Source organism: Macaca fascicularis, chromosome 3 (genome assembly GCF_037993035.2).
Source record: "Macaca fascicularis isolate 582-1 chromosome 3, T2T-MFA8v1.1".
Classification (NCBI taxonomy): Eukaryota; Metazoa; Chordata; class Mammalia; order Primates; family Cercopithecidae; genus Macaca; species Macaca fascicularis.
In genome coordinates, this window is record NC_088377.1 from 7,256,282 (window position 1) to 7,378,177 (window position 121,896).

At 44.5% G+C, this 121,896-nt stretch overlaps 1 protein-coding gene and 1 long non-coding RNA gene across 2 annotated transcripts; both read right to left on the reverse strand.

The window, feature by feature from the left end:
• Positions 1-3,089: 3,089 nt before the first annotated feature.
• Positions 3,090-14,365, reverse strand: LOC135969805 (uncharacterized). Its single transcript, XR_010585210.2, has 3 exons — positions 14,256-14,365; positions 13,683-13,891; positions 3,090-4,811 (listed from the first exon to the last, which is right to left on the reverse strand). It is a non-coding gene; the product is annotated as an uncharacterized lncRNA (long non-coding RNA).
• A 42,117-nt stretch (positions 14,366-56,482) lies between these two features.
• B3GALT5 (beta-1,3-galactosyltransferase 5) lies at positions 56,483-118,109 on the reverse strand. The gene is made up of 5 exons (XM_015446829.4): positions 117,982-118,109; positions 111,810-111,884; positions 83,914-84,144; positions 69,734-69,893; positions 56,483-69,103 (listed from the first exon to the last, which is right to left on the reverse strand). The coding sequence occupies exon 5, from the start codon at positions 69,101-69,103 to the stop codon at positions 68,168-68,170; it is 936 nt and encodes a 311-aa protein (XP_015302315.3). The 5' UTR covers positions 69,734-69,893; positions 83,914-84,144; positions 111,810-111,884; positions 117,982-118,109; the 3' UTR covers positions 56,483-68,167.
• Between the last annotated feature and the right edge of the window lie 3,787 nt (positions 118,110-121,896).

Consider the following 121,896-nt stretch of genomic DNA (forward strand, 5'->3'; position numbering starts at 1 on the left):
AAAATTCAACTAGTGGGTCACTAGGAGTTACAACAAAAGCAACCAATCCTACTTCCAAGATTTGGCTTCCAGACCCGTGTGTTCTGACAATTGGTGTCAAAGCACCTTAGGTAGGCTGTAGGTTCAGCACCCTATTGGCTGTTGTTACAGCACTGTAGCCACCCTCGAGGCCAACCCTGGGGAGCATTGGCCCCGAGCTGGCACCTTTGCTGAGCCATCAATGGCCTTTTCATTGTTCATGAAGGCTGGCAGCTTTCAAGTCATCCATATGTGGTCAAAGGAGCGGATCCCACAGTCATGCATTCATGGCACACCTCTTTGACGATAAAATGGGTCCTTGGTTTTGGCTGATGTTATGCAGGTTTCTATTTGAGACGTCATTTCTCCTGGAGGCCCTTAGGTAGGGGTGCTGGCAGGAGAACAGGCAGAAAAGGCAAATCTGTATTAGGAGCTGGTGTCAATTCCAGTAAGGGAAAAATTACCTCCAGCTGCAATTGAGGGGGACAGATGTAATCAACTTGCTATCAAATGTCTGCTGGTCCCCCAGGGCTGGCAGCACAGGACGGACACAGCATTCAGTGGAGGCAGCAGCTACATCAGCCTTGGTGAGGGGCATGCACCCCCTCCACCCTGTCCTGCCATCTTGGCTCGTCCATCCACAGCCACTGCCTGAGCACTGGTGATTGAGGAGAGAGGCCAGCTAACATCACCGAATGCGGCACACAGAGGCCTTGGTGGACCCCAGCATGAGACAGAGGCCTGTGTGCCTTCTGCGCACTCCAAGCAGCCCATCCACATGCCACTATCCCAGCCTTTGCAGATTCTGATCTTCCAACCCTTCTTCTCCCAGGCCTCCACTAGAGGTCTCCATCTAATTTCTGAATTTCTAGTTAATTTTTCAAAATGCTGCAATCCACAGGCTAAACGATGGAGAAAACTCTCTCAAAGTGCACACTTAGGAATCAAGGTCCGTCTTCGTGGTCTCTCCTCCTACCCTAGCGAGTTCTGCCACCCGGCCCATGAGAGTTGAACACACATAGATACACACACAGTTAAAACTGACAGTAACAAGAGGGGGTTAGGAACCAGACGACATACAGTGGAGGAATATCACAAGCCCCACCTCTTGTTATTCAGATGGGCAGACAGAGACTTCACACATCAACCACTCCCTGAGACCCTCCTTGACTTTGCCTCCATTGGGACCTGCAGGTTGCTGGAGCCCAGGTTCCTGAGGCCATGCTGTGTGCCATCTCGCCCCAATTTCATCTTCCAGTCCAGCCTCCGAAACTTCCATCAGTCACCTGCAGCCAAGATTTACTGAGGATTACTCTTTAACTTGATCTCCTGCTTAAAACACAATTAACGGCTGTTAATTGCACGCAATTAATTAGACCTCCTCCTAAACAGTAAGATCTGTATAATTATGAGCATGATGTGCTAGTTATGTTTTTCCAGATCCACATTAAAGTCAAATCCTAATAAATAAGATCAAAATTAGGTGTTTGTGTTTCCTAGAAGTACTTGTGCACCACCTGTGGGAAAAGTTGTCCTCTGCTTCAAAGGCAGGTTTTATAGACTGAGCCCTGTTTTTTCTCTGAAGGAGGAAACTTGTCTTCATTCGGATTTGCTGAGGTAGTTAAAAACCTGGGGTTTTGGTTCACATTTCGAGACTGTCTGTAGCCCTTTTGTTTTAACCAAATCCAAGAAGAAGAAAGAGGCCCTGCTGCTTTCAAATGCTGATAACCACTCTGGGGTAGCTGCGAAGTTAGAGGAAAAAATGGGCTTGACTTCACACAGAAAAAAGAAAACTATCTCTGTTCCATTTACATAAGTCTAGTAACATCTGAAGTGATGAACAACAAGTAGAGTTTATGAACTGCTACCATTTCCTACATTAGCCACGCTTTACAACTTTCCAAAAAATATCTAAAATACGTTTAAACATCTTGGCACTCCTACAAACAGCAGAGTTTTACATTTCAGGGTTTTACATGTCAGATGGGCAAGGCAGACTCTGTAGTAGAGCTATAGAGCAAGGGAATCCTGATCTCTTTATTTGGAATGGTGGGACATAACAATGGATAAATCAGGCTCATTTAGCAGAGAACAGAATAGCATCCGCTTGAGTTTTACTGAACACTGTGTGTCACTTTCCAGCCTGATGAGATGGCAAATAGGTTCTTTAGCACAGCTCTCTAGGGTGTAAATACTTTCTATTGTGTCAAGATTCGTTTCAGCCACAGGCAATCCAAATGCATATAAAAGAAACCTGAAATAACAGATTCATGCATGTAAGGCATTACTCTCTTGCACAAAGAAGTTGGGAGGTACAGTCCCAGACCACTTCACAATGTCTTCAGGCCTAGACTCCTTTCATCTTTCTCCTCTGCCATCCTCAGCATGAAAATTTGTTCTCAATATCCTCTCCCTGCCTAGCTCGTGGCTGCAGCAAGAAGAAGGGAATCTACAAAGAATGTGATGACCAGCTGATCACCCAGTGTATTACTCCATGTTCACGCTGCTGATAAAAGACATACCCGAGACTGGCAATTTACAAAAGAAAGAGGTTTGTTGGACTTACAGTTCCATGTGGCTGGGGAAGCCTCACAATCATGGCGGAAGGTAAGGAGGAGCAAGTCACATCTTACATGGATGGCAGCAGGCAAAGACAGCGAGCTTGTGCAGGGGAGCTCCTCATTTAAAAACCATCAGATCTCATGAGACTTATTCACTATCGCAAGAACAGCACAGGAAAGATTCACCCCCATGATTCAATTACCTCCCACAGGGTGCCTTCCACAACACATGGGAATTCAAGATGAGATGTGGGTAGGGACACAGCCAAACCACATCACCCAGCTATAAGGAATCTTCCAAGAAGCCCACATAACACAATAGCTAGAATTTAGTCAAATGTCTACACCTCCTGCAAAGAAAGATAAGAAATATATTCTTTTAGCTGGATACATTGTTGCCCCAAATAAAAGTACTCATATAAAGAGGAATAAATGAAAATATTTCTACTTAATTCTATTATTAATACAGAGATAAGAATTTATTGTATTACCTGAAGATACAAGACTTCATTTTATTTTATTTTATTTTATTTTTTGAGACAGGGTCTCATTCTGTTGCCCAGACTGGAGTGCAGTGGTGCAATCTCAGCCCACTGCAACCTTTGCCTCCCAGGCTCAAGTGAGACGTGGTTTCACCATGTTAGCCAGGCTTGTCTTGAACTCCTGACCTCAAATGATCCACCTGCCTTGGCCTCCCAAAGTGCTGGGATTACAGGCTTGAGCCCGTACATGCCAGGCCCAAAGATTTTTTAGATCCAAGTAATTTGTTTAATAATTTCATGCAATCAACAGCTAATTTCTTAAAGATTCATTTCTGATTTCATATTTTTTTACAAAGAAGATGTGTGTCACTCAAGATCCTGATTCTGGCCCTAATTGAAACAAAATTAATACTTGTGCCTTGCTTTAGGGAATACATTCTACCTTTTGACCCATAACCTTTATATCCTATTGGGTCTCAGTGAGGTCAGGGTGACACGATCTTTACCACTGACCCACTATGTAACCTCTCTGAATTCCAAGTGCCTTGTTCAAGGCAAACTCTCAGATGGCTTCAGTAATCCCTGCCTCCAGTAATCATACTCTGTGTAATTTCCTCCCTTTGAGTGGGGCTGGGACTTCTGACTTGCTTCTCTTGCTTCTAAATCATGGACTGTGGCAAAAGTCACTTCTGTGATTCCATGGGATTGCAGCTTCCGTCTTGCTAGCAGAGTCTCTCTATTCCCTTCTCAGCAGGTGCACTTGGATGGTGTGGGTGTCATGTTGGAGAGGCCCACATGTCAAGGAATCAAGACTGAGGGCAGACTCTCCTGAACAGCCAGTTAGAAACTTCAGCCCTCAGTCCAACAGCCTGCAAGAAATAAAGGCTTGCCGATAGCCATGTGAGCTTCAAAGTCCATCCTTCCCCAGTGGAGCCTTCAGATGAGGCCTTAGCCCTCACCAGTACCTTGATTGAAGTCTCTCAAGAAACCCTGAACAAAGGACCAACAAGTTGTGCCCAGACACCTGACTCACACATAATAAATGTGTGATGTTTTAAGCTGCTTTTGTGGCAATTTGTTACATACCAATAGACAACTAGTGCATTTTTCATAGGTAAAATGAGAATAATTCACCTATAAGGAAAAACAACGTTAATGGTACTATCTACCTCACATAGTTTTGTAAGGACTAAGCACCTGTTTTTGTTGTTGATGCTTTTGGTGATGTTGATGATGTCACATAGTAAATACATGCCAAAATTTAAGAGCAATAATCAGAAATCCCTGCTTCTGGGAAGCTTGTATTCCAGCAGAGAAAACAGGCAAGTAAATGAACAAAGAAATATATGTAAGGCAGTAGAAAGTGTTATGAAGACAAATAAGGTAGCATACTAAAGCTAGACGGTAACAAGGAATGCAATTTTAGTTAAATATGGCTGGTGTCATTAGGTATATCAGACAGGATAGGCCAGGTTCTGTTTGGTAACAAACACAAAATATTGGGGGCTTAACACAACCAAAATTTATATTTTACTCACATAGCACTGGTGGGTGAGGGGATTCTGCTCCTCTTACTTAGACAGTCAGGTTGGTAGAAGCTTCATCCTAAAACTGCTGCCTTAGGGACAGAAATGTGACAAACATGGGCTGCTCTTAAAGTTTCCCCCATAATATTTCTTCTCATGTTTCACTGTCCAAATCAAATCACATGGCAACACCTGACTTCAACGGGGCAGAGAAGGTCATGTGCCTGGAAGGACGAAAACCCAACAATTGGTGAGAGCATGACTGAGGGTGCACTGAGTACAGCACTTGCCATGGTCTCACACTCCTGCCTTGCTCTGAACCCTAATGAAGTGCTCTTCCCTCTGTCTCTTTTTCTGTAGACCTACCATAGCCAAGCTTCTTTCACTAGCTTCCCTTTCCCCTCAGTCAGTGCTTTCTAGAAACACCCCTTTACAACTGGTTTATATCAGAAGTCAGCTAGCCACAGTCCATGGGCAAAGACCCGCCTGGCATCCATTTTGTGTAAAGTTTCATCAGACAGAGTCACGCCCACTCACTCATATATTGTCTGTGGCTGCTTTTGTACTCAGCACCAGAACTGAGGAGTTGTGACAGAGACAAAGGGACCACAAACTGAAAATATTTACTACCTGGCACTTTACAAAGTAAGTGTGCTCACCTTGACCCATATAACTCAGAATTTTTTTAATGGGTATGACCTTTCATTCAGTTATTGTACAGAAGAACAGTGTTCATGATAAACAGGTAGGTAGATGGATGGATGGGTGGATGGATGGAATGGAAGGATGGATGGAAAGAAGAAAGGATAAATGGAAAAATGAATGAATGGATAGATGGACGGGTGGGTGGGTGGATAGATGGATGGATGGATGGATGGATGGATGGATGGATGGATGGATGGAAAGAAGGAAGGAAGGAAGGAAGGAAGGAAGGAAGGAAGGAAGGAAGGAAGGAAGGAAGGAAGGAAGGAAGGAAGGAAGGGAGGGAGGGAGGGAGGGAGGGAGGGAGGGAGGGAGGGAGGGAGGGAGGGAGGGAGGGAGGAAGGAAGGGAGGGAAGGAGGGAAGGAACAGACAGACGGCCAGTTTTCGGTGTCAACATGGCCAGGCTCTAGTCCCCAATTATTCAATCAAACACTAATAAGGATGTTTCTGGGAAGGCGTTCTGTAGATGTGAGTAACATTAATTCGATCTGAAGTAAAAGAGATTATCCAGATAGTCTGAGTGGGCTTGATCCAATCAGTTGAACGGCTTTAAGAGCAGAAAGGAGGATTCCCAGAAAAAGCAGGACTTCCACCTGAACTTGCACTGGCACCGAGTTCCAGCTGCCCTTCTTGGTTTTCTGTCTTACAGATTTCAGAATTGCCTGGGTGGAACGATTGCTTTCCTGTGCCAGGTACTTTGTAGGGGGCTGTACCTACAGTCTCATTCAATCAGCCTTACAATGGTGAGAGGTGGGTATTATTATACCCACTTTATGGGGACTAAACGGAGGCTCTAAAGATCTCATGATATTGCCAAGAGTCATGCTATTGGGAAGCCAAGAGTTTTGTCTCTAACATTGACTTCAGAGTCTCCCTGTATTCTTCTCACTCTACTGTGTCATCTTTTAATTCAGATATTCATGATAAAGTTTATAAGATGCTTCACTAATCTAATCTCCCATTTGAAAAACTTTTATTTCAATGAAAGATATGGTTTAAAATGTCTCTTTCTACAGGTTAAATTACTTCCACCTGCAGTTCAATCCACCAGCCACGTGACATAGACTCTGTTCACTTTGGGTGGCTGTGGTCGGTTTTGTTTTGAAGTACCTGATTTTTTGTTGTTGTTAAATAAAATTATTTTAGAGTAGTTTTAGATTCACAGAAAAAGTAATATGATCATACAGAGAATTCCCATATATCCCCGCTCACAGTTCCCCTGTTATTAACATCTTACCTTAGTATGGTAAACATGTCACAATTGATGAGAACCAATATTGACACATGAATATTAACCAACGTCCACACTTTATTCAGATTTATTTCTTCAGTTTTTCCCTAATGCCCTTTTCCTCTCTTGAATTCCATCCAGGACACCACATTACATTAGCCATCATGTCTTCTTACGCTCCACTTGGCTGTAACAGCTTCTCAGGTCTTTCTTGTTTCTGGCCACTAGGACAGTTTTGAGCAGTACTGGTCAAGTATCCTGTTGAATGTTTCTCAACTGAGATTTGCCTGATATTTTTCATGTACCATACTTATGTAAGATGTTAATTACACGAGAAACTAGGTATGGAGTATACAGGAACCTTCTATTCCAGGGGTCCCCAACCCCTGGGCCATGGATTGGTCCTGGTCTGTGGCCTGTTAGGAACTGGACTTCACAGCAGGAGGTGAGTGGCGGCTGAACAAGCAAAGCTTCATCTGTATTTATAGCCACTCCACATTGCTCACATTACTGCCTGAGCTCAGCATCCTGTCAGATCAGTGGTGGCATCAGACTCTCATAGAAGTGTGAATCCTGTTGTGAATTGTGTATGCGAGGGATCTAGGTTGTATGCTCCTTATGAGAATCTAATGCCTGATGATCTGAGGTAGAACAGTTTTATCCTGAAACCATCTCCCTCACCTCAGGTTCGTGGAAAATTGTCTTCCATGAAAATGGTCCCTGGTGTCAGAAAGGTTGGGGGACTACTGATCTATACTATAGATTTCTGTATGTATAAAACTATCTATACTATAGATTTCTGTATGTATAAAACTATAGTTTCTGTATGTATAAAACTATTCTAAAGCAAAAAGGTTATTTTTAAAAAGTCTAAGACAAAAAAAAAGTTTAATCGAAAGCTAAATCATGAAGATGTTTCCACATGTCAAATTGCCAAGGATTGCTTTGTGAGTATGAGAATAACGCTTGGCCCAGGGTGTTGCCAGTGGAAATGACTCCCTATCAGCCTCACTAACCTCAGTGACTGGAGCACACAGCAGGCCTTACAGCATGGCAGGAAGAACACATGAACACCAAGCCAAACTGATTTTTTTATACAGTCTACATGTAATACTTATAGGAAAATACTTTAGGGACCAGTGACCTTTAGTGAGAGTGGTGTCATGTGTAGCAGTGTTAAGTTGTATTGGCATATATCACATGCACAGGAGTCTACGGATTCTAGTTCCTGTCTGTTTCTTCTGTCTCTCCTCATATCAATTACTACTGATGAATTATCAGACCTGGAAAAGAACCTGCCACCACGCTGGCAGAGAGAGCCTAGGGATTCGTCATATGCCTGACCTGGCCCAAGGGAAGCCTCCAAGGAGATGAGATAACCTCCAGAACATGATTTACAACACAGGCACCCCCTACACCCATTCACTCTCTCAACACACAGAGAGCACATATCACATATCAGATACTGGTTTTGGTGCCTTGGGGATGTGAAACGGACATGGCTTCTGCCCTCATGGAGCTTACAGTCAGGTGGAAGAAAAGTGCAATAAAAATAGGCATACAGCTGTAGTCCCAGCTACATGGGAGGCTGAGGCAGGAGGATCACTTGAGCCCAGGAGTTCAAGACCAGCCCGGGCAACATAGCAAGAGCTTGTCTCAACACAAAAAGAAGGAAAGAAAGAAATACAGAAATTCTCATTTGACCTCTATGCACACAAACTAGAAAACCTAGAAGAGATGGATAAATTCCAGGACACATACGCCCTCCCAAGATGGGACCAGGAAGAAGTGGATTCCAGGAACAGACCAATAAGGAGCTACAAAATTGAATCAGTAATAAATAGCCTACAATCAAAAGGAGCCCAGGATGTGATGAATTCAGAGCCCAATTCTACCAGATGTACAAAGAAGAGCTGGTACCACTCCTACAGAAACTACTGCAAAAAAATTGAGGAAAAAGACTTCTCCCCAACTCATTCTATAAGGCCAGCATCATATTGATACCAAAACCTAGCACAGACACACACAAAAAAGAAAACTGCAGGCCAATATCCTTGATAAACATCAATGCAAAAATCTTCAACAAAGTACTTGCAAACTGAATCCAGCAGCACATCAAAAAGTTAATCCACCATGAACAAGTAGGCTTCATCCCCAGGATGCAAGTTTGGTTCAACATATGAAAATCAATAAATGTGATTCATCACATAAATAGAACTAAAGACAAAAACCATTTGATTATCTCAACAAATGCAGAAAAGGCTTTTGATAAAATTCAACATCCATTCATGTTAAAAACTCTCTATAAACTAGGTATTGAAGGAATATGCCTCAAACGAATAAGAACCATCTATGACAAACCCACAGCCAACATTATACTGAATGGGCAAAAGCTGGAAGCATTCCCCTTGAAAACCAGCACAAGACAAGAATGCGTTCTCTCACCCCTTCTACTCAGCCTAGTCTTGGAAGTCCTAGCCAGAGCAATCAGTCAAGAGAAAGAAGAAAGGGTATCCAAATAGGAAGAGAGGAAGCCAAACTTAACTCTTTTTGCAGATGACATGGTTCTATATATAGAAAACCCTGTAGCTTCAGCCTGAAAGGTTCTTCAGCTGACAAACAACTTCAGCAAAGTTGCAGGATATAAAATTAATGTACAAAAATCACTAGCATTCCCATACACCAGGAACAATCAAACTGAGAGCCAAATCAGAAAGGCAATCCCATTCACAAGTGTGACACGCAAAAATAAAATACCCAGGAATACAGCTAACCAGGGAGCTGAAAGATCTCTACAATGAGAATTATAAAAGAATCACTGCTCAAAGAAATCAGAACAGACACAAACAAATGGGAAAACACCACATGCTCATGGATAAGAAGAATCAATATCATTAAAATGGCTATACCACCCAAAGCGATTTATAGATTCAATGCTATTCCTATAAAAGTACCAATGACATTCTTCACAGAACTAGAAAAAAATATTTTAGAACTTATATGGAACCAAAAAAGAGCCCAAATAGTCAAGGCAATCTAATCAAAAAGAACAAATCTGAAGGAATTATGTTACCTGACTTCAAATTATACTACAAGGCTACAGTGTCCAAAATAGCACGGTAGTACTGGAACAAAAACAGACATATAGACCAATGGAACAGAATAGAAGCCCATAAGTAAAGCTGCACATCTATGATCATCTGATCTTTGACAAAGTTGACAAAAGCAAGCAATGGGGAAAAGACTCCCTACTCAATAAGTGGTGCTGGGACAACTGGCTAGCCATATGCAGAAGATTGAAGCTGGATCCCTTCCTTGCACCATATACACAAATCAGCTCAAGATGGATTAAAGACTTAAATGTAAAACCCAAAACTATAAGAACCCTGGAATACAACCTAGGCAATACCATCCTGGACCTAGGAACAGGCAGATTTCATAACAAAGACACCAAAAGCAATCACAACAAATGCAAAAGTTGACAAATTGTATCTAATTAAACTTAAGAGCTTCTGCACAGCAAAAAAAAACTATCAACAGAGTAAACACACAGCCTGCCAAATGGGAAAAACTATTTGCAAGCTATGCATCTGACAAAGGTCTAATATCCAGCATCTGTAAGGAACTTAAACAAATTTACAAGAGAAAAACAACCCCATTAAAAAGTGGGCAAAGGACATAAACAGACACTTCTCAACAGAAAACATACATGCGGCCAAGAAGCATATGAAAAAAAGCTCAATATCACTGATCATGAGAGAAATACAAATCAAAACCACAGTGAGATATCATCTCACACAAGTCAGAATGGCTATTACTAAAAAGTCAAAAAATAACAGATAATGGCTTGGTTACAGAGAAAAGGGAATCCTTATACACTGTTGGTGGGAATGTAAATTAGTTTAACCATTGTGAAAAGCAGTATGGTGATTCCTCAAAAAGTTAAAAGCTGAACTACCATTCGACCCAGCAATCCCACTAATGGGTATATACCCAGAGGAATATAAATCATTCTACCTTAAAGACACATGCACATAAATGTTCACTGCAGCACTATTCACAACAGCAAACACATGGAATCAACCTAAATGCCCATCAATGACAGACTGGATAAAGAAAATGTGGTACATATACACCATGGAATATTATGCAACCGTAAAGAAGAACAAGATCACGTCTTTCGCTGGAACACGGATGGAGCTGGAGGCTACCATCCTCAGCAAACTAATGCAGGAACAGAAAACCAAATATCGCATTTTCTCACTTATAAGTGGGAGCTAACTGATAAGAACTTATGCACACAATGAAGGAAACAGCAAACACTGGGACGGGGGAGGGTGGGAGGAGAGAGAGGAGCAGAAAAGATAACTATTGGGTACTGGGCTTAATGTCTGGGTGATGTAAAAATAGGTACAACAAACCCCCATGGCACGTGTTTATCTATGTAAAAAAACCTTCACATGTACCCCCAAACCTAAAATAAATTTTTTTAAAAAAGAAAAAGTTCTTGTTTTTAGAGTGGCTAGTAATAAAATAAAAATAAAATAAATCACTCAAATGAATCTAAGCTGGGGTAAGGGTTGGGGACTTTTGGTTGGACCCCATCTGTGCGGTGTTTGTATTAGGGGAGGGACGAGTCATGAGGGAGGGCACTTTCAGGCTGGATGATGCCTCCCCAGTGGTGCAACTAAGCACTGAGACAGGTACTCACTGGGGGCTCTAGTGCACGACCCTCCCGACACCCTGTTAGGAAGTGAGCACGGGAGCCCCCACGGTTCCCAGGTTCCTATAATTATCAGTGTGGATTGAAATGTTTCCCTTCATTCTAACCGCCAGATGGCACTGCCGGGTGATGTACTGAATGAGAAAGCCTTGGATATAAAATTTTACTTTAATAACATCCCTGGGTTGGTTCCCTCCACAGCCACCCCAGAGACACACACACCCATATTTCATTTGATTCAGTGAGGTTGGGCGACTCAGTAATCCTGTGAATGCTCATCCTAAAGTTGGAAGAAGACTGAAAATTATACTAATTATAAAGTCCATGAATGATCATCTTCCAGCCATATTTTCTTCTTGAATAAAATGAAATTGTATTTATACTTTCATAATCCAAGCTAAAATTAGCCATAACACTCTGTGTACTATGCAAGAGCAAGGATCTATTTTCTTATTTGTTTACAATGTGTCCTCAGAATCTAGGGCACTACCTGTGATGGATAAGCACTCAATGGAAAATAAATGGATGAATGAATGAGTGCTAAAGATGATTATTAAGAAAATAAATACGTGGACCTCTATAACTTGGACTAAAACTAAGTTGGAATGATATGGCCCAGATGAAAACAAAAGCATGTATTTATATTTAGAAAGAGGCTTTTATAGCATTAGAAATTATTAACTGGGCTGGGCATGGTGGCTCACACCCGCAATCCCATCACTTTGGGAGCTTGAGGCAGGAAGATCACTTGAGCTCAGGAGTCCAAGATCAGCCTGAGCAACATGGTGAAACCCCATCTCTACTAAAAATACCAAAAATTAGCTGGGCATGGTGGCATGCACCTATTGTCCCAGCTACTCACAAGGCTGAGGCGGGAGGATCACTTGAGCCAGGGAGGTGGAGTTTGCATTGAGCTGAGATCATGCCACTGCATTCCAGCCTGGGTGACAGAGTGAGACCTCATATCAAGGAAAGGAAAGGAAAGGAAGGGAAGGGAAGGGGAAGGGAAGGGGAAGGGAAGGGGAAAGGAAGGGGAAGGGAAAGGGAAGGGAAGGGAAGGGAAGGAAAGGAAGAAGGAAGGAAGGAAGGAAGGAGAAGGGAAGGGAAGCGAAGGGAAGGGAGATGAGAAAGAAAGAAGAAAAGAAAGAAGAAGAAAAGAAAGAAAAAGGAAGGAAGGAAGGAAGAAAGAAAGGAAGGAAGGAGAAGGGAAGGGAAGGGAAAGAAAGGAAAGGGAAGGGAAGGGAAGGGAAGGGAACGGAAGGGAAGTGAAGGGAAGGGAAGGGAAGGGAGATGAGAAAGAAAGAAGAAAAGAAAGAAAGAAAAGGAAGGAAGGGGCCAGGCGCGGTGGCTCACGCCTGTAATCCCAGCACTTTGGGAGGCCGAGGCGGGCGGATCACAAGGTCAGGAGATCGAGACCACGGTGAAACCCCGTCTCTACTAAAAATACAAAAAATTAGCCGGGCGCGGTTGTGGGCGCCTGTAGTCCCAGCTACTCGGGAGGCTAAGGCAGGAGAATGGCGTGAACCCGGGAGGCGGAGCTTGCAGTGAGCTGAGATCCGGCCACTGCACTCCAGCCTGGGCGACAGAGCGAGACTCCGTCTCAAAAAAAAAAAAAAAAAAAAAGAAAAGGAAGGAAGGAAGTCAGTCAGTCCTGGCCCAGGCCCATCAGGCCCATAGACTCACCCAGTGGGTGCTTCCCCGTCCACCATGTGTAATTGGGGTGGGCACACTTGACAGTTGGCAAAACCCACAAGTCACGGGCTGAATTGTGTCTTCCCCCCCCCCAAAAAAAATTATATATTGGAGTCCTGATGTTCAGTACCTCAGAATGTGAACTTATTTGAAAAAAGGGTCATTGTAGATGTAATGAGTTACGATAAGGTCACTAGGGTGAGCCCTAACCCATGTGCCTGGCGTCCTTATAAAACAGAAATGTACACACAGAGACACACACACAAGAAAGTACCACATGAAGATGAAGGCAGAGACCCCAGCGATGCTTCTACAAGCCAAAGCTCACCAGCGGCTGCAGCAACCAGCAGAAGCTGTGGGAGAGCCTGGAGTGGATCCCTTCTCACGACCTCAGAGGAGCCAGCCCTCAGACTTCTGGCCTCCAGGACTGAGACAACACATTTCTTGTGTTTAAGCCACCCAGAGTGTGGTACTTGTTATGTCAGCCCTAATAAACGAATACACCAGGTGTAGATTCCTTGTTCTGCAGGGTAAGAGCTATCAAAGCGGGGAGAGCCAAGCAAAAACTTATGTTTGCCTTCAGGCCAAGACAGTAAATCAAAAATAATATTGTATCCCAAGGGAAACAGTAGATGCAGGGGAAGCAAGGCCAATGGATTCCATCATATCCCTTTTTCATTCACTAATCAGGCTCCTTCCAAGCCACAGACATCTTAGAAGGTGAAAGTGAAGGACTGCAAACTCACCCTAGTGTAGTCCCAAGCACAGCTGCTGAGCCCACGTGGTACTTTTCCTAGAGCCAGTGACCACAAACATGGCACACAGCCAAGGATCCGATGAATGTAGTTTCTCCTCTTTATCAGCAGGGAGGAGTAGGAGCAGCTCGCGCTCACGTGGGATGGATAGCAGTACTCATTCGCGGCTCTTCCCAGGGTGATGTTAATTCTCCAGCTCTCTGTCAGGATATCAGGATACAGGCTGAAAAGACTGGGACCACATAGACGTTCCACAGAGCATCGTGTTGGTCCACCATGTGGACACATTAAGGCTGAATGAACAAAATGTAGCAAGTATGTTGCCAGGAGGTGGGAAGAAAGATAAGAGAGAAACCCTGTGAAGACCAGGGACCCTGTAGATCAGAATGTTTGTAAGGATCCAGTGGTCTGGGGCTTGCTGGGACAGTCCCTCTAAAGTAAAATATAAAATCATTGCACTTTACACCTCCCATCTTTAAGAAGGAAGCACAAGGCCAGGCAGACTTCTCTGGATTCTGGAGGCAGCACTTCCCACCCTTGGGAACATTGCTCAAACACACTTACCCTGTGACATGAAAGATGCCAGTTTTGCATGAGACCCAGAGAAGGAAGAGCAGGTCCAGGCTGAGGTGCAAGTGTTCCAGCTGCTTGGTCCACACAGCCCAGCAGGCCCTAGTGGGAAAAGACACCAGGTGGCATTTAAGACAAGGCTCAACAGGAGAATCACAGCGCAGACCCTTAGGTCTAGAGCAAGCTCACGTCATTAGCAGCAGAAAAATATGCACTATTTGAAAAAAGCTTTGTCCTGCTACCTAACCATGGCAACAAGTGACCATGCAGCCAGCCCACCATGACCTGGGTTCAGGTCAGGACCCCCTAACTCATAAGGTCAGACAAGCAATCTGCAAATAATTCTCATGACGGAGCACCAGTAGGGCCAGAAGGCACTTGTAAGTTGCACTGGCAGGTGTCTGAGACACCATTCCACACCCAGCCCTGCCTGTCGTCCACCACTTCTAACTAGTGTTTTCCCTTCAGTTAACACCTGTGACCACACAGTGGCAGGGAAAGGGGCTTGTCCCTTTTTACCTACTTAGCAGGGAGGGAAATGCTTGGTTCACAGATGGCAGATTGCTACATGGTACTAGCTGAAAATGGACTCTTCCTGCACTACAGCCCCTGAGAACTTGGGGTGCCTCTGAAAGACGTAACGAGGGACTTCTTCCCAATGTCATCTACTTGGAGCAGAAACAAAAGTGGCCCGAGGTTAAAACATACATAGATCCATTGGCAGTGGTGAATGGCTTGGCTGGTTGTTAGTGACTTAGAAGAAGAAAGATTCAAAGGTTGGGACAACAAGGCCTGTGAATGCTCCTGTCAGGATGAGCATTAAACATAAAGATGGTCATGTCCTACTTAGTTTCCACAAGAGAGCATTTACCGTGGAAGAGACATCAAACAACCAAGGGGGCAGAATGACTCAGCTAACTGAGGTTCAGCCCTCCTCACTCACTGCTCACTCCAATAGTGGCACAATGGACCCATGAACAAAGCAGCCGTGGTGACAGGGAAGGAGGCTATGCACGGACCCAACAGCATGGTCTCCAACTCACCAAGGCTGATCTAGCTACTAAATACCCAACCTGCAAGCCACAGAGAACAACCCTGAGCCCCCAGTACGGCACAATCACTCAGAGACCAACCAGCCACTCTGGAAGGGAATGATTCTGCTTGACAGGAATTAACTCATACTCTGGTGGGAGTTTGGCTTTCCTGTCCACAGAACTTCAGGCACCATCGCTATCCAAGGGTTTACAAAACATCTGGTCCACCCACGTGAATCCTGCATGACGTGCCTTTGGACCCAGGGACCTGCTTCACGGCAAAGGACGTTTGACAGCGTGCAAGTGAGCACGGGTTCACCGGTCCCATTACATCCCGCACTGCCCTGGAGCTTCTGTCCTGATAGCTCAATGAAGCTACCCTTTGAGGATACAGCTTGGAGATAATATCCTGCAAGGATGGAGCGCTACACTACAAGATGCAATATTCTCTCGAAATCAATAACCAAGGCATGGCACTGTGTCCCCAGGAGGTCTAACGTGAGTATGGGATTCAGTGGCTGGAAGGAGTGCTGCCCTACTTATCACTGCTCCCAGTGGCTCCCTTAGAGAGCTGTGCTTCCCATCCTTGCAACTCCCCAGAGGGGACTCTTTCCACTAAGAGACACACACAGCAATAGTCTCATTACACATTAAACTGGGACTGCCTCCCTGACACTTCAGGCTCCTTTTTCCATACAACCAGCAGCAAGAAGAGGTGTCACCATCTGGCAGGACTAATTGGCCCTAATCATTAAAAAAGAGGCTGCTGGTGGGGCGCAGCAGCTCACGCCTGTAATCCCAGCACTTTGGGAGGCCAAGGTAGGCAGATTACAAGGTCAAGAGATCAAGACCATCCTAGCCAACATGGTGAAACCCCATCTCTACCAAAAATACAAAAATTAGCTGGCGTGGTGGTGCACACCTGAAGTCCCAGCTACTCGGGAGGCTGAGGCAGGAGAATCGCTTGAACCCAGGAGCCGAGAAGAGGAAGCTGCTGTTGCACAAGGAAGGAAGGAAGAACACTTTTAGCACCCACGTGATCCACGGGGGTGTCTATTAGTCCTCGCTGACCGAATATTGATAACAAATGGAGGGCACCTCAGTCGTAAACCGAGGAAGTATGGTGAGCAGAGGACAGAGACCCCGAGGCATGAGAGTCTGGGCAGCCCCCACCCTGGACCATCAAAGTCTAGGTCTAGCAGTGCTAGCTGGGGGTGAGGAGGATCAAGACTGGGTAGTTGATGGGGGAAGTCATGAGTATCTGTCATTGTCCCGAGATCACTTCAGCATAGAGACATCAGTTTGTCTCAATAATCTTTCCATTGTAGGTTTCTCCAGGAAAAGAGATCAACCAAATCCCAGAGGAGCTCTGCCTACATCAAGCGAGCTTCTGGAACGTGGCAGAATGCTGCCGGTGGACTGCAGTGGTTGCTGAGGTCTGTTGGCCAACTCCTGCCCTCGGTTCAGGGCGCGCATTGCTCAGACGCCAGCAGTGTTTCTTGGCTTGCCCCAGAATTCCTCCTCAAGTTTGTCTTTAGCCAAAGAGAGCTGCCTTATCCAACTTTTCACCTCCTCCTTAGGGGTAGCCTGCATCCAGTGACTCATTGATGCTGGGATATAAAGACCCAGCTCCCGAAACTTTAATTCAAGGCATCTCTGAAATGCCACCCAAGCTTCAAAGCTCTCCATGAGATCAGCTGAGGCCTCAGTTGCATCCCTACTGCACTTCAATTTCTCCTGCGGCATCCTGCTCCCTCCCTCCCTCACAGGGGCTGTTCCTCAGAGCCGTTTCCAGTCACCACCTGCATGCACATCTCCATCTCAGAGTCTGGGGAATCCCGACGCAGAGCAATGTCTGAAGCCTAGGCTCTGGAGACACGGGGCTATGAAGGAGCATGAGGGTGAAAGTTCAGGCTCAGACCTGAGGTGCATTTTCTCTACCATAGGACCCAACGCATAAAGCTGATAGCTGGATGTCTCACTGACTCCACATTTCAGTTTTCAGCCATTCAGAAGGGAAATGCACCTTAAAAATCCCAGCACGCCCGACTCCCTCATTTACTAGTTGTGCAATCTTTTTTTTTTTTTTTTTTTTTTTTTGAGACGGAGTCTCGCTCTGTCGCCCAGGCTGGAGTGCAGTGGCCGGATCTCAGCTCACTGCAAGCTCCGCCTCCCGGGTTTACGCCATTCTCCTGCCTCAGCCTCCCGAGTAGCTGGGACTACAGGCGCCCACCACCTCGCCAGGCTAGTTTTTTGTATTTTTTAGTAGAGACAGGGTTTCATCGTGTTAGCCAGGATGGTCTCGATCTCCTGACCTCATGATCCGTCCGTCTCGGCCTCCCAAAGTGCTGGGATTACAGGCTTGAGCCACCGCGCCCGGCCATAGTTGTGCAATCTTAACGAAGCTACTTGACTTTTCTGAGCTTCTCATCTAAAACAATGAAATAACAATCATTAACCGCCCATTCAGTTGTAATTATTAAATGGTCTAATCAGTGGCAGTTACTTAGCACAGTGCCTGGCATGTTGCTAACGCCCCTGAATTGTCAGTCCATTATCCTCGGGTGGGCAACAGATGGAACATCCCTTATTTTTACATGCTTAGTATGTCTGAATTTAATTTCTATCTCAAGCTTTCCCCACATCTTCTTAGAAGAATGTCCAACACTGATAATTTAAGGTCAACTCAGTTCTCTGGGTCAATTCAGCCAACCAGGGGTTAATTGCCTCCTACCTCACGCTCAGGGTGGCATCCGGTTGCCATGGGCCTTAGATAGCATCTGGGTGTGAGAGGGATCGTCTGTGGCTCAGGTGTCGTCCTGGGCTGGCCTCCACTGGGACACACGATGCCTGTTTGGTTCTTGGCCAGCGTCACCTTGAGGTGTCTGCCTTCCCTCTGGTTTCTGATGGTTTTGTCAAAGGAGTTTGAAGCAGAGCACCTCCATCGTGAATAGAAGCTGGGTAAAATAAGGCTGAGGCCTACTGGACTGTATTCTCAGGCGGTTAAGGCATTCTTAGTCACCGGATGAGATAGGAGGTGGGCAAAAGATACAGGTCATAACAACCTTACTGATGAAACAGGTTGCCGTAAAGAAGCTGGCTGGCCAAAACCCACCAAAACCAAGATGGCAACACAAGAGACCTCTGGTCGTCCTCACCACTACACTCCCACCAGCGCTATGACAGCTTACAAATGCCATGGCAGCGTCAAAAAGTTATCCTATATGGTCTAAAAGGGGGAGGCATGAATAATCTAGTCTTGCCATCTAGTTTACCAATGTGTCCTGAACCTGGGAACTGTGCAAATCATGCTTTATTTTTTCCATAGGGCACCTTAGTTCTTGGCTTCAACTGCTTTCTAGTTATGTTGATACATTTCCCTTAATACGTGGACATCAATTTGTGATTTTTAAGGTAAATTTCTGCTCCTATTTTATGTCTCTCCAGGTCATTTGCATCATCAGTAAAGCAGTGAGTTTTAAGGGTTGATGTTACTCAACTAGCTGGTATTGAGCCTCGAACTTAAACCTGCAGTGCAGACGTGTGAACAAGTGTGAAGCCCATTGAGTATGTTTAAATGGAGATGTTTCATTTCTTTTCCCAGAGCTGCCTTTCTTCCCCTCCTTTTCTTTAAACTTCTTGACAGAGTCATCTGCATTTTTACTTCTGTTACTTTATTTTTTAAATGATGATTATTAATTACACTTATAATACATTGAAGATACAGTCTCACGGTTTAAAATTCAGATGCTTTACATAACATTGAAGTCATTTTTGCTCACCGCTCACAATATAATAATAGCTAACATTTGTGGAGTTTTTAGTCTATGCAAGCCTCCTGGAAGCACGTTCTGATTTTTTTTTTTTTTTTTACTTTGCTCATTGGCTGTATAACACATAGGTAATGTTATTTTATCCTTATATTAGAGATGAGGAATTTAAGTCCCAAATAAACGAAATAACTTGCATAAAGTCACACAGTAGAAGGCAAAGCTCGGATTTCAGCCCCAGGAAGTGTATGACAAAGGCTGTGTCTTTTTTAAAAACTAATAATAATTTCAACCTTTATTTTAGGTGCAGGGGGCACATGTGAGGTTTGTTATATGGGTATATTGTGTGATGCTGACATTTGGGGCACGAATTGCATCACCCAGGTAGTAAGCATAGCAACCGATTGTTTTCCATCCCTTGCTCCCCTCCATCCCCCCTAAGTAGTCCTGAATTTACCTTCGCAAAAATTGTATCAGGAGAGCAATTCTAACAGTGAGCTGAGCTAACCCGCCCCCCATCTTGCCTTTCCCTTAATTATTCCAGGGCTATCGGGCTTAGCTAACTTTGAAAGACATTTAGGCTATCATTTAAATGATAAGAAGCCTTGCCCAGAACTCAACCACTTTTGTAAAGCTAATAGGAGGCGATTAGGCTGCGGGGAGGAGAGGAGCCTGAGACTCGCTAAGGTACAGACAGGCATGATTACGAGCCATTATTCCAGAGGTTATAAACTATGCAACTTCCTCGATTACTCCTGCAAATAACACCACTATTGTAGCTTGGCCTTTTGAGGTATCTTTTCAGATTTTTTGCAAGTCTGACACCCATGGCACCACCTAGACCCACCCACCCCATTCTGTGGCCCCACACATAAGTGATTCAGCATGCAGGAGAACAGCTTCAACCCCCTATAATTTCATCTCTGCCCCAACCAATCAGCAGCGAGCACAGGGGAGGATGTTTTACAGTAGGTAGTTAGTCATCCATGAGCAGGGCAGGAGAGGGCCCCCACAACCAGGAATGTCAGGTGACCATCAGGTGATTCTTAAACTATCTCTCTAAAATAATATAATAATTAGTCACAACTGGCACCAGGGAAAGGCAGTCCCCCAATAGAAACACCTGAAACTGGTGATCAGCAGCTCCCCAGTAAGATCTCAGAAGTTGAGCAAGTGGACTCAAGCATACACACAACAAGAGGAAAAATGGCAGAGCTTAACTGGTATATGACCTTCCCCTAAGAACATTCAACTGGCGAGGGAAAGATGCCTCAAGTAAACGTGTGTACAACTTCAGTAAACACACTACAAATACAGCCCCTCCCAAGGGCCGGCAGACCACTGCACATGTGGACAGCCCACCCCAAGTGAAGAACTAGGGGAGAAGAGACACAACACCCTGGAAGCATGCCAAGGTAGAAAACCCCAAGTCAAAAGTCAAACAGTGCACTTGACCTCTCAAGTCACCTGTTTGGCTGTCTTCCAACTGTACTTGACTTCCTTTCATTCCTGCTCTAAAAGTGTTTAATGAGCTTTCATTCCTGCTCTAAAAAACTTGCCTTGGTCTCTCCCTCTGCCTTACGCCTCTTGGTCAAATCCTTTCTTCTGAGGAGGCGAGAATTGAAGTGGCTGCAGGTCCATACAGATTCACTGCTGCTAATATTTCTTTAGCAGCAGGCAGGAAGAACCCATCAGATGGTTACAGTCCTCAGTACCTATCACTGCCATCTTTATGTCCATCTGTACCCAATGGGAAAATAAATCCTTCTACCAAAAAGACACATGTATTTGTGTGTTCATCACAGCACTATTCACAACAGCTGTGTCTTAACAAAAGAAGATATTTGACCCCACCCCCGCCAATCGTGTCCCCTCCTTAGAGCGCCACTTAAAATCATCACATGGTATGATTCTCTTTAGACCATTCCCTCCACATTTAGATACATTTATAAAATATAGAGCTTTATTGCAACTTACTTTTTTTTCTCCCAAGGGCATTCCATGTAATTCTTTGTAAATACTGCAGAAGGCTCCACAACACTGGAGTATTTAGTCTTTAGTACAATATTTAGTCTTTAGTACAGATATTTAGTACAATATCTGGGGTATTTAGTCTTCCCCTACTGATGGACAATTAAAACCTGTTTTTATCACTAAAAATAATGCTTTAGAACATTACTGCTCATACCTCTGTGCACATGCACAGCATTACATGTGATATCAGGGTAGGTACCCAGGTCTGGAACTGCACATCAAAATGTGTCTAGTTTAATAGAGCCTTTTTTTTTTTCTTTTTTTTCTTTTTTTTTTTTTTTTTGCTTCCTGGGCATCTGCCTTGGACCCTGTCCTCTTCCCACTCCACTAAGCAGCATGTGCTTAAGTCACTAGTGACCTCCTGGCCGTCAATAACATTCTACTCTATCTCATCATATCACATGACAGGGCGGAAACAAACACTCTCCTTCCGGAAGCTCTTCTGTTTGTTTCTAGGATGCTGCAGCCACCTGGTTCCTCTACCTCTCTGACTACTTTTTCTCATTCTCTTTTATCTACTGATCTCAGACTTTGGTGAGCAGAGAGACTCACCGGGGGAGCTTAAGAAATGCAGAATTCGCTGGGCGCGGTGGCTCAAGCCTGTAATTCCAGCACTTTGGGAGGCCGAGACGGGCGGATCACGAGGTCAGGAGACTGAGACCATCCTGGCTAACACGGTGAAACCCCGTCTCTACTAAAAATACAAAAAACTAGCCGGGCGAGGTGGCGGGCGTCTGTAGTCCCAGCTACTCGGGAGGCCGAGGCAGGAGAATGGCGGGAACCCGGGAGGCGGAGCTTGCAGTGAGCGGAGATTCGGCCACTGCACTCCAGCCTGGGCGACAGAGCGAGACTCCGTCTCAAAAAAAAAAAAAGAAAAAAGAAAAAGAAAAAGAAAAGAAATGCAGAATTCAGGCCTCCAGCTTATAGAAATTACAATTTAGTAGGTCTTGGTGTGGATAAAGAAGGTACCATTCAACAAGTCCAGGTGAATTCTTATGTAAAGCAAGATGATTCTGGTGCAAGTAACCCATAGAAGGCACTAAAAGAAACACTGAGCTGAATTATGAATTCCCAAGTAGAATATGACATGTGTCTCATTGGAGCTAACTATTCCCGTACTGAACTCAACTCAACACCATGCACTCTTTGATTACTTAGCCTCTAGAACACAGCTCCATAAGCAAGTGCTTCACTTCCCTTTAGAGAGCTATGTGAATCATACGTACACGAACAATAAAGAGAGGAACCACCAGCTTGAGCAAAGCTAAAGATCCTGTCAGTTATCCTACCAAAGTCAGAGCCTCAAGGTAGAGCACTCCAGACAGGCTTCAGTGCTTAAGGCGTCAAGTATACTCCTTGCTTTAATGCATTTTGCATCTGAAGTTAAAGGGAAGAATGTTTCCAAAAATGTTCACCAGCTGTAATGAGCCTCTTGCTATCTGAAGTTCACTTTGAAATAAGAAGGATGATCTTACAATGTCTGTAAATTATAACAATTTTATAATTATTATATTTATTATGTTATAATTATAATTGTATAACTGATTCCACATTTCATGGCAAATTTCTTTGTAGGATTTAAGCCATCTAAGTCTGAAAACATCCTTAGTGACAAATATGACAAAGAATCAACCCTATTTTTCCTTAAAATATCAACTTTATTGAGGTATAATTCTTAAATGCAACAAAATGGGACAGGTTTGGCCTATAATCCTAGCACTTTGGGAGGCCAAGGCAGGAGGATCACTTGAGACCAGGAGTTTGAGACCAGCTTAGGCAACAGTAGCTGGGCATGATGGCACAGGCCTATAGTGTCACCTACTTAGGAGACTGAGATGGCAGAATCACTTGAGCCCAGGGGTTCGAGGTTACAGTGAGCTATGATCATGCCACTGCACTCTAGCCTGGACTACAAAGTGATACTGTCTCTAAATAAATAAAATAAAATGCACCCATTTTAAGTGTACATTTTAATGCATTTTGACAAGTTTATACACCTGTGCAACTACACATATTAGGCTGGAAAATAGCTCCCAAAGGATGTCTATGTCCTACTCCCAAGAACCTATCAATATGTCATTTTACCTGGAGGATGGCCTGACTTGTGTGCAAACCACATGGCCCTCCAAGAAGGCAGTCCCATGGCTTCAGAGATTTGAGCCTCAAGCCACAAAGGATTATTCTTAGGTCTTGAAACCTAATGGAGTTTGTCCTGTTGAATTCTGAAATTGCTAAGAACCAGTGGCTTCTTTCCTTCAATTGTCTCCCCTTTCAATTGTGTCTGTAACTGATATGCTATACCCTTCTTAGTATTTTGGAAGCAGAGAATTTGTTTTCTAGTTTCATAGGTCCACAGAGGAAGAGAAATTGTACCCCAGGATGGATCATACCCAGAGTTTTACCTGTACCTGATTTCAATGATTTAAGTGATGAGATGTGGAACTTTGGAGCTGATGAGACTTAGATGAGATTTTGGACTTGAATTGATGATACAATAGATTAAGAATTTGGGGAACGTTGGAATAGGGTAACTATATCTTGCATGTGAGACACACATAAGTCTTTAGGAGTCTGAGGGCAAATTGGTGGGCTGAATAATAGCCCCCAAAGCTATCCCCAAAGATATCCATGTTCTAAACTGCTGGCCACCCAGAGCAACCATTCTCTACTCTCAGACACTGTAGGGTAAGATTAAACATTTCTAGGATTCTTATTAATGAAATTATATAGCATGGATACTTTTATATCTGGCTTCTTTTGGTTGGCATAATATTTTGGAGACTTGTCCATGTTGCTTGTATCATTAGTTTGTTCCTTTTGTATTGGTAAGTAGCATTTCATTGGGTGAACATAATAAAACTTTGTCTTTCTGTTGATGGACATTTAAATTGTTTCTGATCTGGATAACTGTAAATAAAAACTGCTATGAACATTTATGGTCAAGTCTTCATGTGGGCAGATAAATGCTATTTTTAAATTTAAGAAAACTAAACAACAGAAGTGAACTGATTAGCAAGTTACCCATATTTAAGTTGGAATCATATGAAAAGATTATATATCTTATTTAAGACTAAAAACTAATATAATCTTTATAAAATATAATTCTGCATCTGAAAAAGTCTTTGAAGTACACTCAAAGTTCTCATTCACACAATTTAGGGTAAAGTCACACTAATCTGGATTTTAGAATAATCCAAAAAGAAGTCTAGCTTTGTTAGAATTGATTTCTGCCGCTATAACAGAATACCTGAGACAGGGTAATTTTTATGAAGAGAAATTTATCTACCTTTGGTCTTTGATGTTGGTGACCTTCTGATGGGATTTTTACCCAGGCATCCTTTTTGCTGATGTTGATCCTATTGCTTTCTGTTTCCTTCTAACAGTCAGGCCCCTCTTCCGCAGGTCTGCTGGAGTTTGCTGGAGGTCTACTCCAGACCCTGTTTGCCTGGGTATCATCAGAGGAGGCTGCAGAACAGCAAAGATTGCTGCTTGCTCCTTCCTCTGGAAGCTTTGTCCCAGAGGGGCACATGCTAGATGCCAGCCGGAGCTCTCCTGTATGATGTGTCTGTCAACTCCTGCTAGGAGGTGTCAGGAGGCACAGGACTCTGGGACCCACTTGAAGAGGAAGTCTGTCCCTTGGCAGAACTCAAGCGCTGTGCTGGGAGATCTGCTGCTCTCTTCAGAGCCAGCAGGCAGGAACGTTTAAGTCTGCTGAAGCTGCACCCACAGCTACCCCTTCCCCTGGGTGCTCTGTCCCAAGGAGATGGGAGTTTTATCTATAAGCCCGTGGCTGGGGTTGCTGCATTTCTTTCAGAGATGCCCTGCCCAGAGACGAGGAATCTAGAGAGGCAGTCTGGCTACAGTGGCTTTGCTGCACTGTAGTGGGTTCAGCACCCAGTTAGAATGGCAATAATTAAAAAGTCAGGAAACAACAGATGGTGGCGAGGATGTGGAGAAACAGGAACGCTTTTACACTGTTGGTGGGAGTGTAAATTAGTTCAACCATTGTGGAAGACAGTGTGGCAATTCCTCAAGGATCTAGAACCAGAAATACCATTTGACCCAGCAATCCCATTACTGGGTATATACCCAAAGGATTATAAATCATTCTACTATAAAAACACATGCACACATGTGTCTATTGCAGCACTATTCACAATAACAAAGACTTGGAACCATTCCAAATGCCCATCAATGATAGACTAGATAAAGAAAATGTGGCACACATTCACCATGGAATACCATGCAGCTATAAGAAAGAATGAGTTCTTGCCCTTTGCAGGGACATGGTTGAAACTGGAAACCATCATTCTCAGCAAACTAACACAGGAACAGAAAACCAAACACCACATGTTCTCACTCATAAGTGGGAGTTGAACAATGAGAACATGTGGGCACAGGGAGGGGAACATCACACACTGGGGCCTGTCAGGGAGTGGAGGGCAGGGGAATGGATAGCATTAGGAGAAATACCTAATGTAGATGATGGGTTGATGGGTGCAGCAAACCACCATGGCACATGTATACCTATGTAACAAACTTGCATGTTCTGCACATGTATCTCAGAACTTAAAGTATAATAAAAAGGAAAATTGATATAAAAAATATTGAATAAAGATAATAATTCCTGGAAAATAATGTATTTGGCTTATGGTTCTGGAGACTAGAAGTCCAAAAACATGGCAACATCATCTGGTATGGGCCTTTGTGCTGTGTGATCCCATGGTGGGACACAGAAGGGCAAGAGAGGATGAGAGCAAGAGAGCAAGAGGGAGAAGGGGGCCAAACTTGCTTTTATAACAACTCACTTTCACAATAACTAATCACTTTCATGATAACAACATGAATCAACTCATGAGGGCAGATCCCTCAGGACTTAATCACCTCTTATTAGGCTCTATCTCCCAACACTTTGCAGTTGGGGGTTAAGTTTCTAACACATAAACTTTGGGAGAGCACATTTATATTAGTCGGTTCTCACAATACTATAAAGAAATACTTGAAACTGGGTAATCTATAAAGAAAAGAGGTTTGATTGGCTCATGGTTCCACAGGCTGTACAGGAAGCATGGCTGAGGAGGCCTCAAGAAACTTTCAACCATGGCAGAAGGCAAAGGGTAAGCAGGCACATCTTACATTTCAGGAGCAGGAGGAAGAGAGCAAACGGGGTGGTGCTACACACTTTTAAACAACCAGATTTTGTGAGAACACACTAACAACGAGAACAGCAAGGGGGAGCTCTGCCCCCATGATCCAATCACCTCCCACCAGGCTCCTCCTCTGACATTGGGGATTACAATTTGACATGATATTTGGGCAGGGACACAAATCCAACCCATATCAACACTCAGACCAAAGGTCTTTATGATTTCTAGGCGTATCAAATAACTGAGATTATTTGCCTACAAAGATGTTTCTCAGGAAAGATCCTATGCTATTTGTCTCAATGATCAATTATATTCTGTTGTAAATTGGCTTTGGTTCTTAAGCATTCTCCCTGGGATCTTGATTACACTATTAATTTGCTTAGCAAACACTCCCTTCAGAGTATAACAAAAAGCATGAGCTAAACACATTGAGGTATAACAAATTCCTAGTCAATGGGGCCTAATTAGTGAAGTTGTGACTTTATGTGAGCATAATCAGGCTCTCAACAGGTCAACCCATGAGCATAGGCAAGTTCTAAGATATCAAGCAGGTGGGTGGGATTGGGGAAGGTGAGGACCCCCAGAGGGGAGGCACCCTAGTTAGCATCACTAAAAGTCTGCCTTTGGCAACACTGAGTGGCAGGCTTCTTTTGGCTCAGATACTCCCTAGTAAGAGAATTCTATATAAACTTCAGCAAAAGGAAATGTTATATTATTAATAGCTGATTAAAGGTAGAAATAATTCATCTTAATTCTAAACACACCAGATCAGCCCAGGATTGATGATCAAACGTAACTCTACGAAAAAAACAATGGGTCTATTAAATTCCCCCAAAAAAATAAATTAGAGTGAGGATGGTGTGTCTCAAAACCTGCATTTTATACACACACACACACACACACACACACACAGAGAGAGAGAGAGAGAGAGAGACAAGGAAATGGGAAGGCTATGGAGCTCTTGCCAAGACTTTTGGGGAATTCAAAGGAAAGGAAAGCCACTGACCTATGACCAAACCTGCTCAGCTTCCTAGCTATTTACCCTGGAGATGCATGTACCCATCAAAAGACTTTTATCTAGAGAAGCTATACTCTAAGGCTCACCTTTAAGAAAATGATTTTAGCGGCAGGGCATGGTGGCTCACACCTGTAATCCCAGCACTTTGAGAGGCCAAGGCGGGCGGATCACAAGGTCAGGAGATCAAGACCATCCTGGCTAACACGGTGAAACCCCGTCTCTACTAAAAATACAAAAAAAATCAGCCGGGTGTGGTGGCGGGCGCCTGTAGTCCCAGCTACTCGGGAGGCTGAGGCAGGAGAATGGCATGAACCCAGGAGGCAGAGCTTGCAGTGAGCCGAGATCGCGCCACTGCACTCCAGCCTGGGCGACAGAGCAAGACTCTGTCTCAAAAAAAAAAAAGAAAGAAAGAAAGAAAAGAAAAGAAAAGAAAAGAAAAGAAAAGAAAAGAAAAGAAAAAGAAAAGAAAATGATTTTAGCAAGGGCCCTGCTCTGCTCTCTCGGGGCACTGTCTTCAGGGGGTAGTACAGCCGGCTCCAGGGACTCCCAGGAACCAATTGAGAATATCTCTTCCTAAATCTCCCTTCAGCGAGGTCTCTGTTGGAGGCTCAACCATGATGGGAGCGTTTACATCCCAGAAATTGACAAATGCTCAAACCAGGTCTCCTTTCCCTCAAGCATTTATCAGCATACCACTGCCAGTGATGCTGTGTGGCCAGCTCACCATGCTATGTCCAGAGTTCAGCTGATAATAAGTTCTCAGCAGGTTCTTTTAATGAGTGCAAGAAATTTATAAGAGGTAAAAGGAAAATGAACTGCAGGAAATAAAAGACTTGTTAATTATCTTATTGCTGTTAAGAGTGCACCTTTGTTTCTAATGTATGAACTTAAAGCAGGCTAGTTTAAGAACACTCTCCCAGGTGTGTGAGAGAGCATGGAGATATACGGCTTTTTTTTTTTTTAACACAAACAGAAAACTTGACAAAGGGTAGCTTCAACAAATAACGAGGTTAATTTTCTCACATAACATCGAGTTTAAAAGCCCAAAGCCAACAAAGCTGCTCACAAGGTGTTTACTGTCTTCAGCGTCATCATCATCATCACGTGACTCTAAAGGTGAAAAGATGGCTGCTGCTCCTCCAGCTATTACATCTACATTTCAGGAAGACAGAAGAGGAAAAGCACAGGAGAGTCCTCCCCCAGGGACTTCTGCCTGTATCTCATCAGCCAGAATTGTGTAAAGAGCCCTTTAGCTGCAAAGGAGCTAGTGAAATGGAATATTTTTACGTGGTACCCTTTAGAGTGGAGTAAGAAAAGGGGAAAAGGGTATGGAAAGAATGTTCCAACACTGATTCAAATCCCATTGCCTCTAGAATTGAGGTTCAGAATATATTATTTCATTTATTTCAAAGTCACAGGACATCCACATTAAAGAAACATCCACATCCTTCCCCCCGTCTCTACTAAAAAATACAAAAAACTAGCCGGGCGAGGTGGCGGGCGCCTGTAGTCCCAGCTACTCGGGAGGCTGAGGCAGGAGAATGGCGTAAACCCGGGAGGCGGAGCTTGCAGTGAGCTGAGATCTGGCCACTGCACTCCAGCCCAGGCGACAGAGCGAGACTCCGTCTCAAAAAAAAAAAAAAAAAAAAGCCTTCCAACTCTTCTAAAAATACAAAAATTAACCCTGCGTGGTGGCATGCACCTCTAATCCCAGCTACACGGGAAGCTGAGGTAGGAGAATTGCTTGAACCCGGGAGGCGGATGTTGCAGTGAGCCTAGATGGCGCCAGTGCACTCCAGCCTGGGTGACAGAACGAGACTCCATCAAAAAGAAAAAGTCTTTTTCAGCTGGGTTCTTCATCTGAACTACAGAATAAAGAAATTATTTGAGCAGCTACTTCTCAATTCTCCCAGGAGTGGGATTTCATTGCCATTCTAGATTCAGAGGAAGCAAGGTCGTTTATCATATGCTGTGGATGGGGCCAAATCCATACATATACGGAACGCAGGGCAGACTATGTTTCCTGGACGTTAGCAATGTGCTGTGTTTGGCCGGGTGTGATGGCTCATGCCTGTAATACCAGCACTTTGGGAGGCAGGAGGATCACTTGATTCCAGGAGTTTGAGACCAGCCAAGGCAACATAGTGACACCCTGTCTCTATTTTTTTAATTTTTTTTTTTTTAATTTTTTAACACATGTTGTAAGGAAGTGGAGAAGGAAGAGATTTGTTAAATAATTGAATGATCCAGGAAGCTTTCCCAGAGGTATGGAGATCCAGCTGGGTGTTGACAGACGAGAGCTTCAACAGGAAGGTGCAGCAGGTTGGTGAAAGGGGATCAGACCTGTGCACCTACAGGTGTGGGTGCATGGGGTGGGCAGAGCAAGGTGAGGTTCAGAAGGTGGGCAGAAGCTAACTTTTGGAAAGCTTTGAATGTCAGGGTTAGAGTTTTAGATTAGGATATCAACAGTTCAGGACAAGCGAACAAGAATAGGGAGACTGGACATAAGCAGACCAGTTAGGAAGCTGCAGTGCGGAGGAGAGAGAATGAGGGAGGAAATGAGGACCATCAGCCCAGTGGCACAGAGAAAGAGGCTGATTCCAGAGCGGAGGTTCTCAGCCTGGGCTGCACATCAGAATCCCCTGGAGGACTTCTAAGGCCCATGCTACACCCCCCAGAACAACTCAATCAGAGTCTCTGGTGTCTGTGACTCCAAAGCTCTCCAGGGGCTTGAGCGTGGGCTGAGGATGAGAACCATTATTCCTGAGATGAGGCGAGAGGTGAGTCTGGTGACTAGTTCGGTGGAGGATGGGGAGATAGGAGCTGACAATGCAACCCAGCAGTCAATTCCATGAATCTTGAGGATCCCTGATTGGGGGGGGTGGGTCTGAAGAAGAAGAGGAGCAGCTGCTGGAGGGAAGGAGTGCGCTATTTTGTACAAGTTATGTCAGAGAACCAGACAGGGTGCCCAGCTGCAGATGGATGCTAGCGGGGGGCCAAGAGGCTTGCTTCCTGTTGAGGTCTGAACGTTTGTGTGCTCTCTCCGGTAATTCAGATGCTAAAACCTAGTCCCCAAGTTGATGGTATTAGGAGGCGGGGCCTATGGGAGGTAACTAGGATATGAGGGTCAAACCCTCATGAATGGGATTAGCACCTGTATAAAGGGGAACCCAGAGAGCTGCCTTGCCCCTTCCACCATGAGAAGCTACAGCAAGAAGGTATTAGTCTGCAAGCCAGAAGAAATCCCTCATCAGAACCTGACCATGCTAGCATCCTGATCTCGGACTTCCATCCTCCGGAACTGTGAGAAACATGTTTCTCTTGTTTCTAAGCTTCCCAGTATACGCTAACTTTGTAATAGCAACCCCAGCTGACATCTCTCTCAGGGATTAGCAGAGGTCCCTTCCATCTGTACCCCTGTGGCACTTGTCGGCTTAGCAGTTTGCATGGGGAGAAGAAGACCCTTCTGAAATATTTTTTGTTTGGTTGTTTGAGACTGGGTCTTGCTCTGTCACCCAGGCCGGAGTACAGTAGCACAATCACAGCTCACTGCAGCCTCAACCTCCTGGGTTCAAGTGACCCTCCCACCTCAGCCCTCCACGTAGCTGAGACTACAGGAGCATGCCAACCCACCTGGCTAATTTTTGTGTTTTTTTTGTAGAGATGGGGTTTTGCCATGTTACCCATTGCTGGTCTTGAACTCCTGGGCACAAGCAATCCATCCATCTCAGCCTCCCAAAGTTCTAGATTACAGGCATGAGCCACTGTGCCCAGCCCTGAAATGTTTTCTTTGTACCTCAGATCTAAACAGAGACCACCATTTTGCATTTTGCATTTGGACTAGAAGAGCATTTGGTGGGTACAACAATGGCAAACCTCTCTCTGTATTCCTGGCTTGACATTAGGGCCAACTCGAGTAGTGAACAGGTTTCTCACATGCCATAACTGTCTCCTCTGCTCTGATTTTCCTGGTTTATCTAAATCATTTTGGCTTTTACAATTTCTGAGGGTTGAAGAACTAATTAATTGCTCATTTTTCAGAAGTTTAGCAAAAGGCTGAGTTATCTGGAGATCCTTTGAAGAACTTCAGTCTTTATCATAAAGCAGTCTTGCCACCCAAATTCCAATGACAAGCCCATATCAAAGCTCTGAGTCCAGAGAAAGAACTCATCTTATCAATGCCAATCGTTTCTCCCCTATGAGTTCCGTTTAGCCACTATCCCATCCAACTTGCATTTGCTTTCTCCTTGGTGAATGTCAAGGGAGCTTTTCTCAGGCACTTCTCATTCCTTGTGGCATTTTTCCCTCCAGAGTACTGGCTTTATTTCAGACTTTTTTTTTTTTTTTTTTTTTTTTTTGAGATGGAGTCCGACTCTGTTACCCAGGCTGGAGTGCAGTGGCCGGATCTCAGCTCACTGCAAGCTCCGCCTCCCAGGTTTACGCCATTCTCCTGCCTCAGCCTCCTGAGTAACTGGTACTACAGGTGCCCGCCACCTCGCCCGGCTAGTTTTTTTTTTTGTATTTTTTTAGTAGAGACGGGGTTTCACCGTGTTAGCCAGGATGGTCTCGATCTCCTGACCTCGTGATCCACCGGTCTCGGCCTCCCAAAGTGCTGGGATTACAGGCTTGAGCCACTGCGCCCGGCCTATTTCAGACTTTTTTATTCATAAGTCACATGCAGAAAAGTTCACAAGTTGTAAGCACACAAACTGATACATTCCTACTAAGTAATCACACATGGGTAACTGCCCAGATCACATCATGGAACGTGGTCAGCAGCCCAGAAGCCCTGCTCCCACCTCGTCCCTGCAAGTTCTTCCAACTCCCTTCCTCTCACAGGCTAGGGACAATGACCATAGTCAAGACTTCCAACACCATTGATTAGTTTTGCCTGTTTGGGGACTTTATGTAAACACATTTTGTTCTCTCTATTTGTTTGGTTTTCACTCTAAGTCACGTTTGTGGGATTCACCCACAATGGTGTACGTGGAGCTGGTTCATTCCTTTTCTTTGCTGGGTGGTATTCCACTGTATGAACAAATGACAATACATCCATTACAGTTTTTGGATTGTTTCCCCTTCAGGGCTAGTATGAAAGATGCTGCCATGAACTTTTGGTGACCATGTCCATTACTGAGTTTTAATCATGTTTCTTGTATTTAGGTTAAAAAGACAATGTTTCACTTGCAGACAGAGGGCCTGAGGGGAAGAACAGAACAGTATGTCTTGGGCAAATGAAAACAACAACTAGGCCAGGTGTGGTGGCTCACGCCTGTAATCCCAGCACTTTGGGAGGCAGAGGTGGGTGGATCACTTGAAGCCAGGAGTTCGAGACCAGCCTGGCCAACATGGTGAAACCCAGTCTCTACTAAAAATACAAACATTAGCCAGGTGTGGTGGTGTGCACCTGTAGTCCTAGCTACTCAGGAGGCTGAGGCAGGGGAATTGCTTGAACTCGGGAGACAGAGTGCATTGCAGTGAGCCAAGATCACACCACTGCACTCTAGAGCAAGACACTGTCTCAAAAAGAAAAAAAAAACTGATTATCCCTCGATGACAGTGTGGCCCTAAATTTGGACAGGGTGGTGTTATTTTCTGTGTCCGGAAGTTCTGTTTAAAAAAACAAAATCACGATGCTGGTGCTCTTCTTGTTCATTGGTGACACGGCTCATCTTGGATGAGAAATGCATTTGGTATTTGAAGTTTAGGATAATGTCCACTAAAAACTATCAAAGCAACAGAGGGACAAAAGAATTGCGCTAGAAGAACATGGGGAAGAATATGCTTACCCACCTCAGCTGATTCCAAAGCTGGTGGGAATTTCCTTTCCCCTGAACATGTGCCCCCAATACACACACTTTTCATTTTAACCGTTTAGGATAAAAGATATTTGTTGCAAGTGGCAGAAACCCAATTAAGGATCATTTATAACAGAAAATTAATTTGTTGAAAGGACACTAGCAGAGTTCAAAGAACTGAAAGAAGAACTAGAGAATCTGGCCTGCTCTGGGGGCCTCAGCGATGGGGACTGGGCACCAGACACCAGTGGGACCCTCTCTGCCATCACCTGCACCTCTTGCCTCCCTGCTTGGTGTCCTTCTCTCCTTCTACTGAGAGGCCTTCTCCAAATGGGAAGGCTACAGGGGAAAGCAGCTGGCCCCCATTCTTGTGGCTCCCTGAGGGACACATGTGGGGCCTCCTGAGATTCTGGCAAGAACAGCCTCAAAGAAGGACTCTGATCTGGGCTTGCACAAAGCTGCCGTCCATGAACAATTCCTGGGTCAGGGAGCGGGGAGTAAGGCACCCTGATTGGCCAGCACTGGATCACCCTGTCAACAGACGTGAACATTTGTTACCAGAGAAACAAGAAGGGAGGAGACTGTAGCCAAGCCAACGCCAGCTGCTGTGCTGCAAAGTGTAGGATCCTCCAGAATACTGGAGGAAATAATAATTCTGTACTGTTTCTGATTTCCTAATAATTACAAGACAATGGCACCAAAATAGTTTTACCCAGAAAATCTTTTCTGTGCACCCATGGTGCATGAAGTACAGTTCAAAGCTTAGTTCTGCAGAGTGGAACAAACATGTGAGACAAAACCCTGTCCTCAAGCTGTTTTCCTCTCCCAGCAGGAGGCAACAGAGTTTCCTGAGACTGTTAGAGGGAGACACTCTTGCCGCGGGACACGTCATCGCCCTCCTCCACACATCTACTGCTGCCTGCACCGGGTGAGCGGTGTGGAAGCAGCCAGCCAGGTGGAAAATCACTCCATTCATGTTTTTGTTGCTTTGCTTTTTGTATTTCTCTACATAAATATTTCTCTAAGACTGAGCACAGGGCTTATGTTGTTGAGGTTGGCCTTGGAATGACAAGCAAACTGGAGTTTATTGAATTAAAGTTTGTCACCAAAAAAGTCCACAAAGTATGTATCTCTCCTATGCTTAATGTGACTCATCTTAAGAAATGGCATTCTACCTACTCATTATGGTGATACTTAAAACGACGTTTTTCCCCTAGTGCTTTGGGAGGCTGAGGTGGGAGGATCATTAGATCCCAGAAGTTCAAGGGTACAGTGAGCTATGACCATGTCACTGCACTTCAGCCTGGATGACAGAGCAAGACCATGTCTCTAAATAAATCAATTATTTTTTAATAAAACAAAAATTTTCTTCTGTTTTATACAAAGAATACAGCCTTACTATATGAATAGGAAATTTAAATAAACCCCAAAATGCCACTATGCTTCACCAAGATTCTGGCAGTTGGACTAGATGCATTGCAGACAGTTATCTGCTCAACCAAAGGAAATCTAAAGAATAAAGGCATTCTCACTTCTGGTAACTGTTTATGGACTAGAGCTGCACTGTCCAATATAGTAGCCACAACCACGTGTGGCTATGTAAATTTTAAATCAAGTAAAATAAAAAATTTAATTCATCAGGTGTGCTATCTACATTTTTGGTGCTCAATAGCCACAGAAGGCAGCGGCTACCATATTGGAAATTCAAATAGAGAACATTTCCATCCCCACAGAACATACTCGAACAATACTGGGCTAAATTGTTGAGATCAATAATCTTCTGGAAATAATTTAAAATGCTGTCTAAATGTTTTTTACATTTTGTTAAATGCATTGAAGAGTTGACAACATAATGATGAATGACCAAGCCTAGACCTAAAGGAAAGCAAGACCCCAGAGAAGTCAATGAAATGCTTGATCCCCTTTACCTTCAGCCAGTCCAGACTGCAAGATAAAGCTGTATTTTGATAGACTCACAGAGTTGGGAGGGACAGAAATTAAAACTCAGGGCCCAGTAAACTTTGTGAGTCTATTAGGATCCCAGCACATTCACTGCAACCACACACAGCTCCACAATTAGGGTGGGGGTGAGCCTGCTTCTTTCCTCTCACCCACAAACAGCTGTGAAGAATGCTGCCTTTGGTGCTTAGTGCAATATAAAAAAACAAGAAAGGAGAAAATATGTCTGAAAGTGGGCAGGTGCTTGGGCAGGTGCTTGGCAGGTTTGAAGCCCAGATCCACCACACTGGAGCATTCCGAGAAACCTCAAGCTGTAAAGTCGAAGTGTACCAAAAGGTAGTGCACCTCCATGCCTAGAGAGTGGGCCTCAGAGCTGAAGGCAGGTGCTTTCATCCTAGGCCTCAGGGAATCCCATAAGTAATTTTAAGAGCAATGATCAGCGCCCAATCAAAGGAAGTCAACTACACAAGGACACAAGGCACTGTAGGGAAGAATAACAAATGGCAAAACAGGCTTGCAAGACTTCGGATACAGATTCCAAGACGCCCACGCTCCCTAAGTTCAAATTATAAAAGACAGCCTTGGAAATATCAGCAATTCAAGAAGTTCAATGATTCCCACAAAGAGGAGATAAAAATAAATCCATATCTATAGTGAAAATGTGGAATACCAGACAAGGGAAAAAAATCTTAAAGCAAAGAACTGACAGTTAGACCAATAGCTGGTTTCTCAGCAGCAACAATGGAAGCCAAAGGGTGGTTGGAATGAAATCTTCAATGTCCTAAAAGAAAACAACTGCTAACTTCCAATCCTATATTAATTTTCAAGGAGATACTTTCTGCAGAAGGAAAACAATCCCACATGGAAGATCTGAGATGGGCAAAGATAAGCAAACATTACCTATAAAATAATAATAATAACAATTAATGGGGTTGAAATGAGAGAATTATGATATGTGACAACATTAACTCGTATCAGGAGGAGAATAACTATAATTAACATGTTTAATCTCTTTGTATGAACCAAGAAGAGGATAAAGGCATTGATTAATTCTAGATTTTTATCAAAGAATTATGGTTGTGTGGTTTCAGAGTGACCACTAAAGCAATAGAATCAGAGTTCACAATTTCCAAACTATTAGAGGGACAAAAATAATTAACTAAACCCAAAATAAATCAAGATGGGAGAAAAAAGGAAGCAGAACAGGTAATACAAATACAAAGCTCAAAATAATGGAAAATCCAAATATGTCAATAATTATATTAAATGTAAACATATTAAATACTTCAGTTAAAAGGCATAAAAACTGTTGAATTAGAAAAAAATCTCACTGTATGCTATTTACAAAAGACACATGTAAAATATAGGGATATACTAAGGTTGAATGTTGAAGGATGGGAAAAATACAGCATGTAAAAAGTAAGAAAGATAAAGCTGACATATTAAAATCAACAAGAGTGGAAGGCACAAAACATTACTTGAGTTAAAATGGGTCATTCACAATGATGCAGCACTCGGTTGACCAGGGTGATATAACTCTTTTAAATTAATATATATCCAATAACTTGGCTTCAAACTATATGAAGCAAAATCCACAATACTTATGGGAGAATCTTAACATTTTTTCTGTCAGTAATTGATAGAACAGGCAGACAAAAAAATAGTAAAAATAAATACCATGAATAAACAAATGTAATCTAATGTACATGTCTGAGAAATCCTCATCAGTTAGATAATAAACGTTACCTGACTGAAAGTTTGTGGAAATACTACATGTCAAAACTTGTGGGTTGCAGTTAAAGCTGTGTGTAGGAAGAAACACATAGCCCTGAATACACAGATAGAAAGGAAGAAGGGCTGAAATGAATGGGCTGAGAACCCATCTCAAGGAGTAAGAAAAGGAACAGCAAAGAAAACCCAAGAAACAGATGGTGAGCCAAGGGGATACAACATAGTGCAACAGAAGCATTCACTGCATATTCTGAGTCTCTTTATTCATTGAGGAAACTCAAATTAAAACTTTAGGGACACACTGTTACCCACCCACCATACTGGTAAACACTACGGAACTTGGAATACCAAGGGCTATGAAGCATTTAAAGCAATGAGACCGCTCATATACTGTTTGTGGGGCTAAGTTAGCATAATCAATCTGGGAATACATTTGTATTTTGTATTAAAGTTGAAAATATGCATCATCCAGCAATGCCACACTAGGAACGTATGCGCTAAGGAAATTAGTGTATTTGGGCACTGGGGACATCACCAAGATGGTTCAAAGCACATCAGTCATAATAACCAATAGATGCAAACAATGAAAATGTCCATCAACAATAGAGAGGGTCAATTAGGTTACATTCACGCAATGGAACCTCCTACAGTAATGTGTAAACTACAGCTACAAAGCTAAACAATTTTTTAAATACAAGGAAACAACTGGATTGTTTAGGAGTACATGCATAGGCAGAACTACAAAGGCAAGAAATGGATTATCAAAAGAATCAGGAGTTTTCAGGCAAGGCATGAAATGAGCTTTAAGTGCTGGTTGACCAGGTTATGGTTTCCTGCATTCGCCTTATAGTGATTCATTAAACTGTACTATAATGAATATACAAGTTTCATGTATATTTCATTTTTTAATTTGAAAATGTAGATGAAAGACAAGTAATACCAAAAATGCAACACTAATTAAGTCTGGAGAGCATTTAGCATGTATTCTTTTTAAGTAGGAATTAAATCCAACAATGATTAAACACTGCTGCTGGGAATGTAAATTAGCTCAGCCATTGTGGAAAGCAATGTGGTGACTTCCGAAAGAACTTAAAACAGAATTACCATTCAGCCCAGCAATGCCAATACTGGCTACCTACCCAAAGGAATATAAATCATTCTACCATAAAGATACATGCACACATGCGATCACTGAAGCACTGTTCACAATAGCAAAGACATGGAATCAATGTAAATGACCATGAATGGTAGACTGAATAAATAAAATGTAGTACATGTAATATACACCATGGAATACCATGCAGCCTGAAAAAGAATGGAATTATGTCCTTTGCTGTGACGTGGATGGAGCTGGAGGTCATTATTCTCAGCAAACTAACACAGGAACAGAAGACCAAATACCACGTGTTCTCACATATAAGTGTGAGCTGAACCCTGTGTACACACGGACACAAAGGAAGGAACAACAGACAATGGGCCCTACTTGAGGGTGGAGGGTGGGAGGAGGGTAAGAATCGAAAAACTACCTATCAGGTACCATGCTTATTACTTAGGTGGTGAACTAATCTTTATAGCAAACCCCTACAACTGGCAATTTACCTCCATAACAAACCTGAACTTGTACCCTTGAATAAAATCAGTTTAAAAAATCCAACAAATAGTAAATAAATACTACTACTACACACTTATTAGAAAGGTCAAAATCCAAAACACTGACACCACCAAATGCTGGTGGAAAGTGGAGCGATGGGAACTTTTACGCATTGCTGGTGGGAATGCAAAATGGTGCAGCTACTTTGGAAGACAGTTTGGCAGCTCTGCACAAAACTCAACATACTCTTACCCTATGATCCAGCAATCGCACTCCTTGGTATCTTTCCAAAGGAACTGAAAACTTATGTCTGCACAACCATTGCACATAGATGTTTATAGCAGCTTTATTCATAATTGTCAAGACTCAGAAGCAATAGGTGAATGGATAAACTGTGGTACCTCAAGACAAGAGAGTATTATTCAGGACTGAAAAGACAAGAAATGGGATAACAAGCCACAAAAATATGGGTAGGAAACTTAAATGCACATTTCTAAGTGAAGAAAGCCGGTCTGAAAAGGGTGCATACAGTATGATTTCAACCATATGACATTCTGGAAAAGGCAAACTATGGAGACTACCAAAAAAATCAGTTGTTACCAGGGGCCAGAAGAGAGAGAGGGATAAATAAGCAGAGCACAGAAGATTTTTAAGGCAGTGAAACTATTCTGCATGGTGTGATAAGGTGCACGCATGTCATTATACATTTGTCCAAACCCATAGAATTTACAAAGCACCACAAGTGAACCCTAATGTACACTATGGACTCTGGGTGATAGCGATGTGTCAGTGTAGGTTCATTAATTGTAACAAATGCATCACCACTCTGCTGGGGACCCTCGATAGAAGGGCAGGCTATCCATGGATGGGGAGAGGGGTGTATGGGAAATCGCTGTACCTTCTCAATTTTGCTGTGAACTAAAACTGCTTTAAGAGATAAAGTCTATTAAATGGAAAAAAACTAATGGAAAATCTATATTGCCAAATAAATAAACATATGAAGATAAGAGTGTCTATGATCCATCGGAGATAAATAATGACCTCTTTCACTTCCATCTCTAGAGGTCAGTATCCTCCCTAGAGCAGTGCTTCTCAGGCCTGGCTGCATTAGAATCACCTGGAGAGCTTTTAAAACTCCTGACGGCCAGGATGTAACCAGACCAATTAAATCAAAATCTCTCAGGAAAGACCCAAGCGTCGGTATTTTTCAAGGTCCTTGGGTCATTACAATGTTCAGCCTGAGTTGAGAACCACTCTCTAGATTAAGAACCACTCTGTCGCTAGATTATGGGAATTTACCTTTTGCAAACATTTTAAATTATTTTATGTATGTGTCCACTGAAGGCTCCTCCTTGGCCATTTTCCCCCACAATTACTGGGAAACGCAGGAAGGATTAGCAAAGATTATCTGTATAATTTAAAATGCTCTTGGGTTGACCATGGCAGGGAGTAGGATGGATGGATAGATAGATAGATAGATAGATAGATAGATAGATAGATAGATAGATAGATAGATGATAGATAGATAAGGTAGATGGATAGATAGATGATAGATAGATGACAGATAGAGATAGATTAGATGATAGATAGATGGTAGATTAGGTAGACAGATAGATGACAGATAAGATAGATAGATAGATGTTTTTAAATGTTCTAATGCCTAAGGACAAGCCTGAGAGCTTTTTATAATAAGAAACACATCACATTAAAACATGGTGAGATATATATATATACATATATATATACACACACACACACACACACACACACACACACACCCTATGTGGCCATAAAAGAGAATGAAACTATGTCATTTGCAGTAACATGGAGGGAACCAAAAGTCATTATGTTAAGTGAAATAAGCCAGGCACAGAAAGACAAACATCACCTGTTCTCACTCATATGTGGGAGCTAAGAAAGTTGATCTCATGGAGGTAGAGAGTGGAATGATAGACACCAGAGGCTGGGAAGGGTTGTATGGGTGGGAAGGGGATGAAGAGAGGTTGGTTAGTGGATAAAAACATACAGTTACATAGAAGGAATAAGTTCTAATGTTCAACAGGAGAGTAAGAAGACTATAATTAGCAATAGTGTACTGTATATTTCAAAGTAGTTAGAAGAGAGGCCTTGAAATGTTTCCAACAGGTAGAAATGATAAATGCTCAAGGTGACAGATACCCTGACTTGATCATTACACAGTCTATGCATGCAACGCAATATCACAGGTACCCCATAAACATGTAAAATATTATGTAACAAGAAGAGCATTTCACAGAAGATACAGGTTGAACCACGTCCCTCTCATATGTTCACTTAACTCGTGTACCATGATGTAACTGTTGCAGGTAAGCCCTTAGCCAAATGTCAGCTTTCTTGTCTTGCATTGCCCATGGAGATACCTACCTTTCTGCCGAGTTGCTATTTGGTTTAACTGGGAAAGTTCAAGAAAGCCCACTTAAAGCAACCTGGTTTCTGTGGAAATGGTTTGGGGTGGCATTGTTAGGGAGAGTAATGGTAATGGTAATGGTAAAGGCAGTAAGAATTTCAGGATATAGGAAGACTGTTAGAGACCAATTGACTTCCATCTTTGATACCCAAAATTTGGTTTACATGTGCTCTTTTTCCCTAAAATTTCCAAATCTTCATTAATTTCTAAATTCTCTGAGATAACAAGGTTATGAATTTCCATTATAACATGCAAGTATGATCATGTTTGGGCTTACACCATTTCTGGTGTAAACCCTTTCAGTGCTAAAATTCTTGTATTGCACTAAATGCATTTCTCATAGGACTAAAACAATGTTAAATATAATGTAGCACATGGTAAATTGGGGGCAGTATATTCTCCATATTGCTCATGATTTCTGTTTACTAATGTCTTTTTAAGTTTCATAAAGCAGTGTCTACAAATGGTTTCTAAAAGTTGAATGTGCAAAAGGTTATATAGTGAAGTAAGTCTCGCTCCATCCCTAACCTGTTTTCCTCCTCAAGGGTGACCACTCCCAGTGTGTGCTTCCAGAGACGGACTGGGAAGGAAATTATTTTCTACTCCATTTCTAAGTCCAAACTATCAAACTATCCACAGCAATATCAGCAAACATTTTCACATAAGCAAGATATCAAAAGTTTCACCTTTCATGCATCTTTTCTCTGGAAACTCCAAAAGGGTGTGCTCCTATCACAAAAGAGTATAAACCAAAGAGAAGGAAGACATGGACTCCAGGAAACAGGATCTGGGATGGCAGCTGAGGAGCAATCCAGCCAGACCCAACCGTGGGAGGAAGAGCAAGTGCCATGAGTACAGGCTCCAATCAGAAAATGATCCATGACCTTCAGCCATGTGGAAACTGGAACTGACAGGCGCTTGAATGAGGAGAGAAGCATTATTGATGGCTATGTACACAAACTAAGCAAATAAAAAATAAAGAGGAACTTACACAGAAAAAAATATATATGTACTCGAAGCACAATATTTGTCCTAGCAGTCAGCAACATTTATATGGTTATAAATAATAAATAGTAAATTCAGATTTAGCCAAAAATTGTGATATAATGAGAAGATGTGAGAAGATGGGGGAGGCGCAGTGGTGGTGAGGGGGAAAATGTGGCTGAATCCTCATCTGCAGTAGCAGAAAGTCAATAGAAAATGTCTGAAACAATAGGACAAGACACAGCAGGATAAGTGTTTTACAAATATCGACATAAATGCCAGGGGAAACCACAGAAAGGAATCAGACCTGGGAGAGAAAGTCTGGGGCAGAGAGCTGCCGCTGTCAGTACTCATAAGCCTGATAGCACCAGTGACATTTTACACTATGTAAATGTAGGGTTTTGATAAAAAGAATTTTTTTTTACGATTCTGCCTATGGGAAAACTCCTGTAAAGTTAAAAGTAGAAATGATACTGATCGTGTTCTGGAGTGTTTCAGCATTCCAATTTCAGAGCCCCAGTTTCTAAGGATTCTTAGAAACATCTCTTAATGATACACTTAGAAGGGCTGGAGAGTAAGTAATTTTATTAATCAGGATAGGATATGTTATGATGAAACCACAAAATAAACCCTGAAGTGTCAGCGTCTTCACACAGGAAAGGCTACTTTCTGATTCCTAAGGCTGACAGAGGTCGTGGGCTACACCGTCAACTGGAATACACAGCCTCCAAGGTCAGCTCAGCGGGGAGAAGTTTGGACAGGGCACAGTGGCTCTTAATTGCCTTCTATCTTAAGTCAACGGCCAGTAGGAGTTGGTCCCAAACTAATTGCAAGGGCAGATGGGGAATCTACAGTTCATGAGTTATAAACTGGGCTTAACACACTCTGCGTGGAGAACAATTTGCCAAAGCGTTATCTGTAAATGGACAAACAAAGAAAAGAGTGTAAAGTGCTAAGTAAAGCCAGGAAAGGACATGAGGGTGAATGAGGACATGAGGGCCCCTTCCCAGGAAATGGGGGTTTAACCCCTCTACCCACCTCTCAGAGTCATCCTGAGGCACTAAAAGAGAAAACGCTTTGTAAATCATTAAAAATACACAAACATAAGATGTTAGATTATCTACTCTAATCAGTTTGTTGCCTTGTTGCTGGGAGAAAACTTCCTCACCATTTATCTTGTTTTCAAAGATCTCAATCTAAGGCTGGTAAACTGAATGGCTGACTGAGCAGAGGTTCCCTAGAGTGACACAAACGGCTATAGGTCACCTGCCCCACCTTGTGCCCTCTGTCTCTGGCTGGGGTGGAAAGGCATGCTGCCCTCCACAGTTAGAATGGGCCTACATCTCACCAATCTCGCTGCAACAAGCACAATGTGCTTTCTTTAGGCATAATTGCCCATGACTGGGCAAATCTCTAGCACACACTCTTATCTTTCTAGGCCAGTTATATTATTATTTTGTCCTGTCTTTATAATTCTCACAAGATACAAATATTGCTTAGCCTCTATTTATTTTCATCTTTGCCAAGCCATTTTTTTTCTTTAATGGCAATAAGAATCCTTAATAAGCAAATAAGATATATTGATGTCAGACTGTAGAACAAAGAAATGTTAACTTGAATACACAGCCCTGCTCACTGCGAGAGTCTCAGATTTTGCAGTGGAAACACACACTGTTTCATAATTGGTTAACTCTTATTATGGTGTTAACATCTCTGATAGTGGCGTTAAATAGTACTTCAGTGGTTCACTGAGACCTAAGCCACTTCCAACCTGGGGCTCTACCATGTCAACAAGTGGCCTCAAAAATCACCACTAAGGGTGAAAAAAAAAGCATGGAGAATTCACACTTGCTCTTCCATATTTCAATCCAGAAGCCACGCCTGACACTCTGCTTGCAACCTATTGGTTAGAACCAGTCACATGGCCTCAGCTTAATTGCAGGCATCGCTGGGAAATGCCATCTTCTGCTGTATAAGGAAAAGGAAACTTATGGGATTTAGTGACACTGTTTCTCTTTTAATTGGAAAATAAAAAGCTGCACTGGGAGTTCACAGAGTTCATAGGTTGATGTGAGAGCTGAGCAGGAAGGGCTGCTGGGGAGAAATCCCAACGTCAGTGACCATTAAACGGATACCTTAAATTTTATACCTGGTTGTATCTAGTGTTTATGGAAAATGTAATATGGATTTACACGCATCTTTTTCTTAATAAACAGAGTATTCTGAACACATCCCAGCGTTTCTCTGGTGGTTACCAAGGCAATTTGGTGCAGTGGAAACAAAAGAGCTTGGTCCCATTCATCATCTTGCCAGTTAACTGAGAAAAGTTAAAACTAGTCGTTACTTCCAGAGTCTCAATTAACTTCTTCAACTGCAAAAGGATAAAAGTATACATATCCTGCCCAACAGAAAGGTTGTTGTGAAGTTGAATGAGAATGAGTACAAGTGTTTTATAATGGTAAAGTGCTATTTTTAATGGATTTTTTCCTACCAATTAGCTTCTTTCTATATAACTCACCACCACATTACAGTTTTGCTTTGAAAACAAGAAAATAAATTAGGCAAACTAAATTTTACCTGTAGCATCATCCTATAATGGTTCCTCTTTCTGTTCAGTGCTTTAGATGCAATCTACATAGTGATGAGATTACAACATCTGCATTTTCCTCCTGGTGTCCTAAACAGGGCAAAGTTAATATCCTCATTACCGTGGACAATGTTCAACTTTTGCTCTAAGCTTAATTCGCTGTGCAGACAATTAATAAATACAGTCTATAGAAAAAAAATGAAGGGTATGCTTTTCCTCAGGTAACTTTTGTTTATTGTTTTCTACATTCTGTTGTGGAAAATGTTTAACATATAATGTGGTAGGCAGAATAACTCTATCTGCCAAAGATATCTACATCCTAATTCCTGGACTTTGTGAATATGTTAGATTACATGGCAAAGAGGAATTAAGGTTGCTAATCACCTGACCTTGAGATGGGGAGATTATCCTGGACTAACCTTTGAGCCCAGTGTAACCACAGGAGGTTTTGAAAGCAGAGGATATTTCATGGCTGGTGAGAACCCAAAGAGATGGCAGCATGAGAAGGACTCAACCTGCCCTTGAGGCTTTGAAGGTGTAGGAAAGGGTCACAAGTTTAGGAATATTTAGCCTCTAAAAGCTGGAAAAGGCAGGGAAACATTCTCCCCAGAGCTTCCAGAAAGGAATGCAGCCCTGCCCACTGCTATGGCTAGACTATGTCCCCCAAAAGGCATGTGTTGGAAACTTAATCCCCAAAGCAACAGTGTTAAGAGGTAGGCCTTAAGTGTTTAGGTGATGAGGGCTCCACCCTCATGAATGGATTAATGTTGATTATAAAAGGGCTTGAGGCTTTGAGTTTGATCTCTTGCCCTCTCTTACCCTTTCTTGCTGTTCTAACTTCTGCTATGGGATAACTCAGCAAGAAGACCCTCACCAGATGCCAGCCCCTTGATCTCAGACTTTACAGTCTCTAAAACTATTAGTAATAAGTTTCTGTTCATTATACAGTACCCAGCCTCAGGTATTGTTATAGCAGCACAGAACAGACTAAGACACCAACTGACACCATGATTTTAGCCCCATGAGACTCATGTTGGACTTCTGATCTACGGAACTGTAAGATAAATTTAACCTTGTTTTAAGTCACTAAGTTTGTGATTATTTCTTACAACACCCACAGAAAACTAATACATACATAAAAGTAGAGAAAATAGTATGACAAGCCTACATGTAACTATTAGCCAACTTCAATATTATGAACTTATCTTGCTTCATTGACACACCCACCCACTTCCTTCCAATTATGTCAAATATTTGGAAGCAAATACCAGATATTTTACTGTTCATAAATATTCCAGTATGCATCTGTAAAAGACAAGAATGCTTTTAAACACAACCATAACTATCACATCTAAAATTTAACAATAATTCTGTGATATTATCAAATATCTAGAATGTGTTTAATTTCCCCACTTACAAATGTTTTATCAGAGTATTTGTGTTGTAATCAGAAGATAAGAAACAGCCATAAATTGCAATTACTCACAACGTTGCTTTCTTTCTATCTTAATCCATGAGATCTTCCCCATCCCACCACTGCATTCTCTTTTCCTTACAATATATTTGTGGAAGAAACTGAGTTGTTTGTCCCATAGTTTCCCACCGTCCAAGACTTTGCTGATTGCCTGTGTTGCTAGTCAAGAGATTCTTCTGTCCCCTGTATTTCCTGTAGATTGGTAGCTAGATATAGAAGTCTGACCTGATTTAGGTTTGATTTTTCTTTTGTTGTTGTTGTTTTTGCAAGAATATTTCATAAGTGGTGACATCGTTTGGCTGTGTCCCCGCCCAAATCTCATCTTGAATTCCCATGTGCTGTGGGAAGGATCTGGTGGGAGGTCATTGAATCATGGGGGCAGGTCTTTCTTGTGCTGTTCTCGTGATAGTGAATAAGTCTCATGAGATTTGATGGTTCTATAAGGGGGAGTTTCCCTGCACAGGCCTCCTCTTTGCCTGCTGCCATCCATGTAAGACATGACTTGCTCCTCCTCGCCTTCCACCATGATTGTGAGGCTTCCCCAGTCATGTGGAACTGTAAGCCCAATTAAACCTCTTTCTTTTATAAATTGCCAGTTTCAGGTATGTCTTTATCAGCAGCATGAAAACGGACTAATACAGGTGGTATCATGCAATTCTATCAGAAAGCCCTTAGTATCTGGTTGTTTTTCTTCCATACTATTTGCAACCATTTATAATTATTAATTTGTTCCCCTATTTGTATTAAAAGTTGCAAGTTGGTGGTATTCTATCACTCCTTTTTTATTATCTTCAATACAGCTATTAAAAGATAGTTCCCTTTATATCAAAATATCTCATGTGCCCCATAAATATATATGCCTACTATGTACCCACAAAAATTAAAAATAAAAATTATGTTTTAAAAAGGATGGCTCCCCTCATCAAATATATAGATACCCTAAGGCAGGGTTCAACCTATGTTAGGGCCCAATGGTAAATATATTTGGCTCTGTAGGCCATATAGTCTTTGTGGCAACTACTTAGCTCTACTGCCATAGGGTGAGAGAGGCCACAGACAAACCTACTGTGTTCTAATAAAACTTTATTCACAGAAACAGAGCAGCAGGCCCAATTTGACTCTCAAGCTCTGGTTCTCCAACCCCTGATATGCAGTTTATTTTTTATAGGAAAATCAGGGTACATGTTATACCCTTTCTCTTTGTTTACACTTCCAAAAAGAGTGAATTGGTCCCTTGATATTTCCTAAATATGACTGATGTGTGTGTGTTTTTGTATCATTAGACAACTAATGGGATTCCAATACAATGATGTTTGTTTGTTGGTTGGTTTGTTTTTGAGACAGGGTCTCACTCTGCTGCCCAGCATAGAGTGCAGTGGCCCAATCATGGCTTACTGCAACCTTGACCTCTCAGGCTCAAGTGAGCCTCCTACTTCAGCCTTTCAAGTAGCTGGGAGCACAGGTGCATGCCACCATCCTGGGCTAATTTTTTTTTTATTTTTGTAGAATTGGGGGTCTCAGGACATTGCCCAGGCTAGTCTTGAACCCCAAGACTCAAGTGAACCTCCTGCCTTGGCCTCCCAAAGTGTTGGGATTACAGGCATGAGCCACTACACCTAGCCTAATTATTCTTATTACAACTAATTGTAATGAGACTACAGACTTGTTATATAGACTACAGGCTCCTGAGTCTTTTTGACATGATCCTGTGTGTTTGCTAGCTTGCCTGCTTTCTGGTAGGATAACATATTTCAAGCTTATCTTCTACAATTTCTACCTCAATTCTGAAATCAGCCACTTCTTCAAGGATCTCTAGATTGTGTGTTTTGTGTGTGTGTGTGTGTGTGTTTAGCACAATATGGACAGTGAGAGTCTTCATTGCTGAAGGATTATTCATTGTCTCTAGTCCTGTAGCCTAGACAAAAATAAGGAAACGTTTTTAAGACAGAAAGAAATTACATCATGAGTGTAGCTTGATATTGCCAAATCAAGTTCGGAGCAACAATGTGTTTATTTAACCTCATAGATCTTACATTCCCATCTCCTCTCAGCAACACTGAACATTCTAGTTCTCAACATAATTACTCACTTGCTTCATTTCACATTACAGATACAATAGTCTAGGAATGACCACATCAACTCTACCACCACAGACAAGATCCCTGAACAGAGTTTTAAATATTTTTTTGCCGTTCTTTTGATTTTTAGGGTTTATCCTACTAAGGGTAGGCAAGGTACCATGTGTTAAAGTCACTTGAAATACTGTGAAACCGTGTGTTACTATGCTGTAAAGTCAATACACAGCGAAATTCATTTGTTTTATTTTGCTTTTTCCAATACACTTTGAAAACTACTTTTTTATTTTGGTGTATAATCATAAAAATATTCATATTGTTACGAAGTCAAATTTACAAAACAAGATGTTCTCAGTGAGGTTTAGATCCTAACTCTTCTATCCAACTCGTTCCTTTGTACCATCTATGGGTAGTCATTTTTGACTTACACAATCACCACTATTATCTCACAGGCCATGTGCTACAAATTTAGAACAAATTCATTTCTCAAGGTACAGACAAAACATTTCTAAAGCACTGGCCTTGTGTTGCATTTTAAATACAGTCGTGTTGCATAATAATAGGGACATACTCTAAGAAATGTGTTCTTAAGCAATTTTGTTGTGAGAACATCATAGAGTGTACTTACACTTAGCCTACCCTAAACTTATAAAAATATTTTTCTTTCTTCAATAATAAATTCACCCCCTGCTTGCTATAACATTTTCACTACATAAGCTTTTCAATTTTTTAACTTTTTCAATCATTTGTAATAACACTTAGCTTAAAACATATACAGAAATGCAAAAATATATTCTTTATATATTTATTCTATAAGCCTGTTATATTTTTTAATTTTTTTTTTCAGATGGAGTCTCACTCTGTCACCCAGGCTGGAGTGCAATGGCACAATCTCAGCTCACTGAAACCTCCGACTCCCGGGTTCAAGTGATTTTCCCACTTCAGTCTCCCGAGTAGCTGGGACTACAGGCGCCCACCACCACACCCGGCTAATTTTTTGTATTTTTTAGTAGAGACGGGGTTTCACCGTGTTACCCAGGATGGTCTTGATCTCCTGGTCTCGTGACCCACCTGCCTCAGCCTCCCATATTTTTTAAGTTTTAATTTTGCTTTTTCACTTTTTAAATTTTTTTGTTAAAAACTAAGACAGAAACATACACATTAGCCTAGGCCTACACAAGGTCAGAATCATCCATATCACTGTCTTCCACCTGCACATCCTGTCCCACTGGAAGGTCTTCAGAGTCAACAACACACGTGGAACTGTTATCTCCGATGACAACAATGCCTTCTTCTGGACACCTCCTGAAGGACCTGCCTGAGGCTGTTTTATCGTTACCTTTCTTAATATAAGTAAAAGAGTATACTCTAAGAGATCAAAAGCATAGTGTAGAAAATATACAAACAAGTAATATAGTTGTTTATTATCAAGTATTATATATTTTACATAATTATGTTTGCTAGACTTTTATACAACCAGCAGCCCAGTAGGTCACACCAGCATCACCACAAACTCAATGAGTTACAATGTTACAATGGCTATAGCATCACTAGGCCATGGGAATTTTTCAACTACATTATCATCTTATGGAACCACCATCATATAGGCAGTTCATCGTGATCAAAACATTGTTACATGGTGCATGACTGTATGCTCAAATAAAGTGTAGCATCTGACCAGTACAAAATACATAATAGATTAATACATAGAAGATAAATGACAAGACAGATTAGATAGATAGATGACACATAGATGATGATGATGTAGATAGATAGATAGATAAATAGAGAGACAATATATAGAAAGAAAAATCAGCCCAATGTAAACCTACTACAATCAGCAGCACCTCCTTCTCTCTTCCTGTCCCTCTCTCTCTCTCTCTTGCTCTTTCTCTCTCCCCTGTTTACCCCCAGGTTCTGTCTGTTTTAATTTTAATTGCCATTTAGCCAAGATTTCATTCTTGCCTGGTCCCCGCAAAAATTATAAAGTCATTTTAGGCCCTCTCAGTCCCCTATTTTACTATAATCATTTACAATAGGTGAGCCATTTTTGTAGGTGAAAAATAAATAATTTCCTGTGGTTCCAGCTAATATTTACATACAGGCTCACACAATTATTTCACACATATCATCTCAGATACTTTTCCCAGAAATGCTGAGTAGGGCCACTGTGATTGCAGACTTCTACTCATGGCCCTGAAGCAATCCTCTCCCCCTGAGTAGGGATGGGACCCAGAGATTTACTTCTAATGAATAGAATGCAACAAAAGAAACAAGATGTCATTGCATCTTACATGGTCAGGCTAAAGAAGATTGTGATGTGGGCCTTGCATGGACTCACCACCTGCCGTGTTGTGAGCTGAGTGTGGGGAGCTACCTGACAGGGAATCGAGGGTGGTCTCTGTTGACAGCCAGTAAGGAACTGAGACCCTCAGTCTCACATCCCCAAAGGAACAAACTTGTAATGATCAGGCTGGTGTGTCCTTATGGCCAGGCTACAGTCCCCATGATTTGATATGACCCTAGCCTAGGTGTTGCTGTGAAGCTATTTTGTAGATGTGGTTAACATCTACAATCAGTTGACTTTATACAAGACAGGTTATCCTGGATAATGTGGGTGGTCCTAAGCCAATCAACCAGAAGTTCTTAAAAAACAAAATTGCAGCCCCTTTGAGAAATAAGAAATTCTACCTGCAGACTGCAGCATCGAAAGGATTCCTGTCTGCCCTTCCTGATGGCCTGCCCTGTGGGTTTCAGACCTGTGAGGCCAGTAACTATAATTGCACAAGCCAATTCCTTGCAATAAAGACATCGAGGTAGAGCTACAAATACAGATATGGATAGAAATACATCTCCTGCTGGTGCTGTCTCTCTCTGATAGAGTCCCAACTAATACAGAATTAAGTCCTGCCAACACCACCAAGTGTGCTGGGAAGAGGACCCATCCTCAGTCAAACCTTCAGATGAGACACCAGCCAACACTTTGTCTGCAGCCTTGTGAACAACCCTGTGCCAGAGACACCCAACTAACCATGCCTAGAGTCTCAAAGACATTCTGCAATGATAAATGTTGGTTTAAGTTGCTGGAGTGGTAATTCATTACATAGCATCAGCTAACTCATGCAGCCATCACTGAAGCTCGTGCAGGACGTCCCCTTCCCAAGGACACCCAGCTGAACAGCCAGAAGAAAAGGATGCTTTTCTTTTTTATGCACAGGTGGTCTTATGGGACAACAGTGGCCCTGGGTGGAAGGTAAGGAAAGGATAGTTATCTTTATTTTGCTGATAAAAAAAAAAAATTGCAGAGGCCTAGTCTCAGAGAGATTAAGTCTCTTGGTTAAAGTTCAAGGTCCAGGGCTAAGACTAAAACCAATAGTCAGTTTGCAGCCCGGATTTCTGCCACCTGATTTTTTCGCCCTGTGTCCTTAGTATTCTCTATAGCACGCCACGGTCCCCACTTTTCCTGGTTTGCAGACGGTCACCTTCTTGGCCTTCTTGTCCTGTCCTCATATGGCAGGGAGAGAGGTCATTTCTCTTGTGTTTCTTCTTATAAGGGCACTTATTGCATTTATGAGGGCTCCACCTCCATAACTGAATTACCTCCCAAAGGCCCCATCTCATAATATCATTACACTGGGGATTAGGGCTTCAACATGTGAATCTGCAAGGGGCATATTCAGACCATAACAGGCCTCATCTCTGCGACCTACCACTTTGGACTCAGTGCTCCTGCTGTGTTGAACCTCATGCCCTTCCCCAGCCCCCTGCTTCAGCTCCTCACCCCCTTGCTTCTTTACACACGCTGGCCTCTCTCCATGGAGCCCCCTTCTCCTCCCATGTGACTAGATCTTACTTAGGTTTCAGGTTAGACTTCACTTTCTTTGGAAAGCTTTCCTGGCCTCTCAAGAATACTGTTGGAGGCCAGGTGTGGTGACTCATAACTTTAATCCCAGCACTTTGGGAGGCCAAGGTGGGTGGATCACCTGAGGTCAGTTTGAGACCAGCCTGACCAACATGGAGAAACCCCGTCTCCACTAAAAATACAAAAATTAGCCGGGCACAGTGGCACATGCCTGTAGTCCCAGCTATTCAGGAGGCTGAGGCAGGAGAATCGCTTGAACCCGGGAAGTGGAGGTTGAAGTGAGCCAAGATCGCACCACTGCACTCCAGCCTGGGGGACAGGGCAAGATTCTGTCTCAAAAAACAACAACAACAACAACAAAAACATTGTTGGTGCCTTCTCTGTGTACACCCACTTGCACCCGGCAATATCATGTGGCATTGTAAAGTCCTGTTTGCAAACAGAAAATAAGTTCATGACACCAGGAACTGTGGTGCATAATAAGCATCCAACTAAAATATGCTGATGAATGCTTAGCAAGTGCCAGTCAGTACGTGACTGGAAGTCTGAGCATAGAATTACAGCATGCCTCCTTTAAGGTGTACACCTTTGGGTGTGTTTTTGAATTCTAGGCTTTAATGCAGTAAAGTTGAAGTTAAAACTCCAGGGTCAATTTCTAGCTGTATGACTTGGGCAAAAAAAGTAAACTTTCTGAGCCTCTGGATGGAATGGTTTTCTCTACTCTTATATAGTCTTAACTATAGTCTTCTCTGACATATGGCAGGATCAGCAAATAACACAAAAAGGAATTTTTTTGTTGTTGTTTGTTTTTTTGAGACAGAGTCTCTCTCTGTTGCCCAGGCTGGAGGGCAGTGGTGCAATCTCAGCTCACTGTAACCTCCGCCTCCCAGGTTCAAGTGATTCTCCTGCCTCAGCCTCCTGAGTAGCCGGGATCACAGGCATGCACCACCATATCCAGCTAATTTTTGTATTTTTAGTAGAGATGAGGTTTCACCATGTTGGCCAGGCTGGTCTTGAACTCCTGACCTCAGGTGATCCACCCGCCTCAGCCTTCCAAGTGCTGGGATTACGGGCGTGAGCCACCGTGCCTGGCCAAGGTTTTGTTTTTCAATGTAACATCTTATGCACTATTATTTATTGTGGCATTCAATATCCAGAAACAGCTAAAATTACAGACATGAGTAGGAAGGCCTTGTTTCTGATGCCATTTCTTGTGGACAAGGCAGCTGTGAGTGCCTTTCATCCTCTGTACAATAGAAAGGTTGGGCCAGGGTATCTCCAGGGTCCCTCCCCTGTCTGACACTCTTCTTTCTTTCCTGAGATGAGCACGCATTACCCAAAGCACCGCTGCTAAAAGCACTAATAGAAATATTCTCTTAAGTGAGGCACTGCCAGGTTCTCATCACTGAAAGGAATCTAATTGTTGCGTTCCAGTCTCCATCTGCACTGACAAAGAACAGAGCCCGAAAAAAGCCTGCAGGGCCACAGCACTGTTCAAACAACCATAGAATAAATACATTCAAACAACCAGAAAACAAACAGACACATCTGTGATCCGAGAGCTGGGAGAGGCCTGCCAGGGACAATGTTCCTGGCCACGGATGCCTGACGAAAAGAATGTTTCGTCATGGTTCAGAGGCGTAAGTCTGAACATGTAAACCGCAATTACCTAGAATCCTAAAGACAGTCATAAGTGCATTGTTCTCGTGGTTTTCTGCCAAAGCAATTCCTTCCTGTATCTACCTGATGGTTCTCATAGGATAGCACAATCAAATAAGGACCTCATGACAATGAGAGGGCATTTCTTTGTTCAATCATTATGCTTGTGTGGCTAGAGAAAGTCATTAGGCCATGTAGAGGGAATGGTTGATGTCATGGTTTATTTCTCCTTTGGCTTTCTTAATAATCGAATGCAGGCCACTTGTGTCTGTTGTAAAGTGGAGATAATTCTAGTAGCTATTCAAATGGCATGAAATGAAACATGTCCCCACATTCATTCTTCCAAGACACTGTGTGACAGGAGGCAGGTACCGCTGCTGTCTTTCCTCACACCCTTCCTGGCTGGAGCCCACTCAGCAGCCCCTCCACCAGGTAGTCCTCGCCGGTGCAGTCACAGACCTACACTCCAGCTCCTAAAGTCAAACACTCTCAGACTCAAGTCCTTCAAACCACAAGCTCATCCACTTGTTCAGAAAAACGGATTGCTGGGTGGGAGGCACCGCTGTAAACGCTGTGTAGATGCCATGGAGTGTAGACAGGAAGGCAGTGTTTGCACTCATGGAGCTTACAGTCCACAGGGAGAGACAAGAGATGCGTAAGTGTCCAGTAAAACGTGGGCAGGGATGAGTGACATGAAGAAAATAGAGCACACTGAAGGAACAAACAAGGGGGGGTACAAGAAGTACTCACAGAGGAGGGGGGCTGTTAGGAGAGGAATTGCATTCCCCCAAGATCCATATGTTGAAGTCCTGACCCCAGCACCTCAGAATGTGACTGTATTTGGACACATGGCATTTAAAGTAGTAATCAAGGTAAAATGAGGTCGTCAGGTTGGGCCTTGACCCTATCAAGACAGGTAGGTGTCCTTGTAAGGAGAGGAGATGAGGACACAGACAAAGAAGGACGGCCCCATGAGGACACAGGGGGAAGATGCCATCTGCAAGCCCAGGAGAGGGGTCTCAGGAGGAACCACCCCTGTGACAGCTTGATCTGGGACTCCAGCCTCCAGGACCGGGAGAGAACTGAGGTCTGCTGTTGAAGCCGCCTCGTCTGTGGTGCCCTGTTATGGCATGAGAGGCACCCATGGGAAGGTCCTGGGGAAACACACAACAGTGACGGGGCTGGAGGGGTTGGGCTGGCTGGAGGAAAGCATAAGGGCCGCTGTGTGCTGGCCCAGGGGTGAAAGGCAGGGTATGGTGGGGAGTTACAGGGGCATTCAGGAGCCAGAGGTAATCTTGCGAGTCACGGTAAGGACCTCACGGTCACATTGAAGGTAAATAAAAACTTCTAGAATGATGAGCAGCAGTGGTCCGTGATCTGATTCATGCATTTCAGAGACCACTCCGTGCAGATCAGGCCACACACGAGTCAGAGAACGCACAGGGAGGCTCACTGGGAGACTCCTGCGGAAGTGCAGGTGAGGGATGACGGCCGCCTGGGTGGGGAGCTGGGGGCAGTGAAAATGGCCCGATTTAGGCTCTTCTCCCCCGGAGGAGGCTCGGGACCTGCTGCTGCAGGATGTGCAGGAAAGACAGGAGGCAAGGCGACCTCCTGAGCACGAGGCATTGGCAGCAGAAATACGGAGATAGCAGAGAGGCCGGTCTGAAGGGGAAAAGTGAGAGTTCAGCTTTGCCCATTTTACATCAAAGTGATGCTGCTGAACAGGAAGTGGGATATCTGGGTTTGGGGTTCAGTGAAAGGTCAGAGGTCATGGCTCATATTTGGGAGCCATCGACATAGAGATGGAATTGAAACTCATGATGTTACAGGTTGAATTGTGACCCCTGTCAAAAAAATTCATCTGCTGATGTACCAACCTCCAGTAGGGTCTCTAAAGAGATTGTAATCGAGTTAAAATGAGGTCAAGAGGATGGGCCCAGATCCAATGTGACTGGTGTCCTTATAAAATATAAAAGGAAACGGAGACAGAAACACACAAAGGAGAGGCCATGTACAGAGACAGGAGGAAGGCACCATCCACATCCCAAGGGGAGAGGCCTCAGGAGGAGCCAGCCCTGCTGACACCTTGATTTTGGACATTTGGCCTCCAGGACTATGGGAAGAGAAACTCCTGTTGTGTTTCTTTTCAGCTGGATGGCTTGTGTTCTGTTTCCCCAGCCCTTAGACAAACACACACATGCAGAGACAGGTGCTCTGACTGGGAGGCAGTGCTATGGCAAGTGGGAGACCTGGGGTCTCAGCCGGGGGCCTCCACCATGGGAGGGCGGGACGAGGAGGTAGAGTGAGCCAAAAAGAGTGAAGGGAGCTGCTGGGAGGGGAGGAAAGGCTGCAGGTTGAGATGTCCTGGAGCCAGGAGGGTGCAGGAGGGAGCAGGGCAGGCTCCAGTGCCAGGTGCTGCCAAGGCCTGGCCAGGCAAGCACCCAGGGTGACATGGTGCTGACCCAATCCAAGCGCTGTGGGGCCCCCAGAGCTATTTCAGGGCCATGGTGGGGGAAAGGAGAGGGGGACTGAAGTGGCAGTGGAGGGGAAGGCCACTCTTGGGAGGAGCTTTAGCCTTAAGGGAAAAAAGAGAAAGAGGCACTACTAGAAAAGAGGAAAGTCCAGCAAGTCATCTTTGAGAGAGCAGGCTTGTATGCTGAGGAAAGTTCTAGAAGGGAGGAGTGGCCATTGGGGGAAAGGAGATGATGGTGGGCATGGAGTCCCGGAGGAGGGAGCAGCCAGTGACAAAGGACCCAGGGCCCAGGGCCAGGGGCAGCCCCCACCTTGCCACAGGTGGATGGCAAGGCCAGCTGGTGGGGAGGGAGCAGGAGGTACCCTCATCCTCTGAAGCTGCACCACCCCCCGCCCACCTTCAGGATCCACCACTTCCCCACACATAGTGCTGCACCACTCCCTCCCTGCCGCCTCCAACTCCAGATTCATTTCTGAGCGGGCCCTGGATGCAGCCTGCCAGAAGCGTCCGTGGGCAGATTTCCAGGCCTGCAGTACCACAGGAACGGTGACCCATGCATGATGAAGTCAGAAACATACATCGGTTTCAGACCTTTATTTCCATTTAAATGAAACTTTGAAAGATCGAGGAGCCAATCTGTACCGCAAAGACAAGTTATCATCAAAGACTCTAGAAGTACAATCGTATCAATTCACAAGACTTGATTTCTTCAAGTTAAATGACAGATTTAGTTAAAATATACCTGAGAGAAGAAAAACTCCAAAGGATGCCTGCCTCATAATCCGCCCTGGACTTGTCATTCCCAACAGGACACCTCAACGGACACTGCCCCACCCCATTAAGACTCTGAAGCATAGGGTCCCATTGCTTTGCTTCCGAAATCCAAGGGGAACAAGTACCCATCTCTTACAAAAATAAGCATCTCAACATTGTTCAGTATATTTTTCTACACATATAAAATCAAAATACATTTTTAAAAATATTTTTCCAGGTACAAAATAAATATAGAAAACATCAATGTAAAAACAAAAGGATTGTCCGATTCAAACCATACCTTGCCAAATTTTCAGTAAGAATGAATTATCACATCAATCGACAACCTAAAACTCACCCAGTTAAGTGCATTATTTTCATAATTTAATTTTTGTTAAAAATAAATGATTTTTAACCAATATTAAGTACATATACCCATTTCCAAAACATGATGACATAAGAGTCTAGCAGATCCCCCTAACATACAAGGAAATGACAGTTTCAGATATCATTCAGTGACATGTAAATTTAATTTCGTATTTTTTAGGAAAAGCAAAATTTGACCACAAAGTCTCCTCCGGTTGCATTAAGTAATTTCCAGTCACGGTAGATTTTACTGACGTCTTATTTGACCAGGTAAAACAAGTCACCTATTTCCCATCTGATACCTTCTGGAGCAGAAATCAACCTAGTATCACTATGTCTTTGGCTTACCTCTTCGGGGACCAAAGGACTGGACCCCTGAGCCAACAGACCTCACGCTGGCTTCACTGGTGGGTGTGTCTGAGCCTGGCTGTGTCCATGCCACACTGGCCAACTCAACTCTGCGTTTCTTTGACCAGTGAATGGAGGTAGAAGAGATGATGTGAAACAGTGTGACACAAAACGTTGCATTTGGCTATGGAGTTCATTTTTCTGCTCGTATTTAAAAGTGATTGTGTCTGATAAGTAGGAAGATCATTTTTTAAATTAACTAAAAACTATTTTTTTGTTTGTCAGTCTTCCGATTGGCAGGTGCCACGATGCAATCCAACTTCCTCCTTTTGGCGTGGCTCTTTGCCCTGTGCGGAGGGTGGACAGGTTCCCTTCAGCTTCAAGACCAATCTGAGAGCAAGAGGTCCATTCCTAGCACTCAGATTTCAACAGCAGGAAAACAGACAGAAACTCATGCCTCTATGTTCCCAGTGGCCACACGCTGCAACTCCTTCTCTCTACATTCCCAACAGAAAATGTAAGCACCTTTCGTATCCCAGAGACATAGTTACGAGTTTACTTCAAATACACCTCAGCCCATGATAATGTTTCCTAGTATTCACATACAGATTCTGGGGTTATGCAGAATGAAACAAATAAAAACAAGTCCCAACAATAATGAATAAAAGAGGCTTCAGGAATTGGTGTTCAAAGGAACCTTACAGCTCACTCCCAGGCCACCATTCTTTCTTGTGATGGGAGTTGCCTTGTGGGTACCTGAATACCACCTTTGAGAGATCCCCTTAGAACCCAATAGATAATTATCAAGTATCTACTCTCCAGCAGGCACCATGCCAGAGACCCAAACAGAGAGAGGAATCAGGCTGGAAGAACTTTAAAAATCTGCCAGGAGAGACACAGCTATGGAAATTGCTATCATGTCCGTTCTGATATAACAAATGCTGAAAATTAATTATTTTTTAAAATGTTACGAGAAAGCAAATACTTCCTGCTATGGTTTGAAAGTGTCCCCCAAAGTGCTTGAGTAAGGAAACTTAATCCCCCATGCAACAGCGTTGAAAGGTGGAACCTTTTATGAGGTGGCTGGGTCAGGAGGGTTCTGCTGTCATGAACGAATTAATGTTATCATCAGAGGAACGTCAGTTATTGCGAGAGTGATTTTATCAAAGCAAGTTTTGCTCTTTTGCCCTCCCACCCACCATGACACGGCACGAACGCCCTCACCAGAGGCCAGTGCCAAGCTCTTGGACTTCCTGGCATCTAGAACTATGAGCCAGATTAATTTCTATTGTCTATAAATTGCCCAGTCTGTGGTATTCTGCTACAGCGACACAAAGCAAACTAAGACATTTCCAAATGGAGAACATGGAGAAAATGTAAACACTGTCTCAACTGTTTTTAAAATGAGGGTGCATGGCAGCTGTTATATTAAATCAGGCTCGTTAATTATTTAATCTGCCACAGAGTCATAGACTCTTGGCATGGAGGGCCCATGAGAGTCACCAAAGCCTGGCTTTTTTTTTTCTTTTGGAACTAAAAGAATTATCAAGTGTAATAATAGAGTATCAAGGATTCTAAATACTATTGCCTCCCCAGTTCTTGCTTGTAAAAAACACATAGATACTCAATGGGCTGGTTGATCTCTTTCACTTTCACTCTTTCTAAATGTTCTGCCTGAAAGTTGGTGTGACATCCTTCAGAGATGTCTGGAACTGTGGACCCCGCCTGCAGCTGGCTTCCACCTTACTGAACATGGGTGTGTGGCACATAGCTGTCATATAACGAACGTGTGACTGATTGTGCAAAGCTGAAAACGAGTGAGGCCCTCAACTCCACCCTGCTACCCCAACAGCTGAGGAGGGCAGTGGGGGTGCCTGCTGTTTTACAGCCCAGGTAGAATTAAACTGCCCCTTGCTCTTTCACTGCCCTTCATGAACAAGGGCAGGGCAGTTAACATTGTTCAGAACCAGCTTCCACTGAGCATGGTATCTCTAATTAGAGCCATGGATCTGTCTGTCTGTCTCTCTCTCTCATAGACACACACACACACACACACACACACACACTGAGTGTGAAGCCCCCAGGCTTGTTTTACAAGGGCATTAGATAGGGAGACAGGCAAAGTGAGCTGGACTGAAGAGTTTATTTTCTGAAGCCAGACATTTGTTTGGGCTGCCACCTGGAAACTTGAGTGACCTCAAGAGAGGGCTGGCCAGGACAGGACAGGTCAGGGGATCCAGCTAAACAGGAGGTTCTTGGGAAAGACACAGATAACTAAGCACCAAATCCCAGGAAATCAAACAGGCCCAGGAAGGGGCAGACTGAGACTCATGTCAACACTTGGAAAAAACGTGGCAGCAGACAGGAAAAGGGGCCAGATGGCACACTCCTTGGGCAGGGCTGGTCCCAAGCTTCCTGTGAAAGCAGATACATTGGAGGACTCGCCACTGTGCCAAGTGGAGAAAGGCAAGGCTGCTCGTGGGAGGCAGCATTTGGAGGCCAAGGGGCTGTGTCTCCACCATGTCTCAGCCCCCAGGGAAGTCGCTGAGTCACTCTGACCCTCAGTTTCCTCCTCTTAAATCCAGGGGCGTAATTATAAGAATGGTGCCCTCCAGAAGCTGCTGTGGGGTTTCAGTGAAACAGCAGGTATGGATGGACATGGCTTATGATGCTCACAGAGAAGGCACTGGAACGCTTCTTTATTCAGCTGTCAAGGGAGCAGGTGCCCCTGATAATCTTCTCAGCATTGTGAATTTACCCAGTGAAAGCTCTGTATGCGAAACCCACGGCCTCAAACCTCAGCTTGATCCTCATTCAGGATGTCCAGTCAAAGCACTGAGCACCCAACCAATGAATAAATAAAAGAATGAATGTCTGACATGGGATTTCTGATGCCAGCTTTTAATCCTGGATGTGCCACTCACTGAAGGACTTAGCAAAGTCACTCCATTTTTCTGAGCTTTGGTTTTCCTATCTGTAAAAGGAAGGTTTTATCTAAAAATTTAAAAAATAATAAAAAAAAACTGTACATAATTTCTAAGGCATCTTCCAGCTCCAACTTCTTGTACCTCGTTTGGATTTTCACATATTCTGATTTAAGAGAGTCAAGAACACAGTGCTCTGATTGTGAAGCATCTCGTGAACAGAAGAACTTCTCCAAGAGTTCCAGGAAAGATTCAAATGAAGAAAAAGAACAAGAGCTGAAACAAAGCCCTACAGACACAATTGGAAGAGGTCTTGATTTGCACAGAGATCACCAGACACCAGCAGGTACACTGATAGAGAGTGCAGTACACACCACCACAGAATCCACCAAAATTCACAGCCCAAACATTGACTGTAATCATAGGCACCTGCACTGACTGAGCACCTACCATGGGATGTTGAGCAATTTATACTCATCCTCTCATTTAACCCACATGATCATACCACGAGGCGAGAACTACTATAGTCCCATTCTTCAGATAACAAAACTAAGGCAATTAGAAGGTAAGTAACTTGCCTCTCACGGGACTGTGAGAGGAAGGTAAAATTCAAACCCAGGCAGCCGGACTTCAGAGCGCAGGCCCTGCGCCAGCGAACAGAGCCCGGGGGTTAAGGGTATGCCCAGGGTCCCACTGGAGGGCTGAGGCTGAGCTCTAAACGCACCACAGCTGGGCGCCATGCACGCTTGTCCCTCCCGCGTGCATACCTCACTCACACTGATTCAGAGCAGGAGGGGAAAAATGCCTAACACTGAGCACGTGTCAGGATGATGTCACGGGGAGGAGGAGGCTACAACTTCCACTGAGACAACCACTTCACACCTGGGCACTCCACACCACGCCGTCTTAACAAGACCTTCTTCATATCGTTACTCTGCAAACCACATACAGACCTGTCCCCCAGATCAGGGATACGTGGAATATATATCCTGAGTTTGCAGAGGCTAGCTTAGAGCCTGGATCTGCAATGGTGGTGTTGGAATCTCAGGTCACAAAGGCTGGCTTGGTACCAAAGTTTACTAGGATAAGCCTAGACCCTGGGTCTACTTGAGCAAGTTGTAACCTGGGTCCTCTGCAGCCTGGGGCCGTGGAGGCTTCTCTGGTACCTGGGGTCAGCCCGGTGCTGGGGATAACATGGAACCTTGGTCTCTGGATCTATTTCCCCCAAATCAGGAAATAACCAAGCAAACCCGTTGCTGCTAAGCAACCACTGCAGGCCATGAGACACAACATCGCGATGGCAGCCCACACATTTCAGCTTGCACCCAGTGCTACGCACAGCCATGCCAAGAACTCAGTGTGAATTATCTTAACTTCCACACCTCTGACAACCTTCCGAGGTGAACACTATTATCATCCCATTTTACAGAGGTGCGGAGACTGAGGTGCAGAGAGAATGACCACCTGGGGGCCACAGCTAGCAAATTGCAGAGCCAGGGCTCGAACCCGGAGGTGGAGGCTTCAGTGGAGATGTAAATGGAATGGGGCCTCCCTAAGTGGGTCGCCCAGCACTGGAAGTGAGGTCTCCTCTTCCCCCATTAGTATCCTCCCATGGGCCCTTTTCCCCAGCTTCCTCACCAGGTAGGCAGTAACCTGGTGTCCCAGTTACCTCCTTACCCGGTGGGTCTCTATTTTCCATGGCTCCTGCCACCATGGAAGCTGGAGGTTCTGCAAGGCTGTATGTCAGTACGGTTTCTACAGGTGCAGAGGGCTTGCTGTAAAGACAGCGGACAGAATCCACATTCTGCACTTCCAGCTATTGTAGCTGCACAGCCTTGGGGTGTGCACACACACACAATGCTTCCTGATTCTTACCATTCCCAGGGGCCCTTCTCATATTTGTTAGCTGAAATTTAAAGCTTAGGAAGGAATTTTAATAAATTGCTTTTGAAACCAAAGTAAACATCGGGATAATTTTTTGCACAAAAATAACCACACTCAAGAGGATCAAAAACTCGCATGAAAATTAATTAATTTTGCTTTCCAAGGCCATCTGGGCCCTCCGTGCTAGTCTTTCGGGATAACCGGTGCAGCACCCGGTGCCCAGCGGGAGCTGGAAATCACCAGTCAGACCTCTCACTGGCATGGCCAAAGTTAACTTAGCAAATTGAGGGCACTGCGAAGCTCATTAAATAGGCAACGACAGTTGAAGCAACGAGAATTGCTGCTCTTGACCATGCTCATCCTCCTGCAGCCTGCAGGGAGGTAGCCTCGGGGCTCACTGACCCTATGCCAGGAAGCTCTACCCTCAGGACAGGGTGCCAGAGGGCAAGTCACTGGCTTCCCTGGGCCTCTGAGTTTCCTAATCAGATTTGCTGTTTTTAAAAATTACTCTAAATGTCAAGTGAAGGACAGACTGGAAAGTGGCAGGGCCAGGCCCGTGGGACTAGTTAGGAGGAGGCGGCTCAAGTCAGGCTGAATCCAGACAGGGGCCTGGCCGAGGTTAGCATGGTGGATGCGAGAGATGGGGCTCAAGGACAGAAGGCCTGGCAAGTTACTGTTGACTTGGATTTTTCTTTCCTCTCTTTTCACACAGTGTATTATGTGGTTACAATGGTGTGTTTGAAGAGGAGCACAAATTAACTACATTTAGGGTTTTGGTTTTTTTGTTAAGGCATGGAGGATGCTACCAGGCTGAAGAATCAGGAGGTCTGGCCTTCCCACTGCCGCTAAATGCTGAGCTGTGGCACAAATTCTTGAAACAGGGTTGGGTGTGGTGGCACACACCTATAATCCCAGCACTCTGGGAGGCTGAGGCAGGTAGATCACCCGAGGTCAGGCGTTCAAGACCAGCCTGGCCAACATGGTGAAACCCCGTCTCTACTAACAATACAAAAATTAGCTGGGTTGGTGGCACATGCCTATAATCCTAGCTACTCAGGAGGCTGAGGCACAAGAACCCGGGAGGCAGAGGTTGCAGTGAGCCAAGATTGCACCGCTGCACTCCAGCCTGGGTGACAGAGTGAGACTCTGTCTCAAAAACAAACAAAACAAAACAAAAAATAAGAGTTTGCATGAGAGTATAGATGAGACAGGACCGGCCAGGTATCAGGCTGGAGGACAGGCACACAGACTGTGCCGTGTGATTCTGTCCACCCCACACTGTGTGAAGTATTCCATTTTGGAAGAAAAGGTCAGTGAAGAGCATGGCTGTGGAGCACTTCTTGGTTTTCAGGTCACAGAGTCGCACCCATTTCCTACTTACTGACTCACATGAAACCACAGTGTTGGCTGGCTTTGAAAAATATTTGATTTTTTTTCAGTCCTGGTTCACTCATTCCCTTCTAAAAACCACCTACCATACCGATACATTCAGTTCCACGCAACAAATGTTTATTGAGCATCTACTATGTGCTGGGACCATGCTAAGCATCCAAGGTGCGTCAGTGAAGAAAACACAGAAAGACCCGCGGCCCACACAAAGGTTACATTCAAGTCGGTTGAAACATAAACCATAAAATATAGATATGTTATAATAAATAGATATTATACGCTTTGTTAGAAATTGGTAAGTGCAAGGAAAACAATATAAGGTATGGGGCATGGGAGTGAGGTGAGTTGCATTTTCCTACAGGGAGGTCAGCGTAGGCCTCACTGAGAAGGTGACATTGACCAGATGTCAACCAGGCAAAGGAGCAAGGCATGAGAGCACCTGCGGAAAGGGCACTTCCGGCAGAAAGGACAGCCAGCGCCAAGGCCGACGGGCATGGGCAGATAAGGGTAAGGGGGCCACTGTGGCTGGAACAGACTGCTGTTCAGAAACAACAGGCCAGAGTGAGCGAGCAAAGGGATGCGATTAGGGAATCACAGGCAGACAATGGTATGAAGCATGTGGCTTTTATCCTTAATATCCCTGGCGATGGGAAACCACAGTTTTGAGCAGAGAAGTGAGATTTTGAAAGGATCACTCTGGATGCTGCTGGGAAGAGACTAAAGGATGCAGCGATGGAAGCCTGGGGAGGGTCTGGAGGTGGCTGCACGAATGCAGGTGAGAGGTGACGCAGGCTTGGACAAGGGTGGTCACAGTGGAGGGGCGGGAGGCAGCTGGCTCCTGGAGATAATTTGAAGGTAGTTCCCACAGTCTTTCCTGATGCACCAGATGGGAGAGGAGTCAGAATGGCTCCAGGGCTTCCCACTTGAGCTGCAGGAAGATGGAGTGGCCGTTACCTGAGACGGGAACGGCTGCAGATGGGGTGGATGTGGGGCAGTTAATCAGAAGGTCAGTGTTGGATTTGTTCACTAAGGGAAATCAGGTAGGCAGTGGATTGAAGAGCAAGAAAGAGTTCTACACGGGAGATAAATGGAAACATCATCAACATATTTAAAGCCATGAGACAGGGTGGGCCCCTCAGGGGACTGGGTATAAGCAGGGAAGAAAGGGGGCCCCAGGCAGAGCCCAGGAACCTCCAGCACGGCACGGTCAGAGCAAAGAGAAGGAGCAAGCAGAGGAGATGGAAAAGGCGGGCAGCAAGGAGAAGGGAGACCAAGAGCACCCGGCGTCCTAGAAGCTGGTGATGAGGACTCCCCATGTCAAGCAGGATGAGGACGAGAACTGCCCACAGGACCCAGCCACAGGAGGTCGTGGGTGCCTGCGAAGGGCCATCTGGGTGGAGTGAGGGTGCAAAAGTCTGATGAGACGGCATTTGGGAAAGAAGAGAAGGATTAGGATGAGGCAACAGACAAGTAAAACTCTCGTGCGGGGTTCCACCAGAAACGCAACAGGATGGGGCAGTGGGAGGGGAAGAGGGTCAGGGAAGGGGTTGGGGAAGGTGATGGTCGTTTCTGGTTGGGTGGGAAATGGCAGTGTGTCTGTGCGCTTATGGGATGATCCAGCAGAGGGGACAGCAGGTGGCAGGGCGAGAGTGAGCTGCATCAGGAGTTGTGGAAGAAGAGCTGGAGTCAGTCCAATAGCAGGGGTTCTGGCGCCACGGGGGCCAAGCGGGTCCTGCCACAGTCACAGGAGAAGGCAGAGTACAGGGGTCTGGGGGCTGGGGGATAGGTGTGTGTGGTTGGGGGAGTCTGAGGAGGTGCCCCAGAGAGGCAGTGGGAGCAGCCAATGCAATGAACTCCTGCAGTTCGTCAGCAGGTGGCTGGGGAGGCCACAGGGCAGCTTAGGGTCACCCCGTTTCTACCACTTGTCACCTATGTAACCTCGAATGAGTTTTTTGCCCTCTCTCTCTGCCTCAGTTTCCTAATCTGTAAACCTGAGCAACTGGGGGTCCCTGCCCTCGGAAAACTCATTGACAGCATGTAGATGAGGCAATACCTATGCAGCCCCTAGCTCAGCATCTGCCCATCAGAATCCCTCCTCTCTGGGTGCCTGCGGTGAAGCCCCGGCCCGGCCAACCTGGGCCTCTCCAGTCCCATTCTGGAGCTAGCACTGGGTGTTCCTGGGGAAGCACCGCTTGGCCTCCTCATTCACGCTTTCACGTCGTTCCTCACTCTCACATCCAGACAGACAGCACCATGAAATCCATGCTGAGCTGGAACCCGCCTTCTGCAACAAACTAGCTGGGAAGGTCCTGGCAAGTTGTTAGGTCTCTCTGGGCCTCGTTTGCATCTCACATAAAAGAGGAGGCAGGACTGAATGAGCTCTAAGGTTCCTTCAAGTTCTAGATTCATGTAATAATGTCTTCCTCAAGAAAAAGAATTAGTCATTGTGTAAAGAAATACACACCTGTAATCCCAACTACACACTGGCTGAGGCAGGAGGCTTGTTTGAGGCTCGTTGAGTTCAAGGCTGCAGCGAGATCAGGCCACTACACTCCAGCCTGGGTGACAGGGTGAGACCCTGTCAGAAAAAAAGAAAAGAAAAGAAGAGGGGAGGGGACAGGAGGGGAGGGGAAACAATGGGGAAAACAATGGGTCTCAGAGAAAATCCTTTAAGAACACACAGAAGCAGTAGACAGAGCCCACACCTGTCCTCATTTGTCCCTGGAGCTGTGAGCCAACGCTGTGAAGACCAGACCCAAAGCCAGTCACACAGAGGCAGCAGCTGGACGGGCCTCGCCGACTGAGACCAGTGGCCACACAGACACACACCTGACAAGACAGACCATGAAACACAGACCCAGGCCTACTGCCTGGTCTTCTTCGGCAGACGACTTCTCCCTCAAAGCACAGTCATCTTCACAACGAGAGGCAGCCCATCCTATGGAACCGAGGGGCGTGGCTCTTAAATTTGGGCTTCAAAAGACAAGCTCAGTCCCTGATTTTTTCCACCTGAGAAGGAGGCTTTTCTGAACATGACCCAGTGCGTTCAGAGCGGCCAGGATGAGGAAACACGTCTACAAAGCAGCAGCATAATCCAGACACAAGAAATGGTATGCAAAATAGGATATCAGACGGACTTTTGCAACTGAACATGGTCAAAACCATTTTGCAGCAAGTAACTTTTCCTGAGTTCAAGTAGGAGTTGAGTCCAACATTTATATGTGACACAGCCATGTGAGGCCTCTTCTCTGAGTACAAAGTAAAGTGTGGTAAAGTAAAAAAAAAAAAATCATTTCTATAATTAGGAGCAAGATTACTTTGCATGTCACATGACCGTGGCTGAATGGGCAAAACCTCTTACAAAGAAGTGCCCTGGTTTCACACAACCCTGCAAAACAGGCTCGCACAAACCTCTGGGTGGGAGGTAGCGGAATAAACTGAAGGCTAAACACCAAACCACGAAGTTCAGTTGTTACTCGGCCAAATGAGAAATTCAGTGAAGATGAGCTTGGCTCAGGCTTGGGAAGTGGAGGCAGGACCACCCCTGCCTCACCAGGGTCCACTTTGGGGCTCTGTGTCCGAAAGGTCCTTGAGAGCATCTTGACTTGACTCCAGCTGAATTCCCAGAAAGCTCCCAGAATCCCGCATGAAACATATCCGAGTTCAACTGTCCTTTGGTTTGAACTGAGAGCCCTAAAGTGCTCCTGGGGCAGTGGCTGGTCCCCATTGATCGAAAACAAGGGACAGTTGGGGTGAAGAAACGAGAGAGCAGCAGATGGCTCAGAAGTGACATGCTGCTCACCAGCGAGGTCAGCAGTGTGGGCAGCCTGTACAGCAGGTCAGACTGCAGTGGTTTCTGAGCCTAATTTATACATTTATAAGAACTCTGTCCAGAGCTGGGCGTTCCTCAGCATGTGAGCTGCATCCACTGCGAGGACATTTCCTGGGATGAAACTTGGGTTGTGTTGAGTACCGAGCCAGTAACATGGACTCGGTCCCAGCTACGTCCAGCCCCATGAATGAAGGAGCTGCGGTGAATTTGGTCATCCCAGGCTTAGCTCTAAAAAGCACAAGGATTGGGAGCTGAGGTGGAGGGGACTCTGGATAGGGATGGAAGGATGCCGGCTCGGAGACCTCATCATCACTGTCCCCTCCTAAGGGAGGCAGCACACGGGAGTGATTCAAGTCAGGGGCTGCCCACCAGATTCTGAAAGTGCTCGATTTTCATTCCTGCTCCTATGTCTACTGGCTGTGAGCCTTGGGACAAGTTCCTGTACCTCTCGCAGCTGCTGTTTCCTTACCTGTAAAATTGGGATGGTAACACCCATCGTGTCATAGGATACTAACCCCTGAAATGCGAAAATCCAGGTGTATGTCAAACACTTAGTATAGAGACTGTGCGTGCCCAAGAGACAGGGTGCCTATTATTGCCTGGAGCACTAAGTGGGAACTAATCAGTGGCTTCATGGACACCGACATTCTGGCGTGGATTTCAGCACTAAAGAACGGCATCCTCTGTCCCACCCCCTCTTCCAAAATCTTGTAAACACTATCCCCACAGGTTATCTGAAACTTGTCTGGATGTGCCTCTGGGCTCCTCTCAGACAGGCGGACAATCTTTCTCCTGGGAATTCTCTAGAGCCTGCCAGTAGTCCAGGAGAGCCTGGGGCTTGACGAAGTGGCAGGCCACGATCCTCCTGAAGCGGCACACAGAGAAGCGTAAGCCCTCTGGGAAAAAGGTCTGCTGGGAGTGGAGCTCCTCCAATCTGATGTTCAGCCTTTCGAGGCAGAGCCCCACAAACACGTCTTCCAGTTTAATGTATGGGACGCTGTTGGAGACATTGTACACCTGACTCGCCACGTCGCCAGAAAACGCATAGGCAGTGCCAGAGCAGAATGGTGGGTACCTGTCCCACGGATATTCAGATTTGCTGACAAACCACTTACTGAATGGTTGCCTGATGGGAAACTCATTGAGTTTCAAGAAGCCAGTGAAAAACCTGGTGGTTCTGTTTTTCTTCAGAAGCAGTTCGGTCAGATAGTCAACATTGATGAACATGTCTGAGTCTGTTTTCATCACAAATGCTGCCTGAGGACAAAAGCGATGGACCCATTCCATGCCCATCATGGTCTTCAGGGTCAAATTGTAATAGACGTCTAGGAAATCCTTCTGGATAATGTCGTTGTGTCGCTGGCTCTCCTGGTCCACCTCTTTTGTTTCTGCCGCATTGCTGGTGGTCCCCAGGAGGAAGAACGTCTTCAGCTGCTTTCCCTTCACCATTCTCTCTTTCCCCCACGTCTGCCGGATGGCCATGCGCTCAGCCAACTGTTTGTGGGATGAGGTCACTAGCAGGACAAGGAAGGGGGGTGTCTGACTGCAGTTTGTATCTGGGAGCTTAAGGAAGTGCCTGTCCTCTTTCTTGTAAGTAAAGGACTGTTCTTTGAAAGGATTCAGATTGTACATGCTAAAATACCAACAAAGAGCCCCCAGAACCAGAAGGCAAATATACATCAATCTCATCTTCGGGCAAGCCATCTGAAAGGAACAAAATCCAATGATTAGACCTCAAAAGCATGAGGATGTGTCTAGTTTCATGCTAGAAGGCTGAGGTGGGAGAGGAGACCCGTGTTTTGGAAACTCTAGAACCTCGCTGAATACAGAAGTCAGGTGCTGCATGGTTAAACAGTAAAGCACAGACGTCTGACATCTGCCAGCATCTGTCACTTCATGCTGTAAGATAAAAAGCTCAGAGATTCTGGGCATTGGTCCCAGCTCTGCAGCCCTTAACCTATGGGAGTCACCGATTGCCTGTCTGTAGGGATATGGGACCAGGTCCCTCACTCACTCCCCCAGCTCTGCCGTTCTCTGACTCCATGATGAAGCGCAGCAAAACAAGCTGCGGGTCTGGAAACCACGCTTGCATTCTTCTCTGATCTAATTAAGCAGCATTCCTGCTCCCCAAAAAAAGCAAGTCCAGGGTTCTGATGTGCACAAGTACCTTCAAATTCCGTCTCTGCCAGAATTATTATTATTATTTTTTTTTACATTACTTTTTACAGTCTCTGATCTGATTCTCTCCTCTTCTGCCCACCCGTCTCTGCTATCCTCGGCAAGTTCAGGATCATCCGTGGTAATGTTATAACATTAAGAAAGCGTATAACTCACTTTTTGCTGGGTAAGAGGACCCTCCGGTTTGAAAGCTAAAGCCACAGTGTAAATGCCAGGAGGAAATTTGTTTCAAAGAACTGTCAGTGTAGAATGCTTCACAATTATCAGGTTATGGGGTTGGTTTGTTTACCAAAAATGATGATTATGTCAGGAATCACTACGGAAAAAAAAAAAAAAAAAAAAAAGAGTGTCATTCAAATCAATCGTGCCTTACCAGCAGGCCTTCACAATTTGCCGTGTCTGTAGTGTCACTTTCCAACCTACTTATGTGACTCTGAGCACGCATGTGAGCCCCCATCCCAGCCTCACTTTTCTCATGGGTATGATCAAGGCAAACAACGTCCACAACAGTAACAATATGCCACTCCCCTAGAATCCTTCAAGCCTAGAAAGTTAAGATAGGACCTAGCAGCTTTTTAAAGAGACACGGTAAACTCATAAATTAGAGTCTCACTTCTCATCCTGATAACTTACCTTATTTACATAACAGAGTCTGTAGGTAATGCTGAGAGAATTTAACACAGAGAATAAATCCATTTCTTAACACAATAGCGGCACTTTAAAAATGTCATCCTGGGTGAGAGGACAGAAAGGACAGCAAGAAATGAAAATGAAAGAGTGAAAAGCGGAGTTGGTTTGGGCTTTTAAATTTTATTTCAGAGACCAGATGTCACTCTGTCTCCCAGGCTGGAGCACACTAGCACAATCATAGCTCACTACAGCCTTGAACTCCTGGGCTCAAGCAATCCTCCTGCCTCAGCCTCTCAAGTAGCTGTGATCACAGGTGCATGCCGCCACACTCTTCTAATTTTGTATTTTTTGTAGACATGGGGTCTCACTATGTTGCCCAGGCTAGTCTCAAACTCCTGGGCTCACGCAGTCCCCTGCCTCAGCCTCCCAAAGCACTGGGATTACAAGGGCACGCCACTGTGCCCAGCCAAGAGCTGGTGATTTTGATGGCCAAAAGAGCACCTCAAAATTTCACTGTTAAAATTCTGTTCTAAATATATTCACCAAAAGCAACATGAAATAACAATGGAGCTTTCTAGAACCAGCTCGCTCTCCAGAGACTTCTTTCCTGGAGGCAAACTACCGGCTCTGCTTGGCACCCCTGGGGAGTTCCTGGTCAGTTCCTGTCCCCAGAAACTTCAGAGAAATCACAGCAGAAGGCAAGGAGGAGACCAGAACTTGTCTGAACTGGTGCTCCAGGTGGCTGCAAAGTTTCTTTCTTTTCTTTCTTTCCTTCCTTCTTTCCTTCCTTTCTTTACTTTTCTTTCTCTTTCTTTCCTTCTCTTTCTCTCTCTTTCTCTCTGTCTTTCTTTCTTTCTTTCTCTCTTTCTTGCTTTCTGTCATTATTTATTTGCATGGCTAGGACGTGTAGCTGATCAAGGGGATTGGGGGCCTGCTTTCTCCCCGACAATACATTTTACAGAGAAGCATAAAAACCAAGTGCAAGGGAAAGAAGATATTTTTCTACTTTGTTTCCTTGCTTGAATAATTCTGCTCTTTTTCTATGGGTTGCTTTAACAGTAAACCTTAAATTCTCATTCTCTCTGATGTTTTTCTCAGGACCCTTCACAGGGATCTAAATTCCAGGGATGGGCGCTCACCTCATGCAGTGCATTGGCCAAACTGCTTCCCAGGAGGCAGAGCAGGTGCCAAACCCAACTGGCCAAAGCCCCTAGGGTCGCTTGTTTTCATGGGCAACTGAACATTTTTCCTGCCTAAAGTGGAGTTACCAAGAAACCACCACCAGAAGTCACAGCTCGGAATCCTCATACATGAGGCATCTGCATCTTTGGTTGAGTCTGTATTGTGCCTAAAGAGGACCGGGGGGCCAGGCTTCCACTGGAGGAGTCAGGGGTACCTGCAGCACCAGCAGACAGAGCCTGGAAAGGGCAGCCTGTGCTCCCAGATCCCAGCCACCCCAGGCCAGCTGGAAAGCAGAAGCTCTTTGCACAAACTAGCTCTGCCTTACCTGGGACAGAGCCATGAACAGGCACTATCTGTGCTACAGAAGCCCTACCTCCAAACACATCTAGACCCCCAGGCTGTGTGGCCTGACCAGCCAGTCAATAATGGAACGGCAGTTTCTCCAGCAGATTCTGCCCTCTAGCTGTATTAGTCAGGGTTCTCTAGAGAGATGGAACCAACAGGTTAGTAGATCAATCAAAGGATAGGTAGGTAGGTAAGTAGGTAGGTAGGCAGGTAGATAGATAGATAGATAGATAGATAGATAGATAGATAGATACATAGATAGATAGATAGATACATAGATAGATACATAGATAGATACATAGATAGATACATAGATAGATAGATAGATAGATAGATAGATAGATAGATAGATAGATACATACATACATACATACATACATACATAGATACATAGATACATAGATACATAGATAGATACATACATACATAGATACATAGATAGATACATAGATAGATACATAGATAGATAGATAGATAGATAGATAGATAGATAGATTAGATAGATAGATAAATACATAGATAGATACATAGATAGATAGATACATAGATAGATACATAGATACATAGACAGACAGATAGATGAGAAGAAATTTCTTAGGAGAATTGGCTAGCATGATTATGGAGGTTGGGAAATACCGTGACGGCCATGCAAGCTGGAGACCCAGGGATGCCAAAAGTGTGGCTCAGTCCAAGTCCAAGAGCCTCAGAACCAGAGATGCCAATGGTGTAACTATCAGTCCAAGGCCAAAGGCCTGAGAACCCAGAAAGCTGCTTGGTATAAATCCTCGGGTCCAAAGGCCAGAGAGCCTGCAGCTCTGATGTCCAAGGGCAGGAGAAGAAGGATGTCCCAGCCCTAGCAAAGAGAGAGGAATTCACATTTCTTCTGCCTTCTTGTTCTATCTGGGCCCAGTCAGTGGATGGTGCCTGCCCACATAGAGGGCAGATCCTCCCCAGTCAGCCCACTGACTCATAGCCAATCTCCTCTGGAAACACCTTCACAAACACACCCAGAAATAATGCTTTACCAGTTCTCTAGGTATTTATTAATCCAGCCAAGTTGATACCTAAAAGTAACCATCACACCAGGCTTTGCTCTGTAACTTGTGAGCAGTATAGATGCCAGGAGAGAACCTTGGAACCGAAGGAGAGAAATACAGTTCAGAACGTGTAGACCTGCCTTCTCTGCCTCTACCTGCTACAGGCTCCTCTGAGTACATCCCATCTGCTGGCTCCCGCCCCCTGCCTAGGTCACCGCCCCACTTCTGGCCATAGTGCCTGAAGGACGAAGGTTATGTCTTACCCCCCTCCTGAAACCCCAGAGAGCTGTGCCTAAGCTGGTTGCTGGGTACATTTTGAATTAAAGCGGAACAAGTAAGTAACACACAAAGCTAGAGCCGTCAGGACAGGGAAAGGCTCTCTAAGGGGAAATCTGGGTAACCGCATCCTACCCGCGCAGGCACGCACAGCATCCTGGGACTCTCCCCAGGCCAGGTGAGGAGACCTTGCCTTAAGCCTGACCTGAGGCTACAGGGCACAGAGACAAAGGAATCAGGAGTCCACCTCTCTAAGGACTGGAACACTGAAGGGAGGGTCTGGAAAGTTAAGTTCAAGATGCACCTCCTGGATCTGAAAGGAGAGATCCGGAGTGAAGGGACAATGGCCGAGCCCCACTATGAGGCCAGAAAGAGTAGGGAGGACAAAGCACTCAACTCAAGGGGTCTCCAGGGGCTGCGGCCCTCGGTGGAGAGGGAGCTAGTGAGCATCCTGAGCCCTGTGAAGGGCACAGCACCTGCACTGTTCCTTGAAGGGGAGGTGTGATGTAACCGGTGGAACCAAGGGATGGGAATTCCAGACCAAGGAAACCCAGGGAGGGTGCTGGCAGTCCTAAGTGCTAGGGTCCACTTTCAGGACACTCGCTCCAGATCACTGTCTTGTACCCTTGGAGACTCTCACCACTGCAGAGGCCTTGGGAGAACAGAACAGCATCACCAACAATGCAGAAGGAACAACATCAATGTCCCTGCTGTCTGAACAACCCCACGGTTCTCAAATCCAGTGAGTGTCAGCCCGGGAGGCGTGTTTAAAACCCAGGCTGAAAGGTTCCGTCTCACAGAGATTCTGATAAAGCAGGTCTGGCGCCCAGGAATCTATATTTTAACATGTGGTCATTCCACTCTAGGCTGGCCTGGTGAACAATGCCAGTGGAAACTGCCTGTACAGAGCCGACCAGTAATAGGCACCATGTTATAAACAAGAAGACCCCAGACCACCGTGCCCACCTTAACGTGTCAGTGGATTCGCTGTAGAGACTGAAAATATCCCTTCCCCTGGGGAGGGTGCAAAAGAGCACGACAGGGGTGGACAAGAACGATGCTTCTCCATCGGAAACTGGGATAGGGTGAACTCCCGCGTCATACATGGCCTGCAGCCTCCCAGCAGCTGACCCCAGACTGACACCAGCCTGGCTGGGCCTTTGGAGGCCTGGGCTTTCTCAGAGGAAAGACATTTTAGGAGGCAAATTTTCCATGAGAGTAGTGGAGCTAAGCTGCAGGATGACTTACCCCCACTGTTTTCTTTTTCTTAAAGAGGAATGCCCCCCACCCCAATTGTATAAGCTTCAGACCCCATAAGACCTCGGCCTACCCTAGCCTCAAGCAGAGAGAATCTCCCAAGTGAGCTGAAGTGAGCAACCAGGGTGACCCTCTAAGTAATTAAGAAGTCACAGGGCGGAGGGAGATTCTCAGAAACTGCCCAGGCCCACACGGTCCTCCCAGCATCCAGCTCCCTGCCCACTGGAGGACGGCTGAGCGTCAGCGTTAGAAGCAGAGAGGGGTTTGCAGCTCTTGCAACGTGATGGTGAATGTTATGTGCCAGCTTTTCTGGGTCACTCAGTTGACAGCCTGAACAGAACAAAATGCTGACCCTCTAGTGAGTAAATGGAAAGTTCCCCTGCCTGACTGCCTGGAGCTCGGCCTTCAGTCTTTTCCTGCCTTCAGACTTGAACTGAAACATCAGCTCTTTCTGGGTCCGGAGCTTGCCAGCTGTTGAACTAGAACTTAGACTACTGGCTCTCCTGGTTCTCAGGCCTTGAAACACAGGCTGGGGCTACACCATCGACTCTCCTGGGTCTCCAACTTGCTGACTGCAGATCTTGGTACTTTCCAGCCTCCATCATTGCATGAGCATTTCCTCATAATAAATTTCTTTCTGTACACAGGCGTACCCAAGAGATACTGTAGTTTCCATTCCAAACTACTGCAATAAAGCAAATATCATAATAGAGCAAATACTTTTATCTCCCAGTGCACATAAAAGTTATGTTCACCTAGAAATACCATTTGACCCAGCCATCCCATTACTGGGTATATACCCAAAGGATGATAAATCATGCTGCTATAAAGACACATGCACACGTATGTTTATTGCAGCACTATTCACAATAGCAAAGACTTGGAACCAGTGACAAATGTCCATCAATGACAGACTGGATTAAGAAAATGTGGCACATATACACCACGGAATACTATGCAGCCATAAAAAAGGATGAGCTCATGTCTTTTGTAGGGACATGGATGCAACTGGAAACCATCATTCTCAGCAAACTATCACAAGAACAGAAAACCAAACACCGCATGTTCTCACTCATAGGTGGGAATTGAACAATGAGATCACTTGGACACAGGAAGGGGAACATCACACACCAGGGCCTATTGTGGGGAGGGGGAGAGGGGAGGGATGGCACTGGGAGTTATACCTGATGTAAATGACGAGTTGATGGGTGCTGACGAGTTGATGAGTGCAGCACACCAACATGGCACATGTATACATATGTAACAAACCTGCACGTTGTGCACATATACTCCAGAACTTAAAGTATAATAATAAAAAAAAGTTATGTTCACAATATACTGGAGTCTATGAAATGTGTAATAGCATTATGCCTTAAAAATAGCATACATACCTTAATTTAAAATACTTTATTGCTAAAAAAAAATGCCAATGTTCCTCTGATCCTTTAGAGAATCATAATCTTTGTGTTAGTGGAGGGCCTCACCTCAATGTGGATGGCTCCTGACTGATCAGGGTCATGGTTGTTGAAGGCTGGAGTGGTCGTGATAATTTCTCAAAATAAGACAACAATGAAGTTTGCCACATCAATGGACTCTTCCTTTCATGAAAGATTTCTGTGTAGCATGCGATGCCATTTGATAGCATCTTACCCACGGTAGAACTTCTTTTGAAATTGGAATCGATCCTCTCAAATCCTGCTACTGCTTCATCAACTCACTCTACGTAATACTGTAAATCCTTTCTTGTCATTTCAACAATGTTCACAGCATCTTCACCAGGAATAGATTCCATGTGAAGAAACCACCTACTTTGCTCATCATAAGAAGCAGCTCCTCATCCGTTGAAGTTTTATCATGAAGCCAAGCACAGTGGCTCACGCCCGTAATCCCAGCACTTTGGGAGGCCAAGGCAGGCAGATCACTTGAGGCCAGCAGTTCAAGACTAGCCTGACCAACATGGCAAAACCCTGTCTCTACAAAAAATTAACCTGGAGGGTGGCACACACCTGTAATCCCAGCTACCTGGGAAGCAACTGTATTTCTCCTACCTTGCTAGCACGCATGTAAATTAACACACTTTGGAAAGCTGTATATACCTTGGCAGTTTCTGCTGCGGCAAAACATATGTGCTATGATCTCGCAAATCACTCCTGCACACAAACCCAGCAGCAATTATTGCTTATGTCCACCAAGACATGGTCAAGAATGTTCATAGCAGCATTGCTCATAATTGCCAAAAATTATTGTATCGATCTAGATCCAAACAGGAAAGAAAAACCACATAGTACTTTGACCAGGTAAAGTCAAATACAAAGAATCATTTACTATAATAAGGAAATGGAGTAATGAGAGACTAACAGTAATAAAATCAAGATAGCTCCAAAGAATATACAAACAACCATATATAAGGAATGGCCACTGCCCCTAGGGCTGAGATTGAGCAACTGAGAAAATGCCCCCAATCAGGGCTGAGATCTAGACCCCACTGAAAGGGCACAGCTATGCCCACTGAATGGCAGAGACATTATTGCAGATCCACATTCGAGAAACATGCTTGGAATCCACCTTCTGGAACTTGCCAGAAATCTGCCCTCTAGGTTGCCAGGAAAGCAGTTCACCAGATGGACTCTGCTACAAAACACCTAGTGGGTGTACGCGGAGAAACTGCTGTCTTGCCAAGTATTCCTGTAACACCACAGGGGCTGCTAGCCAGTGTCTCTGAACCGGGAAGGAAAAACTTGTTCCCCTGCAATGCCCCTCCGGGTCCCTCCACTGATAAACTTCAAGAGCCAGATTGCAGAAGGAAACTATTTAGAGGGCCCAGACCCATTTCCAGAGACCAGGCAAAAAGGGTGAATTTGGAGCCAAGAGGCAATACATCGATAACACAACTCTAGTCAAGAAATTTCCCTCAACAGCAGAATGGATGAATGAAATGCTATACAGCCAGAAAAACTACAAACTATTGACACGTGACGTTATTAATCTGACAGACATTACATTGAGTGAAAAGACAGACATGAAATGATTCCATTTATACGAAGTTCAAAACCAGGCAAAATTGATCAATGATGAAGGAAGTCAGCAGAATGGTTACCTCTGGTGGAGAATCATTGGCTGCAAGGGAACAGAGGAACCTCAGGAGAGATGAATACATTCTATTCTAGATCTGGGTGGTGGTTACATGGGTGGAAGTATACATAAAAACTCATTGAGCCATGCAGCTAAGATCTGTGCACCTCACTATATGCACATTGTACCATGTTAATATTTTTAAATAATTTTAATGAAAAATAAGTCTCTGAAAAAGACACATCTTCTGTAGAATTGCCCAAATTTCTTTGACCACAGATCCGACTATTTTGGGGAGAGCATTTCATGGGCCAGTGTCTCACAAAACAGATCCCAGGAAATAAAGTCTGGAGTTTGCTTTTTTTGTCAGCTCTGAAGTTCTTGCAGCTGCTTTTGCACATCAGTTGGCCAGATATGGAAGGCAGGATCCTTGATCAAATTGTGAGATCTGCTATGATAATTCTTATAATATTTCATTAATTGCCACATCAGGATCTACTCTGTTTTCCATGATAAACCAGCTGAAGAAGCTGCAGAGCAGATACAGGAGTCCCCTTTTGTTAACTGCAGGCAGCCTGCTAGGATGGAAGGAATGAGGAATCAGAAGGCCCTGGTTCACATCTCAGCTCAAACACAGTGGTGGTGTAGCACGGCCCAGGGCACTTACATGCTCTACACCTGTGTCCTTGTGTCAAACTGGTGATGACACTGCCGCCTCACAGGACGCTTGGGAAGCACTGCATGCCCAGCAGTAACTATTTCTGTCCTAACTTCTAACAAACCTCAACTCAGTTTTGCCTTCAAGGTCTACCCTGCCAGAGGCGTTCTGCCCACCACCCGTCCAGTTATAAGACAAGCAGGGTGTACACTTTCCATGGCCTGACCTGAACCCCAGGGAGAGTGGGAAGTGTGGTCCAGAAGTGCTGAGCGCCTCACTCCTGGCTCATCACTCACATCCCAGGTCACACCTACTGAGAGCCCGCTGGCACCTGCAAGGAGTGCCCAGCCTGGGGGCCACCAGCTGCTACAAGGACAATGACCTTCTCTTGGAGCTCCAGGGGGAGGAACAGAATTGGGCCTCACAGGGTTCACTATGGAAGTAGGCTCGCTCCAGAGCCAGTTAAGGAGCCACAAGCCCCCCCACAAACGTCCTTACATCACAGGTCCTTTCAACACAGTCGGGGGAAGCCTGTGAACTCGTCTGAATAACGTTTTTACCCGCACAATACAGAACATACAGAGTTACAGGGGAAATCGAGTACGTTGAAATAAATGAATCAAAATATTTTTAAAACTGAGCCAGAATAATATACACACTTCTTCACTGCTGCATTTAATAATGATTTCCAGCTCTAGATCTGATAAAAACTACCTTAACTTTGCAGGCAGGACTAGCTTCACCCATATTTGGAGATGTCCACTGCTGCTACAGTGTGATGTGAAAATAAGTGATTTCTTTTGGTGACAAAGTCACAAGTTCCACTAATGTAGATGAGGGCCCCCTCCCAAAAAACTCCCGTGTTAAAGTCCTCCCCACCAATACCTCAGAATGTGACCTTATTTGGAGACAGGCTCTACGCTAAGTTTCAGTGAAGTCATTAGGGGGATCCCTAACCCGTATGACAGGTATTCCTTAAGGGAAATTTGGATACAGACTCACAAATAGAGAAAACACAGCGTGAAGAGGAAGGCAGGGCTGGAGGCATCGTCTCCCAGCCAAGGAACGCCAAAGGCAGCCAGCCACCCCCAGAGCCCGCGAGAGGGCCTGGAGTACATTCTCCCCGACAGCCTCAGAAGAACCAACCTCAGCGACACTTTGGTCTTGGATTTCCAGCCTCCAGACCCCTGAGACAGCAAATGTCTGTGTTTTAAGCCACCCAGTTTGAGGCACTTTGTTACCACAGCAGCACAGAACTAAGACAGTGCCTATACTCATAAAGAAAGGAAGAGCTCAATTTCAGTTAGAGGTTCCTGAAAATAAGGATGTCATGTTTTGGGGTGCTCAGGTCTTCTTCCACCAAGCGTGAACAGTGGTGGACAGGCTCACATAGCGGGGACCCCTGCGCTGAGTGACCGTCACACTTCAAAACCACGATGGCACCGATTCAGGGGAAGACGTCAAGGTGGCCTCATTCCCAGCCACTCTAGAAGGTTTTTCTTTTTTCTTTGCGGTTGTTTTATCTGACCTTGTCTTCTGGCTGGACCACAGCTGAGGGAGGGCATTGGCGCTGGGGTGGAAGAAGCGGGACATGGTGAGCTGCTCATTTTTACTTTTTTTTTTTTGTAAAATACACTTTTAAATCTTATTAAAAAATGGTGATTGTAGCTGACAATTTTTAATTTTTTTTCTACTAAGCAAAATAAACTGTCAAGTCTATTTCAGTGGCAGCTCCATCTAAATGATGTTTGAACCATCTCTCCGGGATCCTGTGGCTGCCCCACCAGAGCCACCGGAGAGCGCCCCGGCTCAGCTGGGACCCTTGCGGGTCACCAACAAGCCAGGCGCCGCTGACATCTGCACTCAGGTATGAACAGGGTGCCTGTGGCCTCCCCTTGGTTGAAAGGGAATTTCAAGCGTCCCCACCCGGGGAGGAATGGTTTCTTTCTCAGTCTTTCCCATCTGCTTGTGGCGGCCCAACCAAGAACGGTGGACAAAAGTCTCACTCATCGTCCCCTTTCGAGCTCGCAGATGCTGCTGCTGCTGCTGTGGCCACAGGAAGTTCCGTGAGGTACTGCCCTGGCCACACAGCCTCAGGAGCAGCCTGTGCCCGCCTTTTGCAGCTGACTGGCGAAGGCAGGAACACGCCCTGTTGGAAGGGCCCTCGTGTCACCTGCAGCTGTCACCCACAAATAAGGTCACATTCTGAGGTCGTGCAGGTTAGGACTTTAACACAGGAATTTTTGAGGAGGGGGCCCTGACCCACAGGAGTAGAACTTGTGACTTGGCTACCAAGAGAAATCACCTGTATTTATTTTATTTCGTCTCTCAGTGGAGGAGCAGAGCCCCGCCCCTTCATCCCAGGCCCTTCCACTGCCTCGGGAAGCCTCTTCTGACCACCTCCCCTGGGGCAGGCAAGGGTCTAGGTGCTGGGGGTTCCACACCAAAGACGACAAATCTTTGCAGGGTTCAGGGCTCACAGGATGAGCCAAGCAGTAACTGGGATCTGACCCAGTAGGGTGATGCGTGAGGTCTGGCAGAGACCCCAGTTGGGTGCCTCTGGATCCTCATCCCAACTAGGCCTCCACCTTTACATTTCTATGTCTGTCTCTGCACTGCCCGGTGTTAGCAAGAATCCTGCAAAGTTCGTTTGGCCAGGATCCCCCACCATCGCTATCTGATCAGTTCCTTGTCCCCCACCCTCAGTGTCTGGTCACCCTGGCCTCAGCCTCCAGATTCCCACCATCGCTATCTGATCGGTTCCTCGTCCCCCACCCTTGATGTCTGGTCATCCTGGTCTGCCTCCAACAAGGTGGGTTTAGCCAGGATCCCCCTCGCCCCTGGGGTCTCTTCTAAGTAACTTTCCACCCACTGAGCCTTCCACCCTGCTTCTGGGCTGCACCTCCCCACTTGTCCATGCTGTATTCAGAATTAAGCCCAGCTCTATACTGAGCTCTATACTTCCCCTACTTCAATAGTTCCTGAATAGAAACTGTCTTCACCTTCTACCTCCTGTCCAGCTCTGGCTTTTCTTTAACAGGGCAGGGGAAAGAACAGAGGTCCTGCCTGTGGATATTCAGGGAGACCTGCTCCAGGGAGGCTGGCCAGCAGAGGCAGGGAATCCGGAAGGGCCCCGTGGGTTCCAGAAACAGCATGGTGTGCAGAGGGAAAGCTGGGAAAGGAGGCTGGAGACAGGCAGAGTGGCTCAGAGTGGCCGAGAGGAGCAAATGCGCAGTCTGGACTCTGGCCGAGGACATCACGTGGCCCATGGTTCTTCTCAGGGCTTTATGGGCCCATGAGTCTCGAGTCCAACAGGGCCTCTCTGTCCCATTCATCAATACAACACAGAAGCCTCCAATCAAATTAAGTGACTGGGGAGAAAAGCGATAGGGATTTGGACACATGATCACTGGTCTCAGGACTGATGAATTTAGAGCTGGAAGGCATTTTAAGGATTGTCTTAGTCACCTCGGGCAGCCACCACAAAATACCACACACTGGGTGGCTTAAATATCAGAAATGTCTTTTCTCACGGTACTGGAGACTAGAGTCTAAGATCAGGGTGCCAGCACAGCCGGGTTCTGGCGAGGGCCTCCTCCTGGCTTGCAGATGGTCGGCTTCCTGTTGTGTCCCCACAACGGCAAAGAGACAGCCCTGGTGCCCCTTCCTACAAGGACGCTCATCCCATCATGAGCGCTCCACCCTCAGGACCTCGCTGAACCTACTCAGCTCCCAATGTCCTCATCTCCAATCACCATCCCTTTGGGGGTTAGGCCTTCAACATAGGAATTGTAAGGAGACACAATTCAGTCCACAGCAAAGATCGTCTCTCAGCATTTATTGAGCACCTGCTGTGTACAGTATGGCACTGGTCATGGGGAGTGGCCATGGGGGTCTACTCAGATTTCCCTCAACTGCATGGAGAGCCAAACTTGTCCCCCAGAACACACTACCAGAGGGAAGTGCTGCTCTCTTCCAACCTATCCACTGTGCTTCATGCTAGGAAGCATCACTTAACCCCCTAGACTCTTATTCTCTCCTAAACATGGAGAAGATGACCTCACCCGGTCTTGGGACTAGGACTCAAGACAGTGAGAAAGAGAAGGTACACATGCTAGGAGGTCTGGCCCCCATTCAGGCTCTGTCCCCTCCCCTCACTCTACAATCTACCCTCTGCTGAAGCTCTTTCTCTTTTTATTTTTTTTAACTTAAGTACCCCTACTAAGAGCTCCCAATCTCTAAGCAGCCAAAGCACAGTCAATATTTTTATAACCCGATTCTTTTAAATCTCTGATGCATTCTTTTCTGATTAATAACCCAAATAACAGTGAATGATTTTATTTGAACAATTTTGTCCACTGTGTCAAATATGGTGTCTACAGATTCAGGAAGGCCAATCTACAATGGACTTTTTCTAAAAGTAAGCTTTTGATTACACAATAAGCTAAGAATCAAAGCACTGAGGTCTTTCTTCTGACCCAAAACTAAACTAAACAAATTAATACCACAGCAAAAGAAGATCACCAGAACATCATTAATAGGGCTGCCAATTATTCTGTGCAACCAACCACGTTAGAAATCTCTGAAAATTTTGTAAAACTTTTTAACTGTCTACATCTAGTGAGATAACAGGAGGATGGTATCTTTAACCGCATATAAAACACCTTGAAAACAAAGACAAGTGCTGTCTCCCGAAGAACATCTTCTCCCAGGTTATTCTGGAAACTTGTTGCCCTAATGGTAAAGCCACAGACTCTAGGCTGCTTAAGTAAGGTCTCCATGAAGAATTTGAGAGTGATAGGAATTCAGCGTGCAAACCACAGGCAAAGGGGTGCGGAAGAAAGAGGAAGATTTTAAACAAGGGGCCGAGCGTGGTGACTCACGCCCATAATCCCAGCGCTTGGGAGGCTGAGGTCAGTGGATCGCTTGAGCTCAGGAGACCAGCCTGGCCAATATGGCGAAACCCTGTCTCTACAAAAAATACAAAAATTACCTGAGCATGGTAGCACACACCTGTAATCCCAGCCACTCGGGAGACTGAGGCCCGAGAACCAAAAATTTAATTAATTAAATAACTAATTAAAACAAGGGAGTATGATCATTCTAGAAACTGGCCTGCTGGATTTCAATTTATATGAGGCACCCTAAAACCAGAGGCAATGGAAGCAATTTCCAGCACTCAGATTTAATTGTGCTACATGAAGTCATCTTAACTCCACATGGTGTGAGATTTTGTTCTTGACAAACAAGTTTGGCAATCCTTAAGATGAGAACCAAAGATTCCTTCAGTTGGCTGGGAAGGTCATGTTGTTCCAAGTGACTTCCTCTGCCTCTCAGCCATCAGGATATCCTTGTTCCCTTTCAGCTGTGTGGAGCTTTTGTTTTGTTTTGCTTTGCTTTTTGAGACAGGGTCTCACTCTGTCACCCAGGCCGGAGTGCGGAAGCACCATCTTGATTCACTGAAACCTCCACCTCCCGGGGTTAAGTGGCCCTCCTGCTTCAGCCTCCCAAGTAGCTGGGACAACAGGCATGCACCACCACACCTAGTGAATTTTTGTATTTTTTGTAGAGATGAGGTTTTGCTATGTTACCCAGGCTGGTCTCGAACTTCTGAGTTCAAGGGATCTGCCTATCTCCATCTCCCAAAGTGCTGGAAATAGAGCCATGAGCCACTGCACCCAACCCCCTTTCAGTTCTTGACCCTCCTGCTCTTTCCCAGTTTTGCTTTCTTCTTTCTCTCTCTGCTCAGCTAACTCTTCCTTACCTTTAATCCTCATTTCCTTATCACTACTCACAGCACCCCATATTGTACTGTATCACTTTAATTATTGGGATTGTATTTTATTAATTCCTGATACAAACCTTGGAATACCACTCACCTTTCTCACTAGTCAGTAACTCCAGAAGGTCAGCAGGCACCATTTTCTGTATCTTTCATCATTCTGGACAGGATGTGGCACTTAGAAGCCTAGCGGAGAGTTCTGATTGAACAAATGAGAAATGAAGCTGCCCATGTCTCCAAAAGCCAAACGATGCTTCTTTGTGACTTGGATATACTTTCTTACTTGAACACAAACGCATGGTTTCAATGGCCTCTTTTCCAGATGAAACTGTTGTACGAAACATTTCAGAGTGTTAGGTAATTTTGCTTACATACACTGCAAAAGACTTCAATTATTCCTCAGAAGAAAGAGAATCTGGCTTATTCAATGGAGGAAGAAGTAACATCAAGAGTTTCACCCCTGCTGTTCATACAGAGGAGGCCAGTGGGTGATTACAGCCAAAGGGAGCTCCTCGGGAGTGTTGAGAAGCAGTAGTCCAGGGCACCAGCTTCTGGGCAAAGCTGCAGAGGCAGCCTGCTACCTTTCCACACCAGCAGGAGACCTTTGGTCACATCACACGTTCTCTGTTCTCACTCTTGAAAATGGAATTTTAAAAAGCACGCAGAATCAATAAAAGAGATGTTTTCATAAGCACTTTACTCCAACCGTGCAAGGGGCAAGAATAAATGCATCCAAGATCATCCCGCCCGTGCTGGGAGGCAGAGGGTGGCTGCGGGATCAGCGTCCGAGTCTAAGATTTCACTGAGAACATGTTTTAATGTGGGGACCTTTGCTTAACAGAGTAAAAAACTATTATACTAACCAAGTGATCGACCCCCGGGTCGGGACAGTTTGGCTAATAGGGATGCTGACAGTGAATCATTCTCCCCTTTTGACCACTGCCTGCCTTGGGGTGTGGGTGTTTCTCAAAGCTTGTCCCAACTGGAACAGGGACAACAGGTCTCCATTCCAAGTCTAGCACGACTCCCCCAGTTTGCCTCTTAGCCAGCAGAGACTCTGGAAGGAGCTAGTCCAGGAGGTGCTGCTGGTCTCCAGCACCTCAATATGTCCAAGCCACCTCACACAGATGTGAAATGGGGAGACACCGCGTGGTGGCAGCCACAGAGAGGCTCCACACACACCAAACCACGGCTGGGGCAGTCCCCACTGGTTGTCTTCCAGATGTGAGGAAACCAACGCATCCATCATGAACCACTACCTCCTGCTGGGAAAATTCTGATAAGGAAGAACTTAAGAAAAAGAAGCCATCTCTGGCTGAATCCATCAGGATAGGAGAATTTCCCGCTTCCCTCCAAAGGAAAAGAAAAGCTTGCACACGCAGGGCGAGACCTGAGGGTGATTCCCAGAAAAGGAGAAAAGAAAACAAAAACATCAGTTGAGAAAGTTGTCTCTGTTCCTGGACCAAACTGCATAGTAGGAAGAGGGCAACTGTGCCTTTATATGCCCGCTGCCTGTGGTTACCAAAAACGACTCCGGGAATGGTCAGGAAAGTGCGATTTTGGACACAATAGAGTTGTCAGCAGCAGGGTGAGGAGACACGGGCCAGCAGAGAAATACGTGGTGTCTTCCAGCCATGACTTAGGGAGCACGTTGCTAACCAGGCCATGCCTGACGCCTCTATTCCCTGTGGCTCATGCTCTTGACTATGACTGCATCATAATTTGGGCCAATCATCTGACACCACAACCCACTCCCGGCAGTATAAGAAGAGTGAGAAGATAGCGGGGTGAGCCAGTCAACACACATTCGCCCCCCCAAGACAGTCAGTGCAGCATGGTGGGGAGGTAGAAGCCTGTGACCCTGAGGAGACCAGGGCTGGGGTCTTCCAGTCACTCCTGCATAATCTTAGCAAATCATTTTTTCTCTCCCAACCCAAGCTCTCATTTTTAAAAGGTCACAATGCCCAATCTGAAGGTCGCTGTGAGAATTAAACGAAAGCGTTCACGGCACACGGTAGGAGTTTAATAAATGCTAGCTCCCTTTCCCTCCTTGCGCATCACAAGAACACAAGACATTCCTTCACCCCCTCTAGGAATATACGCCATCGTTTCAAATGTCAAGACAGTGGTTCCGTAAGCCGCTGAAGCTGTACCTTCTCTATGTTTCCCATCACTGTGAACTTTGCACTTTTTGCAATGGAACTGTGAGAGGAAAATAAATCTTGGGTCCCAGACTCACTAAGCCAAAGGGAAGAGTCAAGCTGGCAGCTGGCTCACGCAAGCCTGCCTCCCATTTGGGTTCCTAAATAAGATGGCAACAAAGATGAAAAGCTGCATACCTCCCTCATATTTTGCCCACAAGGAAACTCCTGTGAGCCCCAATCTCTTTACCCTACAGCATTTCTATTAAAGTTCAACATGGTAATGTAAATTAATAGCTTATCTTCCCAGGTGCGGGGGACATAGGACGGAACTCAGAGTCGTCTCTTTGCCCGCCTGAAACAAATGCATATCTGATTGTTTCCTCTGCCCTGCTGTCTACATTACCTAATGTAAAAATGCAGATCCACCGAGCCAGACAAAGGCATGAATGACTATTTACCCACCTCTCACATGAAAACTGCCTATTTCTTAATATCCTGCCCTTTCCCCTGTAAATACTGAAGACCTCAAAATCATCTTAGGAGAAAGGCATAGGCCTGTCTCCCGGCGCCCATCCTTAACTTTCGCAAATAAATGTCCTGAAATGATTGAGACTTGCCTTGGTCATTTTCCTTGATTGACAGAACTGTCAGTGTCAGTCACTTCCACAAGAATGCATGATTTTTCTACAAAATAAGCCACAGAGAGGAGCAGGGAAAACTCATACTCCCCCTGCATACCAGCCTCGAGGAGCTGCGGGAAGGTCAGGGGAGCAGGCATGATCTCCCCTTGCCAAACGCCAAAGCACCTTTCCCTCATCAAGGAGCATCTCTACCCCATCTTTAAGCACACATAATAAAAAGCTTTAAAAATTTCAGCTGTCTCCTAGCAATCTGTGGCACGCTTCAAAACTTGGGAAGGAAGATGCTGACAGAGCAGAGAATGTGGGTACACTTCTTTTCAAACAATAACCCACAAATGAAAGAGGAAACTCAAATTCAACCAGAAGAAAAGCTCAATTGTTCTCCCATCCGCCTGTCACCTACATAAAACAGCTGCGAAAGCAGAGGCAGGCAAGGCAGCTGTTGCTGCCAGGAGCGTTAATGCTAAGGCTTTTCACATAGGCTTTTCTTTTCTTTCTTTTTTTTTTTTTTCTTTTTTTTTTTTTTGAGATAGAGTCTCGTTCTGTCAACCAGGCTGGAGTGCAGTGGTGCAATCTCAGCTCACTGAGCCTCCGCCTCCCGAGTCCAAGCGATTCTCCTGCCTCCCAAGTAGCTGGGATTACAGGCGTGCACCACCATGCCCAGTTAATTTTTGTATTTTTAGTAGAGATGGGGGTTTCGTCATGTTGGCCAGGCTGGTCTCAAATTCCTGACTGCAGGTGATCTGCCTGCCTCGGCCTCGCAAAGTGCTGGGATTATAGGCATGAACCACTGTGCCTGGCCCAGGCTTTTATTTTCATCAACATGAAACTGCATTGACAGGCTTTGTCAATCCTGCGACGCTGCCCATCTCCATCAGCGTCTCCACAAGGCCCTCGCCAATGGCCCCATTGAGTCCAGTTTAATATTCATTTTGTTGCATTCATGTAATGGACACAAGCTACCCCTCCCTACTGTGTCTATTCCATTAGTAAAGAACATTTACAAAATCTTTTTTTTTTTTTTTTTTTTGAGACAAGTTCTCACTCTTTCGCCCAGGCTGGAGTGCAGTGGCACGATCTTGGCTCACTGCAGCCTTGACGTCTCGGGCTCAAGCAATCCTCCTGCCTCAGTCTCCCAAGTACCTGGGACCAAAGGCGCACACCACCATGCCCAGCTTTTATTTTCTGGTGGAGATGGGAGTCTCATTATGTTGCCTGGTCTATTCTGCAACTCCTGGCTTCAAGCCATGATCCTGCCTCAGCCTCCCAATGTGCTGGGATTACAAGCGTAAGCCACCATGCCCAGCCAACGAAATATTTAAAATAGGCTATTTTGACTAAGACAAAATCAAAATTATCCCACTTCCTCCATATGTTAATCCATTTTAAAAAATGAGGAAAATGTTCTCGTCTGTATTTTCTAACGTCTTCAAAAACAGCTGATCCTGCAAGTACTTTCCAAAGAAAGAGACACAGCAAACAGAAATATCCAAAAACAAACAAAAAAAGAAAGGTAAAAATTCAAATAGGAGGTATACAAGAAGAGGAACCTCAATGTGTGTAACTCCTCAAGTTACCGTACCTCAATTGCTTTGTCTGTGCAGGTCCCTAGGCCTGGAATGCCCTTCCATGCCTTCTCAGGTCGGCCATTCCTACATTCTTCACATGAAATGTCCCACCCTCTCGGTTTCCTCAAAGCAGAGATAAAGAATTTATTACCATTTATTACTAACTTTATATACGCTTCTTTATAGCAATCATTACATTGTAATATAAAGGACACTATTTTATGAATGCCTCTGAAGCTGACCTTTGCTTTCTTCATTTGATAATTCTCGTGCCTAGCTCAGAGCCCGTGAACCCAAGTGCAACGCACACTTGATGAATGAGTGGATGTGATGAGAAACCAGCCAAAGGAGAAATTAATTATTTAAACTGGAAGCATGTAACTTGGTATAGGGAAGATTTTCCTATGGAAAGTAACACTTAACGGTGAAAGCTACTACAGAACACAGACAAGTCAAATGGGTATTCTACTGTGAAGAACCGGTGCCTCTTTACTTTTCATATGTAAAATGGGGATCATTAATTCCACTTGAAGTTGTGGGATTTGCTACCAAAACAGCGAAAGTCCTCTTAGTCCGGCTATCAAAGCATTGTGTTTAGAACACGAATCAAAAAAACTCCTGGACAGTCAGTTCTATACATCTCACTTTTACCAGGGATTTATAAAAGCCTGAATTACGATTTATAAAGCCTGAATTATGTTCAGAAGCGAGAGGCCAGGAGAAAGAGCGCATATATTATATGATAGAATATATGAAGAATTATATGATGGAATATGAAGAATTTTCAATGTCACTTATAATGCTTAATATTTAGAAACCATGTCTCAGAGAAAGAAAAGACTAGAACAAGAACCAGTGGGTAGAAAATACTGAGATCAAATTCAATCGAAGACTTAACAATGTTATGCAAATAATTAGTAAAATCTAAAGGTGGAATGAGCTATTCCAGAAAATAGTTAATGAATGTATCATGAAGATGTTAAAAAACTTGGAATTCAAGCATTAAATGGACTGTAAAAGACTAGCTTAATTTTAAGAACTTTTTTAAATCTAAATTCCATAATGCTAATATTCTAGTTCACAAAGTTAGAGTAAGAGTTTAGGGCATCAATTTTATATCACATTTCAGCTTTTTAAATTTTTTTTTTATTTTAATGCTTTAAAGAGACATCATTGACACTTATTTTCATAAAATCAGTTTAACCGTGGAAATCCCAGGCATAAACACGGTTCTGTAGTGTTGGAAGCTAAAATACAATTGCTGTGGATTTTAACTTCATGTTTTTAATAATGTGAGATTTATCATGTTTGTAGTAGTGCATAACTCTAGCTAATATCCCAAACTTTCTTTACAAATGGCGAACTACTTTTTGGCATCTTCCAACCTTGAAATACCTGTTCTCACCACTATATTATACTAGAAGTCTTCACCATTCAACACAGCAAGAAAAGGAAACAAAAATGCAGCTGGGTACAATGGTTCACACCTGTAATCCCAGCACTCTCGGAGCCTGAGGCAGTTAGATCGCTTAAGCCCAGGAGTTCGAGACAAGATCAGCCTGGGCAACATAGTGGGACTCCATCTCTACAAAACATAGAAAAAACAGCCAGGCATGGTGGCATGCGCCCATTGTTCCAGCTACTCAGGGGGCTGAGGCAGGAGGATCGCTTGATCCCAGGAGATAAAGGCTACAGTGAGCCATGATCACACCACTGTACTCCAACCTGAGTGACAGAGCAAGACTCTGTCTTGAAAAACAAACAAAAAAAGCATCCAGATTGGAAAGGCAATATTAAAACTGTCTTCAGTCTCAAAAAAAAAATAGAATGGATTTCATCTTTCTTGATAGAATCCACTTTGTCATCAAATAATTCATCTTTGCAAGGCCTCATAGTTCAGTACAAGCTGGGCAAATAATTGTTTAATTCCTTCAAAACGTGTTTGAGAATTTTTAAGGACAGGCCCAAATACTGACAGCCTTACAAGTACTCTTAAGGCGTTTTCCTGTATTGAGACACATAGATCCTGAAAAGAGCTGGACTTCTCACCCATGGTGCGAGAGCAACTGTTGACCCAGGGAAGAGGGTCTGAGCCAGGGAGCATGAGGGAGAAAGGGGCCTCAGGAGCAGGGATGGGTGCAACTAGGCTCCTAGGCAGCCACTCTCTAGGGTGACAAGCCAACCAAGACAGGAGGAGCAGGGCTGGTGGGACCCCCTGCTTATCAACCACAAGACACTGCCCACCACCTACAGTTATGATCAGTGGTTTAAACCACGTGCTCCACAGAGGGTCTGAACCAAACACAGGCAGCCTGGTTGCAAGGCTGTTTCTGCCTGTCACTAACAGTGAGAGCTCAGGTGAGTTATTTACCTTCTCAGACCTCCGCTTTCCTCAGCTGTCAAATGGGAATAACACCGTAAAGCCCACCCCCACCCTCTACCATGGCAGCAACTAGAGGAGCTTCAGGTATCCTTCTCCATGCCAGAGGCTTGCTAAAGAGCCCTCCAGGTACATTTTACAGTTATTTATTTACATTTTACAGTTACATCATTTACATTTTATAGTTACTGATTGACAGCTTGTTATTCAGCCCTTTACAGACCTTCTGTTCATGTGCATGAAGAGAGGAGACTCTAACAAGCCCTGCATCCCATAGTTTCAGGTTAGCCGCTAGGAGAGCTACAGGATGCAGGGGCCACTGACTCAGAAAATGCCACATGCGGGCTGGGCTGGGTGCGGTGGCTCACGCCTGTAATCTCAGCACTTTGGGAGGCCGAGACAGGTGGATCATGAGGTCAAGCGTTCAAGACCAGCTTGACCAATATGGTGAAACCCCATCTCTACTAAAAATACAAAAATTAGCCAGGCGTGGTGGCACCTGCCTGTAATCCCAGCTACTCGGGAGACTGAGGCAGGAGAATTGCTTGAACCTGGGAGGCAGAGGTTGCAGTGAGCCAAGATCATGCCACTGCATTCCATCCTGGGTGACAGAGTGAGACTCCATCAACAAAGAAGAAAAAGGAAGGAAGGAAAGAAGGAAGGAAGGAAAGAAGGAAGGAAGGAAGGAAGAAAGGAAGGAAGGAAGGAAAGAAGGAAGAAGAGAAGAGAAGGAGGGAGAGAGAGGGAGAGAGACAGAAAGGAAAGAAAGGAAGGGAAGGGAAGGGAAGGGGAGAGAGGGAGAGAGATGAAGGGAAGGGAAGGGAAGGGAAGGGAGGGGAGGGGAGGGGAGGGGAGGGGAGGGGAGGGGAGGGGAGGGGAGGGGAGGGGAGGGAAGGGAAGGGAAGGGAAGGGAAGGGAAGGGAAGGGAAGGGAAGGGAAGGCCAGATGCCTGAAGCTGCTTGCAAAGGAAACAGAATCACACTTCTGGAACGTTACAACTTACCTTTCATGCTAGGCAAAGTCCGGCGACCTAAAGGAAGAGAGGTGGCACCTCACCTACAAACTCCATGGAGTATGACCTGTTTTGTTAGTTAGTTTAATGGGTGGCTTCCGTCTACACGGCAGAAATTTACGTGGACCTTCCTTTCGTGGTAATGTGGGAGTGAGGCTGTGGGAAAGGGGTCCACCCAGCCCAATGTCTCAGCAGTTTTGTTATCTACTACCAAGACTGAAGAGCTGTACACGGGAAACTGGCTTCGGTCAGCACGCAATCCACCCATCGCTCACTTCTCGCCAACAAAATCCCTCTGTTAGTCACACACCCCATCTGTGTGTCAACATGAAACGGGAGAAATTCCCTTGTCCCCCTCTCAGGGAGTGTGATGCGGGAGTGGCTCGCTTCTTCCGTGTCCCGCTGCTCAAACCTCTAGGGGAGCACGCAGACGGGCAGGCAGTGTCCAGGGGTGAATGTTTACTGCTGCGGCCCCAGTGGGCATGTGTTCCAGGGTGTTCCTTTAGTTTAGCCGTCCGTAGGAGGCTTCCGTTAGCTCAATCAGACCCCTGCCTTATCGCAAGGACAGAGGGCTTTCTGTATCTCTGGGTTCTTGCCTTGGTGTATCCAAAGAATCGGATCACATGTGGGCTTGGAGAATGAGTGCAAGGTTTTATTGAATGGAAGAAGCTCTCAGCAGATGGGGGAGCCAGGAGGGAGATGGATTTCCCCTGGAGTTAGGCCGCTGAACGGCCTGGACTCTCCCCTGACTGCCCTCACCCAACTCCACATCCTTCTGCCGGTCGGTGGCCTGCAGCCTGCTGGTGCCTGTGGGTGCCTGTCTGTGCGCCCCTCTTGACGTCCAGCCACCCATGTGTTCCTCCGCTGACGTGCTCCTCTCCACATCCAGCTACCTATGTGTCTGCCTGCTAGGGTCCTGGGGATTTTACAGGCACAGCGTGGAGATGTGGCAGGCCAGGGTGGTCTTGGGAAACGCAACATTTGGGCAGGAAAACAAAAATGCCTGTCCTCACCTAGGTCCGTAGGCACAGGCCTGGGGATGGAGCCCTAACCAGGGACCATGCCCTTCCTCCTTCAGTATTATTTAAAGGGACCGCACCCTTCCCTTCCCAGCACTTCTCATCCCCTCTTTCGTATCAGACATAAAAGTGAGAAATGACCCAGTGAGGCAAGGACATGATGACAGGTGGACCCAAAAGGCAACACCCTGACCCTAACTTGCTCCAGGAAACATCCAACCACAGAAAGTTTCCTGCTCCCCTCCCCTAATAGTAAATAATCCTTCCTCTTTCGAAATGTCCCCAAAGGGCTCAGCTGCTCCCTTGCAGCCAAACCATGGTCTGCTCAATGTACCCTAAGACCAATTAAGTCTTCCTGCTTCTAAAACTGACACCTTAAGAGAAGCTTGTCAAGTATTCCCTTTTGACTCTAGAAAACCCATTGTCCTCTCTAGCACCTCTGCTTCCTGCTGCAAGAAAAGCCAGGCAGGTGGGTTCCCTGGTGGCAAGTTAATGAATCAATGACTTTTGTTCCTTTTGTCTTTGCAACCACAGCTGGGAGCAGTGCTGCTAGGTGTTCCCAGGAAATAAGCCCTGGGCAGGGCAGTCATCAGGGAGCCTGGGACACACAGAACACGGCAGGACTGACAAACACCCAGGCAACTGTTTCCTGCATACAACGGGGAAGCAGTGAAGATTTTTCAGTTGAAACCATCGTAAGCCTCAGCTGGCTGACGTGACAAGAGTCTACACAGTGGTTTCATGCCAGCAAGGGTTGGACCAGGGATACTTCGTACCTGATGGGCTTTTGCATGCAATGCCTGGTCTCTGCCCTCCAAAGAGGGAATGCACACAGACCCTCCATCTTTAGGATTCCCTGTAACGCCCATCAGCGAGGCAATGGCCCTGCTGGGAGGAAGGAGGCTTTTCTCCTCTCGTGGAGCTGCAAGTGCAGGAACAGACATCTGCCACAATGACCCTAGAAAGGAAAAGGGAGGAACCAACAGTGCTCCTCGGTTTTAGGACTCGGAAAAAGTTACAGCTTTCCAGGTAATCCTTGTGAAATTTAATTCAGAAAGTATGTGCTGGCCCCGTGTGCTCGGCCCTGATAGTAAATGTCCAAGGGGATCAAGAGGAGCACGGCACAGGTCCCCTGTTCTCGAGGGCAGGGTCGCTCCAAAAACACAGACACTAAGAGGAAGACACTTGCAAGCAACAGTCCCATGAATGAGAAAGACAACACGTGGCTCACTGTAAAAATGTGGTGCCGCTGTAAAGGCTAAAAATCATGAGAAACAGCGGGTCCCTTCCACCACCACGTTCTGAGCACGCTCTGTGTGCTCTGCTCCCCAGCAGACTCTGGCAACACCAATAAAAAGAATGCCATTTGAACGCCACCAAGACCACACTGGAGACAACCTCGATCTTTCCTCTGTATGAAGGCACTGGCTGAGGAGAGTGATCACAGGGTCCTTTCCAGTCCCAGGATCCTGCGATCCTATACAGAAGGAAGGACTGGTCAGGCCAAGGACTCTGGTGGAAAACAGGGAATTCGTGGGCAACAATAAGGTGTGTGCACAGCCCCTCGAGAAGATGTGCCAGTCCTTATCTAAGCCACAGGAGCCTGTCTCCTGTGAATGCCATCATCTGGGGCTGCCTTGCTGGCCAGTGTCCTCTGGATTTGGTCATGGGGAAGCAACAACAGGGGGTTTGGATTTGGTCACTGGGAAGCAACAACAAGGAAAGCGGTTGGCGTTTCTCTTCCCAGGATACCTCCCCTTGGCTTCTCCTGGCTACAGCCACATTTCTCTGCTCAGCTCCTTCTTCACAGCCCTTCCCAGTACAGCTGCAGTTCCATGCCCTCTCTCCAGGCCACAGCATGGTCTCACTCTTGTTATCCTGGTTCATTCTGTTAAATTCTTGAGGAAGTTAGTATATCAACAATGGAGTGATGTCTCTACGTGTCAAGCACTGCATTAAATTCTTTACATGCATTTTCTCAATTAACTTCACAATGATTCCATGTGCTATTATCATCCCTGCTCTAAAGATAAGAAACTGAGGCTTAGAGATATTGAGCAAACTGCCCAATAGTAAACATTCCAGTACTTAACTTCTGTGGTTTATGGTGGATCGTGTCCATGGATGGAAATTTCAGAAACTTGTCAGTTCCACAACATAAAATGTCCTATCCTAGTTGTGGGGACAAGAGAACGCAAAAGATACAGTCCCGGCCCTAGAAAAGACTGTAATCTTGGAGTATCAAAGGGAATAAAAAAGCTATGCAGAGGAGGAGGACAAGGAAACAGCACATGCACAGAACTGACAGCTGGAGGTGAATAAACACAGATCCCAGCATTGAGCCCGTTGGTCTCAGGAGATAGGTATGTGAGGATTAAGAGCATGGAAGCGGCCAGGTGCGGTGGCTCACACCTGTAATCCCAACACTTTGGGAGGCCGAGATGGGTGGATCACTTGAGGTCAGGAGTTCAAGACCAGCCTGACCAACATAGTGACACCCTGCCTCTACTAAAAAAATACAAAATTAGCTGGGCGTGGTGGCGCATGCTTGTAATCCCAGCTACTTGGGAGGCTGAGGCAGGAGGATTGCTTGAACCCAGGAGGCAGAAGTTGCAGTGAGCGGAGATCGTACCATTGCACTCCAGCCTAGACAACAAAAGCAAAACTCCATCTCAAAAAAAAAAAAACAAAAAAAGAGCATGGAAGATGATCTCTATTCAGAAAGTCGTACAGACACAATAACAAACCATGGATGTCCACACAGGAAACTCAAATGCATCCGTGATTTGTTAATATGGCAGAAGAGATTCTCAGAAGCAGCCATCCCTCCACAAGATCATCTCTTGACTCACACATCTTCACTCTCCGTGGCACCTCTTGCCCTCAACCTGCTATTTCCTCTAGTTGTGGGAAAAAATCCATGGATTTCACCACACACAGCTACCTCCCAACCCTAACAAAAGATGACCCCCAAAATCTACAAACAAGCAAAAATCCAAATCCAAATATCAACACAGGTCCCGCAGGCAGGCCCACTCTTGACAGACTGCCATTGTTAATTGCAATCATTGCCATTTATCTTACACTATCATGTCTTTTGGACTGTGGGCTTTGGGGAGCCTTCAATTTCGTTGCAGATGGCATGGTAGAACATTCTGATTTCACAGTGGGACATTCTTATAAAAAGTGGGTGATTTCTACCTTGAGGTGATGAATGCTTTCTTACGCCTGCCGTTTTCCTCTCTAGGGTGATTACAGAGCTTCCTCTGGCCTGCCATAACGCATTGTCTCTGGGAAAATGGGAAGATTTTACAGCCCTGACATGAATAAGGAATGTGCTTTGAGTTGTTTTTCTGATAGATATAGAGCAAACGTCATGACTTCTGTTTTTCGGGTTCAAGATCACCTGGCCTGGCCTGAAGCAGATTTCCAAGTCTAGACTTCGGGCAACACTTTGAGACCAAGATGCTCGGCCAGGATCAGAGAACCAGGCACTGACGGGGGAGGGTTAAGGCCCCCTGCAGCCCCTGCAGGGATGCAAACGCTGGCCTGCACAGCTGCCAAAAGACTCCACTTGAACCTCCAAGACTGTACAACCTAGAGCGTCATTTACAGATGTGAGCAGCCCCCGGTAAAACAGTAGACATATGAAGAGAGTTAGCAACCAGAAGGAAGAATTGGGCAGAGCCAACCAGCACAACAATGGCCACAAAAGTGGACTGAATGCAAGAAACGAGAGGTGCGGCAGACAGTGATGTTCCCCACCCACCTCACCATCTCCCAACGTTTTCCCACCTCTGAAGTCGGATCGGAACATGGGAGCAGTTCTCACAAGTGGACTGCGAGAGGCCATTTCCCTCCCACACCACACTGGAAAAACACACACCCCATTCCTTTCCCACCATCCTCCGTTTCTGACCTTCCTCTACTTCTTAGGGAAGGAATTGAGTGTAATTTTTTTCAAATTCTGCATCATGACCCATTGCTGCATCACCAAGTCAATTTAATAAGACCAGACATTGAAAAGAAAACAGAATTGGGCAGAATAAAATATTAGAAGGCCTGGGGAATGGTCAAGGCAAGTACTGTTTGGTGGGTCATATGTGTGTACTGAGTCATCAGGTAAAAGGAATTTACTGTGGTTCCAAAGAGCTTAAAAGTCACTGACTCAGAAGGAGAGCTGTGTAGTCAGTCATGCACAAATATTACAGAGGCCGACACCCAGTGCTTAGAGCTCCATCACATATCCCATCCTTGCCATTTGACTTTAATCAGCTTTCTTTTTTTTTTTTTTTTTTTTTTTTTTTGAGACGGAGTCTCACTCTGTCGCTCAGGCTGGAGTGCAGTGGCCGGATCTCAGCTCACTGCAAGCTCCGCCTCCCGGGTTCACGCCATTCTCCGGCCTCAGCCTCCCGAGTAGCTGGGACTACAGGCGCCCGCCACCTCGCCCGGCTAGTTTTTTGTATTTCTTAATAGCGACGGGGTTTCACCGTGTTAGCCAGGATGGTTTCGATCTCCTGACCTCGTGATCCGCCCGTCTCAGCCTCCCAAAGTGCTGGGATTACAGGCTTGAGCCACCGCGCCTGGCCTAATCAGCTTTCTTAAACTGCTAAGCCTCCATTTCTTCAAACAGAAAACAAGTTACACAATAATGAAGCCAAGGACCGTCCGGAGGGCAAAATATACCAGATATATGTGAAAGCAATTTGCACAATAGAAAGAACCTTGCCAATGTTAATAGCTGTTACCTTAAATCCATGCCTTTGTACAATCTGAACACTGGTTCTAGAATTAAAAGCTTCATTCTCTGTGGAAGGAATTTCAAGCACCGTTAGAAGGAGAAACCTGAGCCACTGAAAAGCTCTGGCTTCATCCACGGGTATGCAAGGGTTTCTGGTAAGTTGACAAAGAGTTTAGGAGATGCCTTTGTAGTCAATGCACTTAAGAAAGCAAATCATAACATCGCCCCTTCGAAACCAATTTCACAGTGGCCATTCATGTATAAGTATTGTGCTGGTAACAAATACTCTCACCCAGATGGTAGTTCAGAACTTGTCAAAAAGTGCCTCCATAGCAATATTCTGTTAACCATCTTGTACATCCAGGTGTCACATAAGCAAAGAACCAAGGAAAATGAATGTCATTACAAAAAATAACCTGTCTACATCCTCTTCCCCTTCTAGAGGAACCACAGCCACTATTTCCTTGCCCCTAGATCTAAATCGCTTAGCCTTCTATTAGAAGAGTGCAATCGTCATTTTCCAGTGGAAATGTTCAGGTCAGGAAAAACTTAGCATGAGAATGATGAGATATTGCAACTGCCTGACTACAGCCCCGGGACTCATAGGAACCCCAGGACCTACCTAGCTCAGTGGGAAAGAAGTAGGAAGAGATATACAAAGGTTTGTTGAATCAGTCATCTGAAATGTATAAGCTGGATAGACTGCATAACCATAAAACAAAGGCCACTTTCTCCCTGCATCCCCGGGCTCCATCCCTCTTGGCTCATTCCTTCCTCTCAAGGAGCACCCACTTTCACACCCCCATCCCTACCACCAGAATGGTCGAAGGGGACTTTCAAGCCACTCTAGTAGGAAATGTCCACATTCCAACATCCAGGCTTCCAGCCTGGTGAGACAGTGACTGCCTTCTTCACTAGGTCCAATGGATGAAGTTCCAATGCATATTAATAATGAGGGATGCAAATGGTATTGATTTTTCTGTTAAAATGAGGGCCATTTCCTTTGTAAATTTCTACTCTATTAACAGAAAACAAAATTTCACCCCCAAAAAACATTCAACAGACCTTACCTCAATTACCCGGCATCTCCTAGTCAGCCTCTTATTTTCTTTCCCTTCCAAATCAAGCTTCTGCCACAAAGAGCCTGTACTCACCACTCGTACCGCCTCGTCCACCAAGTAATTAATCCTCAACCCACTGTACTCTGGCCTCCACTCCCACTGCTTATCTGAACATACCAAAGGTCACCAATAGCCTACTTGGGGCCAGAAAATAGTTAGCATAGGAATATTCATATTCCTTTCCCCAGTCTCCCAAAAGTGCTTTTACCAGCTTGTTCTTTTTGCAGATTTACTGTGAAGGGTAAGGGAAGACTTGGGAAATGCTGGAAAAGACAGACAGTTACTAGTAGAATAGAACAGGATGGACATGGAAAATAAGAGGTACCTGACAGCCCAGCTCCATGCCAGCCACCAGGCTGTCAGGTAGAACTTCTCAAAACCACAAGTCCAGTAGCTTCACTCCAACACTTGAAACTTCACAGTGACAATCCATCACCTCCCAGTAGACACCACTCTCCCGTATAAGATGGCTTAAAGTCCTGCGAACACACCCTTTCATGTCAGATCTCCACGCCGTGCTTTCTGTCCAGACTGCCCTGGAGCTCCTCTTAATGCTTTGATATGCAGCCCAAATGTAGCCCCTCAGTGACATTTCCCTGACATCTCCCCTAAAAAGCAGGCTTCACCAGCATCCCCTTTCTCGGCACCAACCCTATTCCTCGTAAATGCCTTCATATAGCTCCGTCGTATTCTAGTTATTAAGTTATGTCTCTCTACTTCTTTACTGAAAGTGACTTGGATACGGGAAAATATTTAAGCCTATCTGTTTAAATCTCAATACCTCATGCATGTCACATCATGGATGCTCAATAAACATTTACTTCCCAAATAAATATCAGCTTCCTAAAGTGAGTTAATAAATCTTCACTGTTATGGGTTGATTTACGTTCCCCTAAAATTCATGTGCTGAAGTCCTAACCCCAATTACCTCAGAATGTGACCTTATTTGGAAACAGGATCTTCACAGAGATAATTCATTAAGAGAAGGTCATACTGAAGTAGGGTGGGCCGCTAATACAATATCCCTGCTGTCCTTACAATTAGGGGAAATTTGGACACAGACAGTCATACACAGAGAACACCAAGTAAAGAGGAAGGTGGAGATGAGGGAGATGCTTCCACAAGCCACAGAACATCAAATATTGCCATTAACCAGCAGAAACCAGGAGAGACGCACCTAACAGATTCTCCTTCGGCGCCCTCAGAAGAACTCGCCCTGCTGAGACCTTCATTTCCGACTTCAGCCTCCAGAACTGTGAGACCATAAATTTTTGTTATTTAAGGCTTTCAGTTTGTGCTACTTTGCTATGCCAGCCCCGGCAAACTAATACATTTACTAAATGAAAACAATTTCTCAACACAGCTAATACCTGAATATTTGCAATGTGCCTTCTATGTACTTTGCTAAGCAGCAAATGCTGTAATAGCAACATTAGATGGCATTATGTCCGTGCGTGCTTCCTCTCTTCTCTAGGAATATTTTGAAAGGAAAATGGTTTTTTGCATATAATTTTCCCCCAATCGATTTTTATTTCTGTCTGGCAAACACTCTTAAAGCAGAGACACTTATCAGAGGAGAGAAATGATGGGATGAAAGGCCTGAAGGCTGCTGGGGAAACATCGCCACTGAGCTGAGCCCTGCCCCACCCTCTAGTATTCCTGCCTCACCTTACCTCCCCATGGCCTTCTCTCTTCTGGTCACCACTCTCGGCAATCCCGGCTCGAAGTGAATGCACGGAAAACTACCTTCGCTGAAACCAAATGAGTTTAGCCCCACTCAATTTAACATGAAAGAAAACGCAGACATGCAAACACCATCCTGGAGTCAAGTGCAAGCCATCCCCTCGTGTATTTCACTGTTTCTCACTTGAAAGCATAAACGCAGCACAGATGCTATATGGGTTGATGGAGGAAGCCAGCAATATGTGAAAGAGAGACTGCACTCACCCAAGTCACTGATTCCCAAGCAGTTCCGAGTGAGTCGCTGTAATGGGCGTGGTGGAACAGTGTGGCCAGCAGTGTCAAAGGAGGTATTGAGAGACCTAAGTCTCCGACGCTCAGAAAACCCCCTCCAACATTTGGGTTTCCTGCAGAATCTGCTTCCAGCTTCACTCACATTCACTTCACTCCAAATCTGGCTGCCAATACATAGTGTTTACTAAAGATAACTCTGGCAGGAAAATCACAGAGTTTAATGTGAAGTGATTCACAGCTAAAATATGACACTTTTTTAAAGCTCATTAAGATTGTTAATTAAGATTGCTAAACATTGATGGGTTTGTCAGAGAGGTCTCCTGTTCCATTTAAAACACGTCAGGTTTTTCACAGGTATCTAGCTTTGAGTGTTGGTTATTACAGAATACGCTGGGACCGTTTTCCCACAAAAACCAAAACTAGTCATTTGCACTATAATTTTTATTGAGAATATATATTCTATTTAAATTTTCAAAATCAGTTGGAAAAAATTCAAGCTGATACTAAAATAAGTGACTTATAAGTACCACTTTCAAATACTAAACATTTTCATTTTAAACCAGCATGACTGGTATTATATGTGCTTCTGTACATCAGTGTAACTGCACAGACTTAAGAGAAAAATGATAGCCCACTTATACTAGTCACAAAACAATAAAACCAGGAATTAACAGTAAGTTTTATAAAGATCATTTTAAAATTCCAACCACTTAAAAATAAAGAAAATTAACTATGAGGTCAAAGGAGAAATGACATGTGCAATAACAGATTATTTAGAAAACAAAACTGATGAGAACACTAGACATGATTCCTTTAATGCATTCAAAGTTGCTTTCAGAGGCAGCTTTAGACTTAAGCATGTTCATTATGAAAGAAAGAAAAAGACTAAGCTCTCAAAGAATTTAGAAAACAAATTCTAAAAAGTTACAGAAAGTTATAAAAAGTTTTAAGAAACTAGCAGGAATAATAAAATTAAAAAGCAGGATTGAATTAATTCAAATATTAAAACATAATATTACTGATAAATATGCACTCACACTCTAAAATGGATTAAGCTCCAGTGTATCTAATCAGTATAGAAAAGAAAAAAGAACAAGAAAAATGAGAAATAGACAATGTGAAATGGCACGTATAGAATATAATCAAGATGTTAAGGCTGGGCGCGGTGGCTCACACCTGTAATTCCAGCACTTTGGAAGGCCGAGGCGGCCGGATCACTTGAGGTCAGGAGTTCGAGACCAGTCTGACCAACATGGTAAAACTTCGTCTCTAGAAAAATACGAAAATTAGCCGGGTGGGGTGGCGGGGGCCTGTAGACCCAGCTACTTGGGAGGCTGAAGCAGGAGAATCGCTTGAACCCAGGAGGCGGAGGTTGCAGTGAGCCAAGATCACATACCACTGTGCTCCAACCTGAGCAGCAGAGTAAGTCTCCGTCTCAAAAAAAAAAAAAGAAAAAGAAAAAAGGATGTTAAGAGTTCTACATGTGGAATCCAAGGGAACTGGGTGGAATCTCAAGTCAACCACTTTTTAGTTACAAGACTTTGGCCATAGTTAACCTCTTAAGACTTGATTTTCTCTAAAAATAAGAATGAAAAAATAAAATGAAAGAATACTACTAACTACTTCCTGAAGATTTTGTGAAAATCAGACAAGTACTTCATAGAATCCAGGGACTAGTAAGCACTCAGGTCATAATTTAGACCATTCTAAAGACTTACATCTGCTCAAGATGTAATCCCTTGACTTGGTCCCATTAGGTCCCCTGTAGAGGGTGACATTTGTGATTTCATCTTCAAAGCAATGTATTTCACAGAAACTGGTGAAAGGCGAAATTCTTCCATCTCTGACATGGTTGTGTATGAGCCAGTGGCAGCGGATGTGGAGTGATGTGACAAGGGTGGAAACGTCCTCCAGGAAATACATCCTTAGGCACCGTTTTGTGCTACAAGAATCCTCCCACTAAAATGTTGAGAGAGCATCCCTAGGTGGGTGCTAAAACATGTGCACATGGATGTAGAGAGTGAAACGAGAGACAACAAAGACTCAGACGGGTGAGGGGGTGGATGAGAAATTAACGGGTAAGATACGTGTTATTCGGGCGATGGATACCCACCCTAAGAGCCCTGACCAGACCACTACACAATCTATGCATGTAACCAAATTGCATGTGTAACCCATAAGTTTATATGAACTTTAAAAAGAGATTACATGTTTATGTTCATTTCTCCATCTTTTCACCCATTTGGTTCATCATTTCCCCTAATTTACTTAACGTATTTTATAATAACAATTTTAAAGTCTTTGTCTGCTTAACGTATTTATAATAAGGATTTTAAAGTCTTCATCTATCATATCTAGTGTTCTCATTAGTTTTGTTTTATAAATAATCTGTTATTGCACATGAATTTCTCCTTTGACCTCATAGTTAATTTTCTTATTTCTAAGTGGTTAGAATTATAAATTATCTTTATTAAACTTAGTGTTAATTCCTGGTTTTGTTGTTTTGTAACTAGTATAAATGGCCTATCACTTCCTCTTAAATCTGTGTACAATTACACTGATGTGCAGAAGCACATATAATACCAGTAATGTTGGTTTAAAATGAAAATGTTTAGTATTTCAAAGTGGTGCTTGTAAGTCACTTATTTTACAGTCCATTTAAAGTCCAAGAGACCACCTGCAAGTCGCTAGGAAGATGTATCATCTTCTAGCATTTAGACATCCTAGCACCTCTGTACCCTATGCTTTCTTACATCTTAAATAAACAAACATACATAAGTAATAAATGAATAAATAAAAGGTAGAGAGTTGGTTGGAATCTCCTGTGTAAAGAGGAACATTAAAATGGCAAGACTGGGATATTGTCCAGGAACAGAACAATGAAGAGCAAAGAACAGAATTTAGAAAACAAAAGGTTGAGGGGAAATGGAGGTGAAAAGGGATCGACTGAACACACGGGCAAAACCAGCTTAATGCCCCAACAGTGGCTAACCTTGTTAACACTTCCTCTCTGCCAGTCACTGTTCTAAGTACTTTCCATGTGATTTCCCAACGAATCCTCACCACCAGCTGCAAGGTAGGTGCTAATGTCCTCTTTCACTAAGGAGAAATCCCACAGGTGATTTTACCAGCCTGGGACCAAGAGAGAGTTCATGGGCAAAGACAGCATCTGAAGCCAGGTGATGCACCCCAAAGTCTGCACCATAAACCCTCCTGCTTGTTCCCCTTTATGGCATCACAGGGAAGTGTCCCAGAGACCAAAGGAGCCTCAAGAACGAAGGGCAATCACCAGTGTCAATTCTACAGGAAATCTGGGAGCCAGAAGCCTTGAACTTCCAAAATGCAACTTCAGCCAAGCTACTGTGGCTAAAATCAGAAAGCAGATGACACTCCTTTAGGAAGGAAAAGGAAGGTGATCATGGCAGTTGACTTCAATAAAATCCCCCCCTCCACAGTACCAACAGCTGAAAAGAAGAAAGTCCATGATATGGAATGTGGGAAGAGATGGGAGGGAATGAACTCTTAGGTCCAGCCTGAGAACAGGACAAGCTAGGAATGTAAGAAATGATGACTGCTGGAGAATCATGATGGGCCTAAGAAAGCAGAAGAGAAATGAATGCAGCCAGTATCTTCTCAGAAGTCAAGTTCATCACAGTGAGAGCATCATATCTGTTAAGAATTAGGAGTCTGTCAACAACAAAAAACAAAAATGCCAGTTTAAAAAGGGGCAAAGGACTTGAATAGACATCTCTACAAAGATATACAGATGTCCAATAAGCACATGAAAAGATGCTCAACATCACCAACCACGGGGAAATGCAAATCTTAGTCACAATGAGACAGCACTTCACACCTACCAGGATAGCAATCAAAAATAATAATAATAACAAATGTTGGCAAGGAAATCTGGAAAATCTGGAACCCCTGTGCACTGCAGGCAGGAATATAAAATGGTGCAGCCAGTGTGGAAAATTATATCACAGTTCTTAAAAAAATAAATAAAACAGAATTACTTTATAATCCAGCAATTCCACTCCCATGCATATGCCAAAAGGAAGTGAAAGCAGAGACTCAAATATTTGTACACCCACGTTCATAGTGGCATTATTCACAATAGTCAAAAGGTGAAAGCAAGCCAAGTGTTCACTGGTAGATGAATAGACAAACAAAACGTCGTATATACACGCGGTGAAATACTATTCTGACCTAAAAAGCAAGGAAATTCTGTCACATGCTCCAACATGGATGAACCTTGAAGGCATGCTACATGAAACACATCAGACACAATAGGACAAATACTGTATGGTTTCACTTACATGAGCTACCTAGACTAGCAAAATCCATAGAAGTAGGAAATAGAATGGGGGTTCCCAGGGGCTGGGGGTAGGGAGGAGAAATGACTGATAACGGGTACCAGGTTTCCTCTGGGGTAATGAAATACCCTGGGGCTAGACAGTGGTGAAGGTCGCACAATACTGTGTATGGACAAAATGCCACAAAACTGTCATTAAAATGGTACATTTAAATTATGTCTATTTTACCACAATTTTAAAAGAGTTAGGGGTTCACTGAATTGTAAACTTCACAAATGACATGTATAATATTGATTATACCCCAAAAAAAACTATGAATAAAAGAAAGAAAAAATTCAAGGGCTTGAAGGGAAGCCAAGATGAGGGCTAGAGGGAACATGGCGTTCTCTCCGTAGGTGGAGGCAGAGTTTCCCTAACCATGCTCCTTCAGACATCAGGCGTCCCTATGTGTGTCCCTGCCGGGGTGAGAGGAAGGTAGGACTGCAAACTGGGAAACCACTGGGTTAAACCAAATGAAAACAGATTTCTTTACTGAGGACTTTTTGGAAATCTTCCAAAATTAATATGCAGAATGAAATCTCAAAAAGGAGACTCACAGGCAAGATTACCCAAATTTATTTGAAACAAATAAGTTGCTGCAAATGCCTGCATGTAGTTGGGAGGGGGCAAAGGCAAAGCAAAGTGAGCAAGCCTAGTGCAGCTCGGTTAGGCGAAAAGAAGTCAAGCTTGTGAGGAACACACCCCATGGACTCATAAGGAAATCAGATAAATAAAAGGGCCGACTGGGGTTGCAGCCGGGTCAACCGAGGTGGTCAGCAGGCGGGGTAGAGCCATCAGGCTCTGTGAATCAGAACAACTGATCGCACACGAAAACTGCTTTCTAACTCCATCACTCTTCACTAACCATTTGGCATCATCATGTTTCATTAGCCTGGAAAACCTCCTCCCTCTACCTGATGTATGAATAGCATGCACAAGCCACCTGGCTTTTTGTGCCGTAGGTGGCTACAGACATCAATGAAAGAGCTTCCTTTAGACATGTGTAAGTGGCATGTATTAAAAGTCACCAAAACAGGAAACTGAAAAGGTGTGCGTGTAATACTGGACATAAGTGTTACACCATAGTCTGCAATGTGGAGTGGAGAGCCAGCCGTCAAAGAAGAACGCAGAGAAAAATCCTCATTTTCCATGTAGTTTACTTATCCTTCATGCAAATGATTTTCTGCCTGGGAGGGAGTCAGTTAGTAAACTGAGTCTCAGAGTAGAAGCACAAATGGGATTTTCAAGAGAGTGAGGATGGAGAGAAAAAAAAAAAAAAAACTATGGCTTTGAAGGAGGTCATTTTCTTCGCACATTTTTTTTTTAGGTAAACTGATTAGCTAACAACTAGCAAAGAGGTAATTTGCACATTTTTAGCCTTGAAGAAGCCAAGTTCTGAAAAATCGAAATTCAGTTATTTATGGATTCTCCAGCAAACCTTTGAGAGTTCACTGTTGCAGCGTTCACGGCAGGCTGTGTCTGTGGAATGTCCACCATCCTTCCACCAGCATCTCCACCTCGGTGAAACCAGCACGCCACCATCTGCCTCATTCAAATTCCTCAATTCCTTCATTTATGTCCAATTATAATAGGCACCTGTTTCTCTTCAAAGCTTCCAGACACCTGGGCATTGTGCCAGACTCCCTACAAAACCGAGTCATTGAACACCCACTCTGAGCAACTGCTGATGAGTTGAACAATATTCACAACTATTACTGCTCAAATGTGTAGTAGGGCCTAGAGGCATTTGTTTCTCTACTTTTCCCACACTGACATGAAAAAAGTAAGTTCAAATTGGCCAAAAATATAAAGCAGCACCCAAACAAAGGGACACAACTTTTGGAATAGTCCTTGAAAGTGGTGGCCAGGGAAAAACACTGAAAACACCAGAATTTTACATGTATCTTTTATGGGGGAGCGAATGCAGAAAAGGGGTGAGGAACTGAAATTCATGAAAGTTTCACTAATAGTTTCCCTTCCCAGATTGGAGAAAGGTAAACAGAGGTGGTGAAGAGGAGACTTAAGAGAAATGATCCTCTGGAGATAAACGAGAAAAAAACCTTCAGACTTGCCATTCCACTTTTCACAGAGAGAAGGAAGGCTGTGACTGACAGAATCACTCTCCTTCCCCAGAGATGACTGTCTCCAGTAACAACCAGGACTTACTGGACAGACAAAGGAGATGTGGCAGATACAGGAAGAGGGTTGGCTTCCTCTGATAAGGGTTCCTGAAGAAAGGAATGGAGGAAAAGCAGAGGAAAAAACATGTGAAGACATATCAGCTGAGAATTTTCCAGAATTGAAACTATGAGACCTCAAATCAAAACTGGACTCTAGGTACTCACCATGATAAATAAAGATAAACTCATATCTTCCACATCATAGTGGTCTACAGAACGTCGAAAATGAGAAAGTCCTAAAAGCTAATGTGGAGAAAGGCAAATTATCAACAAAACAGTCACAATTAAGCTGATAGCCATTTTCCATGACCAATAATATATGTAAGCCAGAAGATATCAAAATGCTGGAAGTAACTGCCCATCTAAAATTTTATACCCAGTTAAACTAATACACAAAAGTAAAGCCATAACTAAAATGTTTTCAAACACAGAAATAGTAAGAAAGCTTATCACTAATGTAGCCTCAATAATAGGATCATTCATGAATGTAGTTCAGCAAGAAGTTGCATAAACTCAGGCGTATGTCAAGGGACACAGGACACAAAAATGACCACTGAAATTGATCAAACATATCATTAAATTTAACTAATTTATGCCCATAAAAATAACTACATTTTCATGTTTTAAAAATCCAAAAATATAGGAAATTACCCAAGAAAACAGAAAGAGAGAAAGGAAGGGAGGAAAGGAGGAAGGGGGGAGGGATGGATGGAAAAGACAGAGAGAGAGAGAGAAAGAAAGAAAAGAAAAGAAAGGAAAGGAAAAGAAAATAAAAGGAAATTTACAAGTTCGAACTAAGGAATAGTTACAAAATAAGGGAACAAGGTGGTTAGTTAAATTGTGCTTAAGTCCTTGTCATGATAGAGAAAATAACAGGAATACCAAAAATGTTTATATATGGTTAAAATACATGATTCAAGATTAAATATAATCATTAAAAATATATATACAGTCTACAGTCTGCAAACCAGCAAAAGAAGTAAAATGGGAATATAGAAAACTGTATCAATCCAACAGGAGATAAAAAAAAATGAAGAAAAGAGAACTAAACAAAAAAGGTATTAAAGATAAAATACATATGAGATAAAAGAAAGCCAAAGGCCTCAGAAATTATGTATATTATAAATGGATTAAGTTCACTTGTTTAGAAACACAATAATCAGGTTGGAAAAAATCTAGCTATATGTGAGTTCAAATGACACACCCAAAGTAAAGGTACAACGATAGGCAGGAAAGATACTTGCAGTTAGTTAGAGGAAGAAAAAGCAACCAACCCTAGTAGAGCTATGTAAGGCAAAAAGAATTCAAGCCAAAAGTATCAACACTACATAGCAATTTACCACATATTATTATAATATAGACAGCACAATATGGATCTTTAGAAACTTGTAAGCTTCAACAACATGGTCTCAAAACATATAACAAAAAACTGACAGTATTCTAAGAATAAATTGTATTTTTATGGATTTCTTTGAGAAATGTGTAACCAAAAGAACAAAAATTAGTAATAATGATTTGACAATGAAAATTAATAAACTTCATTTATTAAACACATACAGAAACAGAAACTAAACATTCTTTTCAATTGCACACATACCACTTAGGGGAATTAAAAATCAACAATAAAAACATACTGGAGAAAAATATATGTTTTGAAACTTTCAAAGGTAGGCCTCAAAAAAACTTATGGCTTAAAGAAGAAATCATAATAGATATTTTAAACCAAATAACAATGAAAGACTAATATATGTCCTGTGGACAGCAACTAAAAAGTATTTAGGAATAAAGTTATAGGTCAAAAAAAATAAATATGTAGAATACATTAAGCACATACTTCAAGAAGCTGGGAAAAAATAACAATAAACATTTGAAAGGTAAGAAAAAGAAAAAGACGAGGATATAACTATCAAGTCATTGATACACAGAATAAAACAACCAAAGAAATTATCTACATACTCAAAAACTGTTTCTTTCAGAAAAACTAATAAAGTAAATAAAACTTTACCAGGATTTAACAAGAAAAAAAGGGACAGAAATAAATCATATTTAAAGTCAAAAAGGTCTGCAACAGAGAAATTTTTAAAATTTTAAATCATAAGAAAATACTATGAAAAATTTTATGCCAATAAGTTTCAAAACTTTGAAATAATTTTTCAGCAAATAATGAATTAACATAGTTCACTGAAAAGGCAATAGAACCTGAATAAGCAAAAGGAAACAGAACCTAAATAAACAATGAATGTGTCATCAAAAGTCCACTGCCTCCACTCTAAAATGCAACAACCCAGAAAGATTTAGAGGTGAGCTTTACCAAATTTTAAAGAAACAACAACAAAAAAAATCCCTTTTTGTACAAGCCATTTCCAAGAGACACAAAAAAATACACAACTTCAGATAAGGAGAATAAACGAAAAGAAAATTATGAACAATATCTCTTTTGAATACAAATGGAAAGTTCCTAAATAAAGCACAAGAAATGTATTAATAAACTACACCAGTAAATTAAAGAAAAAGTACATGATTATTTCAAAAGCTACATCAAAAAAGAATCAATAAAATTCAGCACCAATTCATAATAAAAAAAGAGACCTTTCTTAATCTGGCAAAGGGCATCCATCAAATACCTAAAATAAACACACTTGATAGTGAAACTTACAAGCATTCCCAATTAAGGTGAAGGTCAAGACAAGGATGTCCATTATCACTTTTTTTTCTTAGAGAAGGGGTCTCACTATGTTGCCCAGGCTAGTCTTGAACTCCTGGCCTCAAGCAATCCTCCTGCTTTGGTCTCCCAAAATGTTGGGACTACAGGCATGAGCCATTGTACCTAACCTGTCACTGCTTTCTTAAACTTTGCCCTTGAGGTCCCAGCAATTGGAATAAGACCAGAAAAGATGTATATAAGAAATGAAAGAGAAGAAACTAAGCTATTCTTGTTTATAGACAATCTGATTATTATGTCAGACCACACAGGCTAGGTTATGCCACCACAAACAACCCCAAAATCTCGGGGTCTTAACACTGCAAGTTTATTTTCACATAAGCAAAATCCATTGCTGATTCAGGCTACTCTTGAAGGCAAGAATACAAAGGTCGGTTTATTATTGTATGCTATTTTGATCTAATGGCATGCTCATATCAATATGTGCTTACACAAGCAGAGCAAAGAGAGCTGGGAAATCATGCACCTGCAATCCAATGTCTCAGCACACATCCCTTTAGCTCCCTTTTCATTGGCCAGGAAAAGTCACATGTTGTGCCTAACTCCAAGAGGTGGAAGAACCAACATCCTCCCATGTGCTAGAAAGACACAAATAACCAAAATATCTAATACAATTATCTACAGAAAACATTCAAGAGAATCTACATGTAAACTATCAGAACCAATAGAGAACGTATCACATTTATCAAATTTCCGTGGTATTACTACTAAAAATGCGTAACTTCAATCTGCATATAATATTGGCCGGGCGCGGTGGCTCACGCCTATAATCCCAACACTTTGGGAGGCCGAGGCGGGCGGATCACAAGGTCAGGAGATCGAGACCACGGTGAAACCCCGTCTCTACTAAAAATACAAAAAATTAGCCGGGCGCGGTGGCGGGCGCCTGTAGTCCCAGCTACTCAGGAGGCTGAGGCAGGAGAATGGCGTAAACCCAGGAGGCGGAGCTTGCAGTGAGCCGAGATCGCGCCACTGCACTCCAGCCTGGGCGACAAAGCGAGACTCCGTCTCAAAAAACAAAAAAAAAAAAGAAAGAAAATATCAGGGAACTCCAAATTGAGGAGTACTCTACAAATAACCACCCTGAACTCTTCTGAAATGTCAAGTTTACAAAAGAGAAGACTGAGGAACTATTACAGATTGAACGTGAATAAAGCGACATGAAAACCCAATGCAATACGGGATTCTGGCTGGGATCCTGGACCGGAAAAAGGACATTACAGGAAAACTGGAAAAATTCGAACAAGGTCTGAAGATTAAGAATATTATGGCCGGGCACGGTGGCTCACGCCTGTAATCCCAGTACTCTGGAGGGCTGAAGCAGGAGGATCACTTGAAGTCAGGAGTTCAAGACCGGCCCGGCCAACATAGTGAAATCCCATCTCTACCAAAAAATACAAAAATTAGCTGGGCATGGTGGCACACGCCTGTAATCCCAGCTACTTGGAAGGCTGAGGCACAAGAACTGCTTGAACCTGGCAGGTGGAGGTTGCAGAGAGCTGAAATCACACCACTGCACTCCAGCCTGGGCGACAGAGCAAGACTCTGTCTTTAAAAAAAAAAAGAAAGAAAGAAAGAAAGAAAAAGAAAAAAGAAAAAAAAAAGAAAAAGAATGGCTGAAAAGAACAAAGTGGTAACTTACCTTCCCAGAGCAAGACATAAAGTCAGAGCAATTAAAACATGTGGTGTTTTGGCAGAAACAAACAAAATACATCATTACAAAACAGAACAGAGATCTCAACAATAAACCTACAAATTTTGGGACTGCACTTGACAACTGAACCTAAGATTCGTACGTAGACTAAAAGGCCAAAAATAGCTAAATACATTAAAAAGTAAAACAAGATGGGAAAACTTGACCTAACTTGATCTAGTATATATAAAAACTTATTACATCAATAAGATACTTGTGATGTATAGACCAATGCTATGGACTGAACTGTGTCCACCCGAAGTTCATGTCTGTTCAAGCTCTAACCCCAATGTGACTGTATTTGGAGACAAAGCTTTTGGGAATTAATTAAGGTTAAATGAGGTCATAGGGTGGGATCCTAATTCAATAGGGTCAGTGGCCTCATAAGAAAAAGAAAGGAATCTCATTCCGCATGTAAGGACACAGACAGAATTTTTAGGATGTACCTGCATTCCTGAAGAGGGTCTTCATCAGAACCTGGTCAGGTTGGCACTTTGATCTCAGAATTCCAGCCTCCAGAACTGTGAGAAAATAATTTTACACTGTTTAGCCATCCAGTCTATGGTATCTCATTATGGCAGCCCAAGCAGATCATAAAATAGAATAAATAGCCTCAAAATAGATCTACAAAAGTATGACAGAAATGGTATTACAGATCATCAGAAAAAGGAGTATTGAGTTAACAACCTAGGACTACTGACTATTCATTTGAAAAAATCAAATTTGAATCCCTAACTCACAACATATCAAAAATAAATCCAAGGAGGATTAAAAACCTAAGTGTGAAAAGCAAAACTTGAAGACTTTTAGGAAAAAATACGGTATATGAGACAATCTTTAAAGGCTTAGAGTGGGGAAGAATTTCATAAGATGAAAAACTTCCTCTTAAGAGAAAGCACAAACCATAAAAAAAAAAACTTGGTAAATTTCACCAAATTAAAAATGAAAACCTATTGTTCAATAAAATGTAAAAATACAAGCCACAGACTAGGAGTAGATATTTGCAATGTATATTACTAAAATGAAGGATCTAGAATTTCTAAATGAACTTCTATAGATCTATAAGAAAAAGTCATTCCAGATGAAAAATGATAAAAAGACATGAACAGGCCATTCACAGAAGAGGAACTCCAAATGGCTGAGATACATAATATATGAAAAGATGATTAGTTTTACTAGAATCAGGAAAATGTGCCTTAAAACACTGAGTTTCTATTTCATACTCATGACAACAACAAAAATTTTAAAATCCAGTAATTCCAAGGGTTGGGGAAGGTGTGGAGAAACAGGAACTGAGTTAGAGTTACAGTATGCAGGAGCATAAATTGGTACAAATCCCTTGGAAAACATTCTTCAGTATCCAGGAAAGATGCTTTATCACCTGATGTGTCTTTTCTAGGTATGTACTCTAAAGTACACTCTAACATGTATGAAAAGGAGATACATACAAGAATGTTTATTATAGCATTTTTATATGAAAAATGAAAATCATCTAAACATACATTAACAAAACAATAGCTGAGCCAATTGTATACAATCCTACAACATAATTTTTTTTAAGAGACAAGGTCTTGCTCTGTTGCCCATGCTGGAGTGCAGTGGAGTGATCATGGCTCACTGCATCCCCAAACTCCTGGGCCCAAACAATCCTCCCATCTCAGCCTCCCAAGTAGCTAGGACTACAGGTGCATGCCACCACGTTTGGCTAATTTTTTATTTTTCATTTTTTTTATAGAGATGAGGATTCGCTATGTTGCCCAGGCTGGTATCAAACTCTTGGGCTCAAGAAATTCTCCCACCTCAGCCTAACATTTTATATAGCAATGAAAATGAATGAACTATACCTGCAGAGGTGCCCAATCTTCTGGCTTCTCTGGGCCACATTAGAAGAAGAATTGTCTTGGGCCACACATAAACTACACTAACACTAACGATAGCTGATGAGCTTTAAAAGAAATCTCACGATGTTTTTTAAAACTTTATGAATTTGTGTTGGGCCACATTCAAAGCCGTCTGGGCTGCAGGTTGGACAAGCTTGAACTACAGCTACGATTTGGTTTAGCTCTGTCACCCCACCCAAATTCATCTCCAATTATAATCCTCGAGTATCAAGGGAGGGAAGTGATTGGATTAAAGGGAAGTTCCCCCATGCTGTTCTCCTGGCAGTGAGTGAATTCTCACAAGATCTGATGGTTTTATAAATGGTAGTTTTTCCCACACTCTCACATGCTCTCTCACTTGCTCTCTCAGGCCATGTAAGATGTGCCTGCCTCCCCTTCCGCCATGATTGTAAGTTTCCTGAGGCCTCCCCAGCCATGTAGAACTGTGAATCAATTAAACCTCTTTCCTTTATAAATTACCCAGTCTCTGGAAGTTCTTTATAGCAGTGTGAAAATGAACTAATACAAGTTATGTCTCAACATGGATAAATGTTGAAAACAATGAATCAAAAAGAGCTGCAGTAGGACCATATGAAACCATTTTAGAGAGCTTGAAATATTGAACTCAATACCATAATTAATCACAGATTTATACATAGAAGTGATATGGAAACACACATGGAAAAGACAGTAATAATTCAAGATAGTGTGAAGGAATGAAAGGAGATGGAGAGAACTAGGGAAGGGACAGAGGGAGCTTCAATGATGCTTTCATATTGTCTTCTAAATCTAAGCAAGTATGGCCAAGTGTTAGGACTCAATAGAGCTGGGATGTGGACTCACACATGCTTTTTCTATTATTATTTCACTTCTGTATGTTTGAAATACTTCAAAATTTGAAAAATAAAAAATGTAATGCCTCCAAGTTACACCCTGAATTTGGGGGCAATCCAAAACCTGAGTGTATCCTGAGAGCAACTTTTAATAAAAGTATAAATTTTAATAAATTTAATCAAAATGAATAGAGACTAAATCCACCAATCATGATTATCCATCATTCCCACTGCTTCTACGACTTCATATCCTCAGGCCACAGAAAAGCTGATAAACCACATCTCCAGGACACCAAAGGAAGCTCTGGGAAGGAAACAATGTTCGCATAGGAGAGAAGCAATCTAGGACAATCAAAAAATGTTATCTAAAGGTTCAGCTCAACCTGCCCTTGTTAAATATGCTTGACAAATAAAGAGATGTCAGAGCAAACAGGCATAAATACTACAGAAAGGAAGGAGGAAATGAAACAAAAGCAAATGTGCAAAAGACAAGTGAAGAAGCCAGAATCTGGAAGAAAGTATACTCCCAGCAGTGGATTACAAGTTTTCATAGTAAATGATTTGTTGCTACAAGAAACTAAGAACAGGAAATCAACAAAACAGGGCCACAAGCGATGACAAAGAGATGGAATGAGATTAAAAAGGGAACTTGCAGAGTTTAGGAAGCACAGTGATCACCAAAACACCTCTATGGAAAAATGAATAAATTAGAAACAGTAAGAAAAAAAGAGCATTGCAAATGTGAATAGGAACACTGAGGAATAGTTTCCAATAATTATAAAGAATCAGAGCTCTTTTATTTTCAGAGACAGGGTCTTGCTACATTGTCCAGACTGGTCTCGAACTTTTGGGCTCAAGCAATGCTCCCGCCTGTATCTACAGCTTAAACAAAAAAAGACAGGGACCAAAATTTAAATAACAAACTAAATATTGTTCCCCTGATGTTTGTTAGTCATCTTATTAAAATAATTCTGCTGTTGCTCATAATATTTTTTTCACAACTTTTTGGGAATAACTTTTCAAATCATATTATTTTTAAAAATTCAATAAGAAACAACTAGTTTTGTTTCCTTCTTTCCATACCTCATTCTTGATCCAAAACAATTATTACTCAGCATGGTAAAGTGCGTGGCACACAATAGGAAGTCATAATAACAACAATAGCTATAACTTACATAGCATGTATATATCTGGCACTGTTCTATTGTTCTTTATTACATACAGAACCATGTACTCCTCACAACCACTCCTATGAAATAAGTACTATTATTCTCTTCAATTTTAATTAACGACACTGAGACATAAGGAAATTAAGTAATCTGCCCAAGGTCATATAACAAGTACCTGTCAAAGCTGGAATTTGAACCCAGGCATCTGGCTGCAGAGCCTGAGCTATTTATCTCTGCAAGAATATTTATTCAAAGCGTGAATGAGTGATTAGCCACTTTATTTACCCAACTTGGTCCCAAACGACTTCTGGCTCTGATGTCTTCTATTGAGGGTGTGGGGATGATGTTCAAAATTAGACATAAAAATTCCAGTTGATTTGTTTTTCAAATGAATCTCACTACACCTGCACAATACTCAGAGCTCCTAATTCCGGTTTTCAACTGAAGGCCATGTTAGTTCTCAAAATCTCTATAAATCTTCTTACGCACCCCTTCACCTGACACAGGGTCAGTTAACTCCCTCCTTCCACAGGCAAAGCAGTGTTGTCAAAACTCAGAAGAGGTCAGCCACAAAGCTTGACGGAACCCTATCCTCAGGCCAAGGCAAAAGAGAAGAAACTGGAATTAACAAGGAATAGGGGAGCCCTCACCAAGTCCAAGGACTTACCTGGGAGCAGGAAGGGGCGGCAGAGGAAAGTAAGGAGTAGAAGGAGAAGGGTCAACAGAAGAAAAATGAACACAGGCTGCAAACCTGGGTTTACCCAGGGCCACGAAGCTTGGGTGGGGCCCAGGAACAAGGATGTTATAGTCAAGGAGGTAGACGTCTCTCAGGTCCAAGGAGGGACTCCATCCTCATCAGCATCCAGGTCACCTGGGGAGAGAGGTTGATAAAGCCCAGGCAGCTTTTCAACCAGGATTCAGGATCAGGCTCTAGGCCTGGCAGAAAACCAAGCAGAAATCTGATCAGACACCCAGTTCAATGGACAAGTATGTATGGGGGAGCATCCCCTCGGACGCCAGTACTGGGCTCAGTTCCATGCCCAGGAAGGAGAAGATGGAGACTCTGAAACTCTTCTGGGAGCCGGCTGAACTGGCCTCAATCTGTAGCTGTCCAGGGACAGAGGAGGGAGGGCTACACCCTGGTATCCTCTGCTGAATGGATGAAGGTTACCATCCATGTGGAGAAGTTTGGCCATGGTGAAGTACGCAGATTTTCATAAAACCGACTATCAAAGGTGGCCCTTGTTCATTCAAGGTACCTACTTAGAAATCCTACAAAAGAAGGGATGCCCCTGTCTGGAAGAACCTTTGCAAAGACCACCTTGTCCTTGTCAGTCCTCTGAGGTAACAGCATAGTGAAACATCTCTTTCCGATTTGCATTTCCGGGAGGTAACGTCCATGGGCCTCACACTGAGCTCCTTCCTGAACACGTCAGATTTTTATTATTATTAAATTTACCTAACAAAGAAATTATTTAAGACGAACTGACTTTAAAAGAGAAGAAAAAAATGAAAGGAGATAGAAAACAAGACTTAACACATATGCAATCATTCCTTAAAAGATACACAATTCTCTCTTTGAAACCAAATTTGCATATTACACGCACCTGTTTTAAAGAGGAAACACCACAAAAGGTACATGTAAAGATGGGCAGAATCAGCATGCATTTACCCACAAATGCCCCTCTAAGGACTTCCTACATCTGTAAAATACTCTCAACAGCAGCCACTGCCCACCCCAGGCACCCAACGAAACATGACACTTCCCCAGATCTGTATCTTCATTAAATTCTACTCCTCCTCCATCTCCATCGCTTTGAAAAAGACAAAAATAGTAAATGAGGAAGATGCGGAGATGAGAAGTAATGTTAACATTTACAATAGGTGGCCACTCATAACAAAGACTTAAGTTTGTTACGCTAACATAAAGGACGAGTGAAAAATAATTTTCCAACATCTGATTACTGCAGATTCAGTTGCTATCATTTGGAAGCTGTATTTATCCCTCAAAAGTCAGAAACCTAAACAAAAAATGAAACAAAACCATGAAGGAAAACTACAGTGCGGTGTGTGTGAGAGCACACTTGCACATGCACACACATAGGCGCGCACACGCACACGCACACACACTCACACACACACACCTGGTACAGATATTGTTTTTAAAATAATGTTCATTACTGAATCTTAAGGTACCTCACTGTATTTAGCAATGACCTACAGAATCCCTTCTGGTCCTCCCAAAGTCAAAACCCCTGGTGTCATCCCTTAATGCAAAGCTGTCTTTCTCACCATTCTGCTTAGCAGCCCCCTCCACAACCCCCACGATGCAGAAGCTGCGTGCCGCAGGGTGCTTCAGAGTTTGTTTTGTTGTTGTTGTTTAAGATTACGCTATTCTTTCTAATTGCGTGATGTTTCCATCCAGTACTGATTCCCTAAGTCTCGCGTCCGCACCGTGCCCACCCAGGAACACAACTTCCTGGGTGCGTGGCGTGAGTAGCGATAAGACTTGATAAATGAATCTGTTTTCACACCAAGTTTGATGACATTTGGTCTGTAACAATTTTCTTTCCCTTCATTTAAAAGGAACGAAGGAAAACAGAAGAACACGCCTGCAGTACACGGCCGCGCCGCGGTCCCCGGCGCCCGGCACCCACGCCCCCGCGCGCCGCAGGACCCGGCCCCGCGCTCCCGGCCAGCGCTCCCCGCGCCCCGCGCCCCAGCCCCGGGCCTTACCGTGCGCGGGGCAGCCCCGGCAGGCCCAGTCGGACTGGAAGCCGCCGCGGGCTCAGAGCCGCACCCCGGCCCGCGAACGCAGGGGGCGCGCGGCCGGTCCCCGGAGGCGCTGGGTCCAGGCCGAGGATGGTTTTCCGCCCCGCTCCGCTCCGCATTTAGGAGGTGGGAGGAGCGCGCGGCGATGCGCACAGGAAATCTGATAGGTGAGGAGGCCAGCCGGCCGCGCAGGGCGGCGCGGGCTGGGGGACGCAGGGGGCGGCTCCGGGAGGCGGCTGGACCCCCGCGCGGGCAGCCGGGGGAAGAGGCAGGAACTGTCTACAAATGCTCCAGCTCCGAAGCCCCGAGGGAAAGAGCATCTTTCACGGAGCACCAGGAATTGACGAAGGTGGAATTTACTCAGATCCCCTGAGGCCGGTTCTTTGAGTTTCTGTCCGGCCCTCCGGGAGAACCGTCCCAAAGTTAACTTTGAAAACACTCACAGGAGAGGGAAGCCTGCAGGGTCCTGCGCTTCTCAAGCCCCAGATGCCCCGGAGAGAACACCGCCCCCCCGCCCCACCACCACCGCCAGATCTTTTTAAAAAGAGATGCTACCTTCACAGCAAAAGGCCTGATTGTGAGGAATGAGCCAAAGTCATGCAAGGCGTGGGGCGCTATGGGGCTGCGCAGTGACGACCCAATGAAGTAGGTGCCTTGACGATTCCCATTTCATGGATGAGACGACTCCGGCACAGAGAAGTCAGAGGGCCTGTCCTGGGTCACACAGCCACAGGCGGCCTCCAGGTGACTGAATACTGATGTGTCACAGCCACAGTGCGGGGCGGGGGGGCGGGGGGGGCCTGCAGGAGCTGAAGCCAGTGGGACCCCACCTTTCTCTGGCAGGAAAAATAGACATATATTTACGTAAACAAATACACATTTTTAAAGAGTTGAGAACATATTCAATTCAGTGATCTTCAACCCTGGCAGCAGTAAAATATCCTGGGAAGCTCTTAAAATTACCAGTGCTCAGGCGCCTACCCCAGGCCCAATGAAGCCGGCTTATTTTCCCTAATGTCATAACTTAAGCAGCTTCAGAGCAGTGCCAGCCCTTTCTTCCCCACGGCTGACAAGTGATCCTTTTTGCACAAAGATGACGTGAGCTAATGGGGAAGTGGGGAGAGACCCCCCACACACAAAAATTAGGAACATGGAGTCCAGAGCCTAAAAGGTGTAGAATCGCTTCAGAGAACGGACAGACCTCAGAAGCTGGAGCGTCGGGTTGGAGGGAAGCCTGTGAGGGGTCTGATGGGGAGGAACGCAGCAGCGGGGCAGCAATCACCAGCTGGGATTATTAAACTCCCACGCGATTCTGCACGTGGCTTTGTGCAGCTCCCATTTCCTGGGGTAACCATACGGGCCTGGCACACTCACAGCCAAGCAGGGCCAGACAGGATGCCGCTTCAGGCAGCATCAAGTGGGGTGGGTACCACCCCAGAGGGGGCAGGAGGTGAGCCTGCCTGCCCTCCAGGGTGTCCCCTGCCCTCTCCCTCCCAGTCACCGGTTGCTGTTCGCCCGACTCCCTTCCCACCCTTTCCTCCCTTCCCACCCAGCACCTCCTGCACCAAGCAGCACATCAGACCTCTGTCCAGCCACGGACACCTCAGTTGAGCCAGCACCTGAGGGGCTATGACATGGGGCAGGTGTTGTTTTAATAAAGGTGGCAGGGGGGCGGGGGTAGGAAGGTGCAGGATCCAGAGAAAGGGCTCTGGGAGACTGATACTTAGGGCTGTGCTCTGAGGGGCAGGGGGCCAGTCTCAGCGGGGGCCACAGAAGCCCAGCCTGGGTATATGTAAATACCGACAGAACAGTTAAAATACATTTATTGCATTCCAAGTATAAAAATCAGGGAATCGTTTAAGTAGAATTTCAGCTTTGGGTGCTGGTGGTAGAGCCGGAAGCTTCTTCCCTGAAATTGTCCTGGGGAGGAGGGTCCTCCATTTTTTGTTTCCAAGACTAGAGTAATTGAATTATACTACAATGACTTCTTCATTTGAGTAGCTTGTTTTCAATTAGGCTAGTAAGTGGTATGAAAACAAGGATGAAGGAAACGAACTGGAGGGGTAAGGGCCTCTGCATGGGGCCAGTTTTCCAGCTGAGACCCGGATACTGAAAGGGCAGGAGAAGTGAAGAGGGAGCATTCCAGGCAGATCAGATCACAGCAAAGGCAAACACCCTGCACCAGGAATGTACCTGCTCACTGTTCAGCACTACCATGTAGAAAATAGGCTATAGCAAAGGGCAGATCATAGGTCAATGTGTGTAAATTGCTTAGCCCAGTGAGCACCACTGTGAGATGAGCTAGCCATGGCCTTGGGTCTTGGAGATACCTGTCAAGAAAGTGAAAGCATCCATCCATCCATCCATCCATACATCCTAGGCCAGAGCTCATGGTCTCAGGCTCTGACATTGGTCTTTGCTAAACTATGCGAGAGGCCGAGGCAGTGGCCCAGGCAGTGGTCTGCTCTGTCCTGGTCACTGTAGGGATGGGTCACCTGTGAGCCATGCAGACTTCTCTCCCATGGGAGAAGGATTTGCAGAAGCCAAGCACCTCTTCCCCATATGCCTTCCACCACCCACAAGGCCCTCCAGAGCCTGGTACCAGTGACTGTCAGTCAAGACGTGCATCCTTCCCCATGCTCACTGACGCTTCTGTTTGGTCTCAGGGTTCTTAACCTCAGCACACTTGACAGTTTGGGTTGGATAATTCCTTGTTGTGAGATTGTCCTGTGCACTGTGGGATGCTTAGCAGGACCCTTGGCCTCTACCCACTGGATGTGCGCCCCTGCACACACACACAAGCTGTGACAACGTCTCCAGACTTGCCAGATGTCCCGTGGGGAGCAAAGTCACACCCAGTTGGGAACGGCTGCTCTCGTAGAAAGAAACAGGACCCAGTGCTCCACAATAGCTACAGAAAACATTTATCCATGACAGCTCCATGGAAAGGGCCACTTAGAGATCAGAAGATGGTGCCCCATGATGGAGCTGCCGGTCAAAGTCCCCTGCTGCCAGTCCTGCACCGCATGAAGCAGTCGCTGGTCAAATTTCCCTGCGGCCAGTCCCTCCCTCCATGCCAGCCTTCAGGTGCTCCTTCCACAGGCCAGCCCATGTCATTTCAGGACCCGCTCCTTCCCTGCCCTGTGCCTGGACCAAGGCTCTCCTGGATACACATGGGACTCTCCTGGACTCCACCAGATCTCTGCTCAGAGACCACTTCCCCTTCCCTGAGGCCCTGTTTAGTGCACACGTCCTCCCACACCTCAGTCCCCCACTTCTGATCCTTCTGGCTCAGCATTGCTACCTGACATTTCGGGGTCCACTTACTCATTTGTCCATGCTCTGTCTCCCCTGCCAGAACGGGACTTCAGGGTGCACCACTGCACCCCAGCAGAGGCCTCCACCTGGCACACAGGGGATGCTGGAGCAATACTTGAATAAATAAGTGGAGGGATCAGCCGATGGCATCCATGGGCAGTGGCTGGGGAAATGGAGCAAGTGGGGGCTCTTTTTTTTTTTTTTTTTCCTTTCATCTATCTTAAGACCCACTACGAGGGCCCTTTTCTACCATGGGGTTTGGTTGCAAAATGTGCAAGCAAGTTCCTTCTCCCCTCCTGATCCAGGCTGGTGATGGTGGGAGGCAGGAGAGCTCACCTGCTCTTCACTCATCTCAAGGAAGCTCCAGCCACTACCAGCAGAAAATTCCTGCATTTCTGATTCAAAAACCTAAGTGGAACGAGCTTCATGGTTGAGATGTCCCAGGGACCCTCATGAAAAGTTAGAGAATCATCAGAGGTTCTTTGAAGCCTAGAAAATGATTTTCCCAGGGAAGTCACAATACTAATTAGAATGCCTCTGCCTGAAAGGCTTTCCAGGCCC

Coding starts and splice junctions, on each gene's coding strand:
- B3GALT5 (XM_015446829.4), bottom strand. CDS start 69,103: ATGGCTTGCCCGAAGATGAGATTGATGTATATTTGCCTTCTGGTTCTG.